General features: G+C 42.6%; 1 protein-coding gene across 7 annotated transcripts; it reads right to left on the reverse strand.

Moving 5' to 3' along the window:
• Positions 1-27,857: 27,857 nt before the first annotated feature.
• ythdc2 (YTH domain containing 2) lies at positions 27,858-119,192 on the reverse strand. Of its 7 annotated transcripts, none has more exons than XM_078214650.1 (31): positions 119,147-119,192; positions 112,063-112,226; positions 107,320-107,410; positions 105,059-105,255; positions 103,933-104,135; positions 100,462-100,628; positions 100,280-100,382; positions 95,089-95,245; positions 92,926-93,033; positions 92,576-92,730; positions 87,938-88,073; positions 84,125-84,251; positions 83,299-83,364; positions 81,247-81,425; positions 78,122-78,218; positions 70,641-70,728; positions 70,478-70,558; positions 70,308-70,390; positions 68,672-68,777; positions 68,233-68,352; positions 67,868-68,140; positions 65,002-65,128; positions 60,850-61,055; positions 60,428-60,623; positions 55,926-56,032; positions 51,638-51,936; positions 44,589-44,766; positions 38,714-38,917; positions 36,568-36,750; positions 33,566-33,670; positions 27,858-31,137 (listed from the first exon to the last, which is right to left on the reverse strand). In XM_078214650.1, exons 2-31 carry the CDS (start codon positions 112,217-112,219, stop codon positions 31,132-31,134), a joined length of 4,305 nt encoding a protein of 1,434 aa, XP_078070776.1. In that variant the 5' UTR covers positions 112,220-112,226; positions 119,147-119,192; the 3' UTR covers positions 27,858-31,131. The 7 variants fall into 7 exon arrangements, with proteins under 7 accessions (XP_078070776.1, XP_078070775.1, XP_078070774.1 ...); XM_078214649.1 differs by having other exon boundaries at positions 55,926-56,035; XM_078214648.1 differs by having other exon boundaries at positions 60,416-60,623.
• Positions 119,193-126,126: the final 6,934 nt, after the last annotated feature.

Raw genomic sequence — 126,126 nt, forward strand, 5'->3', positions numbered from 1 at the left:
AAACGATCAAGGCACTGAGAGATACTCCATAGAGAAACTGAGTTTAAGACAATCAAGATGGTAATCATCAGAGGGAGTAAAATTAAACTGAAAGTAAAATGAAGTTTGGATTGGGATAATTGAATGCTACAGAATTAAATGCAAGAGAATTGAATGCTAAGATTCCGGATAATGGCAGCGTTCCGGCAAAAGAATGAGGATATTTCCCTCTCAAAAGGTGGGATCTGTATGATCTACAGGTGGGGAGTGTCAAACCAAAAAGTCAGTTCATTCGAATAGTTTTAGTATCTCTTCTAAGATGCGTAATCAGGAAATTAGGGAAAGAGCTTATATTTGCAAAGAAATAGATGTGAGAAGCCAATAAGGAGATTATCTTCTCAAAGAGGGAGCTGTAAGAAATTAGGGTCTTTAATAAGCTGGTATTTTCTGCATAGTTTAGCACTTTCCTGTGATTGACGAAACAGCTTCGATCCTCTCTCTGGCAAGGCAATTTCTAAACACTTCAACATCAAAACACTCCATGGAAACATCAGGGTCACTTGGTTCAGGCTGCCATGTTGACATTCCCCTTATCAATGCAAGCGTTTAGAAAGGGCCAGGAAATTACCCTCAGTGTGATGTAAACTAAAAGGGTGACCTCGAACAGGCTGATTGGACAGGGGAAGAGGTGACCACCTGACACCTGTCCTCCTTTGTCCATTGATCAGAAGGGTGTGAATAGATAACTGAGGTTGGGTAAGTGACCAAACCCCAGGAAAAGGGTACATTAACATGTGCTCAGAGAGAGGTGCTGGTCAGGAACAGCCTTCTTCAGATGGAAGAGGAGGAAAAAGAGGAAGACAAAGGGAAGAGTTCCCTAACATTTCGACTGGAGAGCAGAATGCTGCTCTTGCAAGCTTTTGGGATTAACACTTCACATCAACTATCCTTCGTCCTCTGGGATCAGTAAAACACCCTCAACTGTCACGATCACACACCTTTTTCAGTCTAATTAGTCAATGCATTATATCTAAACTGTTTCTTCTTAATAAGCTATCTGAAAATTACTTGCAAATGGTCGACTGTCTATCTTAGGTATATGTGGCCCCAAGTCTAAAATCTTACACCACTGAGGTTTATCAGCCTCAGTGATATTCAACACTGCCAGGGTGTTCCATTACTGATGCCTGTTCTTCATAATTTGCCTGCTGGTCACTTGCTCTCTCTCCTCTTCAACTCTCTGTAGCTGCAGGTGATTTTCCCTTTAAAATGGAGTTGTTGCGCACAATCCCTATGAGTTTATTTGCATGGCCGCACAATGCATTCTGCATCACAGAATAAGGTCTGCATGGTAACTTCCAGGTTACTGTGTGCTGCCCACGCAGCTTAGCAGGAACATTGGCAGCAGGGTGACCACCTCCTGAAAGATGCCATCCACGATACTCCTGGATACACTATAAAGACACCAGCTGGCCCTGAGATTCTGAGACTCGGAGCTCAAGCTCAGGCATTTGGTGGCACGTCTTGTATATGTGGTGTTCCAGGACACACAGTGACATGAGGTTCCCACACAGCTCAGCATATTTGAGTGACAGGCCCCAGCTGTCCTGCCACTGAGCTAACAGATTTTCTTTTTTAGCTTTAATAGCTATTTAACTGTTTAGCTAACACTAATTAAGTGGGCACTTGAAGGAAACCAGCTTGCGGTGCTCTGGGGATCGGGCAGCGGCAGGTGTACGGAGGAGGAAGGATTGCTCCTTGGGAAGCCAGCAGGGCCTCAATGGGCCAAATGGCCTCGTTCCGTGGCATAAATGGCTTTATGACTAAAACTATATCCCTTAAAATGCATTAACTAATAAATTAAATACTTACACTGACTTAATATCAACGACCAATAATCTAAATAATTGTCTATAACTTCCCCCTGCTGTTTCTCCTAGTGTTGTGGCTTTACGTTTGATTTTCATGTTAAAGACAATCATGGATTTTTTGCTATATATATGAGAATACTTTATCACTAAACCAATTGCCCAACATGGTCAGTGTACTGGTAGAGAATCATAGAATGGGTAAAAAACAGAAGGAGGCCATTTGACCCATCATGTTCATACTATCTCTCTGCGGGAGCAGCTGAGTTTGTCCCACATTCCCACCCTTTCCCCAAAGTTCTGCAAATAGTTTCTCTTTAGGAAGTTATCCAACCGTATGAAAGTCAGGATGAAATCCACTACCCCACACTCTCAGACAGTGCATCCAGATCCTAACCACCCACTACATAAAAAAACCTTTTCTTCAGCCATGTTGGTTCTTTTGACCATGTGTCGGTGTCTCCCGTTCACATTTCTTCTGCCTATGGGAACAATTTCTCTTTATTTATTCTGTCAGACCCCTCATCGTTTTATACACTGCTCTGAAATCTCCTCTCAGCCTTCTGTTCTGTAAGGAGAACATCACAAGCTTCTCTGATCTATCCACATAATTGAAGTTCCTCATCCCTAGAACCATTCTTATAAATCCTTCCTACAGCCTCTCTAAAACCTTCTCCTTCCTCCTAAAGTGGGATATCCAGACTCGGAAATGATACACCAATTGAGACCAAATCAATGTTTTATAAAGCGTTATCATAATCCCCTTGCTTTTGTACTCTATTTCTGAAGCCCACATGCCTCTTTCTCTACATGCTCTGCCACCTTCAACAACGTGTGTGTGAAGGTGAAGAAAACCTTATGCATGGGAGGTTGATGCATTAATCATAGAACCATAGAAACCTTACAGTGCAGAAAGAGGCCATTCGGCCCATCAAGACTGCACTGACAACAATCCCACCCAGGCCCTAACCCCACGTATTTACCCTACTGGTCCCCCTGACACTAAGGGGCAATTTAGCATGGCCAATAAACCTAACCTGCACATCTTTGGACTGTGGGAGGAAACCGGAGCAGCCGGAGGAAACCCACGCAGACATGGAGAGATTGTGCAAACTCCACATAAGTCATCCAAGGCAGGAATTGAACCTGGGTCCCTGGCACGATGAGGCAGCAGTGCTAACTACTGTGCCACCGTGCTGCCCTTAATGGAGATGAGGTGTAGTGAATTGCTCAGTGGATGAGGCAAATGGTACAATTGATAGGAAATAACATCCTACCACGGCAGCTGGTCGAATTTCAATTCAATTAGGAATTAATTCATTTGGAATTAAAAGCTGGTCTCAGTAATAGTGAACATAAAACTATCATTGATTATCATAAAAACCCATCTGGTTCACTAACGCCCTTTAGGGAAGGAAATCTGCCATCCTTACCTGGTCTGGCCTACATGTGACTCCAGATCCATATCAATGTGGTTAACTGCCCTCTGAAATCATCCAACAAACCATTCAGTTCAAAGGCAATAAGGGATAGGTGACAAATGCTGGCCTTGTCAACTCATTAAAATTGTTCTTATATTATAGAAATTAGAAGCAGGAGTAGGCCCTTCGAGCGTGCTCCGCCATTCATTTTGATCATGGTTGATCATCAAATTCAATATCATGATCCCCCTTCCTCTCATATCCCTTGATCCCCTAGCCCCAAGAGCTATATCTAATTTCTTCTTGAAATCAGACAACGTTTTGGCCTCAACTATATTCTGTGATAATGAATTCCACACCACCCTCTGGATGAAGAAATTTCTCCTCACCTCAGTTCCAAAAGGTTTACCCCTTATCCTCAAACCATAACCCGTAGTTCCGGACTCCCCCACCATTGGGAACATTCTTTCTGAATCTACTCTCTCTAATACTGTTAGAATTTTATAAACTTCTATGAGATCCCCTCTCACTCTTCTAAACTCCAGTGAATATAATCCTAACTGACTTAATCTCTCCTCAGATGGCAGACCTGCCATCCCAGGAATCAGCCCTGGTAAATTTTTGCCGTACTCCCTCGAGAGCAAGGACATCCTTCTTCAGATAAGGACAACAAAACTGCGCACAATACTCCAGGTGTGGCCTCATCAACGTTCTATACAATTGCAGAAAAACATCCCTAATACTCAAATCCTTTTGCTATGAAGACCAACATACCATTTGCCTTCTTTAATGCCTGCTGTACCTGTGCGTTTACTTTCAGAGACTAATGCATGAGGACACCAAGGTCTTGCTGAGTATTCACCTCTCTCAATTTACACCTATTCAAGTAAGAATCTGTCTTCCTATTATTGCTACCAAAGTGGATAACCTCACATTTATCCACATTGTACTGCATCTGCCATGCAGATGCCCACACACTCAGCCTGTCCAAATCACGTTGAAGCACCTCTGCATCCTCCTCACAGCTCACTCTCCCACCATCTGCAAATTTGCAGATTATACATTCTCATACTCATCCTCTTAGGGCAATATGCCCAGCATTGGGCTTTACCTCGATTTCATCCCACTGAGACAGACTCAGGTCTCTGGAGTGGGGCTTAAACCCACAACCTTCGTACTCAGAAACAAGAGTCCTATCAATAAGCTAAGACCAACATCTATCACTTCAGTACAATAGTTAGTTCAGCTGAGATTATTTAGCAGTCAGCCAATGCGAAAAAGAACTATTGATCTCACAGTGACATCCTGTGAATAAAAACAGCAACAACAGGAATCACAAGATCACACCACACTGATTTTGTTACTGAGAAAAGTGATCCTGCCTTTTTTACGTTTTTACATGGGCTGATTTTCCAGCCTTGCTGCACCTGGCACAAGTCAATCCAATCCCAGAAAATAGCATGCGGGCCTAAAAACAGGTTTCGTGCCTGGCGCCAAACGGTTTGCATTCGTCCTGGCACCTTTTTACTGGCACAAACCAGATTGCACCCAGAAAGGGCATGAGGCTGATTAATATATTTAAAGTAGTATTTAAATATGCTTAGCCCATTCAACGCCGGATTCTCCGAGCTCCCAGGACCTTCCGACCCTCAGGTGCAGTGCAAGGCCGGCGATAATCACGACTTATCTCCACTAGAGGAGACCAAGTGAGATGGTCATGCTGGGGGCTCGGGGGCCACTGAATCTCCCAGATGGTCAGGGACATGGCTGGGCAGTGGCCACCTAGCACATTGGCAGTGCCATGTGGGCACTGCCATCTGGATACTGCCAGTGTGCCAGGGGCAGTGCTAAAGGGGTAGGCCCTGTGGAGGTGGGGCCTGAATGGGGGGATCAATGCAGGGGGGACAATGACAGGGAGGCTCTGAAGTGATGGGGCATGAAATGGGGCATGAATGGGTGGGCAAGAAGGGGGGGCATGTCAGGGGTAATGAAGGGGAGTCGTGTGGGGGTCCTAAAGTGGGGCATGTAGGGAGTCAAGAAGGCGTATCCATTGGGAGGGCCCTGATGCCAGTGATCCGTGTCGGGGAGGGGGTGGTAAAACATGTCGCAGATGAGGGGGAGGTCCCAATGTCCATGGGGGGAGGGTGGGGTTCTTCTAGTGCACTGTGAGGTCAGATCACCCTTTCAAAACAATGCCCGATCGCTCTGAAGCCGGGCTCACCGCCGTGTTTAGTCCCCCTGCCCGTCCCCCCCCGCCACCGGCGCTCAACTCACCACTCTCCCAAAAAAATGACTAAGTGTGGGACGATTGCGGCCTGCACCACTCCAGACAGAACATCGTGGATTGCCCTGGTTTTCTCATCATTATGTCACTAAGGGCAGAATTTTAAGAAAATAACCCTAAGGACCAAACGAGCAAGAAATTGGGAAAGTTTCAGACTTGTTTTTTAGGTGAGTTTGAAAATGCAATCTTACGGCGCTTAGTGCAAAAAAAGATGCAATTCTTGCCAGCGAGGTGGAGGCCTCAGCTCACTGGGAGATCTCCTGCACCACCGCCTCCACCCCGCCTCCCCCCTCACCCCCTCACCCCCCTCCCCCCCCGCTACCCCCCCGCTCCCCCCCGCTCCCCCTCCCCTCCCCCTCCCCTCCCCCCGCTCCCCCCCCGCTCCCCCTCCCCTCCCCCCGCTACCCCCCCGCTCCCCCCCGCTCCCCCTCCCCTCCCCCTCCCCCTCCTCTCCTCCCCCCCCCCCCCCCGCTCCCCCCCTCCCCACCCCCCCCCCCCCCCCCCCCCGACACCCACCCCACGGACATCAGGAACCCCCAAGGAATTCTGGGTTGTAGTTCTGGGAGAAAGGGTGGGGCAGAGCAGACATCTTGGAAATAGGTTGTACACCATTGGGGGACCCGTGGAGGGAATTATTGGTTGAGGAAAAAGAAACACATCAGAAGTGCTGGTGTGAAAGTTTGCTCCTTCAGAATGGATGTGACTGAGTCTGAGAAACTGGGAGAATGGAATGGAGTCTGTGGTGGACCTCAGTTGTGCCTTTGTCCTATATGGACCACCGTTGTGTGTGCTTGTCATACCTGGACACATCCCCTTCCAGTTTGGTTCCTCCCCTACGCACCTAGTATAAAGGTGGCTGTCTCCTCCCCCTTGTTCAGTCCAGGTCAGTTATTTATTGGGATCTGCTCCTGATTCTGTTGTGAATAAAAGCCTACACTTGTATTGGCACACCGGTAGTCTTTCGCCTTATTGATAGCGCATCAATTTTATTCACAACAGTTTACCAACATGGAGCAGTTTCTAAAACCCGACAAGTTAGCATTAGACCCTCAAGAGGTTGGAGCCTCTGATAAATTTGATCATTGGTTGGACTGTTTCGAAGCATTCATCGACACCGCTACGGCCATCGACACCGACGCCGCTAAACTCCACGTGCTCCGTGCCCGGGTAAGCGAAGCTGTCTATGGAATCTTCCAGGACGCTGCAACATACGCGGACGCTATCGAACTCCTAAAAGGGCAGTTCCGAAAGAGCCCTAACGTGGTTTACGCCAGACATCTCCTAACTACCCGCAAGCAGCAGCCAGGAGAATCGTGCGCCCAATTTCTGCGCGCCCTGCGGGTCCTAGCTCGAGCTTGTGACTGTAAGGCTGTTACAGCAGCTCAGAACACGGAGGACCTGATCCGCGACGCCTACGTTGTGGGCATTGAGTCTACATACATCCGGCAGCGCCTGCTGGAACAAGATGACCTAGATCTCCGAAGAACAGCCACGATGGCTGAAACATTAGAAACGGCCTCTCACAATCTCGGGTCTCACCTTGCATCCCGTTCTACCGATGGCTCCACCGCGACGGCTGTTCCGGCGGGGCCCAAATGTTACTTTTGCGGCCTACCCAAGCACCCTCGGCGTCGCTGCCCGGCGAAGGACGCGATTTGCTCCAGATGCGGTAAGCTAGGCCACTTCGCTAAAGTCTGCCGGACAAAGCCGCTTCCGAAGCCTCGTGGCGCCATGTGTGTTCCGCGGGCGCAGCCATCTTTAATGCAGGCGGCGGCTGCGCGCGAATCGCCATCTTTGATGCGGTCACCGGAAGCGTGGGAATCGCCATCTTTGATGCGGTCACCGGAAGCGCGGGAATCGCCATCTTTGAGACTGGCATCAAGACGCGCTGAGCAGGAAGCTTTATCCGTGACGTCATCAGACGGCGACGAAGACGGATTCTTCTTTGATTCGACGGTGGCATCGATTTGCCTGGACCAGTCGCAGCCTCATCAACTCTCCAAGTCAATAATGGAGATCAAGGTAAATGGTCATGCAGAAAACTGCCTGTTCGACTGTGGGAGCACAGAAAGTTTTATACACCCTCGCACAGTGCGTCAATATGCCCTTCCCATGCGACCCTGGAGCCAGACCATCTCCATGGCCTCGAATTCCCACTCAGTGGAGGTCCTCGGGTGCTGTTTGGTGACGCTGACGGTACAGGGCACAGTCTACAAGCATTTTCGGCTCCTCGTGCTGCCGCGACTCTGCGCAGCTGTACTGCTAGGGTTAGATTTCCTCAGCCATCATAGGAGCGTCACCCTGCAGTATGATGGCCCTTATCCCCCGCTCTCCGTCTGTCAGGCGCCGTCACGGCAGCGCCCCTCGCGCACCACCTGCAGTCTCTCGACCCTCAAGATCACCCCCACCCCTTATTTGATAACCTCACCCCGGATTGTAGGCCCATAGCCACCAAGAGTAGGCGCTATAATGCGGATGACCGGGCCTTAATTCGGTCCGAGGTACAACGGTTGCTCCAGGAAGGGATTATCCAGGCCAGCACCAGCCCCTGGAGGGCGCAAGTGGTCGTAGTTAAATCGGGGGAGAAACACCGCATGGTGATTGACTACAGCCAGACCATAAACAGGTATACCCAACTAGATGCGTATCCTCTTCCCCGTATCGCAGACATAGTCAACCGCATCGCGCACTATAGGGTTTTCTCGACGATCGATTTGAAATCGGCTTACCACCAGCTCCCTATCCGCTCGGAGGATCGCCCAAATACTGCCTTTGAGGCGGATGGCCGCCTCTACCAGTTCCTCCGAGTCCCCTTTGGTGTCACCAATGGGGTCTCAGTCTTCCAGCGGGCTATGGATCAAATGGTAGACCAGCACGGGCTACGGGCCACTTTCCCGTATCTGGATAACGTCACCATCTGCGGCCATGACCTTCAGGACCATGATGCCAACCTACAAAAATTCCTTCGTACGGCCACTCTCCTGAACCTCACATATAATGAGGCGAAGTGTGTTTTCCGGACACACCGCCTCGCCATCCTTGGGTATGTGATAGAAAATGGTGTCCTTGGCCCCGACCCAGCCCGTATACGTCCCCTTATGCAGCTTCCCCTTCCTACTACCCTCAAAGCACTGAGAAGCCTGGGCTTCTTCTCCTATTATGCCCAGTGGGTTCCCCGTTACGGGGATAAAGCCCGTCCGCTCCTAAAATCGACCTCTTTTCCCCTGGCGGAGGAGGCCCGTCTGGCCTTCGACGACATCAAAGTAGACATCGCGAAGGCCGCGATGCATGCTGTGGACAAATCCATCCCATTCCAAGTGGAAAGTGGTGCGTCTGACTTTGCCCTAGCCGCCACCCTTAACCAGAGGGGCCGTCCGGTGGCCTTCTTTTCCCGGACCTTACAAGGCCCTGAGATTCGACACTCCTCGGTCGAGAAGGAGGCCCAGGCCATCGTGGAAGCCGTCCGGCACTGGCGCCATTATCTTGTGGGCCAACGATTCACCTTAATTACGGACCAGCGGTCAGTTGCCTTCCTGTTTAACACCAGGCAAAAGGGCAAGATTAAGAATGACAAGATCTTGCGGTGGAGGATTGAGCTCTCCACCTACAGATATGACATCATGTACCGGCCCGGGAAGCTCAATGAGCCCCCAGATGCCCTGTCCCGTGGATCATGTGCCAGCGCCCAACTAGACCAGCTACAGTCCCTCCATAACGACCTCTGTCACCCGGGGGTCACCAGGTTTTTCCACTTTGTCAAGTCCCGTAACCTGCCCTACTCCCTTGAGGAAGTCCGGACGATTACCAGGCAATGCAGGGTCTGCGCTGAGTGCAAACCGCAGTTCTACCGGCCAGGTAGGGCGCACCTTGTAAAGGCCACTCGCGCGTTTGAGCGCCTTAGCATTGATTTTAAAGGCCCCCTCCCCTCCTCTAACCGCAATGTTTATTTCCTGAATATCATTGATGAATACTCACGTTTCCCTTTTGCCTTCCCCTGCTCAGACATGACCACGGCTACAGTGATTCGGACCCTGAACAAGCTCTTCACCCTGTTCGGCTTCCCAGCCTATGTTCATAGCGATCGTGGGTCCTCTTTCATGAGTGACGAACTGAGGCAGTACCTGCTCGCCAAAGACGTTGCCTCCAGCCGCACCACTAGCTATAACCCCAGGGGCAATGGTCAAGTAGAGCAGGAGAATGCAACCGTCTGGAAGGCTGTTCTATTAGCGTTACGGTCTAGGGGCCTTCCCGTCAGCCGTTGGCAAGACGTCCTTCCGGACGCATTACATTCCATTAGGTCACTCTTGTGCACAGCGACCAATACGACCCCTCACGAGCGGATGTTTTCGTTTCCCAGGAAGTCCTCCTCGGGTACTTCGCTCCCGGATTGGCTGATGTCCCCGGGGCCCGTCTTGCTTCGGAAGCATGTCCGGACCCATAAGGCAGATCCCTTGGTCGAGGAGGTCCAATTGCTCCACGCTAATCCTCAATATGCTTACGTAGCGTACCCTGATGGGCGGGAGGACACGGTTTCTGTCCGTGACTTGGCACCCGCGGGTGCCCCTGAGGTCACCACGTCCTTCCGCCCCACGGTCCCTGGTGTTGTCCACTCGGAGACTGCTACGCCTCTTCCTCCCTCAGTCCCTGTCCCCAATGTAGTGTGCCCAGAGCCTGTTACGGCCCCCCACCCCATAGCTCTGGTTCCCACTGTTCCCCATATGCCACCAGGGCCACTGCTCACTCCTCTCGCCCCTGTGTACAGCTCGCTTGAGTCGCCGGAGCTGTCGCCACGCAGTACCCGACGACTGGACGGGACGACGGATCGGTCCGCTTCACACCACCTAGCATCTTCTCTCGACGCTCACTGTACGGAGCCTGGGCCGACATCGCTCCCTGCTCGGACGACTCTGCGACCTGCACTACGACGATTGCGACGGCGGATCAAGCCACCGGTTCGTCTGGACTTGTAATATTGTTTCCACTTCACCCCTGTGTTGTTTTTTTAAAGGAAGGGGTGAATGTGGTGGACCTCAGTTGTGCCTTTGTCCTATATGGACCACCGTTGTGTGTGCTTGTCATACCTGGACACATCCCCTTCCAGTTTGGTTCCTCCCCTCGGCACCTAGTATAAAGGTGGCTGTCTCCTCCCCCTTGTTCAGTCCAGGTCGGTTACTTGTTGGGATCTGCTCCTGATTCTGTTGTGAGTAAAAGCCTACACTTGTATTGGCATATCGGTAGTCTTTCGCCTTATTGATAGCGCATCAGAGTCTTTACAGGAAACAGAGTGTGAGGAAGTGTTGTCAAGTTATCTGTGGAAACTAGCGGGTTTATAATGAATGTTAGTAGATAGCAGAATATCAGAAATGGAAACAGAGGAGTTGAGGAAGGGGAGAGTTGGAGATGGGCCATGTGAAACTGAGAGTATATTAGAAGAAAAGTTGAAGTCTTCCATTTCAGAGCAAAAGCAGGAAGCAGCCCCAATATAATCACCACTGACCTGGAATAAAGAGTTAAGGGATGGATTCTGAGTAAGATTGGGACAAGATTTGTTCCACATAGCTAACAACAACACAGGCCTAGCTCAGGTCCATGTGGGTGCCCATAGAACAGTTCTTATTTGGCACGGTAACGCTTTCAATGCAAAATGGCTGCTGACAGCACTTCTGCATATGCGCAGAATCTAATGACGTCATTTGCAGGAGACACAAATCCACCTTCATAGAAGGTGACAGCTACTTCTTGGCCGTTTTCAAACATTTCAGAGTGACTCTTATTTCATCGCCGATGTGTCCCTGAAATGATTCCTATCAACAGGTGGACAATCCCTCTGAACTAATGAAATGGCTGGTCTCAAATCACGTTTCCATGGCCCCACAGTGGTGGGCACTCAGGGTGTGGCCATTTCTCTGTCTTCTCTGCTTTCTTTCTCTCTCTCTCTTCACAACCATTTCTTTTGAAATTTAATCTTTTAATGAATTTCTAAAAAGGCACCCCCATGATGAGTCATTTTAATTGGGGGTTGGGGGTAAGGATGAGAGGGTGGGCCACTTGCTTTTTCGAGCCCTCACTGTGAGGATTGGAGTGAGCTGTGGATGGAGGGCATTGTTAAAAGCCCTGAACTTGATGCTGCCAGCACCGTAATATTTGTAGTTCCAGGGACAGTGAGGACCAGGCCTGCACCCTGATGCACACTGCCCCCTATAAAGATGGTGGCTGTGCATTGCACAGAGTTAGCAGAAAACAGTCTTTATTTGGAGGAAGTGAGATGGGTTAAAGGAGAAATTGTTAAGTTGAGAGAACATGCTCAGCCAGGCAGAGGAGGGTAGGAGTAGATGGGTCCTGGTTGGACCTCTGTACTAGGACACACCATCAAGCCCTCAGACAGCCCTGGTGGAGGATGGAGCTGTTGGGGATTGGACGTGAAGGGGAGGTGGTTAGGACCAGGAAACTGGAAATGATTGAAATTATGTAGCTCATTAGAAAAGTCACAGTTAAAGATGGGGACAGGCTGGACAAGAGGATAAAAATAGTCCAGATAGGAAGAAGTAAGTTCAGTGAGGCAGGAACAGGCTGAAGCAATGGGTAGGAGGTAGAAGCTAGAAACGGGGTTGGAGGACTCTAAAGTGGGAACATATCTGGAGGAGAAGAGGTCAGTGATAATCCTGGAAAAAGTGACTTGACGTTCGGTGGTGTGATCATGGTCCAGGGAGAAGTATTGGAGAATTAACACTCAGCCTCTACAAGGTGGATGTTGGCATGTCAGACAAGAACAGCACCACCCTAGTCAACAGGTTTGATAACAATGTCAGGGTTAGATCTGAGAGAAAAGAGTGAAGTAAGTTCAGAGAATGACGGGTCAGAGTGAGGGGAGCAGAGTAAATGAGGCAGCCTCTATCACTCCATGGTTCGCAAGGTCAAAACCAGCTCCTGATGTAATCTGAGTTCCCATTAAGTACATCTTATCAATCACACTTTGTAATTACTCTGTGTCTTCCTTCGATGTCACATCATCTTTCCCTGAGGACCTTGTATGACTAACCAGAATAGGATTAACACTCTCCAAATGGAGTTGTTGATTTAAAGTTATTTCAGACCTACTCTGTTTAATATCTAAATCAATATATTTAAAAGCCCCATAAACTGGACACCCAATTTTAAATTCTAATCTAATCTTATGACTAACACAGTTTTCAAATTCCACATTACCAGTCCACGTTCACAATGCATCATGAAAATGCTTGAAATGTTTCCTTTATGATCCCAATAAAACAGAAAAATGGGATTTCACTGAAGAATATCACATTCTGGAATCATTATGTGGGTTATAGACATGTTTGCTTTTTTAAATTCGTTCACAGGATGTGAACATCACTGGCTGCATCAGCAATTATTATCCATCTCTAATTGCCCTTAAAAAGTGATGGTGAGCTGCCTTATCAAACTGCTGCAGTCCATGTGCCGTAAGTACACCCATAGCGCTGTTTGGAAAGAAGTTCCAGGATTTTAACCCAGCGACAGTGAAGGAGCAGATATGCAAGTCAGGACGGTGAGTGGCTTGACAGGGGCTGGTGTGGGTGGAGGGTAGGGGGGGGGGCGGTTGGTAGGGGAGAGCGGTCTACTCCCATGTGTCTGCTCTCCATGTTTTTCTAAGTGAGAGAGATTGTGCATTTGGAAGATGCTGTCAAAGGAAGCTTAGTTAGTTGCCGCTATGCATCTTATAGATGGCACAAACTGCTACCAGTTCTTCTCCGGTTTGAGAAACATTTTTCTCTGAAAAGTGCCGACCCACAGGAAAGCGGCTGCTATATCAATTGACCTGCACTCCCATGGATGTGTGGCCAGAAGACGTGAACTCGCTTTTTGAGATTACTTGTCCAGCTGGAGTTCACACTAACATCTGTGTCGCTCAGTTGCTCTTCAAAACCCCAAATGATTAAGTTTACCCGATGAAACCCATTGGGTTATTGTCGCTGGACCAGTAATCCAGAGACTCAGGGTAAGATTTTGTGAACCCAGGTTCAAATCCCACCATGGCAGATGGTGAAATATGAATTCATTAAATATATATAATTATAGGGGAATTTCACAGTAACTTCATTGCAGTGTTAATGTAAGCCTTGTGACAAATAAATAAACTTTACTTTAACTTAAAAAGTCTAATGATGACCATGAAACGATTGTTGTAAAAACTCAGCTGGTTCACTAATGCCCTTTAGGGAAGGAAATCTGCCATTCTTTCCTTATCTGGTCTGGCCTACATGTGACTTCAGGTCCACAGTGAATTTCATCCAAGAGCTCTAATAGAAGGCAGAAAACTTAATTGCTATCCAGCTCCCCTTGGGGGGGGCGGCACGGTGGCACAGTGGTTAACACTGCTGCCTCACAGTGTCAGAGACCCAGGTTCGATTCCCAGCTTCGGTCACTGTCTGTGTGGAGTTTACATGTTCTCCCCATGCCTGTGTGGGTTTCCTCCGGGCGCTCCGGTTTCTTCCCACAGTCTGAAAGACGTGCTGGTTAGGTGCATTGACCCGAACAGGCACCGGACTGTGGCGACTAGGGGAATTTCACAGTAACTTCATTGCAGTGTTACTTGTGACTAATAAATAAACTTTATTTCTTATAAGGGACAGTTCACGGCCATGCAACAGAAAATGCTGCAAAATCTCAGCAGGTCTGACAGCACCGGTGGAGAGAGAATAGAGCCGACGTTTTGAGTCTGGATGACCCTTTGTCAGAGCTGAAGACAATAGAAAATAGGATGAGATTTATACTGTTAGGGTGGGGGACGCGGTGGGGGCTGGATAGAGAGCCAGCAGCTGGTGGAGGCAGGACAGAATGACAAAGATGTCATAGACAAAAAGACAAAGGGAATGTAAATGGTGGTGATCATGGCTAAGAAGGGTGCTGATAGCGGCCATAAAGAGATCAGAATGTGTAAGTGGCGGAACAAAGGGAAGCAGAGTGTCAAAGGAAAACCTGGAACATGTCACAGATGGCCCTAGTGGAGTGTGGGGAGGGGAGATAGTGGTGGGGAAAAAGATGGAAAGCAAGATTTCAAGAAAGTTGAAAAATGAAACAATGGAAGAAATGAAAATAAATATATATTATATATAAATCAAATGAAATAAAATAAATTGATGGAAATGGGGTGAAGGTGGAGGAGAGAGTTCATGCTCTGAAGTTGTTGCACTCAATGTTCAGCCTGGAAGGCTGTAAGGTGCTCAGTCGGAAGGTGAGATGCTGTTCCTCCAGTTTGCATTGGACTTCACTGGAACATTGTAGTAGACCAAAGGCAGGCATGTGGACAGGAGAGCTGGATGGTGTGTTGGAATGGCAACAGGAAGGTCTGGGTCCTGCTTGGAGACAGACCAAAGGTGTTCTGCAAAGTGGTCACCCAGTCTGCTTTTGGTCTCTCCAATGTAGAATAGACCACACTGGGAGCCACGAATGCAACAGGCCAGTTTGAAGGAGGTGCATGTGAAGCGCTGCTTCATCTTAAAAGAGTGTTTAGGCCTTAGGACGATGAACAAGGAGGAGGTAAAGGGGCAGGTGTTGCAACTTCTGCGATTGCATAGGAAGGTGCTGTAGGCAGGGGTGAGGTGTTGGTGTGACGGAGGAGTGGACCAGAGTATCTCGGAGGGAACGGTCCCTGCGGAATGCTGACAGGAGGATTGAGGGAATGATGTATTTGGTGGTGGCATCATGCTGCTTTTGATGTAAATGGCAGGGGATAATCCTTTGAATGCAGAGGCTGGTGGGGTGAAAAGTGAGGAAAAGCGGGATCCTATCCTGGTTCTGGGAGGAAGGGTGAGAGCAGTGGCGTGGGACACGTTTGAGAGCCCTGTCAACTAGTGTATTTTTAAAAATTTAACTTAAAACTTCTTTGTGCTTGTATTCCTCATTACTATGTAATGGACATAAATTTACCTCAATTGCCACATAAAGGAACCGTCCTGGGAGATAATATTTAGAGGAGAAGTAGTATTATCTAGCAGTGGGAGGACTGAAAGGTAAGTATGTATTCACCTGTTGTATCCAGACATGCCAACCAGGCAACATAAAAGTAACAAAACCAGAAAATGCTGGAGAAACTCAGCAGGTCTGACAGCATCTGTGGAGAGAGAATAGAGTCAACGTTTTGTATCTGAATGACTCTCATCATCCAGTGAAGGTCATCCAGACTCGAAACATTGGTTCTATTCTCTCTCCACAGATGCTGTCAGGCCTGCTGAGTTTCTCCAGCATTTTCTGGTTTTGTTTCAGATTCCAGCATCCTCAGTACTTTGCCTTAATATAAAAGTAATGTTATACAAACATCACAAGACATGAAGTAGAGTGAAATGGACAGAAGCATAAGCTATGTGTAAAACTTTTAATATTATTGCTAGGTCGGTAAAATTTGAAATTTGCTACCTTAGACCATTGTATACAGTCACTGTGGCTCCGATTTGTGTTTCTTCCTCCCCCACACATCCTTCTTTCCCAGATACTTTAAATACTATTTAAAGCAATCAATTTTTTATCTTAATTTCCTTTTTTCACTTACAATTTAGGAAACATTAACTGTAAGTACCAATAATTTTGTTGATTCTTTAACAAATGACTTTTTCTCAGTCGTATAAATTATGACCTAAATAACTTCAAACAAAATATCGAAGTTTATAAGGCTGCAGTTGTCTTATAAACTGCAGCTTTAGAAAGCTGCTACCAAGCTGTGCAATACATGCATAGTGGGTGTTTAATGCAATTATTGATTCACATTATTTTCTGGTACTTTATTTGTTAACTTGTTTTAAAGCATTATAAATCTCAGTTAATTACCTTATTAACATTTGACATTACTGAATCCTTCAGCAAAATTAGATAAATGTCACTATCCTTTCTCTCTAGAATAAAGGAATGTAATCAGACCAGAAATACTTCTGTAACTTTTACTTCCCTCCACCACCTGCTAAGTCACATCTTAGACCTAGTTTGATTTTAAATGGATTTATTTTCTTGCTGCCTCACAGGCTCCTCCTGTTCCCACCTTGTTGCTTTGGACATTACAGGGTTGCCGAACTCAGATTTCTAGATCCCTGTCACCAGAGTTGTCCTTCTGATGATATGTGCCTGCATGCATTATAATATAAAGGTGCTTGGCAAAGCAAGGGTTAACATGGAGCATGGAACCGCCCAATGTGTGTAATCCCATAGTCAGGGAGCAGTCTAGTAGAACACTCTGTAAGCAGCTAGCCCACATGGTGGGAGCAACACAACACACAAGCCTCAAGGTTCCATCAATGAGCCACCACCACCATAAAAAACCCAAATTATGACAGTCCCCTTGCCTCTCCCCAAGCTTCTCTACCCTTGCCATTGTTAGGCAGCCTCTCACAAATCAGACTTCTCCTAGGCCCTTGGTTCTCTCATGCTTCTCGTTGCCATTCACCCTTACTGGCAAAGGGTAAACAGTAGAACACAGGTAATGTTGCTGAACCAGTATTCTAGAGGTTAAGCTAGTGTAATTTAAATTCAATTTGAAAAGAAAAATCTGGAATATCTCAATAATGAGATCGTATCATTGATTGATTATTGTTAAAACAAATCTGGTTCACTCATGAAGCCTGCTGGTCTACGTGTGACTCCATCTCCACAGCAATGTGGTTGACTTTTACCTGCCCTCTAAAATGGCCCAGCAAGCCACACCCCAACCCAACCATGCATTGCACACATGAGGACGGCCTCAACCAGGATATTGGGTTCATGTCACACTATTTGTAATCCCCACAGTTTGCCTGGACCTGTAGAGTCTCACTGGCTGTCCTGTCTGGAGACAATACACATCTTTTTAGCCTGTCTTGATGATCTCTCCACTCACATTGTTTGTATCTTAAAGACTTGATTAGCTGTAAGTATTCGCATTCCAACCATTATTCATGTAAATTGTGTCTTTATATGCCCTGTTTGTGAATAGAATTCCCACTCACTTGAAGAAGGGGCTTGGAGCTCCGAAAGCCTGTGTGGCTTTTGCTACCAAATAAACCTGTTGGACTTTAGTCTGGTGTTGTTAAACTTCTTACTGTGGCATCTCCACATCTAAAAAAGCAACCCAAGCCTACTCAAACTTTGCTCATAGCTAAAATTCTCCATTTCTAGTCACACTCTTGTAAATCTCATTACCTCATTATTAGTGAACCACATTTTCCTGTAAGGCTGTATGCAGTACTGTAACTATAACCTAACTAGTGTTCTATATAATTCTAGCATAACCTCCCTGCTCTTATATTCTGTGCCACAGTCAATAAAGGAAAGCATTCCATTTGCTTTTTTTAACCACTTTATCTACCTGTCCTGCTACTTTCAGAGATCTGTGGACATACACTCCAAGGTCCCTCTATTCCTCTACAACTCTCAGTATCCTACAATTTATTGTGTATTCTCTTGCCTTCTTTTCTTTCTACAATTGCATTAGCTCACATTTCTCTGGATTGAATTCCACTCGCCATTTTTTTGCCCACCTTCGCAGTCCATTGATATCTTCCTGCACTCAACAACTTTCTAACTCACTATCAACTACAGAGTCATTTTTCTGTATCATTTGCAAACTTTTTAGTTATGCCCCTTACATTTAAGTCGAAATCATTGATATAGATGTTACACCCAATTTGTGAAACTGCCCATTTCATGAAATGGGCAAACCCATTGCATGGATCATGAAATAGTTAGTTTGACATTTCATTTTATGAAATAGCCAGTGCTATGTACGAGTTTTAAAATCTTATTTGTAGAATTGATGCTCAAGCCTGTTGCTTGGACAACCTCAACATCTTGCACTAAGTTGCTGAATAACAGCATGAACATTGTAAATTTGGGAAAGTGAGTGTGGCACAAAAGGCACAAATAGTGGTTGGTGGAAGATGTAACATTTAATATAAGTTTGAAAAGGACTAGTTCACATCTGCCTATTTGACTTCAAAGACTCACACAGCAGGTGATGGATGGTGTCAAATACCACGGAGGCATAGGAAGTCACTGTTTACACTTCCTATTTGATGTCAATGGGTCACACAGCAGGTGACGGAAGGTTTGGAATTCCTTGTTGGAAATGAAAATACATGGTGTTGACTTCAAAGGCTCATATGGCAAGTGACACTAAACAGTAATTGATGACATTTCATTGTTCCTTTGTTGCACAATTCAAATTTTCTTCCCACGCCTAGTGGTTCACTAAGGCAGACTTCTGCTTCCATAGCTTGTAATTCCTGAAATAGGTTGCTAGTCTGTCATGTGGGGCTTAAAGCTAAGGGGCAGCACTCCACATCAAGCATGTCTGACCAGGAATTTCGCCCTCTCGTACTGCCAGCCATTGGTGTGTTGGAAGGATTTGCAGGTTGACACTCAACCTGTTTGACCACGTTATCAAGTCCTGGGGTGGGACTCAAACCTAGATCTTCTGGCTTAGAGACAGTGACACTACCCACTGTGCCACTTTGCTGTACCCAGATAAAAATGTGATGGCAGTCACACTCTTGTAGACACAGTATTTCAGCGTAGAAATCTATATCAACTAGCATAACTCCTGCAAACACTGAAGATGAATGTTTTGGGGTCTGCTGAAATTGAGCTGAAGTTATTGCTGTCCTCAAGCATGGGACAACTGAACAGAAACTCCCAAGAGATGAATGTCACATCCCAAAAACTTTTGTGCTTACGTCTGTAGGCAGTGTGGACAAGGTTATTAAGAATAATGGTAAGTTCATGGCGACCAAGGTAGCAGTCCTAGCCTACATTGAAACTGGCTATGGTGGTGAAAAGACTTTCAAGAAACTTTCTGAAAAGTATGTAGACATCACACTGTAAAGAGAGTAAAGGCCGTACAACAGTCTCTGTGGAAGATGCATACAGAAGTGTGGCAGGCAAGGAGACGGCAACAGGTGTGAGACCTCGTGTGTCAATGACTTGAATGAAGGCGGGTAAGTAGACCTGATTGACATGCAGGCTATGAAGAACAGGAGGTTATGGTTTCATACTGCACTACATGGACTACCTGACCAAATTCCATGCAACTGAGATTACCCATGAGCGGATTGTAATATTTCTAGACATCGGAGCTTCACATATCCTTCACTCAGATAACGGAAGAGCATTCATAGCACAGGTCAGCCATGAGCTGGTAAGACTCTGGGAAGAACAAGTGTTGGTCAGTGGGTGTCCCAGACATCCCCAGAGTCAAGGCTCTGTGGAATGGAATTAAGATTATATGAAGCTGAGCTAATGGCCTGGATGCATGGTAACAACTGTGCTCAGTGAAGCAATGGTGTCCATTTTGTTCAATGGGCAATGAACAACAGTTACCATGAAGCTATAAAGATGTTTCCTTACCAAGCACTTACTGGAAACAAACCACAGTGTGGCCTCAGATCAAAGTTGCCAGATCAGGTCCTCAATAGAATCCCCATACTTCTTGAGGAGAGCATGGAAAACTATAATCCTGAACAGGCCCCCGGACAATTCTCCATGGACAATCCTGAGTTTGCCCCAGTACCATTCACCATAGAAGACTGAGTCAGCTCTTGAACCATTCAACATTGAAGATCCTGAGTGAGTTCTTGAACCTTCTGTTTTAGCTGACCCTGAGTTGGCCGCTGGACCACCAACATGGACTATCCTGAACCAGCCCTAGATTATTTAACATGGATGATCCAGAGACATCCCCTGGACCACCCTCCATGAATGACCTTGAACAGGCCTCTGAATCATTCACTACAAATAACCCTAAATATGATGAAGAACTTCATTTTGTCAGACGTGCAAGGAAAATGGCACACCAGGGCATTATACAGCAAGCCAAGCAGGTGATGGCACGCAGCACAAGGTCACTTTGGGGTGTTGGTGTTAGAGACAATGTTGCTGAGTCAGTGTCAGCATTTGATCGCAACAAAGGTGACTCACCAAATAGCTTAGGCGTGGTGCTGGTAACAGATGGGACTGGCTATTCCATTGGAACAGCTAAGGGAATTGTTAAAGACAAACTTGTTTGAATCAATTTGAATTTGTGCAGAACAGTAGACATTCCACCAGAAAACACTTAGCCTTTGTGAGATTGTACATGCTCAATGTTGTGGTGAGTTAGGCTTCCAGAGATGTCACTGCAGGGATAACTTATCAAAACAATGTTTCTGCTTGAAAGCAGAACTCCGCTACAATGCCTGTCACAGCCACAAGTTCTGGGACAACACTGACCAGTGTCTAGCATATTAGACATGTATAAATTGTATTTGTGCTGTTTTTGTAAACATTTATGTGGAAGCTATCTGAATCATAGAATCCCTACAGTGCCGAAAGAGGCCATTTGGCCCATCGAGTCCCCACCAACTCTCTGATAGAGCATCCCACCCAGGCCCTCCTCACCTCCCTATCCCCATAACCATGGTTAATCGATCCAACCTACACATCTTGGGACACTATGGGCCAGTTTAGCATGACCAATCCATCTAATCTGCTCCTCTTTGGACTGCGTGAGGAAACTGGAGCACCCAGAGGATGCCCACGCAGACACAGGGAGAATGTGCAAACTCTACACAGATAGTCACCCAAGGCCAGACTTGAACACAGGTCACCATCGCTGTGAGGCAGCAGTGCTGACCACTGTGTTACCGTGCCACCTGTGTACTTTTAGCATACTGGTTAATGCGTTCATGATAAGTTGTGACTACTGTCCAATTAGAATGGCTTAATCTTTATATTTATACAAATTGCCATAATGCAGTGCCACAGGTACTTCCATTCCCTCATTGGAGCATATTATTTCATAATTATACTGCCTATTTTCCCCCATACACTGAGCTATCCCAACCAGACCCAAAACTCAGAACACAGTGTTAATTATAAGCAGTCCAAAACACACACATAAAGTGAGCCTACAATAGGATTTTAAAAAATATTTTGAGCAACATTTAAATGACCACAATAATTAATGCTTTCCATTTATTTTTTTAAAAATATCTTACACATGGACTACATTTTTGTGTTTTTGTATGTATCTTGCAATTTTTTATCTCCATTTAATGAAAGTCGTATTTAAAATTGGGATCATAGAAACCCTACAGTGCAGGAGGCCAGTCGGCCCATTGAGTCTGCACCGACAACAGTCCCACCCCAGGCCCTATCCCCACAAACCCCATACATTTACCCTGCTAATCACTCTAACCTACATAGAGTCATAGAGGTTTACAGCATGGAAACAGGCCCTTTGGCCCAACTTGACCACGCCGCCCTTTTTTTAAAAAAACCCTAAGCTAATCCCAATTGCCCGCATTTGACCCATATCCCTTTATACCCATCGTACCCATGTAACTATCTAAATGCTTTTTAAAAGCTAAAATTGTACCCACCTCTACTACTACCTCTGGCACCTTGTTCCAGACACTCACCACCCTCTGTGTGAAAAAATTGCCCCTCTGGACACTTCTGTATCTCTCCCCTCTCACCTTAAACCTATGCCCTCTAGTTTTAGACTCCCCTACCTTTGGGAAAAGATATTGACTATCTAGCTTGTCTATGCCCCTCATTATTTTATAGACCTCTATAAGGTCACCCCTCAGCCTCCTACGCTCCAGAGAAAAAGTCCCAGTCTATTCAGCCTCTCCTTATAACTCAATCCATCAAGTCCCGGTAGCATTCTAGTAAATCTTTTCTGCACTCTTTCTAGTTTAGTAATATCCTTGTTATAATAGGGTGACCAGAATTGCACATAGTATTCCAAGTGTGGCCTTACCAATATCTTGTACAACTTCAACAAGATGTCCCAACTCCTGTATTCAATGTTCTGACCGATCAAACCAAGCATGCCAAATGCCTTCTTCACCACTCTGTCCACCTGTGACTCCACTTTCAAGAAGCTATGAACATGTACCCCTAGATCTCTTTGTTCTGTAACTCTCCCCAACACCCTACCATTAACTGAGTAAGTCCTGCCCTGGTTCAATCTACAAAAATGTATCACCTCGCATTTGTCTAAATTAAACTCCACCTGCCATTCGTCAGCCCATTGGCCCAATTGAACAAGATCCCGTTGCAATTGGAGATAACTTTCTTCACTGTCCACTACGCCACCAATCTTGGTGTCATCTGCAAACTTAATCTCCGACTATTACCACTCTATTTTTCTTGGAGCTATCTGTAATCTCCTTACATATTTGCTCCTCAATTTCCCGCTGACTATTTGGGGGCCTATAGTACAACCCTATCAAAGTGATTTCCCCCTTCTTATTTCTCAGTTCTACCAATATAGACTCAGTGGCCGAACCCTCGGATATATCCCCTCTCAGTACGGCCGTGATGCTTTCCCTAATCAAAAGTGCAACTCCCCCTCCTCTCTTACCTCTTGTTCTATCTTTCCTATGGCATCTGTACCCTGGAACATTAAGCTGCCAGTCCTGTCCCTCCCTTAGCCATGTTTCAGTAATTGCTATAATATCCCAGTCCCACATACCCATCCATGCCCTGAGTTCATCTGCCTTGCCCATCAGGCCTCTTGCATTGAAATAAATGCAGTTTAATCTGGACTTCCCTTGCTCTCTGTCTTGCTTTTGCCTGATCTGTCTGGTACTAGGATTACTGACACTGCCTTTACTAATTAACGTGCTCTTTTTAACTTCTGTGTTGTCCTCAAACTTCTCTTCTGTCGCCCTACTGCTTTGGATCCCACCCCCCTGCCAAACTAGTTTAAACCCTCCCGAGTGGCTCTAGCAAATCTCTCCGCCAGGATGTTAGTCTCCCTCCAGTTCAGGTGTAACCCATCCCTCTTGAACAGGTCAGCCCTTCCCCAGAAAAGATCCCAATGATCCAAAAATCTAAATCCCTGCCCCCTGCACCAGCTCTCAAGCCAGGCATTCATCTGCCTAATCCTCCTATTCATACTTTCACTAGCACGTGGCACCGGTAGTAGTCCTGAAATTACTATCTTCGAGTTCCTGCACTTTAGCCTTCTGCCTAACTCTATGTTCACATTTCAGGACCTCATCCCTTTTCCTACCTATGTCGTTGGTACCAATATGTACAACAACCTCTGGCTGCTCACCCTCCCCCTTAAGAATGTCCTGCAATCACTCAGAGACGTCCTTGACCCTGGCACCAGGGAGGCCTCGATTGTGGCCACAGAAATGCCTGTCTGTGCCTCTAACGAGTCCCCTATTACTACTGCTTGCTTGCTCTTTGCCCGACCCTGTCCCACAGCAGAACCAGCTGTGGTGTCACAGGTCTGGCTGCTGCTGGTATCTCCCTCTGACAGGCTATCCCCCTCAACAGTATCCAAAACGATATATCTGTTTGAAAGGAGAATAGACACAGGAGACTCCTGCACTACCTGCCTGCCTCTCCTAGCAGTCACCCATCTACCTGTCTGAACCTGTGGCGTGACAACCCCCCTGTAACTAGTGTCTATCACACTCTCTGCCTCATGTATGCTCCACAGTGCATCCACCTGCCGCTCCAACCGAACAATGCGGTTTGTGAGGAGTTGCAACTGGACACACTTCCTGCAGCCAAAGTTGTCAGGGAGACTAGATTGCTCTCTAATTGCCCACATCTGGCAGGAGGAGCATGCCACTGCCCTAGCTGCCATCTCTAAAGGTTGCCACTCAAGTGGATAGAGCGGTGAAGAAGGCCTATAGTGTGTTAGCTTTTATTAACAGGGGGTTGGAGTTTAAGAGCCGTGGGGTTATGCTGCAACTGTACAGGACCTTGGTGAGACCACATTTGGAATATTGTGTGCAGTTCTGGTCACCTCACTATAAGAAGGATGTGGAAGCGCTGGAAAGAGTGCAGAGATTTACCAGGATGCTGCCTGGTTTGGAGGGTAGGTCTTATGAGGAAAGGTTGAGGGAGCTAGGGCTGTTCTCTCTGGAGCGGAGGAGGCTGAGGGGAGACTTAATAGAGGTTTATAAAATGATGAAGGGGATAGATAAAGTGAACGTTCAAAGACTATTTCCTCGGGTGGATGGAGCTATTACAAGGGGGCATAACTATAGGGTTCATGGTGGGAGATATAGGAAGGATATCAGAGGTAGGTTCTTTACGCAGAGAGTGGTTGGGGTGTGGAATGGACTGCCTGCAGTGATAGTGGAGTCAGACACTTTAGGAACATTTAAGTGGTTATTGGGTAGGCACATGGAGCACACCAGGATGATAGGGAGTGGGATAGCTTGATCTTGGTTTCAGATAAAGCTCAGCACAACATCATGGGCCGAAGGGCCAGTTCTGTGCTGTACTGTTCTATGTTCTATATTGCCCTTATACAGGTAAAAGGACAAAAGAATTGCAACTCACCTCTCCCTTGCTTGTGGTCCTCCTGCCGACTTGTTTTTGGGTTTTTATACTTTTCCAATTCAATCAAATCAAGTCCAATTCAGAGTCTCAACAAGTTGAGACATTTCCGATCCAATCTGACAAGACAGGGCATGCAATCCTCTACCCTGTCTTGGGCCTGATCTACATGAGCCAAGCTAATTGGAGTAGGCAGAGAATTCCTCCTCCAAGGCCTAATCTCATTTGCATCTTAGCCAAAAGGCCAAGATACCGCTTTTAAAAATTGCTTCATATGAAACATATGAAGCTCAAATGCAACGCAATGACCTCAACCAAGTGCAGCATCTGCATAACTACACTTGATCTTAGCCAAAAGGCCGAGAAGCGACTTTTTTTTTGGTTAGAGGGAGGGAAACACTGAAATACTGCTTGGGGTTTAACTGTCCCTTCACAGCAGCTCCTCCACAAGCCACCTTCTGGTCACAGTGACTGCACTTATGCAAATGTGACCTGCAACCACCAATCACCTTCGCCGGTAAGTTAGTTTTATACTCACAGTGACGCTCTGCTCCCAGGACACTAAGGTGCAATTTAGCATGGCCAATCTAATCCACACATTGTCGGACTGTGGGAGGAAACCCATGCAGAAGAACGTGCAAACTCCACACAAACAGTAAATCAAGCCAGGAATTGAGCCGAGGTCCCTGGAGCTGTGAGGCAGCAGTGCTAATCACTGTGCCACCCAATTGTTTGTAAAAGTCTCACATAGCATTAATTTTTCATGTGCATTTTTCTCATTTTTGTTTAGTTTATTCTTTATGATATGGTTTATATTCTCCAATAATAAAATTTATGATTAGAATATTCAGTTATATTAAATTAAATCTTATGATAATTTGCATCCTTTAGAACTTTAATATAAAAACATGTCATGTTGAACTTGCTGATATTTTGTTTTTTATAAGTTTATTAGTGTCACAAGTAGGCTTACATTAACTCTGCAATGAAGTTACTGTGAAAATCCCTGAGTCGCCACATTCCGCCACCTATTTGGGTACACCGAGGAAAAATTTAACATGGCCAATGCATCTAACCAGCACGTCTTTCAGGCTATGTCACAATGAGAGAGGTGCTTTGAAAATGATGCATCATAAAAATAATCAAAACATATAAATGTGCCTGTGTTGTACTAATAAACTCCTTTGCAAATTAGCAGCCTTCATTCTTTCAAGTAATATCATTGTGAACACAATAACTTTGCTGCCAAAAGAGAAAATGCTGGAAAATCTCAGCAGGTCTGGCAGGATCTGCAAGGAGAAAAAAGAGCTGACGTGGAGTCCAGCTTTGACAAAGGGTCATCTGGACTCGAAATTTTAGCTCTTTTCTCTCCTCACAGATGCTGCCAGGCCTGCTGAGATTTTCCAGCATTTTCTCTTTTGGTTTCAGATTCCAGCATCCACGTAATTTGCGTTTATCCAAGAACTTTGTGGTGCTGGCTGTGATATTGGTACTTAATGTGAATTTCTGTAATTCTCTTATAACATTGAATATTTTATTCTTCCTTATTTATGTAGTATCTAAACAGTCCTTGGAATAGTAATATGGTTTGGAAAATAGATATCCCATTTGCATTTAAATAATAGAAGTTCAGTTCTTGTCATGAATGCGTGTAAAATGGACTATTTTTTCTTATTCAGTGCTGTTTGGAAATTCTAGATCTGTAATGCCACACACAACTTTGGTGCCTTCAGTGATATTGCCTTTTCTGAGTAAGTGCTTGATCAATACCTGGATTCTGATGGCCAGGTAATTTGCTTGTTTTTGCGATGGTGATGGGGGGGGGGGGGCTGAATATTGGCTGAGACCAGGAATAACACTTTCACTCTTCTTTAAAATAGTGTCAAGGGTTATTTTACATTTATTCAACAGGGCAGACAGCTTTGGTTTAACATCGCATTTGAAAGACAGCACCTCAGCCAGTGCAGCACTCCCTCAGTATAACACTGGAGTGTCAGCCTAGATTTTTATGCTCAGGGCCTGGATTACGACTTGAACTTGCAGCCTTTTAACTCTGTGGCAAGAATGCTACCAAACTGAACCGCAACAGGTACAATATTTTTCCATGCCTTCTTTACTTTCTAATTTCCTTATTTTCAACCTGATACTTTCTATCCTCCTGTCTCACAATCCATTGGCAAGAAACTTATGCACAGATTATTTCAACCCACCTTCCCACATCTGCCAGGCATGGAATTGTCTGGGAGAGTAGACGATGTAATGATAATGGGTGTGGTGCATTGAGCAGTGTGTGAGGCTCATAGTGCAGTTGGCAGGATGCAGCATTTGAAGATAAATTCACTGACTTTGGCCACTTATCATTAAACTTCATACTGCATTACACCCTTCAGGCTTGACTAACATTCACTGCCGTGGTTACTTGCTCTAGAGTTTTGCATGGTAGAGTGGCGGGCCACTTGGATCCGTGTTGTTTCAGGGATTAGCTGTGGACCTGGATAGCATCGCACAGTTGGCAACTCATCATGCCAATCATCTGTAAGCTCTGATAGTTCCCTGCTTTGTTCATCTATGCTGCACTGTGATATGTTCAAGCACTACATGTTTCCATTTATTACCTGCTGAAAGTTTGATCTGAGGTCTGGGAATGAGTTCAATAAGCAGTTATTTGGATGTGTGCAGGCTTCAGAGTCCCTCCAAGCCGTGCCTTCCCTTTGAAAATCACACAGTATTCAGGAAGCTTTGGGTGTCAGTGCCAATCTCTAGGAATGCAATTTTCAAACCACTCCCATCTCCACCAGCTACTGAAAGTCCAGTCCATCGTATTGCAGCTGGAGAGTAAGAGCAAAGGTTAAGCAGGGTGTAATGTAGGCAGAGGAGCTGTGAGCCAATACTGAGTCCCATTGTGGGTTGGGTGTAATTACAACTTGTCTGGATTATGTAGACCTATCCCATTATTAACCTAGATGATGAATAAATAATGATAACATTTACAGATGTAACAAATGAAGAAAGGTTTTATAGGAAGGGCTTACATACAGATGCATGAATATCAATATATCAAACAGATAACAGAAGCCAATATACATGTGAGAAATGCATAGATTTTTAGAAAAAATATGAAATTGCTTCTTAAGTATTTGAGGTTGGAGTTCATTGATTATAAATATAAATGGGAATGCAAATGATTCTGATTCAACCCATTTAAAAAGGAATCTAGTATTTTGGGAGAACTTATACAAAAAGTTCATTTCATTAGGTGGCGTAGTGGCAATGTCATTGCACTAGTAATTCTGAGCCCAGGCTAATATGCTGGGGCAGAGGTTTAAGTTTCACATGGCCACTAGTGAAATTCAAACTCACTGGCTGGAATCTTACCTCAAGATTGCGCTCAATGAATAAATCTGGAATTAAAAGTTAGCCGTCAGTAATGGTAACCATGAAATTATCGATTGTGGTAAAATCCCATCTGGGTTCAGTAATGTCCTTAAGGGAAGGAAATCTGCCATCCTTCCTTGGTCTGATCTTCATGTGGCTCCTGATACACAACGTGCTTGACTCTGAAATGGCCTCAAGTCACCCAATTCAAGAGCAATTGGGGATGGGCAACATATGATGGCCTTGACAGTAATACCCACATCTCGTGAAAAAACATTAAAACTTCAAGTGCTGTTTGCATTATGATGAAATTCTACCAATCAAAAATTTCAACAAAACAGACAACCACTGTACACTAATGTAGGAACAAATTAGTTTATTCTTTGAATTATATTCCTTCATTAAAAAAGTCACTGCCAAACTTCAAAAATAAAAACTTAACTGCACACTGCAAACGTACATTTTGAACTGAAAATAACATCCATTTATTTTTTACTATCCCCATTGTAAGTGTCAATTAGCTGAAGTTAAATGCATGCCATGCAGCTAAATCTTTGGGCATAAATCATTTATAATGTTTCGATCAGTAAGGTCAAATAGTAGTGGGAACTTTATCAGATTTTTTAAAAAAAAACTGTCATTTGATACAATGTGGTTTTTTGACCAACACTTCAAACAGATGGTTCAAGAATCACTGCATTTTTACAGAAATTACTTTGTAATTTTCACACACACACCAGGTGACAGACGACTATTAAAATGAAAGGATATTTTGAACAGAGTGGCAGCACCAGATTATCTGATTAAATGCAGTCCTAATATCAAGGTTGAAGCATGACTGAGCTTAAGTATGTTTTCCATTGCAGTCGAACTTTTATTTCCCCATTCCATCTATAACTGAACAGTGCTGGTGATGCATCAGTCTCCAGTTCATCAGATTAAGACTGTCTGATTTCATTTGGATTTATAAACCTTAATAACTATCACAAAGCGAGATGAGGGTGTTTTATTTGTATAAACCATATTGTTTACTCCTGCAATGATAAACTGGTAAGCTGCTTCTAAAGTTTCTGTTGACACCAAAACAAAATAATTAGCAGAACGTATGTGAACTAGGAGAGTAGATATTTGCTCCTTCCATGTGTGGATGCACATACCTCCATTCAGTAACTAATGAAATTGAGAAGTTGTTGTTGCATTTCTTGATGCAATGTTATATTCTACATGTCAATGGCGAGGCCACTGTTGCTGAATCCAACACAAGGATTAGTAAATCAAGCCATTGCATCACAGGCTGCCTTCGATGTTGCTTAGACTCAAGTTCTAGTATTAAGAGTCAAGTGTTTAATTTTTACATCCACAATTATGACTATACAAGTGAGGTACATCAAATAAAAACAGCACATTCTTTCTTGGAATGGTTGTTTACAATTAAACTCATGTAGACTTTGGTTCTTCATGAGAGCTTTGTTACGGCTTGAGCACTCTTACTGATTATAATGACATTTTAGATGGGATTGCAAAATTAATCCATTATAAGAAATGTTTTAATGAAAATGTTTGCGTTACAGAAATTTGTCACAAAGCAATTAAAGATTAATGTTGCTCTGTGAAAAACCATCTAATTCCTTTCCCACCAAAAATACATTGCATTGTGTGCAACATAATAAATAGATTACTGTAGTTTATATTTGAATTTTGAGTATATGCCTCAAAGTGCTGAGTAGTTCACAATCTACAACATGTAGATGCAAACTTAGAGGGTGAAAATGAGACTAATAACCATTAAACTAAATTGCATAATGACCAACAATAAACTTCAGACAACATAATGGATCAACACTACAGCCATTTTTACAGTTTCTTGTAAGTTTATCAAAGTTTTTGAGACTGAAGAGCAAGTTCCTTTCTGTGCAAAGCTTACATTTTCAAAGATTAAACTCAGTCTATTTAACAGCTATACAAGTTTCAATTTGGCCACCATTTTAACCAACAATGGTCTTATACTTTTGAACTAATAACTAAAAATTCTCACCCACTTATTACTGGCTCCTTGGGTCATAGTAAACCAGTGACACAAATGATGTACCATTTTGGCACAATTGTTTGAAAGTATTTTCTGTTTGTATATAACTTTAAATATTTTATTCACAGACAGAATCCTCCCCAGAGAGTTATGAACTGTGCATGCAATACAGTCAGATGAGACAATATTTATCTGATCAAACAATATTTTCCACCTGGTACAATTTTTACTGGAAAATCTAGTCACAATAAAGTGAATCCTCAACTGGGAAGGTGAAGATAAGTTGCAATATTGTAAAGGCAACATAACAGACAATTCAAACTTGTCAAAATATTCAATTAGATTTACGTAGTACAAACGTGTTTGTTTGTTTTTCTAAGTAGGTTGAGTAGCACTTCAAATAGATCAAAAGTAAAATTAAAATAAGCTTGATCTTCACATCATGGTTCTACTGGGTTTCTTTTTAAAGAATTTTAAGTATAATCGCAAGCTCTCTAAACACTTCTGGTAGAGGAAAGATTACTTACAAATGTAAGCTTAAGGCAGTCTAATGAAAAAGTACACCGTCTCTTTCACGTACTCACTTAAATCTAATGCTGTGGAAACTATTTGTTCACAATTCACAAACAGCAACATAACAGAGTTGAACAAGACAACTGCTTTTCTCATCAGTTCACAAACATTAAACGCATTCTCTTTCCATCACCCTCTCATATCAAGAATCAATCCGTTGTCAGTTTTTAAGTATAACTTGGTCCTAATGAAGATCATTACGTTTACAAAGTTGTTTAGGGAGTAAGCTGGTTCCGCACACCTGTGCATCTTTAACTTTTGCAAAACTTGTCAGAAAATAGTTTCCAGGGTTGAACTCTAGGACTGAAGGAAAAATACATTAGCAATCGCAGTTCACACTGACAAGGATAATCCAAATGCACTCTTAATCGTTATGAAACTGCAGGTCAGGGGCAAAAATTCAATCTCAAGAGAAATGCTATCTGGAGATGCTTCATTTTAAATTCAAGTTATAAAGTTCAATTATTTTTCAAATTTCATTAAAAAAAATTAAAATATGCAAACAGGATGTACAGGCATAGCATTACAAAATCTTGAACCGCTTCTAACATCCCGTTTCTTAAAATAAAAAGGGCAAACTACAGCGCTTCAAAAGGAAAGAACAATTATGACTAGGATTCAATTGTGAACCATGCAAGATTATATAATACACAGATTTTAATGAAATATAGTGAGGGCTTCAATTCACATGTCAGTTGAGGTTAATAGGTATTGGAAGTGGGTATAGGACTGGGTTGTAGGATGAGATCCACAAAAGAATTTACACAAACAATAGTAGCATGTTCAGATCAGTTAAGCACTCAAAGCCCAGACATACAATCCTGAGAGTTTATAGTTGATATTTGCTGTTGGAGATAATGATTGTTAGAAATCTTGCCTTATTAGATAAATGCTAAACCAGAAGAGCCATGGTATGTTAGTATTAGCAAAGTTGCAATAAAAGTAACGTAACAAAATCCTGAATTTAAACTTTACATATGTCCAATGAGATTATATGAAACAAACCTATGGGGCCCACAAGATAAACTGCTTGAAGAATTGTGGTAACAAAGCTGGGAAGAAATTTTTTTTTTTTTCAGTATTTCTAGCCCCCACTTTCACTCAGGTGCACATTCTTCACAAGACAATTAAGGATAAGGAAAGCATTTGCTCCATCTTAAAGCATTCTGAAAGACTCAAGTTATATCCACTGTTGCACTCAACTGCTTCAATTCCATTTTTCACTTTTACCACTCCATCAATGTGTCAACTATTCTTCTGCAAATACTAATTTCCTGATATCAGTCTCAAATTTACATTTTACTAATTAGAATCCATGTAACCTATATCCTACTCATTTTAAATAATATTTATCTTTTCCATTCCTTTGGCTATCATGTGTGCCTCTAAGGACTTTTCAAAAGTTGAAAGTTTCTGAAGTCTTTCCTAATAAATCAGAACTTTGACGCAAGACTTTTGGCTTTTCTCTGCACTGCCTGCAACGCTTAAATATTCCTTGCATCTTCTGAGCACAAAAATCAAGATGCATGTCGCCTTGAAAATTGGTGCTACCAGCGATTACAGCAAACCTAATGTTGATTTCATAAGGCATCCACAGAGTGGACTTACTCACCTAGGACATTGGATAATTTGGAGTGGGCGCATAATATCTTTCAACAAGGGATACCAAGGCCAACTCTACCATTGCCCTGGCTGAGATCAGCTAACCGCATACAGACCTTCTTTTTTGCCTGGTTTAATGCTGCAGCACAGTGCATTTTTTTTCAGTAATACGCTATGATGGTGAAGCCTTAAATAGGTTCTTCAGTTCATATATTTACAAATAAAACATGTGAATACTATCTAAATCCAGTCACTTTGACCCAGAACCTATTGTAATCGATAAAGCAGCTTGTCAAAAAATACAATAAATATCTGTAATTAACTTAACCCATACCCAAAAATTCTCAATGAAATAAGTGAGAAAATTGGTAAAACTAGGATTAATGTTTTATAAGCTCCATAAATACAGTATTTACACTTAAACAGAATACTGTATTAGTATCTGAAGACAGGAAAATAATGGCAAGATTTTGCACAGTAATGGCGGCAAAACTGTCAGTGCTCATCATCGGTACTGCTTTGAACCAGTCAGCATTCTAGAATCTGCATATATGCAAAAATTCAGAAGTTTCTGTCAGTAATTCTACACTTCTGCAGAGGGGGTGCTGTAGAGGATCACCCAGAATGCAATTAATTAGAAATCAGTGAACTGATAAGAACTTGTCTCATGCTTAGTCTCACTCTAAAATTATTTCAACTGTTGCTGATTTCGTATCAGCACGTAGAAATCGTGTTGTTACCTCAGATAAAATGTGAGCTGTATTAGAAAATGTCAGTACAATTTTGTTCTCTATGTTGTATTTCAAAAAGGAAATTTACAATTAGGAATGGAAAGAAAGTGTGCATTTCAAGGGAAATAACGGATATATCACCACTAACGGTGTTTCTATTCTTTCACAAATGAATTGTAGAGGTTTTTATATAAGAAATAGTTGAAGCAGATTGTGGATGCAATATACTATTTTTGACAAATTTTAATAGTTGTAGAACACATCGTATGTTTAAAAGATAGTTTAAATTGTGCAAAGTGCTTCGTCAGAATGAGAAATCCATGTCAGTTATTGATCAAAAATTATTTTCTTGTTCTACTGGAATCGATAATAAATCTTATGACAATCAACAACAATACCTCCCCAAATATGCCAAGTCTGCTATCAGTCTGCGGCAGCTTCCCTCCTACTGGAATTCGCTCCCAAAGTTGCAACAACTGTTCCCCAACCTGTGGTTCCAGTTCCTGTGCATATACACAAAGCAAAAGCATTTTTTTAAAAATATTTTCAATCTTATGCAGTTATCGTAAGCAACAAATAAACTATTTTTTAAAAAGTAGTATAGGAAAAATATAAAGAACAGCACCAACACCACCATCCTGAAACTTGTCAACAGTGACCTGAGTTAGACTGGACCTGATCGCAGTAAAGTTGGGCGTCGGGCCTTTAACACGATCTGCACCCGAATCCGAGCAGATCGCGCCTTTACTGACACCCGAATTGGGCGCGGGTCCGGCCCACGCCCGAATCGGGCGGCCCGACGATTTAAATGCATTTAAATCGACTTATTGAACCGCGCGCCCAACTCTACCGCCAAATCCCACTTTACCGTCTTCTGGCCCGATCCACGTCCGCGCTGTTACCGACCTGCAAAATAAAAGTCTGAAGTCGCTGCTGCAGCCTCCTAAGAGCGGGGTCAGAGACTGCAACGGCTCCCTGACCCAGGTCATCCTCTGGTTGGGGCTGGGAGGAGGAGAGGGGGGGGGGCCTTTTATCCTCTGGTCGGGGCGGGGGGGGGGGGGGGGGGGGTGACGTCTCATCCTCTGGTCGGGGGGGGGGAGGAGGGAGGGGGTGACACGTATCATCCCGGTGGGGGGGGGTCTGCTACCAGTCTGCGGCCGATGCCTCCTGCCAGAGTGGACGTGCGGCCATGCCATCCCACGAAACCTTCAGCGATTCCTCGCTAAGATGAAGAAGCAGAACCGGCCGATTCCACGGTGTAAAGGGATACACCATCACTGGTACACTACCAGCCACATTCTTCTAAGCTCTAGTGAATATAAAATCCTAACCGACTCAATCTCTCCTCATACGTCAGTCCCGCCATCCCAGGAATCAGTCTAGTAAACCTTCACTGTACTCCAAGGAGAGCAAAATCGCATACTATATTCCAGCTGTGGTTTGACCAAGGTCCTGTATAACTGCAGCAAGACATCCCTGCTCCTGTACTCTAATCCTCTCACTATGAAGGGCAACATACCATTTGTCTTCTTTGCCGCCTGCTGTACCTGCATGCTTACTTTCAGTTACTGATCTATAAGGATACCCAGGTTTCACTGAGCATTTCCCTCTCCCAATCTATAGTCATTCAGGTAATAAACTGCCTTTTTGTTTTTGCTACCAAAGCAGATAGCCTCACATTTATCCACATTATACTGCATCTGCCATGTGCACTCACTTAACTTGTCCAAATCACAGAGAAGCATCCCTGCATCCTCCTCACAGCTCACCCTCCTACCCCGCCTTTTGTCATCTACAAATTTGGAGATATTCTATTTAATTCCCTCATCTAAATCATTAATATATATTTTGAATAGCTGGGGTTCAGCACTGATCCTCACAATACTCCACTAGTCACCACTGCCTGCCACTTGGAAAAAGACCTGTTTATTCCTACTCCGTTTCTTGTCTGCCAACCAGTTTTCTATTCATCTCAAGATAATACCCCAATCCCATGCACTTTAATTTTATACAATAATGTGGGATTTTGTCTAAAACCTTCTGAAAGTCAAAATAAACCACATACACTGGTTTCCCCTCAACTCTACTAGTTGTATCCTCGAAGAATTGTAGGTTTGTCAAGCACGATTGCTCCTTCATAAGTCCATGCTGACTCTGTCTGATCCTGCCAATGTTTTACAGTGCTCTGCTATTAAATCCTTTATAATAAACTCTAGAATTTTCCCTACTACCAACCTCAGGCTAACTTGTCTATAATTCCCTTTTTTCTCTCTACCTCCCTTTTTAAATAATGGGGTTTCAATCCCATCTGTAGGAACTGTTCCAGAGTCTATAGTATCTTGGAAAATGGTCACCAATGCATCCACTATTTCTAGGACCACTTCCTGAAGCACTCTAGGAGAGTGAAGAGGCTTGTCTCTAGATGGTTTTGAACCACCAACTTTCCGGTTAACAGCCAAACACACTGACCAATTACTCCACAGGGACGGATGCAACATTCCGTACCAGTGTTTTGAATCTGTCAGATCTAACATCTAACAGACTACACGGGGCGAATTTCCTACCCAACAGGATGCTACCACGAGTCCAAAAAGACTTTGTGCCTACTACACAATTGAGTAACCTCAGTACGATGCCAGCTACGGAGATCGTATGTCCTAACGATTGGCCGATCAAATCAAACAGCATATTCCTTTGGCTGTTCATAATAGAGGCAGAGTACAAACCATATTCAACCAGCTCACGCTTGCAAAACATCTACTGTTTGATGTGATTCTGAAGTTGGGCAGCGCCTGAGTGCGTTAATAGCTACACTAACTGAATTAAGATGATCAGTTGAGCTCATAACGTGGTTCACTTAAACTCACGAGAAGCAACGTACATTCACACACGGGGATAAATTCGCCGCAAACAAAAGGATTATGTTTAATCCTGTCTCTTTCTTGAATTACCCAGGAGCTTGGGGAGCCTATATTTCCCTGTTGCTTTCTCCAATGGCAATGCCTCAGCCAGAGCCAATAATTAACATCTTCGCTTAGAATATTGAGATTATTTGGAAATTGGCATTTGTACATTTGTCCTGATGAGTACAAGATGAAAGGTTTTGGTAACATGTCTCCCTTTTCAGTAATATTCAAGTTCTGTACTACCAAGCACCTGCTTACAGGTGATCTAACTTGTTTGTTGGTTAATTTAAGTACGTAGCATCTAGATAGTCAGCTTCCACATGTGTAATTACATATTTAAAAAATATTTTTAATCCTTTAAATTAAGGTTAGTGACAAGATTAGTTAGCACGAAGTTTTGCCAATAGTATTCAAAAGAACTTGACTGTTTTGACCAAGTCACCTGCTGGTGAGAAAGCACATTATTGTGCAAATACTGAATGTTAAAATCATACCTGTCCATCTCTGCTTATCTGCACTTTTTTATTATCATTCCATGGGTTCAACAGATGATGGGCATATTGGAAAGGGAGGCTTTCCTTTCTAATCCATTCCACTCGGAAGACTCCTCCTAGCCCAGCAGAACCCCACTCCTGGCTTCTCTCCCGCCCTATCTCGGAGATCATTCTGGCAAAGCCCTAAAGAAAACAGTAATTTTTAAATACATACAAATCATTTTAAATTTACAAATGATTCCAGTTTAGTTGATCTGTTTCATTCATTAGTTAGCAATTGAGTGATGCTTAGGACGTTTCAGTTGCCTAACTTTTGCTCGCTCCTCACGGAGTAAGCACATGGGCTACATTCAGTGAATAACTAATGCCACTTCTTACCTTTGATGGCTTCAGTCTTAGTTATTCTCCATGATTTCACTATCTCCTATGATCTCAGAATGTACTCCCAGATCTTGGCCATTGCTAAAGCTATCTCCAAAGGACTTAATTCCCAGTCAAGTAACGTTCAGCCTCAAAAGTTCAATTTTCTATAATGCCCAAATGCAAGACTTGAATACTGCTTCCATATCTGGGCAACCTTTATTTAAACATCAGTAACATATTTCTGACAGGAAAATGGTTATTTGATAGACTATCTAGCCTGCAGCTACTTTCCACTCTGCAATGCATCTTTACTCATGCGAATATAATGGTTGTTTTGTAACCTTTCCTCTAATTTCTCCAAAATTTCAAATACTGTCCTGTATTAGGAAACCAAAGATAGTTTTAAGAGAGCTATATTTGTATGGATAAACATTAGAAATAAGTAATAGTTTTAGCTGGATTCAATGTACTGTTTCTGCACTAGAAGGACCTATTGTTAGGTTCATGCTGGATAAAAGATGTTTGTGTGTGTATTGAGGGGGGATGGGGGGAGGGTGTGGGTGTTAAGTTCCAATTGTGATAGAGTGTGATACAGCATAAAAAATACATATAGTTGCTTAGCAACTGAAGGCCCTGGTAAGACAAAAAGCATTCCTTTGTTCTTTAGTTTTAGCTGAAACAGTTGGTGGCAGACAGCTAGAGAGAGAACATCTCTCTATTTTACTTTTGTAAATCCATGCTGACTATCCAATTCTACCACTGTTTACCAAGTACTCTGCTATAAAACCTTTGATAATTTTCCCTACTACCAATGTTAGACGATTGTTCTATAATTCCCTGTTTACTCTCCAGCTCCCTTTTTAAATAGTGGGGTTACATTAGCTATCATCCAATCCAGAGGAACTGCTCCAATGTCTGAAGAATCTTGGAAGATGACCACCAATGCATCCACTATTTCTACGGCTACTCAAGTTCTCTACAATGGGGATTTATCGGCCTTCAATCTCATCAATTTCGTCAACATCATCTCTCTACTAATTCTGGTTTCTTTCAGTTCCTCCGTCTCCCTAAACCTTGTGTTCCCCAACATTTTTGTTATGTTATTCGTGTCCTCCTTTGTGAAGACAGAACCATAGTATGTGTTTAGTTGGTCAACCATTTCATTGTCCCCCATTATAAACTCCCTTTTCTGACTGTAAGGGATCTACATTCGTCTTCGCCGATCCTTTTCTCTTCACATACCTACAGAAACTTTTACAGTCAGTTTTTATGTTCACTGCAAGCTTACTCTCATACTCTATTTTCCTTTTCTTAATCAATCCCTTGGTCCCCCTTTGCGGAATTCTAAACTGCTCCAAATCCTCAGGTCTGTTGCTTTTACTGCAAATTTGTATTCCTCTTCCTTGGATCTAATACTCTCTCTAATTTCCTTTGTACGCCATAGTTTGGCCACGTTACTTATGTGTCACAATTATGACATGACAAATTATTGCACAAAATGGTATTTTTACAGATACTATGAAATGTTGTTTCTCAGAAGCTGAAGAAATAAATCACAATCTATTGAAAATTCAACCCACGAAACAATGAATGGGACACAGATAACGCAATTTGCTTATTTGTTAAATCAAACATCTAACGAGAAGCTACTTTAGAAATTAAGTTTTAAAAAATAATTTTTTAAAGATATTACAGATAATTCGTAACATACATTCACTAATAATCTAATTGAAGAGAATAAATACACAGCTGTTAATAACTTCTACACAATATATTTTTTCACCTGGAAGTGTCCTGATCCTTGCACAGAAAACACTAGATACACAATGCTGCTTTCCCAAAATGCACGGTTTAGTTTTCGTTCATTGCTAGGTGTAGTGGACCAGATTCCCTTTTGCTGAGAAATCTCAAGATTACGAAGGTTGCTGCTCTTCAAAATGAAAAAGCGAACTGGTACATTCGGCCTCGGTGATGGAGATTTAGAGCCCTAAAGACAAAGTATATGATTCTGTTATGTTTTAATCCTTTACCGGATTGTTCGAACGTGGCATAGGATATGACCTGGATCATATTTCAGAACTTTCCCTCAATATTGCCAATGTGCTACAACTAACAGCGTGGCGGACATGAGAAAAAATTCCTTCACCATAGGCAATTTTGATTCCAAGACTCAAAAGTTTTATTCTAGTTGCCAGTCAGTACTCAACTACTTTAACTGCAAAGCCCTCTGAAACCAAACTGCAACATTAGTAGTACATTGATATACCATTAAACTGAGAATCTTATTCTCAGAGTAGAATATGCTAGGAATAGCACTCCTAGAAAACACTTTAAAATCAAGTCTCATGGCATGCATTAATTTACTATCATGAAATCTTAAATTTAAAAAAAAGATGCATAACTTATATTTACATAGCATGTTTAATGTTATTAAATGTCCAAAGACACTTCACAGGAGCATTAGAAAATAAAATATGACACCAAGTCAAATGGGAGATTTAAGGCCAGATGACCAAAACCTTGATTATAGTGGTAGCTTTTAAGGAGTATCTTAAAAAGAGGAAAGCAAGGTGGAGAGATGCAGAGAGGATATTATAGAGGTTGGGGCCTAGGCAAACTGAAGGCATAGGCATCAATGGTAGAGCAATTAAAATTGGGAATATACAAGAGGCCAGAATTAGATGAACACATCTCAGAGGTTTGTTGGGCTGGAAGATTAAAGAGATAATAAGGGGCAAGTCAATGGAGGAATTTGAAAATACGAATGAGAACTTTAAAACAAAAACGTTGTTTGACTTGGAGCCAATGTAGGCGACAGAGGAACTGGATTTGTTGCGAGTTAAGACACAGACAGCAGAGCTTTGGATGACCGCAAGTTTACAGAGGGTAGCATGTAGGAGACCTGACAGGAGTGTGTTGGAATAGTTGAGGTGATGATGGGATTAATGAAGGTTTCATAAGCAGCTGAGCTTAGACAGTGCATCAAGCATATTACAGGGGTGTTAACAGGCACTCTTAGTGATGACACAAAAATAAGGTCAAAAGCTCAACTCTGGGTAAAATGTGACACCAAGGATGCAAACAGACTGGCTTAATTTCAGATTGTTGACAGGAGTCAGTACTTAAGGAATAGAGTATGAAGCAGGGACTAAAAACAATTTCAGTCTTTCCGATGTTTAATTGGAAAAAAATTCTGTTCATCCAGCACTGCATTTCAAATAAACAGTGAGATAATTTAGCAACAGCACAGGTGATGAGAGTGGGGTGAGTTAGAGCTGGGTGTCATTGGCATACATGTGAAATCTAATCTGTGCCTTCAGATGATGATGTTAAGAAGCAGCAAGTAGATGGGAAATAAGGGAGGGGGGGGGGGTGCAAAGGATAGATCTTTGGCAGACACCAGAGATAACAGTGAGAGAGCAGGTAGAGAAGCCATTGCACATTATTCTCTGGCTACAATTAGATAGCTAAGAATGGTAAGTAAGAGCAGCCCCACCCAGCTAATTGAAAGTGGAAAGGCGTTGGAGGAGGATGGTGTAGTCAACTGTGCCAAAGGCTGCAGACATTTTGAGAAGAATGAGGGGGGAAAGTTTACCTTTGACACACAGGATGCCATTTTTGACTTTCTTGAAAGCATTTTAGTACTGTGGTTGGGGCCTGATTAGCGGGATTCAAATATGGATATCTGGGAAAGATGGGAATGATTTAGGAGGTGACAAGTTCAAGGACTGAAGAGGAAAGAGAGGCTGGTGATGGGACAGTAGTTTGTAAGGACAGTGAAGCCAAGGGTTATTTTTGTGGACAGGGATAATAAGAGCAGATTAAAAGAGAGGAACAACACCTGAAGGGAGAATATCTCATATGCCTAAGTGGCAGGACTATATGATATAACCTCCATAATAAACACATCTATCCTGTTCCTTGGTGATTTGACAGCAGGTTCAAATTGAGATGGATCCTGATGGTTTTTCATCATTCCCCACATGGCTAGCTAAGATCGAAGACTCCATGGGTGTCACAAATGTTAAGGTTATTACTGGGAATCAAGTTCGAGCGTACTATTTAGGAATCAGACTCTTCAACAAAGTGAGAAACGTTTTTTGAGAAACTTGGATGGGTGGTCTTTAATTAATGAAATGATATATCAACATCAAGATGTTGTTCTGTTTGTGGAATCTATAAAACAAAAATTGATTGCTATTTTTTATACAATTCCTATAACAATTGAGGAGAGTTACTTATCTTATCCATAGGCAGCAGGTCAGTCAGAAACTCATGGGGAACCTGCAATTGAGGATTTTGCCACATGCTGTGGAGTTAAAACTCCGTACCATGTGCATGATGTCACTGATCGATTCTTTACCTTGAGTCAGCTTGACTGACAAGCCAGATTCCAAACAAGTGGGGGAGCCAGTCTGTGAAGGTGCAGGAGTCAGTAAGTCCAAGCTGAAGGGTGAGGAGAGAGGATGGAAAGGTTGATTGGAAAGGTGGCCTGGGGTGGGGGGGCTGCTGATCCTGGAGATTGGGGCAAGAGATCAGTTTCATTGTGGGTTGGTGTCATATTCCATAAGGGCAGTTGGTACAGGATGCAATTGGAGCCTATCCTTACACATTTTTATAAGCATTTATTAGCAGTTACAGATTACAATCAAGCACCACCTAACTCAAAGCTTAAATCAGTATTTATTTATAGGGGCACAAGTGAATCCTCAGTTAACGCTTACTGCTTGCCTACAGTTAAACACAATTAATATACAATTAACAGGGAAGGAGAACAAGACTTAGTGACGACGGAACTGGAAGCTGCTGGAAATGGGAGAGTACCCATTTCAGAAGCTACACAGGCAGGCATCTGGATAGAGGAGGCAGATGTAAAGGCACTCACCTCCTGAATTCACCATGTCAAGGGTGTGGAGAGAGTGCTGGAGTATGAGATTGAGATAGAGGGTCAGCCATGGTCATGTTGAATGGCAGAGCAGGCTCAACAGGCCGAAGGGTCTATTCCTGCTCCAATTCTATGTTTCCAAGTCCTGGCCTTGTTGAATCTGCCAGTCGATAGCAGTGAAATTTTAAAAGTAGAATTTACTGAGGCATGCATTCTTATAAAGCAGCAACCGGCCTTCTTTGAACAGCTTGGTCCAGGCTAAAGCCAGAACTAGGCAGGTTGGAGGGGGGTATGGGTCAGAAAGATTTTTCAGACTTTAACCTCCCCACCAATCCCTTGCATCTAACGAACTCAAATCTGCCCTTTAAGGTTTTAATTCCCCCAGTATTGCAAAAACACTTCAGTCACTGAGATCTGGTTTCAGATGTCCTAAGGGCATGAACCATATAAATCAACTCTGTTCTCATCTGAAAATGCCACTGGCCAAAAAAAGTTGTATTTTCTCATTTTTAATGTAAAATTCACTTGTTTTAGTGAAAGTCATAGCTCTGCATGTATGGCAACAAATGCAGATTAGGTACATACATTTCAGATTCATATCTGCAAAGAAAAGTGCTATAGTTACCCCTTCAAAACTTCAGAATAAATACAAATAATTTCTTATCAACTATCATGTGTTTCATACAACAAATTTAGGCATCTATTGTTCCTATTAAGAGTTAAAATGAAGTGATATCCTGACAAAAGTCAGGAAGATTTTCAAGGGTTATAAATTAAGTAATTGTTTTTTTAGGATGAATGTTGAGACAAAGCAAGGGCACAGATTTATGACATTCATAATAATAATTAAAGGGGAGGACTATAAAACAAATACATTTATTTAGGAGAAGGGAATCTTAAAAATAAATCATTTGAAAGAGATAAATGTCAAATAGAGTCATAGAGGTTTACAGCATGGAAACAGACCCTTTGGCCCAACTTGTCCATGCCGCCCTTTTGTTTTAAAAACCCCAAAGCTAATCCCAATTGCCCGCATTCGGCCCATATCCCTCTATACCCATCGTACCCATGTAACTATCTAAATGCTTTTTAAAAGATAAAATTGTACCCACCTCTACTACTACCTCTGGCAACTTGTTCCAGACACTCACCACCCTCTGTGTGAAAAAATTGCCCTTCTGGGCACTTTTGTATCTCTCCCCTCTCACCTTAAACCTATGCCCTCTAGTTTTAGACTCCCCTACCTTTGGGAAAAGATGTTGACTATCTACCTTGTCTATGGCCCTCATTATTTTATAGACCTCTATAAGATCACCCCTCAGTCTTCTACGCTCCAGAGAAAAAAGTCCCAGTCTATTTAGCCTCTCCTTATAACTCAATCCATCAAGTCCCGGTAGCATCCTAGTCAATCTTTTCTGCACTCTTTCTAGTTTAATAAGATGCTTTCTATAATAGGGTGACCAGAACTGCACTCAGTATTCCAAGTGTGGCCTTACCAATGTCTTGTACAACTTCAACAAGACGTCCCAACTCCTGTATTCAATGTTCTGACCGATGAAACCAAGTATGCCCAATGCCTTCTTCACCACTCTGTCCACCTGTGACTCCACTTTCAAGGAGCTATGAACATGTACCCCTCGATCTCTTTGTTCTGTACCTCTCCCCAGCGCCCTACCATTAACTGAGTAAGTCCTGCCCTGGTTCAATCTACCAAAATGCATCACCTCGCATTTGTCTAAATTAAACTCCATCTGCCATTCGTCAGCCCACTGGCCCAATTGATCAAGATCCCGTTGCAATTGGAGATAACTTTCTTCACTGTCCACTATGCCACCAATCTTGGTGTCATCTTCAAACTTACTAACCATGCCCCCTATATTTTCATCCAAATCATTAATATAAATGACAAATAACAGTGGGCCCAGCACTGATCCCTGAGGCACACCGCTGGTCACAAAATCTTAACAAAAGCAATGTTTGGAATAAAAGAAAGTACCGGCACTGACAAAATGAGCTAAATTTTCCCAACTTTGAAAATATTTGGGATATGGGACAATTTCTGGGTCCTATCTCTGATCATTGCCACAGTGCATCCGTCCATTTAACTTTACAGGAGACAACTAATTAACAGGCTTCCTTCACATTTGCCACCCAATTGGGGATGGTTGGGGGCCCAGGGACATGGGAGTGCCCCGAGTCCCCGAAGTGAAGGGCAAGTGGCAGGACTGTAGAGGGTGAGAGATGCTGAACTGCATACAGTAGAAGAGAGAAACACAAGATGAAATGGGACTAGCAACCAACCCCTCACGCTCAGAACTATCTGCTGGATCTGCCTGCAGATGAAACAAGTTTGCGAGCCTTCATAGGTGAATGGTCTGAGGTTTCCATTTTGGACCTTCAAAATGAACATTGCTTCTTCACCTTCTGACTCCAAACTCTCATTATGCTCTTCTCCGAGTAGGATCTGCGCACTACCGGGAAAATTCAAAACTCTTTTAAAGATTGTCACTGACTGGCTGATTAATACTTTCATTTGCTTCCTATTTTGTTTGCTGGACAGGTAGCAATGACTTTCTTGAAGCTGCCTCCAGAAAAATTGCAAGGTGGTGGTAACATATCAGGGAGCCGCCTCTTTTCCCCTAAATTTCCTGGTATCCCACTTCCAAAGCCACTTCCATACAACTGGGAACATTTTGGCTGATAAGTTGCATAGCTTATTTCTGTGACACCACATTCAATTATTGGAAGAGAGCATTTCAAAAGACATTCTTACTTTGCCTGAAGGTGGTGGAGATGGGCTGGCACAGGGGCTGGGATAGTTGCTGCTGTCTGTCGATTTTACAGATGACTGATCAGACCGGTCATCAGAACTCCTCTTAGGATGAAGGAAGCCCCTCTCCTTGTATCTTTGCTGCTGCTGTTGTTGCTGCTGCTGCGACTTTAACTGAACCCTATAAAAAGAAAATGCTGGTTTAACCATATGGAACAAAAGCAGGGTAAAGGAATACAAGTGGAAAGCTCTTTGAGAGACTCAATACAACAATGATGGGCCAATGATCAACCCTGTGCTGCAAAATTCCAATTCTCTCATCTTTCATGGCAACATTCATTTATTTTTAAAATATTTTATAGTTCAGTTACCACCACCTTACATTGACATCCTTGTCGTTAGCGCTTTTCATTCAGACCAGCACAGAGATAGTAATATAAAAACAAAATACTGTGGATGCTGAAAATCATAAATAAGAGCAGAAAAATTTTCTTTAAATTATTTATCGGACATGGGTGTCACTGGCATGGCCAGCATTTGCTGCCCATCTCTGGCCTTGAACTGTTTCAGAGGGCAGTTAGGAGTCAACCACATTGCTGTGGGTCTAACTCACATGTAGGCTAGGCAGATTTCCTTCCCAGATCAGTGAACCAGATGAGTCTTTATGACAATCGATGATAGTTTCACTTTCACTATTAAATTGCAGATTTATTCATTGAATTTAAATTCCACCAGATGCCATAGTGAGATTTGAACCAATGCCCCCAGAATTTTAGCCTTGTCCTCTGGGTTACTAGTCCAGTGATATCACCACTATGCCACTATCACCTCTTAATGCTAAAAATACTCAGCAGGTCAGGCAGCATCTGTGAAGAGAGAAACAAAATTAAGGTAGAAGGTTGATGACTTTTCACCAGATAGTAAGCTATCCATTTAACAAACACCAATTCCAACGTTTAATTTTGTTGGTTGCTAGTCCCCAAATTTTTCTGTTGCATCCTGAAGTTTTGAATAGTTGATTTTGATGATACTCAGATCCCATGAAATACCATTATAAAAATAAATATTCTTGTATTCAAGGTGCAAACCCTACAGATCAAAGTTTGCTACCAATCCAATATCTAGGTAAAAGGTACCATGATCTGGAGTTCAATAAAGAATCCTTACTACTGTACTCTGGGTTGCTAGAAAATAAGGTGACGCCTTATGGATTCAGTCAATAGGGAGACAAATATATACTATTATTGCCCAGGCAATAAATCAAATTTAGTTACCATCTTCTCAATTTTCCTTTGCTATTTCCCAACATAAATAAAATAACTTATACACATTTGCTCAGTTTTCCATGGTAAAGTGTTTCACAAAGCCATTGATTCAGCACAGATTCTGCTATCTGCAGATTAATCATTGATCTGAGTGTAAACAGTCACTTAAGCAAAAGAAATTGCATAACTGACCATCAAGTGAAATAAAATGTCACTGGCTCGGTCTTCTTGAGGCACTACTCACATCTTCACCACAGTGCAGAAGACCACAAGACCCCAGAACATAAATCACATTGGATATCTGAAAATGATTGGATGGCTTGATATAGTGATATGCCAAATACTTGGACTGACAGGTTAGATGGTGTGAAAATAATGAAGACTTTTAGTAAGCATTAAATTATTAGATTTTTTTCTTGCTGAATGTAATATGTGCAGGGTTAAGGCCACTGCTTCTGCAAATTTTACAGATAAAACATTACAGTCTAGTTAATTTCCATCCTTCAGATCAAAGTAGAGACCTCTATGACTTAATTGTCATTGTATGTGGATAGAATCACATTTTACTGGAGTTACTTAATTATGTTAATATGTTTAAATGATCAATCTTTCAACGTAAATAGAATTTTTTGAGGAGGTAACTAAGTGTGTAGATGAAGGTAGTGCAGTTGATGTCATATACATGGATTTTAGTAAGGCGTTTGATAAAGTCCCCCACGGTCGGCTTATGAAGAAAGTAAGGATGTGTGGGATAGAAGGAAGTTTGGCCGATTGGATAGGTAACTGGCTATCTCACAAAAGACAGAGGGTGGTGGTGGATGGAAAATTTTCGGACTGGAAACCGGTTACCAGCGGAGTGCCACAGGGATCAGTGCTTGGTCCTCTGCTATTTGTAATTTTTATAAATGACTTGGAGGAGGGGGCTGAAGGGTGGATCAGTAAATTTGCTGATGACACCAAGATTGGTGGAGTAATGGATGAGGTGGAGGGCTGTTGTAGGCTGCAAAGAGATATAGATAGGATGCGGAGCTGGGCTGAAAAATGGCAAATGGAGTTTAACCCTGACAAATGCGAGGTGATTCATTTTGGTAGGACAAATTTAAATGTGGATTACAGGGTCAAAGGTAGGGTTCTGAAGCATGTGGAGGAAGAGAGAGATCTCTAAAGGTTGCCACCCAAGTGGATAGAGCCGTGAAGGCGGCCTATAGTGTGTTGGCGTTCATTAACAGGGAGTTTGAGTTTAAGAGCCATGGGGTTATGCTGCAACTGTACAGGACCTTGGTGACCTCACTGCAAGAAGGATGTGGAAGCGCTGGAAAGAGTGCAAAGGAGATTTACCAGGATGCTGCCTGGTTTGGAGGGTAGGTCTTATGAGGAAAGGTTGAGGGAACTTGGGCTTTTCTCTTTGGAGCGGAGGAGGTTGAGAGGAGACTTGATACGAGGTTTATAAGATGATGAGGGGGATAGATAGAGTGAACGTTCAAAGACTATTTCCTCGGGTGAATGGAGTGGTAACTAGGGGGCATAACTATAGGGTTCATGGTGGGAGATATAGGAAGGATGTCCGAGGTAGGTTTTTTACTCAGAGTGGTTGGGGTGTGGAATGGACTGCCTGCAGGGATAGTGGAGTCAGAAACTTTAGGAACATTTAAGAAGCTATTGGATAGGCACATGGAGTACTTCGGGATGATAGGGAGGAAATAGCTTGATCTGGGTTTCAGACAAAGCTCGGCACAACATCATGGGCCGAAGGGCCTGTTCTGTGCTGTACTGTTCTATGTTCTATGTAAATCTACTGACCAAAGTTAGATTTTGAGCACAAACACTCAAAGGGTCTGCGCCAGAATAAGAAAGTCTGAGTGTTTGTGCTTCAAATCTAACTTCCTATGGTCAGTAGATCTGCTGACAGATTGATCATGGTAAAATGTGATTCTATCCGCGTACAATGACAATTAAGTCATAGAAGTCTCTACTTTGATCCGAGAGATGAAAATTAACTAGTCTGTAACGTTTATCTATAAAACTTGCAGAAGCAGTGACCTTAACCCTACATGTGCTACGTTGAGCAAGAAATAAAATCTGATAACTTAACATTTGAACTTACTGGTGATCTTAGAGGGTCTGCATCACAGTAAGAAACTCTAAGATCACCAGTTGGTTCAAACTCAGCAGTGAATTTTGGAGGCATACTCTCTGCTTCTAGAAAAAGTATCAACAGATACTACACTAGTAAATGAGCAGGAAAGCAAATATCAAAGCAGGGACACATGTAGAATAGGGAAATAGCTCTGTCAATTACTCCCTGATATAACTCTTTGCTTGATCATGTATTAGTCTTGTAGTTTTCCTCTCCCCTTGCTCTGCTGCAGCAAAGATTGCAAGTTCACCATTCAACTGCATTGATTGCTCTTGACTATTTGGATTTTTGAAGAGACATGTAGGAGAGTGTCTATGGATGTTGTCTGTATAGACTTCAAGAAGGCATTTGATAAGACACCATACAAGAGATTAACAAAGAGAATGCATGGTAGGTAACCTTGTTGTGGAGATGCCGGCGTTGGACTGGGGTGAACACAGTAAGAAGTCTCACAACACCAGATTAAAGTCCAACAGGTTTATTTGGTAGCAAATACCATAAGCTTTCGGAGCACTGCTCCTTCGTCAGATGGAGTGGAAATGTGCTCTCAAACAGTGCAAACAGATACAAAATCAAGTTGCAGAATACTGATTAGAATGCGAATCCTACAGCCAGCCAGGTCTTAAAGGTACAGACAATGTGGGTGGAGGGAACATTAAACACAGGTTAAAGAGATGTGTATTGTCTCCAGACAGAACAGCTAGTGAGATTCTGCAAGCCCAGGAGGCAAGCTGTGGGGGTTACTGATAATGTGACATAAATCCAACATCCCGGTTTAGGCCGTCCTCATGTGTGCGGAACTTGGCTATCAGTTTCTGCTCAGCGACTCTGCGCTGTCATGTGTCGTGAAGGCCGCCTTGGAGAATGCTTATGTGAAGGTTGTGTGGTTGTTTGAAGGCGCCTTCAACATATCATTGAAGAAGACGAACATCTCGCCAAGGCCATCCCCACACCCCCACTTCTTGCCTTCAAACAACCGCGCAACCTCAAACAGACCATTGTCCGCAGCAAACTACCCAGCCTTCAGGAGAACAGTGACCACGACACCACACAACCCTGCCACAGCAACCTCTGCAAGACGTGCCGGATCATCGACACAGATGCCATCATCTCACGTGAGAACACCATCTACCAGGTACACGGTACCTACTCTTGCAACTCGGCCAACATTGTCTACCTGATACGCTGCAGGAAAGGATGTCCCGAGGCATGGTACATTGGGGAAACCATGCAGACGCTACGACAACGGATGAATGAACACCGCTCGACAATCACCAGGCAAGACTGTTCTCTTCCTGTGGGGGAGCACTTCAGCAGTCAGAGGCATTCAGCCTTGGATCTTCAGGTAAGCGTTCTCCAAGGCGGCCTTCACGACACACGACAGCGCAGAGTCGCTGAGCAGAAACTGATAGCCAACTTCCGCACATATGAGGACGGCCTAAACCAGGATGTTGGATTTATGTCACATTATCAGTAACCCCCACAGCTTGCCTCCTGGACTTGCAGAATCTCACTAGCTGTTCTGTCTGGAGACAATACACATCTCTTTAACCTGTGTTTAATGTTCCCTCCACCCACATTGTCTGTACCTTTAAGACCTGGCTGGCTGTAGGATTCGCATTCTAATCAGTATTCTGCAACTTGATTTTGTGTCTGTTTGCACTGTTTGAGAGCACATTTCCACTCCATCTGACGAAGGAGCAGTGCTCCGAAAGCTTATGGTATTTGCTACCAAATAAACCTGTTGGACTTTAACCTGGTGTTGTGAGACTTCTTACTGAGGTAACCTTGTGACATGGGTTAGTAATTAGAAGCAGGGTTAAAGGGCTCACATTCTGTTTGGCAGGATATGGCAAGTGATATTTCGACATCTGTACTTGGATATCAACTTAATGACTTGGATGAAGAAAAAGGGAGAAAAAAAGCAGTCATGCTGGGAAGGCCATGCATAGAGCTCCTTTCATTATCTTGTAGTATGCTAAAGTACTTTACAACCAAAGTATTGTTTAAGGTATAGTCACTATTGTAACATCGGAAATGCTTTGCCAATTTGCACAATGCAAGATCCCACAAATAGCAATTAGGTAATGTCTAGATAATCAATTTTAGTGATGTTGGCTGAAAGATAGGTAAACCAGGAGCAGAATTTCCCTGCCCTTTGAGGAAATAGTCCAATGAGAAATTTTATACCTAGATTAAGGAAGATGAGGCCTCTTTTAATATCTTATCAGAAAGGATGGCACCACCATGAAAGATGATACTGGTGTTTGAAGAAGCTACATGGAACACTGATCAGTAGATGGCACTGAAGTACAGTTCAGTCATGATTCAATCAAATGGCAGAACAGGCTGGAGGGCCCAGAAGACCAGACGGGCTACTTTTGCTCCTACATTTTTATGAACAGCAAATGTATGCAGCGTATAGCATATGCAAATGATTTTGTCTACTTGATTATATCTATAGAGAATAACCTCATTTGATCTGTTAAAAAAAAAACTGACTGATGTTAATATCCATGACAGCAAGGGATCACCATAGGCACATAGTTAATTAGTGAGTAGCTATGTTTTAAGGTAATATACAACATAAAATCCAAAGTATGTGCAGTCTAAATCAACAACGTTTGTCGGCAGTGCATGCAAAACTACATTCAAGTTAAGTATGATTCTTCTAATGAATCCTTGCTAGGAATTAACATCACTGTCTCGCTCGTCACGTACATGAAGATCAATGTGGTCAATCAGCTTTCTTCCCTTGTGAAATCTCAGAATTTCCATATGTTTACAATAGTGGAAAAGATTAGATATGCCCATGCATGCTGCTGTAAGTTGGTGAATATTTGACATGATTAAGAATCTGCTCAACCAGATCACAGTCAACTAAAATAAGGGTAAAGAAAAATTGGGTTTCATTTCACGGATACATTTTACGGACGCTTCTACATTTTATTTGTTTTACAAAAACAGATAAACTTAAAATTTTAACAAAATATGCCAAGACAACTCCCATGTTATATCAAAGGAATCTGCAACAATCACAGCCAAGTTAAAATGCTGATTTTACTACAATGAGAAATAAATTGCACTATTAACAGCAGGGTAGATGTATTGGCCAGCGGTTGTGCCACAAATGATTCATTGTTCGAGTGTTTCAGCGAATTCTAATTAGAAATGCAGGAAAATAAGGAAGCTATCACTGGTGAGATCAGCGTACAAGATGTTGAAATTTACAATGTGTATTGCCAATCTTGCTGTTGCAGGTAAATCTGAGCCCTTAGCTTGAAAAGGAACAGTCTTTCAGAAAGACAATGCAATGAACTATTTAATTACTGTTATTAAGAACTGCAGTCATAAGAGTTCAAACTTTTACTGGTGAGTTATTTTCATTCATGTTACTATTCTTCCTTCATTTGTTTCATTAAACTTTCTAGATACACAAAGACCACTACATAATCTAGAGATCACCTAGTAATTTAATGGAGTGATTCAGAGGTCATCAGGCAATACATGACACAAGATGTGGAGCTATTCTATGTAAATTTTGTTTTAGGAACATCTAAGATTAGATGCTAAAAGTATAGCTTCTGCACATCTACAGATACTTTGCAAATCAATTATTGTTCAATTTTGTATTATTGCTGAAGCTCTACCTTTCCCTATATTCCACACTGGAAGAATCATCTGAAAACTCTGTTTCTGCCGAGCTCTTCCTACTGTTCGACCTCCAAGATGAGGAGACTGGAAGCTCTTCCGAAGACATAGGCCTTGGTCTTTGTCCAATTCCAGAAGGTTGTTGTAACCCTGCGGCTTGCTCCTCACTGCTAAGAACTCCAATGATTGCTCTGATGGTTGCTTCATCTACCTGAGTCCAAGGTTTTGATGGAGCACGCATACGTCTCAGGAACAGACTATGCCATTTCTGTCGCAACTGTAAGATAAGACTAGCTGCCTGTAACAAGACAGATTGTGAAAATCCATTAAAGGAGGAAACACACAGGCACAAATTAATGAACTTGCATTTTCATAGTTATTATATCCTCAGATCATCGGAAAACACTTCATAACCAACAGGTTACTTTCGAAGAGCAATTATTTAGATACGGCATATACAGCAGCTAACAGAAAATGAATGAAAGGTCAATTATTCTGTTCTAACGGTCTTGCCAAAGATGAAATCAGAGAAATTTGTTGAGGGCAACTCCAGTAAACCTACGACTGAGTCACAATTAATTAGAATCCTAATGATTAAAATTCTAGTTTATTCAAAAATTTATGACAATAATTTACTGCCAATTAACCAGAAGTGAAACCCCACAGGTTGTCAATCAGGATTAGACTCTGTCTATATTGCAGTCTGGATCAATGGGGTATTCGAGATGCAGTCAACCATGAAGGGAACTCAAAATAAACATAGAAGGCTGGATACTGGTAGAAAGCCTATGACCTGACAGCTCAATCTTTTACGAGGCACTGCAGCTGACCTTGTTGTTACAGAACAAAGGCTTCTAGCGCAATGGAAAGTTTCAACAATTCCTGCCCGTTAGGAAACCACAGCAACTTCAAATTAAAACTGTGTGCATACATTGGGCTGAGTGCACAGCTGGGCAGACTAGAACCCCACCCCAAGTGAAATTGACATCACCTCTGTCAGCAGACTTCAAAAGGATCTGCTCACACCTGCGGCTTTTAAACAAATTCATTCGTGGGACATGGGTGTCGCTGGCTGGCCAGCATTTATTGGCCATCCCTAGTTGCCCTTGAGGTGGTGGTGGTGAGCTGCCTTCTTGAATCCCTGCAGTCCACATGCTGTGGGTTGACCCACAATGCCGTTAGGGTGGGAATTCTAGGATTTTGACCCAGCAAATGTGAAGGAACGGTGATATATTTCCCAGTCAGGACAACGAGTGGTTTGGAGGGGAACTTGCAGGTGGTGGTGTTCCCATGTATCGGCTGCCCTTGTCCTTCTAGATGGAAGAGGTTGTGGGTTTGGAAGGTGCTCTCTAAGGATCTTTGACGAATTTCTGCAGTGCATCTTGTAGATAGTACATACTGCTACTACAGAGCGTCGGTGATGGAGGTGGTGGATATTTATAGATGTGGTGCCAATCAAACAGGCTGCTTTGTTCTGGATGGTGTCAAGCTTCTTGAGTGTTGTCGGAACTGTATCCATCCAGGCAAGTGGTAAGTTTTCCATCACACTCCTGACTTGTGCTTTGTAGATGGTGGACAGGCTTTGGGGAGTCAGGTGGTGAGTTACTTGCTGCAGTATTCCTAGCCTCTGACCTGCTCTTGGAGGCACTGTGTTTATGTGGTGAGTCCAGTTGCGTTTCTGGTCAATGGCAATCCCAAGGATGCTGACAGTGCGAGATTTAGTGATGGTGACACAATTGAATTATTGGTGATGGTCATTGCCTGGCATTTGTATAGCACGAAAGTTACTTGCCACTTGTCAGCCCAAGCTTGGATATTGTCTCGGGACAGGGAGAAAGGAAAATCTCTGCTACAGAATGGAGTGCTGCAATGATTTAAAATCCTGCCAGGTGACCAGGAGCATGGAGGTTAAAGTGACCTGGCCACTTCGGGATTTGCACAGGTAACAGGCAGAAATGTAAAAACCGATCACAGGGCTGCCTGAAATCATCATGTAGGGGTGATTGTCAGGTCTGCCAGGGCTAGAAGTGACAATCTAGCTATGGCACCCCATCCCAGCAGAGAGTGGAGAGGTCAACCCCTTGGGTCCCAGCCAGAGCCCACCCAATCCCCAGGACCCTTGAGGGACCCTTTCTCTGCAGCCTGGCAGCCACAGATAGGCAAATGGCCACTGGACCTAGCACTTCAAGTCCCCTCGAGGCCAAAGGCACTAAGCCACGGTGTCAGTGCCCAGGGGCAGTGCACTGTTGGCACTGCGAAGGTGCTTGGCCTGAAGGGAGGCTGAGTGGGTGGTCTGAGGGGGAATGGAGGCTGATGGGGGGCCTGAGAGGGAAAGGGGACTGAGTGGGGGTAAATGAAGGGGAAGTGGGCCTGAGTGGGAGGAACGGTTGGATCAGATAAACCCAATGCTTGCGACGTGTGGGGGGAGGATGCTTCTCCTTGCTGAAGGGTTGGGGTAGCGCTTCCTTGACCCTCAGCATTCAACATGCCAGGTCTTTGTTTGTGAGAGCCTGTACCAAAAGTCGTCCAGTGAACAGCGAAGGCCATCTGATTTGGGCTGCAAGCCCACTAATGACATTTAATTGGGTGTATTTAAGTAGTTATGGGCTTCCTGCCTGCTGCAGCTGGGAACCTAATCGGCACCGGTAGCACGGCCTGGGAGGGTTGCAGCATTTTTGACAATCAGCGCAAAACCCGCTTTCCCACCAACTCCCAAGTATCTGGGCCATTGCGAATCACGATTGGGGCTAGCAGACCTGGAGAATCTCCCCCTGGATCTTTGCAAGTGAAGTGCTGAAATTTCTGTTAAGCAAGGCAAGAGGTGTAATGAGATTTTATGACTCACTGGTGGTCACTAGTGTCTGGGTGGTTTCTGAAAAATTTGCATGATCTGTCTTAGTCACATTTGCCATTTAATATGCAGTGTGTACCTTGACTGAACCTGCCTCCATCACACTTCCAGGGAGTGTATTCCAGACACGAACCACTCAGTATGTGAAAAAAGTTTCTCTCAAATCACATTGGTTTCTTCTGCAAATGACTTTAAAATCTATGCCCTCTTGTTCTTGACCCTTATATGAGGAGGAACAGTTTCTCCCTATCTACTCTATCCAGCCCCCACATGATTTTGAACATCTCTATCAAATTTCCTCTCAGCCTTCTTCTGTCGAATGGGAAGAGTTCCAACCTCTCCAATTTATGCTTATATCTGAAGTTTCTCATCCCTGGAAGCATTCTTGTAAACCTCTTCTGCACTCTCTCCAATGCATACACATTCTTCCTATAGTGTGGTGCCCAGAACGGTACACAATATTTCAGTCAAGGTCTATGGTGTGTTTTGTATAGATCCTTGCTCTTGTACTCTATGCTCCTATTAATGAAATCCCGAATACTGTTACGCTTTATTAACTGCTGTCCTGCCACCAAACCTTTCTGTTACCTCCTCAAGGTTCACCAGCAAGTTAGTTAAACAGAATTACCCTCTAGAAATCCATGCTGGCTCTTCATAATCAACACACATTTTTCCATGTGAATATTAATTCTATCCCGAATAATTGTTTTGAGAAGCTTGCCCAGCACTGATGTTAAACTGACTGGCCTGTAATTGTGGGGTCGCACACATGCACCGTTACGCACGCCCATTGGCGCACCCACCCGCCCGGTCGCACATGCCCACATGTGCTGACAGACCCATCTGCCCTGACATGCCATCTGCGCTGATGCACCTGCCCACTGACACACATCCGCACGTGCTGGCACATGCTGCACACACATGTACACACACACTCTTAAGGAGTGTATGCAGCATCATATAATAAAATTAGTGAGAATGAAAAGAGTTTCTAAAACCAAAACATGGAACACAAAAATCAATAAGCAGCCAGAATGAAAACCCAAAAAAAAAAACTCTTGGAAAAAAAAATTCTAGACTCTGAGACTGGAGCTCTCATATTGAAGAAATAAATCTCAATAGAATGCAACTTTTCAAGTTTTTCAGAGTATTTCAATTTGAATAAAAATAATTTAAATGAAAGATATTTTACAAAGTTTATTAGTTTCATAATGAAATGCCAAATCTGTGAAATCTGAAGTTTTATTTTGAAAAATACCAGCAAACAGATTTGAGATGACACATTTTTTCAGTGAAATCAGCATAATATCGTGAAAGGTTAACCATTTTATAAGTAGTTATTGTTGTAGCCAGAGGGTTTCATTAAAGATTAATGTGTTTACATGCCAGCCTTTAATTCAAAATAGAATAAGGACATATATTCAAAAAATACTTACTTCAGGGTCTATTCTAAAATTCAGCCACTCTTCTAGCTTCAAAGTTGCCATCTTAGAAGTGGATTTGTCTTCCATTTCACTATCACTGCTGTCATTGGTGACACCATCTACTGCACAAAATTCAGAACAGATAAAGTAACAAGTATGCCTTTAATTAGATGGGGGGGTCATGTCTGACAAATCTGTTAGAGTTCTTTGAGGAGGTAACAAGGAGTTAGATAAAGGAGAACCAGTGAACGTGATTTATTTAGATTTCCAGAAGACCTTTGACAAGGAGACTGTTAAATAAATTAAGTGCCCATAGTGTTAAGGGCAAGATCCTGGCATGGATAGAGAATTGGCTGACTGGCAGAAGGCAGAGAGTGGGGATAAAAGGGTCCTTTTTCAGGATGGCAGCCGGTGACTAGTGGTGTGCCTCAGGGGTCAGTGCTGGGATCACAACTTTTCATGATATACATTAACGATTTGGAAGAAGGAACTGAAGGCACTGTTGCTAAGATTGCAGATGAGACAAAGATACATAGAGGGACAGGTAATATTGAGGAAGCGGGGGGGGGGGGGGGCAGAAGGACTTGGACAGGTTAGGAGTGGGAAAAGAAGTGGTAGATGGAATACAATGCGGAAAAGTGAGAGGTTATACACTTTGGAAGGAGGAATGGAGGCATAGACTATTTCCTAAATGGGAAAATGCTTAGGAAATCAGAAACACAAAGGGACTTGGGAGTCATTGTTCAAGATTCTCTTAAGGTTAACGTGCAGGTTCAGTCGGCAGTTAGGAAGGCAAATGCAATGTTAGCATTCATGTCGAGAGGGCTAGAATACAAGAGCAGGGATGTACTTCTGAGGCTGTATAAGGCTCAGGTCAGACCCCATTTCTAAGGAAGGATGTGCTGGCCTTGGAAAGGGTCCAGAGGAGGTTCACAAGAATGATCCCTGGAATGAAGAGCTTGTCGTTCGAGGAATGGTTGAGGACTCTGGGTCTGTAATCGTTGGAGTTTAGAAGGACGAGGGGGGATCTTATTGAAACTTACAGGATACTGCAAGACCTGGATAGAGTGGGTATGGAGAGGATGCTTCCACTGGTAGGAAAAACTAGAACCAGAGGGCACAACCTCAGGCTAAAGGGACGATCCTTTAAAAGAGAGATGAGGAGGAATTTTTTCAGCCAGAGAGTGGTGAATCTGTGGAACTCTTTGCTGCAGAAGGCTGTGGAAGCCAGGTCATTGAGTGTCTTTAAGACAGAGATAGATAGGTTCTTGATTAATAAGGGGATCGGGGTTATGGGGAAAAGGCAGGAGAATGGGGATGAGAAAAATATCAGCCATGATTGAATGGGGGAGCAGACTCGATGGGCCAAGTGGCCTAATGCTGCTCCTATGTCTTATGGGATCTGAGGGGGAAAGGGGACTGAGAAACAGCTTGTTGTTAATATGCAGTTCATAGTTCATGTATTTTAGTACATAGTTTAAGGAATTAAAGTTTAATGGTGGAAAATGGGATAGTGCAACCAAATCAGCTTGGCATCTATTGCATTTAAAAGGTTGGCCAGGTTGCTTTAAGAGGTTAACAGCTAGAAAGACAAGATCATAAAGCAGCAGATAAGCTTACTCGGCTGGAGAACTGGAGTTGTGATGTCTACAGTGCTAGCAAAGAAGTGCAATCCAGAGAGATGTTTTTGTTTTGGGAGTTTTAAAAGCATCCAGTTTGCAAAAAGGTTATAAAATCCATTTACTTCATCAGAACTAAAAGGAAATCGTAAATGAGGGTTAATTAACATTGATGGCAGCCCAGAGCAGGATATGTCATCACAGAAATGGAGGTTTGGAAGGTTCTCTGGTGTTTGCTGGGAGAGGGTGCTTGGCTGCAGTACCTTTTGTACCAAATTTAATAGTTTGTGTATTGTTTAAGAAAATGTGAAACCTGGTGCCAGAGTTCTATTGGTTAAAATGAGGTGTTTGGACTTCTATTTAAATGTTAACGGTCTCTAAATGGAACATAAACTGCATGACCTAAGGTCATCATATTTTAAGTTTCTATATTCAGAGATTTCACAAAAATGTCAGTTGTAAATCAGTGATAGCAGCACAGTTGATTCAACTCTCATTCCCTAGACTTCAGCACAAAATCTAAGTTAACATTTCAGTGTAAGGTACTGAGGGAGTGCTGCAGTGTTAGCAATGCCGTCTTTCAGATAAAGCACTAAATTGTTGCTCCATCTGTTTTCTCAGATAGATGGCACTATTCAAGGTAGAGCATGAGTTTCTCCCAGCATCCTGGCCAATATTTGGTCCTCAGTTGGCATTACCCAAATTGATTTTTTGGTTACAATTTCATTGATATTTGTTAAACTTGGCAGTACAACTTGGCTTTCACTTTTTCTTATCTCACAATCGTAACCTAATTCCAAGACAACTTCACTGCTGTCAAGTATTTTGGAACACCCTGTAGCTGTGAAAGGCGCAACAGAAATATAATCACAATTATTTTATTACTACTTCTTTAAATTCTGAAATGCAAAATTAGGAACAGAATATTCAGTGTCCCGCAGTAAAACAATATTTTATTCCCATGCTAGTTTGATGGGATTTCAGAAAGATGTACAACATAAAGTTAAAGTTTAAAGTTAATTTATTAGTCACAAGTAAGGCTTACATTAACACTACAATGAAGTTACTGCGAAATTCCCCTAGTTGCCACACTCCGGTGCCTGTTCGGATCAATGTACCTAACCAGCACGTCTTTCAGACTGTGGGAGGAAACCGGAGCACCCAGAGGAAACCCACGCAGACACGGGGAGAACGTGTAAACTCCACACAGACAGTGACCCAAGTCAAGAATCGAACCCGGGTCCCTGGCTTTGTGAGGCAGCAGTGCTAACCAATGTACCACCCGTAACATCTTCACATTAATGGATAAGCAAGAGCCAACTTGGCTAAAAATAGTTTTAAAACATCACATTTAGTTGTGGAATTAAGAGGGGGAAACATTTAGTGCTTAAAATTCATGAACAAAAACTATATTTCTGGCAATAACAACTTTCATTCTGTACATTTATTACTATAATTCAACCATACCAACTATGGCAAGCATGCAAAGATCCACAGCAAATACCTGACACTCTACAGAATATGAGCTGGATATGATTCGAGACGGTTACAATAGAATTATAGAATGGTTACAATACAGAAGGTCATTCAGCTTGTTGTTTCTCTATCAGTTATCTACAAGAACAACCCAGTATTTTTTTTATTCATCAGGGGATGTGGGTGTCATCAGCTGGGCCACTTCCCCTTAACTAAAGCGCATTTACTTCCATAGGCCAGATATTATGCAGTATTGTAGCAAACTGAAGTTCCACAAAGTGGGTTTGTGCTTTTGAATTCCTACATATTGCATTCCTGCTCTAAGCTGTGCCATTAAGCAAATCTCGGCCTTTCACTTTAAAACCAAATGTAGAAACAAAAGTGACAAGATAATTATGGACAAGGAAGAACATTCAACACATATTAGCTAATCCAACCAGAGGTTTGCCCCAACAACTAGGTGATACCAATGCCCATCCAGGACCTTCCATACCTCCCAGCCCCTCTGACCCCATCCCAGTCCCTGCCATGTAGTCACTATACTTGCTGACCTTTCCCTCTCTGATGCTGAACATTCTGTACTCAAGCAAAAGACTCAGTACAAGACAAGAATGGTGCTGTTGCAGAGGTGCTCTACCTTGCAAAGGTTGATCCCCAACTCTCAGACACTTCTTCCTACTTTCCTTGCGTCCTCAACTCAATGAGTTTCAGGCTTGGCACAATGCTGAAATCTTCTTCCATCACCTTTGTCCCCATGCTCATTTCTTTGGGCAGGAATCCTTACACCCATCAATCTGCCATCTTCTGTTATCATTTGTCCCAGATAGACAAAAAAATCATCTACTTGTTCCAGTGTGGCACCATCCACTTCAACCTTCACTCTAATGTCTTCCAATTCATTTCTTCTATCATGTTCTTTTGTGTTTTTGGTGTTCATATTCTAAATGTCTGGATTTTACATGATCCGTGATATTTTGCAGGTCATCTCCTGATTCTGTAAGTAACACTGTCGTCAGCATGCTGCAAGATTGTTATGTTCTTGCCACCAATTTTTACCCCTAGAAGTACATATAATTCTCTGAATATTTGTTCTAGGTACAGATTGAATTTGGTGACAATACACAGCCAAATATTCACTGAATATTTGTTCTGTGCACAAATTGAACATTTTTTACAACAGTACACAACCTTGTCGGGCTCCTCGCTTCTCCAAAAAACATATCTAGTTGTCCATCTTCTGGCCTGATGCTCACTATTTGGTCTCAAAATATTCCATTGTCTGGATAAATCTCTCAGTACTGTCAATGTCACATTTCAGTAATACGTCTATTAGTTTTTGGTGATGATACAATTGAATGCTTTTGACAAAATCATAATACAGTTTACGAAGAAATTATTTTGACTCACTGTATGTGTTACCTCGAGGAGAAGAGGGCTCTTGTAATGCACTGCTTGATAGTCTGGCTGGACCACCAAATAATGCCACGGAGATTGGTGTTACAGCAGAACAGCAGCGTATATTAGCAATTCGGTGCGCTCTTGTCATTTCATCATAAATAAGCCAGTCAGTGGGCAGTGCTTGAACAGCTACAGCTTGTCCATTTGCTGGGGGAATCTAATACAAAGTTAAAGATTGTATACTAAAGATTAATATATAGTTGCACAAAGAATAACAGCTATGAAATAAAAAGTGAAATACTACAGATATTTGAATGGAATGGCAAAACATCAATGTTACTTTTCACTTAAATTGTACATACAGTTTCATAAAGTTCCAAGTTTATCAGATGCTGAAAAAGATTCCAGACTAATCTTCCAATGGCAAGAAGTACAAGTCCTACCTTCTTATACTGTGGTTGGCTGAGAACTGAGGTAGGGTGAAATCTGACTTTTTTCTCTTTAGACCCAGTCAACATTAAATTCTCTCGGTCAACGTGGATAAGATTTGGGTACATGCCTGCAATTAAAGCAGCTTTTACCACAGCCCAATTCTCAGAGTTTGTGTTCACATCTCGAATGTCACCTCCCCCTCGTGCCCTCACAAAACCTGAGGGGCAATTTTAAACAAAAGAAAATATTAAGGATGTAAAACAATCAAGTCAAACTGGTCTTCAATATATTTACACAAATAGAAAATTACATATAAAATTAACTACAACTACAGTAGAGTTTTACAACACTAATTTAAAGCTAATCTGTTCTTATAGAATACACAAAGATCTTGCCACAAGAAAAAAAATCAGATGTAGTTTTTAATTATATGAAATCAAAGCATTTATAGCTCATTTCATGTTGATGACTACTGAATGAAACCACACATCGTTATCTGAAACTAGGCAGAGAGAGACGTGATAAATATAACCCAAGTCTGTCCCCAAGAACCCCACCCACCCACTTGTATAAGCAGCAGCAAGAAAGCGATGCCAGTAAATAGGATCCACACTCCAGCATGCTACATCTGATCCCCGGCCACAAACCTGAAAATAGCAGGTACATTTAAAATTCTTGTACCCCACCACTTACAGCAGGAATTCCACAGCATGCGAGAGACCTCAGTGGAAGGCTTCCCAGCCAGAAGCCAGCCTGATTGACAGACTTGGTTTCCAGTCAGTTGGTGAGCTGCTGATCTTTGGACTCCAAGGCTCAGTGCCCTCCTTGGTGAGGCTTCCAGGTCATTCATTGGGTTTAAGTATGGTGGAACCGGCCACCTGTAGTTAAACTTCACATGGGGAATAACAACGAGGCATGTACCCTCTTTAACCCACCTCCTTGAAGCAGGGTGGATGCTCACCCACTGTCAGGTTTTTTCGAACATTTTAACCTGCCACCCAACTCAAACTTGCTATTTTTTGAGGTTAAAGGTTCCCCCCATAACCTTTTTCCCCCATCACTTCTGAAATCTCATACCTTCTTATGCTCCTCTTTATGTTACTGTACTCATTTGTGAATTGTTCTGTTTACAGAATAGATAAAGGAGAACCAGTGGATATAGCGTTATTTGGATTTTCAGAAAGCTTTTGATAAAGTTGCACATAAGAGGTGGGTGTACAAAATTTGGGGTAATATATTGGCATGAATTGAGAATTGGTTAGAAGGCAGTAAACAGAGCAGGAATAAATTGATCTCTGAGTGGCAGATGGCACCAGTGGGGCCCTGCATGGATCAGTGCTTGGGCCCCAACTAGTCACAATATATATCAATGATTTGAATGACAGAACCAAATATAATATTCCCAAGTTTGCTGATGATACAAAATTTAGTGGGAATGTGACTGGTGAGAAAGATGTAAAGAAGCTTCAAGGCGATTTAGAAAAGTTAAATGAGTGGGAAAATACATGGCAGATGCAGTATAACATAGATAAGTGTGAAGTTGTCAACTTCTGTAGAAAAAACAGAATGGCACAGTATAACTTAAATGGTGATAGATTGGGAAATATCGATGTAGAAAGGGACCTGGGTGCCAGTGTACACAAATCACTGAATGCAAGCACGCAGGTGCAGCAAGCAGTTAAGGCGGCAAATAGTATGTTGGACTTCATTGCAAGAGGACTTGAATACATGAGCAAAGGTGTCTTGCTGCAGCTGCACAGGGCCTTGCAGTTTTGGTATCCATGCCTAAGAAATAGTTGTAGCAAAGGTTCACTGGACTGATTCTTGGCATGATTATTATACGAGGAAAAATTGGGTTGACTAGACCTGTATTCACTGGAGTTTAGAAGAATGAGGGGGAAGCTCATTGAAATGTATAAAATTCTGAAACGGCTTCTAGAACAAAGAGTCAAAATCTCAGGTAGACCATTTAGGACTGAGATGAGAAAAAACTTCACTCAGAGGAATTTTCTACCACAGAAGCTGTGGAGGCCAAGTCACTGAATATTTTTAGGAAAGAAAAAGATAGATTTCCAGACTCTAAAGACTTCAAGTGTTGTGTGGAGATTGCGGTAGTATGGTGTTGAGATAAAGGATCAGCGATGATCACACTGAATGCTGCAGCAGGCTTGAAGGGCCGAATTACCTACTCCTGCTCCTATTTTCTATGTTTCTCTATTTCTATGTTTTGTCCATCTCGTAAGCAGCAGCTCAGAATAAAGGCTCAGTCTAAGCGAATTTACATCATTTCTACTGGAACTTCTGGACTTTTACACCATCAATCTCTACATGCCTAGTCCATCGTGGAAGTCATCTATACTGGAAAAGTAATTCCCCAGCATCATTCTTCAGCTTGCGAAACTCTGAGGGCATTCATCATTGGACTCATGTCAAACAATATTTTTTTATTCTGTGGTTTTTGCCCTATAAACCTTTCTCTCTTTGCTCCCATCTTTTATTGGAATGAAAAAGAGGACGCTATATCACGCCTCTCCTCTCGCGTTTAAGTGTATTCTAATAAACCACCCCTTTGGAGCTTACTCTATCTCAGGTTTGCTGTGGGGTTATTTATAGAAATTGGAATGCACAAAAACTTGAAGGGTTGGGAAATACGCCACTGCTAGAAGGCGGGAAATAAAAGTTTGTTTATAGATGGGCGGTGAGAGGAGAAATCATGGCCATTTAAATTAAATCGCCTTACTGTAACATTTGAATCTCAGATTTTAAACAGCGCAACATGAAATACAGATTGGTGCAGAATGTAAACAAACTGTGATTTTCAATAAAACCGCGACCATTTTAAAACCAATTTCTTCCTGGTCAGTTAATTTTATTAGCAAATGGTTTCCTTGTGATCAACAGAGGGATATATCTTAGAAATGGAAGCAGAGTAAGTCAACACCAACAGTAAAAATTGAGACGTAGGTCATCTCCCTACAAGCTATGATGCCTCAACAGTGGTTCACTTTTGAGGCAGTACTGGGTGTCCTTTTTGTTTGGCTAGCTGCGAGATTCCCAGTGTTATGAAATCGATTACCTTCTTCTCAGGGTGGCAAGGTCACGGTGGTGTCCCTGGGTGGAGGCCAAGGACTACAAGCCCTGGCAGACCACAAGTTTCAGCACATGCACATTGAGTGGCAGAGTGTCTGGTTGTGCATGCTCTTTTCTAGCTTCTTTCTTCCTACAGTTAAAGGGCTCGGCCATCCTGACAGCAGTGTGCCTGCATGGAAAAATGACTCAAGAATTCGATGATGGGACCCAGTATGACAACATAAAAGGAGAGTGTCAAGAATCAATGCAGAGGAACCACTGGAGGTATCAGCAAGGGAAAGGGAACTGTCCTAAAATGAGTCCCAGGCAGAGGATAATGAGTAATTAAGAAGAGAGAGAGCACAGCAGAGACTGTGTCTCCAAGTGGCTTTGTGGTTGGCAGACTTTAAATAATGGGAGCTCGGGTGAAGCCCTAAAGATCAAAGAAGACAGCAGATGGTTGGTGACTCCGTGCTGTAGGCCACTGGGGTGAAGTTAACCTTGGAGCAGTAGTATTCTGCTCAGCATGGCCTAAGAGCTTAAATTGACCTTCTAAGTTAGTGCTGGTGTGCAGACTCAGAAATCCTGGGGAATGGAGTCTCAGGAGATGAGGTTGAAACCCTGCGAGGTGCACAGTCATTGAGGCAGTCTCAGTTGGAGCAACGTTTGGAGAGAATCCCAAAGCTAGGTCTGAGAGTCAGTGTTTCAACAACACTGGTTGATTTAGTGTTTACTGATATCTGTGCAATCAGTCTTTGTCGCATCTGCATTTTATTGTGCCCAGTGGTATGTTCAATCACAGTTTGCCTGTTAATTCACATGTTCCTCATATTAAGTCTGAATATTAAAGCACAAGATAGATGTTGTAAATTGTTTTATCTTTCTGACCTTGTAAAGTTTATTTTTGTTTGTTCAAAATCTGTGGAATCTTGTGGCTTTATTCTCTTAGCCAATGTCTCAAATCTTAAACTTCGTCCACTTTTTTAAAAAAACCTACTGGTCCCCAACCAGACTGTACCAAGGACTTGAGAGGTCTGACCCAGGATCCTATCAATTAATAAATTTCAGTTTGCATTATGTTCACTTCTATCTACCTGAAGCTCTGAGCTGTCCCAACAATTGGGTCCTCATGCCAATAATGATTTCCATTGTAGCTTGAGAAAGAAAGTTTTTTTCACAGAATGCTCTCTCCCACCCATCACTGCGGGCCTTTTGCCAAGCCTGAAAGAAAATAATTCAAAGCAAATCAAATATCTAAAATCACATATCAAATAGATCAAACTCTCATATTGTTTAATGCAAATTAACAAATATTGTTCCCCACTTCAACAGCACTTTTTGACAAACTTACTGGGTATTACCCAATATTTCTGTTGCATGCATGTCTTTGAGCACATGAAACACAAACACAATGCAGCCAAAAAAAAAGTCCATTCTCAATGGTATCATACTTGGCATGGCACTTAGTATAGAAATGCTCCTTATAGAAATGACACAATTCATGAGATAGTAATCCAGTTGTGGAGACTAATAATCCAGAGAATTTGAAATCAAATCCCATGGCAGTTTGAAAATTTGAATTCTTTTAAAAGAAAAATCTGGTAATGCAAAACAAGCATCAGTTTTTTAAAACATTAACAGCGAAATTGACACCGGTCCGACACACATCATTTATGGTAGAAAGAAAGCAGAGGGAAAATATAACAAAGGGGACAATTCTAAACAGGATGCAGGAGCAGAGGGACCCAGGTTTATTAGATGTGCATAAATCATTGAAGGTGATAGGGCAAGTTGAGAGAGCCATTACTAAAGTCCAAAGATGTGCGGGTTAGGTTGATTGGCCAGGTTAAAAATTGCCCCTTAGAGTTCTGAGATGCGTAGGTTTGCGGGATTAGTGGATAAATATGTGGGGGTAGGGCCTGGGTGGGATTGTGGTCGGTGCAGACTCGATGGGCCGAATGGCCTCCTTCTGCACTGTAGGGTTTCTATGATTTCTATGATTAAAGCACACAGTATCCTCAGGAGCATAGAGTACAAGAGCAAGGAAGCTAAATTAAATTTAGGTAAAACATTGGTTTGGCTTCAACTGGAGCACTGCGTCCAGTTCTGGGCAGCATACTTTAGGAAGGCTGTGAAGGAAGTGGAGAGGATCCAGAAAAGATTCACAAGTATAGTTCCAGGATGAGGAACCACAGTTACATAGACAGATTGGAGAAATGTGGACTGTTTTCCTTGAAGGGAAAGTTGAGAAGAGAATAATCTGAACAGAGCAAACAGGGAGAAACTGTCCCTGTTGACGGAACAATCAAGAAGTAAAGGCCACAGGTTTAGATAGATTGATAAAAGAAGCAATGGCAACATGTGGAAAAACCTTTTCACACTGTGAATGGTTAAGATCTGGAATGCACTTAGTTTGTGATGGAGGCAGGGTCAATCAAGGCATTCAAAAGAGAATTAGTTTATTATCTGAAAAGGAAGAATGTTCAGGACTATGGGGAGAAGGTGGGGGAGGAGCACTAGGGGAAGAGTTCCCTAAGAGAGCCAGCACCGACACGACAGGTCAAATCACCTCCTTCTGTGCTGTAACCATTCATGGTTCTATGAACAGATTTGTCCAACTCTCTTTCCCTTTCACAAAACCACGTGACACTGCTTGATCATATTATGATTTTCTAAATGTCCTGCTATTACGTAAGGCACATATCAATGACAGAATTTCACTCTCATCCTCCAAACCCCCTCTCAGAAGTACCCAAGCCATAGTCTACGGCCAGAATTCTCTGATGTAATTTGCCCCATCACCGCCAGTGAGAATGGAAAATTTGGCACTCAGCCAAATCTCCATTTACAGCAGCAGGACCAGAGAATCCCAGCCGCAGAAAATGTCAGAAAATCCCAGGCCAATATCCTCTAGTATCTCCAAATGTTAGTTGTATATTAATTGTACGCAGTTGGTGGGCATTAATTAGGGATTCAATTGTGTTCCTATAAATAGGAACAGACGGCAACTGTGGCTGTTGGATTAACCAACGCATATTTGTGATGCATATCTTTGTAAATAGACGCTTATAAAAGTGTGTAAGGATTAGCTTCAGTGATTTCCTTCATTTATTGGCTTTCTGGCACATAACATCTTGGTTTCTTTCTTATTTCTCAACCAACTGTTAATCTTCTCAGTGACATCATCCAAAAGTACATCAGTTCTACATTTATGCTGACAACACCCAGCTCCACCTCACCTCCACTATCTCTGATTTTTTAAATTGCTTGTCCAATATCCAGTGTTGGACAAACAGAAATTTCCTCCAACTAAATATCAGGAAAGCCAAAGCCATTGTCTTCAGTCTCCATTGCAAACTTTATTCCCTAGTCACTGACTCCATTCCCCTTCTGGGTACTGCCAGAGGCTAAATCAGATCATTCACAATCTTATTGTCCTACTTGACCCCAAGATAAACTTCTGACCACACATCTGAATCACCATCAAGATTGCCTAGTTCCATTTCCATAACATCACCCGTCACTAACCCTTCCTCACCCCATTTGCTGCTAAATACTCTCATCCATGTCTTTACCACCATAGACGTAACTATATCAGTGCTCTCCTAGTTTGCCTCCCACCTCCATAAATTTGAGCTAATCTTAAACTCTGCTGCTTGTCTCCTAAACTGTGCCAGGTCCTGTTCAATCACCAGCCTGCTCGCTGACCTATAATGGCCATCAATCTGACTTGGTTTTAAAATTCTCATTCTTGTTTTCAAAATGCCATATCCACGTTCCTACCTATTTCTGTAATTTCCTTGAGCCCTAGAAGCCTCTGAGATCTCTGCATTTCTCCAATTCTGGCCTCGACCATCCTTGATTTTAATCACTCCACCACCAATGCATCACAATGATGTCTGAATTCCTGATTGCGAATGCAACATATTCTGGACCATAATAAAGATTTCAGAAGCTCACCTGGAAAGCTCTTAAAAGGGCCATGTGATCACTGAATGTTCCTGCAGCAAAGCGCTTTCTACACAACATGGAAGCACGCTTTTGTGAAGGTTGCACGGGTAGAACAAATGGATCTCGATAGGCCAGAGTGCAGGCAATAGTGAGAATAGGATCAAGGCATTTCAAAACTACAGCACAAAGAACCATCTTGCCCAAATGAGGTTCCACAGGAAGATCTGCTAAGTGGTAACCAAGTTCTGTTAGATCTTCCCAGCTGTCCATGGCATCTATGGTCTGGAAAAAAAATTAATACAATAAATTTGTTCCTGATATTCCTGTATTTTAAAATGTATTCCTCATTCATAAGAGGATAAATGTCTTCATACCTTAAGCATCTGAACTGCATTTCTAACAATAAGTGAAGGTGGGGGCTCTGGTGCCTTTGCAAGGAAATCTGCAATTGGGCAATTGATTGGAGCAAGCAGTTTGGTATGCAGGCAAAGTTCCTAAGGATATACAAATATGCAAATGAATCCATTAACCAAAGTTTAGAATAGTCAGATTTATAATGTCTTTTTACAGATAGTTAATTCAGAGTGAGAATGATCTTTAATACTTTCACAGACTCATCCAATATACTATGCATTTGTTGCTTGAGAAAACTCAATTTTCAGTGCCTTTTGGCAAAAAAAATTTCTAAGTAACAGTGGTGACTTAATTCAAAATTCACTCCATTTAACTCTGGGTAAAACAAGAAAATTACAAAACATTTATAATCACTCATTAGAAAAAAAGTATTACATTTACAACAAAGCAAACACACACCTGCAGTGGCATCCGTAGCAATTCTGGAGTTTGGAATTCTAACAGGTTTTGGAATCGCAATCTACTAAATAGGTGAAAACAAATTCCTGGTCGGCAGCGACCTGCCCTGTTAAAAATGCACAGGAATACAGTATAGTTAAACAGTAAGAAAAGACAAGTTATCCTTCTCTTTGTATGAACAATTTAATATTCCACAAAATCTCATGTTACAAAACGCAACATTCAGCAAAATATTTGGAAATCATTCAAATCAGTCAATGTCAGCTTGATCAAAGAAAAAGCAATGTTTAACTGATATTCTACGGAGCAGAGCTTTAAGTTTAAGTCTTGCTTTTATATTAACCACCGAACCCCAACAGTGCAAAAGGAGGCTATTCGGCCCATTGTGTCTGCACCGACTCTCTGAAGGATCATCTTTTCCAAGACCAGCCTCTCACCACCACCCTATCCCTGTAAGTCCACAAATGTTACCATGGCTAATCCACCTAACCCACACATCTTGGGACACTAAGGGGCAATTAAGCATGACCACTTCACCTAACCTACACATAATTGGATGCTATTCACTTCCTTAAGCAATATGGGCATACTGCATCTAGGGGGATGACATTGCTGCCCAATATTTGACTATACCAACAATGCAATCTTGAGTGCAACAGTAGCCTCTTTGTGATCAGAACCTGATGTTTATCTTTTCCATACATCTCACTGTCAGTGGAAAACAAAAAAATACTGCGGATATTGAAAATTTGAAATAAAAGAGAAATCACTGGAAATACTCAGCATTTGTGAAGAGAAATACAGAGTGAGTGTTTCAGGCTAATTACTTTTTAAATCAGAACACATCTACAGCAACATATCTGACTCTCCTCCTCTCTGGCCTGACCTGCTAAGCGTTTCCAGCATTTTCTGTTTTGATTTCCTTATTGGGGGACTTGTGAATAGACCTCAACACTGAAATTACCAGTAAACACCCCCAATGCTAATCTATTGATGAAGGAACTAAAGACTGCTGTGCTGCGGACAGTTCTCCAAAGAATAACTGTATTAATGATAACCACAACAAATGTCCTTTGTGTCAGCAATAAATTGAAAGCAAAATACTGCAAATGCTGGAGATCAGAAATAAAGACAAATGCTGGAAAAATTCAGCAAGTCTGTCTGCAATTGTGGAGAGAAAACACAAACTGATGATCTTTGGGTTTCGAAGAAGAGTTGTATTGGACTCAAAACATTAACTTTGTTTCTCTCTCCACAGACGCTGCCAAACCTGCTGAGGTTTTTCAGCATTGTTTTCACTCTCGAGTCTTTCTCTGATATGCAGCACTTTGTCTACATCTGGATCAAGGCTGCGATGACATCTAGAGGTGAGCGTTAAATGTAGAATCCAAACTAACCTTTAATAGATTATGGGTGAATAAAATTTGCTTGATGTTACTCATTCCATAACTTTTCTGATGATTGAGGAGACATATAGGGCAGTAATTCATTTTAATGCATCTTAATTTTGAGAATAAGACGTACCTGATTGTCAGGTAAATGCCAGTGTTACAGATGAATAGCTTGGCTAAGATAACTTAACTCCTTATATTCTTACAAATATGTTTAAATGGCAAAAGTAGAGTAATCATAATACCTTCCCTTCCTCTGGATGGCACTTGCTTTAGAAATCCATACCATTTTCAACATTGTGACAGAGCTGAGTGCATCAAATGATTTCTGGAACAAAAACGTAATTGAAACAATTAAATGTTCCTATGTTCATAGTATTGTAGATATATTTGGACATGCATTGATTAAAATTACCTCTTTCACTTTCCCAGAATCAATGACAAATACTACATCATTGACAGTAATACTCGTCTCTGCAATATTTGTGGAAAGAATCTGAAATAAGACAGAAGAATCAATTGTGCTTTAAGTGAATGCAATAATGAAGCTCAATTCTGGGGTTTTATTTTAAACTCACAATTTTACGAATTCCACCAGGTAGGCTTTTTAACACTTTCTTTTGGTCAGATGTCTGCATGTTAGAATGAAGCATAAAAACCTGTAACCTAAGACAGAACAAAGTATTGTACTGTTTAGATATTTGCTTGCATGAAATAAATGTAAACATTTTTTACAATACCCCAAGAGAGTCCACTAATTCCATAAGACAACTATGCATCTGCAAAAATAATTAATATCAGCTTTACTTGTATTTAAGGGATTATTTATATACACACCACAAATGCTGTATGTGACTAGTTCTATGTTCTACACTGTTATCCTTCTGAACATCTTCAATCTTGTAAAAGCAGCTGCATGTGTCTGATTATTTTCTTTCTATTCAAAAACACCATTATAAGAACATAAGAACTAGGAGCAGGGGCAGGCTATTTGGCCCCTCGAGCCTGCTCCGCCGTTTAATAAGATCATGGCTGATCATTTCATGGAGTCAGCTCCACTTATCCACTCGCTCACCATAACCTTTAATTCCTTTACTGTTCAAAAATGTATCTATCCTTGCCTTATAAACATTCAGTGAGGTAGCCTCAACTGCTGCAAGTGCTTATAAACAGAGATACTGGTGTTATATATGCAATACCTTTTGCAAATTTAAGTGTAAATAATTCCAAAAAATAAGCATATCATTAGTTTTACGATGATTCCCAATTTAGTTGTTCAGTTTATAAATTTATATTTAGGAGCTCAAATAGGTCCTATGCATTGTATACTTATTACATTGTTGGTAATATTTTGAACATAGCAACCAAACATTCAATACCAATAAGCGTACTATAAAGTTAAACCACAAAGCTAGAGAGTACTCCCAGGTGGTGTTTTATTCTGAGCCCAGTGAAGGGTCAAAGAATGAAGTATACTTCGAAACAATTTTGATGCCACCTCCTATGGTAGTTCAGTAGGTAAAATGTATCACCTATTGCAGTGTTTAGCCATTCTAACAAAAGATCTACACTGAGTCAGTTGATCTCACTGAGGGTAGCTTAGAAGCAACACAACTAGATTTAGTTATTTTCCCTAACCCAGGAGGAGAATCAGCCAGGGTTCCTGCAAGGAGCAAAAAAATTATCTTGTTTGGTAAAAGGTCATCCAACCAGGATAATCTGTAGAATCCCTACAGTTTCGAAGTAGGCCTTCCAGTCCATCGAGTCTGCAGCAACTCCCTGAAATAGCACCTACCCAGGCCCACCCCCGTGCCCTCTGCCCATAACCCTGCGCATTTACCATGTCTAATCCACCTAATCTACACATCTCTGGACACTAAGCGGCAATTTAGCCACTCTACCTAACCTGCACAAATTTGGACTGTGGGAGGAAACCAGAGTACCTGGAGGCAACCCACACAGATCCATGGAGAATGTGCAAACTCCACAAAGACAGTCACCCAAAGCTGGAATCAAATCCAGGTCCCTGGTGCTGTGAGGAAGCAGTGCTAATCACTGTGCTACTCTAATAAGGCTCAGAGTAACTCTGTGTTACCATGTCCGTAGGGCTGGAAACAAGACTTTAACTTACAAGAGGAAGCAACAAGGTGACAATTAAAAAGTGCCCAGCAGTTAAATGAATTCATTAATCCAGGATCAAATGTGAGGGCCATTCAAATCCAACGCATCCAAGACAGCAAAAGAGGTTTTCTAGTTGGTACAGTTAAAATGGAGATTGAGGAGGAGCATCTCTGGGATCAGACAGACAATGCAATCTATTAATTGTCCACCTAGGTAACATCAGAGCCCTATTTACCAAGAACAGAAATTATGACTGAAACAACAGAGCCCTAATTGCTGGGTATCGTAACTTTTTCTGAGGAGGTTTGATGAGTGCAGCATGCTTGATGCAGTCTATGTGGTTTTAGCAATGTTTTTAGATCGCATATAGCAAACTGGTTAGAAAAGTAGATGTCCATGGCATCCAAGAGAACGTGACCAGTTAGATTTGAAATTTGCTCGGCTGCAATTTTGTGATAGGAAGACTGTTTCCAATGGGGTTATGCAGGGCTCATTACTAGGTTACTGCTTTTTGTGGTACCTATCAATGATTTCAAAGTAAATATAAGGAACATGGTTAGAAGTTTGTCGATATTATCAAAATTGGCTGCGGGGTTGATAATAAGAAAGCTGGAGAATTGGAAGATATCACTGGTCTGATCAGGTGGGCAGAAAATTAGTAAATGGAATTCAATGCAGAGAAGTGTGAGGTACAGTAATGCATTTAGGGAGAGGATACATCATAAATGGTCAGATGCTCAGAAGTGTAGAGAGGTAGGAGGACCTTGGAGTGCATGTTTATGGATCACTGAAGGCAGCAAGAGAGGTAGCCAAGATGGTTAAGAAAGCAAATTCCCTTATTAGCCAATACACCAAAAATAGGATCAGGGAGAACTATGTAAAACACAGCTTCAAAACAAAGCCACAGATAGCATAATGCACACAGTTCTAGGTCAGCTCATAATGAAAGGATGTAATTGCTTTAGAAGGGTACAGAGGAGATTTACAAGGATGTTGCCTGTCTGGAAAACTTTAGCGTGGAGGAAAAATTGGAAAGACTGAGGCAGTTTCCTTTGAATGAAGGAGGCGGAGAGACTTCATTGGTGTGCATAAAATTATCAAAACAGGGTGGATGGGAAGGACCTATTTCCATTGGAACAAAAGTCATAGGAACATAGATTTAAAGCAATTGGTAGAAGGATTAGAGGAGTTAAGGAGAATATTTTTCATCCCGAGTCTGATAGGGTCTGGGACTCACTGGCTAAAAAGGTTGCAGAGGCAGAAACTCTCAGAGCTCAAATAGTATTTGGATATGCACCTGAAGTGCCATAACATAGAAGGCGATGGGCCAAGAAACAAAAGTAGGATTAGTCTGGCTTGATCATTTTTGGCCAAAACAGACACAAAAGGGGTGAACTCTCCCAGCCCTTGGAGACGGGCAAAATTAGGTAATCTCACATTGGAACTGATCCCCAATTCTCTGAGTGGCCTTGCTGGAAGCAAGATTTGACCAGCACCAGCTATCCTCCTGAAAGCTTCAGGTAGCTCATTTACTTTAACGGAGTGCATACTTGAAGTTTGGTGACTAGGGAAGTTTAAAGTGTTAATTTTGTTCCTAAAACAGAATCTAGTCTGAAATTAGCAGTAACTGGAAAATACTGTGAAAGAAGAAGGGTGTGATTCTCCCAAAAACATTCTAAGTGCCAAATTTGCATGAAAACTGGAGTAACTCCTGCTGGTTTTTTTTACGTGTGATTTTCAGAATGCATCTCTCTCACTCTCAGCACTGCAGAGTGCCCTAGCGGGATTCACTCTAAAAATCTGTGGGCAGGGCCTGTACCGGCCCGAGAGGCCAGCAGCATAGCTGCACATTTGGCAATCTGTCAGCGTGGTGATCAGTGCATGCGCCTTGGCCCTGCACTGCCAGCCTCCCGATCGCTAGCCAGACCCGCAATCCTCCATAGGTGCCCCTCCAACTGGCTCACCCCGATTGCTGGCCTCCCGGACCTTTCCCCGGACAACCCTTATGGTCCCCCCGCCCTCCAGATGGCCAGCTCCGATCGCCGTCCTCCCTCCCTCTGTGACCGATCCCAAGTGCAGACTGGCAGCAGGACCCCCCACCTCCACTGATTGCCCCCAATAGGCCCCATCCCCCAATATGCCCTGCCCCCTCAGGGCCCAACCCCTTGGGCATTGCCAGTTTGCCGCTTGGGCAGTGCCGGGCACCCTATCCCCTTAATCCCGACCTCCTTGTGGGGCCTCTATGGCCTCTGTTCCCCCCAGCTGGGTTGGCCACCTGTTCCCCATTAGTGGGTAGTAGTAGTAAACCCTGCTGGAGTGAACCACTCCTGGCGCGAGGGAGGGGGTGGCAGAGAGATATTAGTGGGCCGGGAGACTTCAGTCCCGGGCCCGCTAATGAAATGTAAATATTGCTCCAAATATTGAAATCAGCTCCGCATTGATATCCCACACGGAACTGATGACTCCAAAAATCTTGGAGCCGGAGACCCGTGGCACCTCGTGAGAAGCCCGCTAAATGGCTTCTGTTGATGTCTCCTGGTCCGTTGCGCTGCTAGCAGGCTAGAAGAATCGCCCCTGAAATGTTTTTCTTTCTTGCAGTTTAGAAAGGGTAGACACACATTGTTGTGAGAGCAGAGTGGTTAGTTAGCTAACTGGCCGAATCTGGTTTCTCTAACCCCAGTTCAGCTGCTATAAAAACAGGCTTCTTTAGTACAGCGTTGACAAATGAGTGCAGCTGAGGAAACAGAGTACAAACTTTGACTTTGGTGAATGGACTGTTCATTTCCTTTTCCTACCTTTCTCACCCTTTAATAATTCTTACTCAACTATAGGGCAAGGAGCTAGCTGTTTAGTGAGTATCTAGTAAGTGGTTAAGGTCTATTCTATTCCTAAGATTTAAAATAATATATAAATTTGTGGTCAAATTAAGAAGATAAAAATGCAACATAATTTAATTAAACACATTAAGGATGGCAGGACAGCTGATGTGTCAAGGCTGCAGCATGCAAGAGTTCCTGGATATGCCAGTGTGATCCAGGACAAACATGTCTGCAAGAAGAAGTGTTTACAGCTGGAGGAACTTCAGCTCAGTCACTGAGCTGGAGGCTGAGCTGCAGATTCTGCAATACATCAGGGAGGGGGAAACGTTTGTTACCTGTGTGCTATGTACCAGGAGGATACTACTTAGGATAGGGTCTTTGGATTTGGTCAGGGCCAGAAGGATGTGACTGCAGGTGAGGGAGTTAAGGAGACCCAGCGGACAGGAATGTCAGCCTCTGCAAGTTTTAAGGTTCTCTCAGCTTGTCTGAGTGAGAGCCGGGGCTGCAGGGTGGATGAGCAAACCAACCACAACATAGTGATACAGGAAGCAGGTGGGGAAGCAAAAAGGAATGTAGTAGTAGGAGTATAGTTTCCTAGAGCAGCATGTTCTGGCACTAACCAGCGAACAGGTCATATCAGACGTGATAGTGTGTAATGTGACAGGATTAATTAATGACCTCAGAGTAAAGGCACCCCTTTCAACCACAATATGGTTGAATTTTTCATCTAGAATGAAAGGGAGAAGGGTGGATCGAAGACTAGTACTTCCAACTTAAATAAGGGTAACTGTGGGCACGAAAGCCGAGTTAGCTGAAGTGAACTGGGATACTAGGCAAGGGGATAGATCAATAGAGAAAAAGTGGCAGACATTTAAGGGGATATTTCAGAATACTCAGAATAAGTATATTCCTACTGTAAAGAAAAATTCTAAAGAGAGGAACCAAAAGAGAAAATGCTGGAAAATCTCAGCAGCATCTGTAAGGAAAGAAAAGAGCTGACGTTTCAAGTCCAGATGACCCTTTGTCAAAGCTAAAAGGCAGAGAAAGTGGGAGATATTTATACTGCAGGGTGAGAGAATGAAAGGTGAGTCATAGCCACAGAAACCAGGGGAAAAGACTGCTAATGACAGTCCACAGAGAGAATAAAAGGTGTGAATCGCCAAACGGCAAAGAAGCTAAAATGAGAGGGTAAACTGTGACAGATGAAGGTGTTGGGGGAGGGAGGGGGGAATGGATGGGACAGAGATAAAATTTAGAAAAGGGGAAGCAAAGGGGGAGAAAAGGGGGATAAAGTGGGGGAAAAGACTGGGGGGGTGGGGGAAGCAGAAAGACAATAAAGAAATAAAAGATAGAGAACAGTAAAATAAATAAAATAAAATAGAATGAAAGCAAAGGGGTCGAGATGGGGTAGAGCTAATCATCTGAAGTTGTTGAATTCGATGTTAAGACCGGAACGCTGCAAAGTGCCTAGCCGGAAGATGAGATGCTGTTCCTCCAGGTTGCGTTGAGCTTCACTGGAACATTGCAGCAAGCCAAGGACAACCATGTGGGCATGGGAGCAGGATCGTGTGTTAAAATGGCAAGCAACCGGAAGGTCAGGGTCCTGATTGCACACAGACCGAAGGTGCTCAGCAAAGCGATCACCCAGTTTACACTTGGTCTCTCCGATATAGAGGAGACCACATTGGGAGCAGCGAATGCAATAGACCAAATTGAAAGAGGTGCAAGTGAAACGCTGCTTAACCTGAAATGAATGTTTTGGACCTTGGATGGTGAGCATGGAAGAGGTAAAGGGGCAAGTGTTACACCTTCTGTGATTGCATGGGAAGGTGCCGTGAGTGACGGGAGAGATGTCACTCCTCCACTATACCCAACACCTCTCCCGTCACTCACCTTGTGGGTTAGTCCAGAATTAGGGGGCACTGTTTTACAATTAAGGGTTGCCCTTATAGGACAGTTTAATTCAGACAAATGCAAGGTGATGCATTTTGGTAGATCGAACCAGGGCAGGACTTACTCAGTTAATGGTAGAGCGTTAGGGAGAGTTACAGAACAAAGAGATCTAGGGGTACATGTTCATAGCTCCTTGAAAGTGGAGTCACAGGTGGACAGAGTGGTGAAGAAGGCATTCAGCATGCTTGGTTTCATCGGTCAGAACATTGAATACAGGAGTTAGGATGTCTTGTTGAAATTATACAAGACATTGGTAAGGCCACACTTGGAATACTGTGTGCAATTCTGGTCACCCTATTATAGAAAGGATATTATTAAACTAGAAAGAGTGCAGAAAAGATTTACTAGGATGCTACCGGGACTTGATGGATTGAGTTATAAGGAGCGGCTGAATAGACTGGGACTTTTTTCTCTGGAGCGTAGGAGGCTGAGGGGTGATCTTATGGAGGTCTATAAAATAATGAGGGGCACAGATCAACTAGATAGTCAATATCTTTTCCCAAAGGCAGGGGAGTCTAAAACTAAAGGGCATAGATTTAAGGTGAGAGGGGCGAGATACAAAAGTGTCCAGAGGGCAATTTTTTCAGAGGGTAGTGAGTGTCTGGAACAAGCTGCCAGAGGTAGTAGCAGAGGCGGGTACAATTTTGTCTTTTAAAAAGCATTTAGATAGTTACATGGGTACGATGGGTATAGAGGGATATGGGCCAAATGCGGGCAATTGGGATTAGTTTAGGGGTTTAAAAAAAAAGGGTGGCATGGACAAGTTGGGCCGAAGGGCCTGTTTCCGTGCTGTAAACCTCTATGACAGATGAGGAGAATTTATTTCTGAGAGTTGTGCGACTTTGGAACTCTGCCTCAGAAGGTGGTGGAAGCGAGATCATTAAATATTTTTAAGGCAGTGTTAGATTGATTCCCTTGCCTAACATGAATCTAAGATTATTGAGGCTAGGTCGGAATGTAGAACTCAAAACACAAACAGATCAGCCACGATCTTATCAAATGGCAGAGTAGGCTCAAGAGGCTGAATGGCCTACTTCTGCTCCTATTTCAGACAACACATTTCTACCTATACTCCGTGTAAACTATTTTGGAATACCCGGAAAAATGATTTTTATAATTTAATTTCACATTTTAAAAATTGGACGTTATCTGCTTTGAAAACTTACTTGTGCGAATTATCTGCAAATCTTTTGTCATCATAGAGTATGCGATCTCTGAGTCCTACAATTTCATCATATCCTGGTAAAAAAATTAAAACAGCACCTGGAAATATAACCACAAAGACATTAAAAGTATATTTTTAAGCAATGGATATTTCATAAGACACAGTGATGTACTATTGTACGACTAAATCTATGAAATAATACATGGAAGTTATGTTCCTGAAATTTTTTCCTGACATATTGATCGCCATCATTGAGTGGGGGCCTGGAATGCACTACCAAGCAAGGTGGTTGAGGCAGACACGCTAGAATCATTTAAGACTTATCTAGATAGTCACATGAACAGACTGGGAATAGAGGGATACAAACGGATGGTCTAGTTAGGAACACATGATCGGTGCAGGCTTGGAGGGCCGAAGGGCCTGTTCCTGTGCTGTATTGTTCTTTGATGTAAAGTACACTGGGAATACCCAGGCTTGGCCAAATTGTTGATGTAAGTTTTTTTTTAAAGTGTACACAGTGAAAAACAAACTGGAGTGGATATGGTAAGGAGTGTAACCTTCTGGTCAAACTAGGAAGTGGAGGACTGATCAGGGTCAGGCCAAGATAAGCAAATGGCTTGAAGTTGTAAAGCATCAGGATATGCAAGACAAAATCCAAACTCCATGGCCTGGGCCTCAGCACTTCCCTCTGCGATTGGATCCTGAACTTCCCAATTCACAGACCACAATCAGTAAGGATAGGCAACAACACCTCCTCCATGATCATCCTCAACACCGGTGCCCCACGAGGCTGTGTTCTCAGCCCCCTACTATACTCATTATACACCTATGACTATGTGGCCAAATTCCCCTCCAATTCAATTTTCAAGTTTGCTGACGACACCACCATAGTGGGTCGGATCTCAAACAGTGACGAGACAGAGTACAGGAGTGAGGGAGAGAATCTGGTGAACTGGTGTGGCAACAATAATCTCTCCCTCAATGTCAACAAAACAAAGGGGATTGTCATCGACTTCAGGAAGCGTAAAGAAGAACATTCCCCTGTCAACGGGGACAAAGTAGAAAGGGTCGAGAGCTTCAAGTTTTTAGATGTCCAGATCACCAACAACCTATCCTGGTCCCCCATGCCGACACTATAGTTAAGAAAGCCCACCAATGCCTCTACTTTCTCAGAAGACTAAGGAAATTTGGTATGTCAGCTATGACTCTCACCAACCTTTACAGATGCACCATAGAAAGCATTCTGTCTGGTTGTATCACAGCCCAAGACCGCAAGGAACTACACAAAAGGTCGTGAATGCAGCCCAACCCATCACGCAAACGAGTCTCCCATCCATTACTCTGTCTATACTTCCCGTTGCCTCGGCAAAGCAGCCAGCATACTTAAGGACCCCACACACCCCGGACATTCTCTCTTCTACCATCTTCCGTTGGGAAAAAAGATACAAAAGTCTGAGGGCATGTACCAACCGACTCAAGAACAGCTTCTTCCCTACTGCTATGAGACTTTTGAATGGACTTACCTTGCATTAAGTTGACCTTTCTCTACACTCTAGCTATGACTGTAACACTACATTCTGCACTTTCTCGTTTCCTTCTCTGTGAAGGGTATGTTTTGTCTGTATAGCGCACAAGAGACAATACTTTTCACTGTATGTTAATACATGTGACAATAATAAATCAAATCAAAAATCAAAGATCAAAGATCGTATAAATAACTGACAAAGTGTGAATCTTTGATTTGCTTCTTAGAACATCCCGAGAGGACAATCCCATGTGCATATTTGCATTGAATAAACTGTTGCTTGATTTGCTCACAACGGACTCGGTGTTAAGTATCTTTAGATACTCCGCAACATTGAGTACATTGAGATAGGCTTTTGGTCTCAGGAAATCAAGGGATACGGGGAGCATGCAGCAGACTTCAAGTAAAAGCTAAGTTATGATCCTGATTAATGGCAGAGCAGGCACAAGAGATTTTTGATTGATTCCTGCTCCTGTTTCTTGTTCTTGTGGCACCTGTTCATCCAGCTACATCTGAAAGCCACTCAACTACAGTGTGCAAATTTTTGAGCGTAAGGACTTACTGGCAAAATTTTCCCAGTGCTGTTATGTATTTGCTACAGTTTAATGCACTTCCAAGCTTCACAACCATGATTTTTATTCAAAATAAGTCAATAATTTCTTCATTGTACACGAACAATCTAGGGAAGCCTTTTTATGGAATGAGGGAGAAAGATTAAACAGGTTGTAAGTGTGTACCCTATGTTTTTTTTTAAAAATGCGGCCACCACTTTGTCGCCCAGATTACCAAAAGCCTAGGAATGGTTCACCTTACTACCCTCTAGTCGTAAATGCTTGAAATGGGTGAGGAATGCGGAAAATTTTAAATGCTGACTCAAAACTTTGTACATCTCTTAAAAGACAACCGATGATTCTGAGCAAATTTTATACGTCAATGTGAACAGAACAAGCAAATAGTAATCAGATATATCCCAAAACAAGGGACTAGAAATAAAATAGTCACTAATACAACATAAAATTCAAGAGGAATTTCTTAACACAAAGTGGTTAGAATGTAGAAATTGCTTCCACAATGTGGTAGAGGTTGTTGTTATTAGCATATCTTCACACCCATACTATTTTTTACCCTTCGGGGAATAGTGGGGAAAGTGATAGAAGGATTTCAGAGCCAATTATCAGCCCGTTGAATGCTCCTTCCATGGCCAACCAGTCCTGGTATTGGACTTCAAACCCAGAGCTTCTGGTCCAGCGGTACGGGCGCTACCACTGCGCAACAAGGAGACCTCCTGTGGTAGAGGTAAATAGTATAGATTTAAGGAAAATTGCGATAAACACATGACAGTGAGATTAATATAAGGCTATTCTAATTAGGTTAGAGGTGGAAAAAGTTTGCCTGGAGCATAAATCCCAGAATGAGACAAATGGCCTGACTGAGCCATAAATATTCATGTGTTATTTAGATATTTCTCTCCATCCCAATCGAACATTGAAAAGCATTAGTAATGCAGGCAGTAGCTGAAATTAAAGTATGCTACAAAACTTCTGCATGATGAACAGTCATTTTGAAAAGAAATCTAAGCAATGCTCAAACCAATGTCTTACCATCATCAGAACTCTGAAAGATGTTATAAAGAAGGTGCATAATTAGATCCAGGTCAACTTTTTCATCGTCAAAGCTGTGGTGGTAGATGCTTAAAATTTCTTTATCTTCTTGACTGAGCTCTCCACCATTTGATTGCACCAGGACACATTCATCCAAACTTCCTAATTCCGCTGAAGAACTTGACACAAAAATAAAAATATTGGTACTATTCAATAATAGCAACTTAAGAACAGCTTCACCATCTCTAGTTTGAACTTCCATACAAATATGGTTTCAGTGTCAGAATTACATAAAACATACATTAGTTTTATGAATAAAAGACAATGGACAAACACAGAACTGATTGAATTTGATAGGTAATCTCACAACGGCAACAAAAATACTTGGTACAGAAATATCATGCTGGAGCAATCATCATCTGCTATCTCAGTTTGAGGATGACATCCATTCAGGGTTGAGTTTCTACCATGGGTCTATCCTTACGTGACTGAGCAGGTCAATTCTTCACCTACAGATCTTTGAGCACATGAGATAGGATGCTCCTGAAGGTAGTGGGATCCAGAGTGCAGGATTCACTTCCATTTTGTTCCTCTATTGCTACTCTGCCTGATCATTAAGATGTTGTGACTCAACGCATGATGCAGCTTGATGGACAAGCTGTCACCATTTTGACCGATTGGAGCAAGATCCTCCTAGTCATTAATGTCAATGCTGCCACACTTTGAAGCATTTTCTTTGTCCTTTCCTCTAATGCTGACCATTTTGAGAGTTGGAAAAATAGAATCCGGTGGGGTACATGCTTTTTGGCCATCCAGACACAGCATGCAGTCCATCAAAGTTCATTTTTCATGAATTTTCACTGAATGCTTATGGAGTTGGCTTCAAGGGCACTAGTGTTTGTTCCGTGCTCCTCCCACAGAATCAGTGGCAGAGCCATTCCTGATTAAGTTTCTCTAGTGGTGTATCTGCATATTAGCTCTCAGTTTAGGGACTCCTGATGCGTGAGGAACGATCCTTTAAAACAGAGATGAGGAGGAATTTCTTCAGCCAGAAAGTGGTGAATCTGTGGAACTCTTTGCCACAGAAGGCTGTGGAGGCCAGATCATTGAGTGTCTTTAAGACAGAGATAGATAGGTTCTTGATTGATAAGGGGATCAGGGGTTATGGGGAAAAGGCAGGAGAATGGGGATGAGAAAAAAAATCAGCCATGATTGAATGGCAGAGCGGGCTCGATGCGCCGAGTGGCCTAATTCTGTTCCTATGTCTTATGGACTTATAGTCAGCAATGAGGGCCCAGTGCATCGTGCAGCATGAGGGGTTGATATTGTGGTGGGTAGGAGATATCATGTAAAGATGCATTCCACTGGCATGAGGTCATTAGACCTCTTATGGCTCGGCTGCTGGATCCTTCTGGCCATACTCTAGGAGTTGGTCTTCCTGGCCACGTGCTCCAAGAGTAGTTCTTGAGGGTTTCCTAGGTCCCTGCAAAATCAGTGTCTCTCTCCTCAAACCCCCCTGCATCTCAGGCCTCCAACATCACATCAGTCACTGTGGATCCCTTTGCCCGCCCTGCTAGAATTTCCACTGCAGCAATCCAGCTTTCCTCTAAGAGGCTACCTAACTCTAAGAAAATCAGGGCAGTGCTACATCATCAGCAAGTAACACTGCCAGGGCCTCCTGCTGCACGCATAGCTTATGGGCAGCATCAACATGTAAACATTGTTACAGGCACACAAACACGCACCACAATCATCTAGACGAGGGTGCCTGAACTTTGCATCTTGCCCATCTCTATCTGATTGGGCATTTGTACGGTGGGAATCACAACCCCAAGAATCAGAGAAGATGCATTTTATTAGCCTTCAGTGCACAATGGGACTATTTCATTCACAGCACTATCATTTATTACCTTTTTGCATTCACAGATCCTACAAGACTGAAAAAGGATTTCTTCAATGCAACTCATGAATGTGTTTTCTTCTACTTTTAACATGTGATTAATAGATTCCAAATTTGGGGTAAATAAAGCCAAATATCATTTATGTACCTACTTGAAAGATTCTAGAAGATCTACAATGTCAGCTTGACCAAATCGTTTAGCCCAGTCCAAAGCTATCCTGGAAATATTGAAAAAACGCAATTTAATTCTGAAGTACGGGTAGCACATCATAGACACAGCTTCAAAGTCCACCCTCACCTCCCGCCCAAGATGAGTAAAAGATTTAAAAGGAAAGTTTCTGTATTTTTATCAAAAGTAAAATACTATAGATGCTGGAAACTAAATTAAGAACAAAAAAATCTGGAAAAACTCAGCAGGTCAGGCAGTATCTATGGAGAGAAACAGAGTTAGCATTTCAGGTTCAGACCTTTCATCAGAACTGAAGAAAGATAGAAATGTTAGCACTTTTAAGTCAGTGGAAAGGGGGGGGGGGTAGGAAAAATAAAGAAAGTGGTGTGTAATAGGGTAAAATTTCATGATTCCTGGCCAAGCGTGATTATGGACATTGGGATTGATCTTGTAGATTGAAAGGTGTTATGTTTAGCAGTCGCACAGTCACCGTTTGTTCTCCCCAAATTATCTTTCAACCAAACCTGCCACATGAGGCGAGTACTCTTTGAGGTGCCCCAAGACCTTACTGTACAATCTCCTGATTATAACGAGAAGCATTTATTTTCTGCTAAGCTGCCAGCTTCCTGTTTATTAAAATGCTAACTGCAGTTTAATTATCGACACCATTCTGGAAAAATAGTCTGCATACAGAATCCATATTCAGATCATCTCCAGTTCAGGAACAATGAAATTAATCCATTAACAAAAACAATGTTGCTTAATATAATCAAACATATGAATGTAAAGAAAGAAATCAATTTGCTTACCACCCATTTGAAGCCTTAACGCTGATATTTGCTCCCATGCTGAGTAGCTGCTCCACTTGACTGAGGAAGCCCCGGCCAGCAGCTATCATTAATGGAGTAGCACTGGTTTCGCTATGCCTGTAGTCGACTAAAAATAGTAACTTATTTAAAGGGAGATTGATATATAATAGAGCTATATAATAAACCATCCAAATGCCAGCTATGAAATACATTTTGTGCTCTAATAAGATGTATTAAGCACAGGGCCACTCAGCTCCTGATCTCATTACAGCCTTGGACCAGACATTGACAAGGAGCTAAACTCCAGAGGTGATGTGAAAGTGACTGTAATTGACATCAAGGCAGCATTTGACTAAGTGAGGCATCAAGGAGCCCTGACAAAACAGAAGTCAATGAGAATCGGGGAAACTCTTTACAGGTTCCAGGACATCGCTGAAAGAATTCCTCAGTGTAGTGTCTCAAGTCCAACCACCTTCAGCTGCTTCATCAGTGACCTTCCCTCCATCATAAGGTCAGAAACGGCAATGTTCACTAATGACTGCACAATGTTCAGCAACATTTGTGACTCCTCAGATACTGAAGCAGTCCATGTCCATATGCAGCAAAACCTAGACAACATTCATGCTTGGACTGAGAAGTGACAAGTAACATTTGTGCCACACAAGTGCCAGGCATTGTCCGTCTCCAGCAAGAGAAAATCCAACATCTCCCCGTGGCATTCAATCATTCAATGATATTACCATTACCGAATCTTCCACTTTCAACAACCTCGGGGTTACCATTGACTAGAAACTGAACTGGGCTTGCCATATAAATACTGTGCCTACAAGAGCAGGTCAGAGACTGGGAATTCTACAGTGAGTAATTCACCTCTTGACTCCTCAGAGCATGTCCACCATCTACAAGGCACTAGTCAGGAATGTGATGGAATGTTCTTCACTTGCCTGGATGAATGCAGCTCCAAAACACAAGAAGCTTGACACAATCCACAACAAAGCAAATGCTTGATTGGCACTCCATCCACCACCTTAAACATTCACTCGCTCCATTACTGACACACAGTATTAGCAGCGTTTACCAAGTCTTGCTGCAAGCAGGCATGGACTGCTTCAATATTTATATGGGGGGGGGCATGGTTAGCACTGCTGCCTCACAGCGCCAGGGATCTGGGTTCAATTCCGGCTTTGGGTGACTGCCTGTGTGGAGTTTGCACGTTCTCCCTGTGCCTGCGTGGGTTTCCTCCCACAATACAAAGACATGCAGGTTAGGTTGATTGGCCATGCTCAATTACCCTAGTGTCACAGCTACTAACAGGGTAAATACATGGGGTATGGGGATCAGACCTGGGTGGGATTGTTGTCAGTGCAGTCTTGATAGGCTAAGTGGTCTTCTTCTGCATTGTAGGGATTCTATGATTATATCGGTGTTCTTCTGAGTTGCGAATAGTACTGAACACTCTGCAATAACATAAGAAATAGGAGCAGCAAAAGGTATTGTGGCCCTTCGGCTCTGGTCCATCATTCATTAAGATCATGGTTGATTCAATCTGGATCTCAACCCCACTTTCCAGCCTGTGCCCAATAAACCTCAATTCCCCCATTGTGCAAGAATCTGCCTATCCCATCCTTGAATATATTCAATGGTTCAGGTTCCACAGCTTCCTTGGGTAAAAAGCTGCAAAGATTCACGACCCACAAAGAATAAATTCTTTCTCTCCTCAGTCTTAAGACAAAATATTAACTTTGCTCTCTCATCACAGATGCTGTCAGACTTGATGAGATTTTCCAGCATTTTCTGTCTTTGTTTCAGGAGCAGAGTTTCCCTGGCAGAACCCAAAATGAGCATCAGTAAACAGGTGGATTGCCAAGCAAGTGATGATTGATTGCACTGTTGACATCACTTTGCTGATAATTAAGATTAGACTGTTGGGGTAATAACTGGCTAATCTGGTATTCTCCTGCTTCTTGTGGACAGAACAAGGGCTTGATGATTTTCCACATCATCAGGAATTCTAGCTGAACTGTTGTATTCTGTGTTGTAACTGAACTGGAACTGCTTGGATAGGAGTGTAGCTAGTTCTGGAGGACAACTTTTCAGTTCTACAACCAGTTGTTCTTCGAGCCCATAGCCTTTGCAGTACCCAGAGCCTTCTGCTGTTTCTTGATATCACGTGGAGTGAATCAAATTGGCTGAGGAGTGGCATCTGTGAAGCTGGGGACTTCAGGATAAGGCCATGATGAATCAAACATTCAACATGTTTGGATGAAAATGGTTGCAAATGCTTCAGCCTTGTCTTTCACACTGATGCACTGGGCTTCGCCATCATCGAGTATGGGGATATTTGTGAAATGTTCTTTTCTGGTTAGTTATTCAATTATCTATCAATGTGAACCACTGGATATGGTAGGATTGCAGAATTTTGATCTAATCCATTGGTTGTGGAATCACTTGGCTCTGTCTACAACATACTGAATCCACTGTTTAGCATGTATTTAGCCCTGAGATGTACCACGATGAAGGTGGCACCTCATTTTAGGTATGCTTGTTGTTGTTCCTGCTATGCTTTCCTGCACTGCTCATTGAAACAGAATTGATTCCCTGCCTTGACAGTAATGCTACAGTAAGGGATATACCAGCCCATGAGCTTACAGGTTGTGGTGGAATACAGTTCTGCTCCTGCAGATGGTCCTCAGCACCTCATAGATGCCTAGTTGAGCTCTTAGATCTGTCCCAAATGTATCCCATTTACTACAGTGGTAGCTCCCCAGAAGATAATGGAGGATTTTGTCAGTGTAAAGTTAGGATTGTGTACCTACTCATACGATTGATATTCTTGACTCTTAAATTCACCTTTGCCCCATCATATATCTCTGTCAGACTAAATCTATTCGATCAAAATTAAACATCAGCAAATGAAAACTTAAGATGTGGACCATGTGTAAATAAAAGCAAAGTGGCTAAAAGGCTATCAGTGACAAACTAAGATAATATATCAATCCTGAAAGAGCAGTCACAAAAGTCTATCAATTAAAGAAAGCTCCTCTATCTTGAATCAAATCAGTCAAAACCTTTGGAAAAAGTGTTTTGCCAGCTATATTTTCCTCAGTAACTGAAATCTATGATGGACAAAATTAACCTTGGAAACATTCACAACATTATGGTGTTCTCAGTTTTGGACACTGAACCTCAGGAAAGGTGTGTTGGCCGTCGAGGTATAGCACAGATTCATCAGAATCTGTTTAATTATGAGAACAGGATGCATAAAATTAGTTTTACTCCGTCGAGTTTATAAGAAGTGATTGTCATGTAGAAAATGATAAAAGGTATTTGACAGGGTGGAAAAAACTCAGATCGAGATTACTCATCAAATTATAACTTTACAGCCGATTAAAAAAAATCAATTAAAATTTTAACTGAACATCTATTTTACTTTATTTTTTATGCATTGGAATGTGTATCTAAATATTCTATACACTAACTTGATGTGTAATTACATCATTTTTTGCATCCATTGGGCATTACAGTAATTCCTCAGCTAAGTTTGTTCTTTTAGAAAAATAGTACGGGACAAAATACCTTACAAATAAATCCAATGTAAAATCATAGTAATAAAAAAATCAATGAACTGCAAGAAAAACAGTAAGTTAAGACACAAGTCTAAGTTTTAGTAAATGGCTATGGTTTGGTACTACACCACCACCTGTGTGGATTAGAAGCTCAGAGACGCACTACCCACAAATTTGTATTGGAGACTGGCAAGCTAACTTGTAACTGGCATATAGCCAAAACAGTAGTTCTAAACAGGAAACTCACCACTGACATTTTCACTTAAAATAAGATGAAAGAGTTGGGCAAAAGCATCAACATCTTTGTGCAGCCAAATATCTGAGAGGCAGGCATCCATTTCCTTTATAAGCCAAGGCTCAAGAGAATTAAAATCTTTTTCATTCTGTGAAGTATAGAAACAGATGAAATTGAGACTATAGCACAACTGAGGGAACAAAATGTACATCTCAAAGTTTGCAGATGATACCAAGTTGGGTGGGAGGGTGAACCGTGACGAGGATGCAGAAATCCTTCAGAATGATCTGGACAGGTTGGGTGAGTGGGCTAATCAATGGCAGATGCAGTATAATTTGGATAAGTGTGAGGTTATTCATTTTGGAAGCAAAAACAAGGAGGCAGATTACTACCTGAATGGCTGTAAATTGGGAGAGGGGAGTGTGCAGTGGGACCTGGGTGTCCTTGTGCACCAGTCACTGAAAGTAAGCATGCAGGTGCAGCAGGCGGTAAAGAAGGCAAATGGCATATTGGCCTCCATTGCGAGAGGTTGCGAGTACAGGAGCAGGGATGCTTGTTGCAACTATACAGGGCCTTGGTGAGGCCACGCCTAGAGTATTGTGTGCAGTTTTGGTCTCCTTTTCTGAAGAAGGATGTTCTTGCTTTCGAGGGAGTGCAATGAAGGTTTACCAGACTGATTCCGGGGATGGCGGGACTGATGTATGAGGACAGATTGACTGGGTTAGGATTGTTTTCGCTGGGTTCAGACGAAAGTGGGGGGATTTCATAGAGACTTACAAAATTCTAACAGGTCTAGTCAGGATAGATGCAGGGAGGATGTTCCCAATGATGGGGGAATCCAGAACCAGAGGTCACACTCTGAGGATTCAGGGTAGACCATTTAGGATGGAGGTGAGGAGACATTTCTTCACCCAAAGAGTGGTGAGCCTGTGGAATTCATTACCACAGGAAGTAGTTGATGCCAAAACATTTGAATGCATTCAAGAGGCGGCTGGATATAGCACTTGGGGCAAATGGGATCAAAGGTTATGGGGAAAAAGCAGGATTAGGCTATTGAGTTGGATGATCAGCCATGATTTTAATGAATAGTGGTGCAGGCTCGAAGGGCCAAATGGCCTCCTCCTATCTTCTATGTTTCTATGTACATCACAGGCAATAATTCCAGCAGGCAACCTTCATCTGTCAGAAGTCACTTTGTTAGCAAATATGAACAGTATCATCTGTGTCATAGGTGCACACTATAACTCATTACAAGTATGAATTAAATGAAGACAATTTATGAAGTTTTCAAGAATCTGAAAAGGTTATTGATCGAAACAGTTTGTGTTCCAAATTTATCGGTTTAGGGTAATAAGGAGAGAAGTAGGCCATTTAATCCCTTGAACTTTTACCGCCATTCATTGAGCTTATGGTTCATCTGCACCAAAACTCCATTTAGCCACCGTTGCCTCATATTCCTTAATACTCTTGGTTAACCAATATCTATTCTCAGTTCAGTAATTGATCAATTGCCATTTGTACAAGAGCATTTCAAACTTCTACCATACTGTGTGCGCAGAAGAGTATCCCAATTTCACTTCAGAAAGGTCTGGCTTTAATTTTTAGACAATGCTGCCTAGTCCTATTTTCCCCAATGAACGGAGATAGCTTCATCTTCCCTTCCTATTTCCATTAATATCTTGTAAACTTCAATCAAGTAACTCCATAATCTTCTAAATTCCAGGGAATACAATCCCATTTTGCATAATCACTCCTTGTAATTCAGGTATCATTCTGGTAAATCTATCGCGCACTCTCTCCCATATAACCTTCCTTTGGTCTGGTGTCCAGGTTGAATGCAGTATTCTAGGTGTCGTCTAACCAGGGCTAACCAGCACAGCTTCTACACCTCCTTGTATCAGAGTCCTTTAAAGGCCAGCATTCCAGTAGCCTTTCTGGTTATTTTCTGTACCTGTTCATGACATTTTAATGTTGTAACTGGACCCTCTCAAGTCTCTGACTGCCACTGTTTCTAGCTTTTTACTCTTTGGAAAATACCATTTTATTCTTCTTAGGTCCAAAATGGATGACCTCACATTTGTCGAGAATAAAATCCATTTGTCACTGTTTCTCCCCTTCAATCAATTCATCAATATCACTTTGTAACTTTATTCTTCCATTTATGCTGCTTACAATGCCACCTATCTTTTTGGATGTGTGTAATTTTTAAATCTAAAGGAACAAGTCCCAAATCAAGATAAATTTGTAAGGTTATAGTTCAGGCATCTGCAATTTTCTTACTCACTTTACTTAAAATTCTGGGAGGGAAACCCTCTGGCCCTGAGGATTTGTTACTTTTTATGTGCCATTATTTTCTTCCTTAGTGTTTTCTTGTTGGTAATAATTTTGGCACGTCACTATCCCTGATTCAATATTAGTTTTCTTGCAATTTCCCGCATGATGACCACTTCCTCTACTGAAGGCAATTTCATTATCAGCTTTCAGAAGTCCTGCATTGCCTGTTTCCTACAGGTAATTTTTTTGTATTGCTTCTGATAGTCTTTAAAATTTCCCAATCCCTTTTAGTAGCTCTTACTGTTTCCTACTTGTAGCCCTTTTAGCAGCTCTATCTATTCTATAATTGTTGCATGTTTTCCCTTGGCCATATTTCCGAAGTTCTGCATTTTTCAATGTTTTTTCTCTTAGTTCTGTGTTGTCTCTTACCAATTGTCCATGGCGTGTTTTATTGGCAAGGAGAGTCCTTGTCCTTTAGGGGTATAAACTGCTTTATATCAGATTTAGTTCTTTTTTGATAACATCCCACTGATATTAGATAGAACAATACAGCACAGAACAGGCCCTTCGGCCCACGATGTTGTGCCGAGCTTTATCTGAAACCAAGATCAAGCTATCCCACTCCCTATCATCCTGGTGTGCTCCATGTGCCTATCCAATAACCGCTTAAATGTTCCTAAAGTGTCTGACTCCACTATCACTGCAGGCAGTCCATTCCACACCCCAACCACTCTCTGCGTAAAGAACCTACCTCTGATATCCTTCCTATATCTCCCACCATGAACCCTATAGTTATGCCCCCTTGTAATAGCTCCATCCACCCGAGGAAATAGTCTTTGAACGTTCACTTTATCTATCCCCTTCATCATTTTATAAACCTCTATTGAGTCTCCCCTCAGCCTCCAGAGAGAACAGCCCTAGCTCCCTCAACCTTTCCTCATAAGACCTACCCTCCAAACCAGGCAGCATCCTGGTAAATCTCCTCTGCACTCTTTCCAGCGCTTCCACATCCTTCTTATAGTGAGGTGACCAGAACTGCACACAATATTCCAAATGTGGTCTCACCAAGGTCCTGTACAGTTGCAGCATAACCCCACGGCTCTTAAACTCCAACCCCCTGTTAATAAAAGCTAACACACTATAGGCCTTCTTCACAGCTCTAACCACTTGAGTGGCAACCTTTAGAGATCTGTGGATATGGACCCCAAGATCTCTCTGTTCCTCCACAGTCTTCAGAACCCTACCTTTGACCCTGTAATCCACATTTAAATTAGTCCTACCAAAATGAATCACCTCACATTTATCAGGGTTAAACTCCATTTGCCATTTTTCAGCCCAGCTTTGCATCCTATCTATGTCTCTTTGCAGCCTACAACAGCCCTCCACCTCATCCACTACTCCACCAATCTTGGTGTCATCAGCAAATTTACTGATCCACCCTTCAGCCCCCTCCTCTAAGTCATTAATAAAAATCACAGAGCAGAGGACCAAGCACTGATCCCTGTGGCACTCCGCTAGCAACCTGCCTCCAATCCGAAAATTTTCCATCCACCACCACCCTCTGTCTTCGATCAGACAGCCAGTTACCTAGCCAATCGGCCAACTTTCCCTCTATCCCACACCTCCTTACTTTCATCATAAGCCGACCATGGGGGACCTTATCAAACGCCTTACTAAAATCCATGTATATGACATCAATTGCCCTACCTTCATCAACACACTTAGTTACCTCCTCAAAATATTCTAACACTTATCCATTAATCAATTTATCTAAGTCTTGGTCTCATCTTGTTGAGATCAACCTTACCATAATTGCAATGGAGTCAGCCTTGCATAAATCTAGCCCCTGAACATCTTGCCCATGGGCCCTGTTTGGTGATTTAGGGAGTTAACAAGGAATTTCAGAGTATTTCTTGAATTGGCAACAGAGTTTTCTATTGCTTCACCCAGGCAATTCATGGTGGGTCAATGGTGTACTTGGTTGCACTGGTAGGATGGGTTTGATAGCCATTTCCATCCTTCCTTTAATGCATATTTTACTTATCCTTTCCATTTTGATTACAATGGTCAAACAGGACTAACCAAACTGCATACCAACTGTTATGATGCAACAGCAATGGACACAAAACTAAAACAAATTACAATCCTTATTCATGGCGCAGGATGTTTGGTTTCAACCATGGCTTCTTAGGAAGAAAATAAATTTGAAGGTTGACCTCTCCTACGCTGTTCGATGACTCTGAACTTCTAGAAATTGGAAATGTCGATTAAACTGTATGCCCTTGGAATCAATTATGTAAAATCGTCAACTTGGGCAGAACAGCAGAAAAATAGGAAGAAAAATTATAAAACTCATTTAAGAATTTGTTAAATTACCAATTGACTGAATACACTGTCTCCACCATCATCGAGCAAATCGTTTTCTGCTGCCATGCTCGGGATAAATCTTTGTCTTTGATACTCTGATCTGCTGACATTACTTGTCTCCTTTGCTTTATACCATTCACTTAAGTTTGTTTGTTGCTTTTCCTCTGAGAAGATAAAATATAATTAATTACTCTAAGTGTGTTTAATGTTAACACAAGATTTTAATGGAACACATTACATTATACTACTAGGTTAAAATCTGGACTGTTGCTCAAACCTGCTAGCTCAATGTCATCAGTTCTTTTTATTTGAATCAAACAGTCAGGTAGCAATTGTGATATACATGCATTTGAACTTACCTCGCTGTTTCTCTTTTTTATATTTCAACATTTCTTTATTCGTATACCCAGTCGTACGCAAGATGTCCTCTAAAAAAAGTTCTTTTACTTCAAATGGTCTCCCTTGAACTTGAAAGAAAGGCACCAATGTTTAAAATCTATACTTAAACCTGCTTGGTTGTACTCCTAATCTAACATATAAGCCAGTATTTTACGACCTTGCTCTGGCGAGGCTTGTAAAATCCCGCCTGAGGCTAACGGAGAATTCTGTACTACAAGCCTCGCCCGCCCCGGAATCAGGGCGACCAGCCGGTAAAATTCCGGCCATAATTGTAAATTGTACATCACGACCACAAGTTTACCAAAATTATATTACACATTTTCAAAATTGCCACTTCCAAATCCCTGTTCTCCCATCCACTATCCTTCCAATGGCTTACTCCAAAGATGCAAGAAACGTCAAGTCGACTCAACAACTAGAATTTTACTGGCATGACATGGATCCTGCCACTGGGACCAAATGCAGGTACTGAGGCCAAGCAGACGAATGGAGTAACAGTGGAAGGGATTTTACCAGTGACAGCCAAATAAGAGATCACTACTGTCCAATTAAGGTTAGGGGCCTACCTCTTCCAGACAGAGAACTGGCAGCTCTGCAGTGCCGCCGACAGAGGTTGTTACTGCTGAGACTGCAAGCAGAATAAGAGGCTCTGTCCTTGTTGAAGCACCCTCAAAGAGAAGGTAAGAATTTTTTTTTAAATGTACCAGGGCCAAGCAGGTAGGCACTGGCAATTGAAGTGGTGAACTTTCCATCAGCAGCAAAGGACACATGGAGTAGTCATTGCCACCAATGGGCCCCTCCATGGGACATGAAGTCATGAGGAAGAAAGCCACCACCCTAACACTTGCCAGGAAGCCACCTCAGTGTTGCTGGTAATCCCCACAGAGGGGGAGACCATTCTGACACAGGTTAAAGACCTGGAGGAACCTAAAATAAGCATTAATTAGATTAGTTGGTCAACTGACTCCAGTTGGTAGGCTGCCAAGCTACTGTCATTTCAGCCTTGTGCCAACATTTTACCAACCCTCCCCCGCCCCCCCACCAGCCCACCTCATCTCCAGAGAGCTGGCAAAATCTAGCCCTCATCTTTATTTTCTGATCCAGCCTTCTATATTCATCATTGAACCAGGATTGGTCATCTAGCTTGATGTAATGAGAGTACTAGATATACAGGCCATACAACTTTGTTGCTGTTAGATCTGAATCATTTAACAATCATAGTACCACACAATACAATGAATGGTATCTTCTGTGTGAAGACAGATAGACTGGTAAGGATGAGGTCAAGTAGTTTCTTCCCTTGTGTTGGTTTTCGCCACCACCTCCCAAGCCCAGTAACTTATGTTCCTTAGTACAAGGCATGCTGTTAGCAGTAGTGCAAGCCACTCTCAGTGATGGATATTGAGGTTGCCCCCAGCCCGAGTACATTGTGTTGTTTTTCAAGTGTAACAACTAGATATGGTGAAACTGAGGAGTTTTGAGCTGATCCACTAGTTGTGGAATTGCTTACCTCTGTCTATAGCATGCTGTTTCCATTATTTAACATGCAAACATGGTGTAGCTTCACCAGGTTGGCATCTCAATTTTAGCTACGCCTGGTGCTGTTCCTGATCCCAGGTGGGTCCCCAGATTTGATGGTAATGGTGGAGCGAGGGATATGCTAGGCCACAAGGCTTAGATTGTGGTAGAATGCTGATAGTCTACACCATCTTGTAATTGCTCAGTTTTGAGCTGCTAGTTGTGTTTTGAATCTCCCCCATGGAGTGTTCCCACTGAACTTTATTCCACAAATGAGTGCCCACTGAATATTCCATACCAATATTGTTCTGGGCTGATGCATCTATAACTGGTAGCTTGGTGAGAACAAGGGCAAGTAGGTTTTTCCTTCCTGTTGATTCTCTCACCATCTACCTGAAGTAGCAAATGTTAATATTTTGACAAACCATCTTTACTTTAAACAATCTTGTGGTAAAACCAAATATTATTTTACTGAACTGTTTGAGACTTAAAAAAATAAAAGCTAATAGCCATCCAAAGCATTTTGAGGCCTTAGCCAAACAAATAGCACAAATGTATTGCAAGATTCCAGTCATACAAGATGTTATGCACTAGCTTTTACTTACTGTAAATTACAGGACAGCCAGTGAAGTATCTGATGAAGAGATTAACATCCAGAGCTGCACTAGAAAGTATAAGTCTTAGAGATGGATGTTTTTGCATCAGATCCCTCAGTTTAGTTAGTAAGAAATCACTAAAGCGATCTCGCTCATGTACTTCATCCTGTCGCACAAAAAAGGGGAAAAAAAGTGTATTTATTTTTAACCATTAATCATGCACTTAGTGAAACAAGGATAAGGTAATATCCATTTTTATCTGCGTAACTTCTACTCTTTTTAGTTACCTGGTTAGTAGTTGCATAGCATATATTCTAACCGCCTTCTCCACCCACATGTTGCTAACCAAGTAATTAATTCACCTATTGTGGTAAATTGCCTATGCATTTATAGGATGAATTCAATCAGGTTCAGCACATTAGTGCTCTAATGTTCAGTGGCACTTATTCCGAATGTTCAAATCTTGTTCCAAAGTCCTGGCCTGAGCTTCAAGGCAGCAGAAGCATTTTGCCAAGTTAACAAAATTACTGAATGACTAAACCATAGCTTTCATTTATTATCTGATCCTGCTGCCATCAGCTTTTCAACCCATTGTGCCAAGACTTAACAAGAAAAAGTTTTTTTTCCTCATTGCAACTGGAGCATGTGAACCAATTGGAAGGCTCTCGGGACTTGAGATCAGCTAGACAGAAAACTGATAGAAACATTTTTCACCTCATTATTGATATTGCATAAACACAAGTAGGAAAATTTCAAGGTGAGGTATTGGCGTCTGAGAATAGTTTATGTCTTTAATTCAGCTGCTAGAAATACGGCTTCTAAGTTATTTTAATTTTCCTCATATAAAAACTTTCTAGGGCATGCCCAGCTTTTATCCTGAATTAATGTTCATTTTCACAGGATGTTTAACAGCACCATGCAGTTACTTCCAGTTCTGGGCCTTTGACAAGGTTACTTTCTAGTTGCTTTAAGCCTCTGATAGCATCCCCTTTCTCATCCTTGTTTAAGATTATCACAGCTATTCTTTTGAGATAAGGAGAATGTTTTCTAGATTAACTGACTTTTTTGAGCATATCCGGCATTGCACTAGGTTAACATAAAAACGCAAGACATAACAGGAGTAGGCCTTTTGGTCCTTTGGACCAGCCATGATATTTAACAAATTCATGGCTGATTTTTAAACACCAGTACCACCTTCCCACAATATCCATTTATCCTTGAATTTCCCTAGTACCCCAAAAGTCGAGCAACCAGTCTTGGTTTGCAAATAGAATATCAAAAAGAACAGTGAAGATCTTTAAAGAAATTACACTGAAAATTTCATATTTAGGAATTAATGTGATGTGCAGTGGAAGCCACTGACCTGTTTGTATGTCAATGTCAATTTAGTTATTGTAGATTTATAAACAAATGGTTGAGATCCTTTAGTTGCCATGAACTAAGTAGAGAAAATAGTCCTATTTCTATTGATATAGCTAATATGCATGGGAAGTATCAAGAATGAATAATTAGACTCTAATAGCTTCCGCTGGATTGGAGATGTTCAGACCATACAATTCAGTTCCTCATGTTTGTTCCTGAAAAGCACATTTCTAGGCATTTTACTTTATTAATCACAATATATGATAATTTTTACTTTTGGAAAAAAATTAATCTTATTGACAGGATCAAAAGAGCATAAGAGACCAAAAATTACTGTTGTTGATAGTAGTGGATAAATGTTTACATGGCTATTGTTTTAATGTAAATATTAATTTATTTTGATTTCAACTTAAAAATTTACATTGAAGTCCATTTAACAAGGTTTACTTCCTCCGGGAGTTACTTTTGACTTTAAAGACAACATTTTTTTGGCATTTTGAAGGTCCATATGAAGTGTCAAAATTTGTGCCTTTCTGGAACTTGTCCCAGAACCCCATTAAAAAATAAACTCACCCTCAGTAAATACAAGATTCACCACGGTCCTGAATTACACGTGTGTGTGTATAGAGTATTTCCTCACTCCAGGTCATAAAATGTTGCGTAAACCTGAAGCTCAAGTTATCAACTAAAATTTCCCTGCATTTACACATCTCATCTTTACAAGGAGAAACTTCAGGGATATTTATAATTGCCATCTTTTCTGCACTGCCAGTTTATGTGAAGTCGTCAGGCAGTATTTTCAGTTGACATGTTTGCTTATCCTTTTTTCCCCACTGTTCCTTCTCCCACCAACTTCTTGTGCAGTAAGCATTTCTTTTCCGAAGTCATCACAAAAGACCAGAATAAATCAAAACACTGCAGTACACAGCCTACCAAAAAATACTGATTATGGCCAATTCCCATTCTGCTTTTCAGCGTAACTTAAGACGCACAAAGAAAATCTGGCACATTAGTAATTTTGATGATTAAATGGTGGATCACCACTCAAAGGATCACAAACAAACTCTGGTTTTGAAATGCTTTACTCAAAAAAATTTCACTGCTGCCAAAGACACAGGATGGTAGAAAACAGGTATGCCCTGGAGGTTTCAAAGTAGAAACATTGGACTGTAGGAGAAAGGTGCAGTAAATTAACTGAAAATAAGTATTAAAAAAACAAAATTCGTGAATTGTTGCAACTTGATTAGCACAAATCTAAATCCAAACCTGCTGAGGTAGCTAAGGTTAACTTACGATGATCAAATTTATTATTTAGTCAACTGCAACTGCTGTACTCTAACAACAGAGAGAGCTAATGTACTTTACAAATATACGAGCCTATCATGCCATCCACTGGCAATTATACTGTAGCCGTTATCTGAAGTAGGGACTTCCACAGCAAACATAATGGTACTGTCAAAATTAACTAATCCTTCAAACCATCATCAAAAATTCATTGCTAATTTTCATTAAAATTGCTATATAAAATTAAGTATACTCAACCTCACTATTCAAAACTAAAATCTCTTTTGGTTCCTTTGCATTTCTTCGCCTTTGCAAAATTGCTTCTCTCCTCCATTTTCCACCCCTGAACAAAGAAGCATAATTTCTCATCCAAATAGGTGATCCAGTTCCAGGACTTAAAATGTACCCTGCCCATTCAAAAGGGATCGAAGAGCAGCTCTTGTAACCTTTCCTCCATGAATATGCACATGGCACCTCATAGCCAGTATAAATTAATTAGTTTGGCTGGAAGCTTGTGTAAGCTTAAACCACAACAACACACCACTAAATTCTCTTATAAGCAATAAGAATTGCTTATTGAAGCAAATTAACTATTGCTAAATGTTTAGACTGCTAATTATATGGAATTGTTTCAGCATTTTGTATTATGGCTGCTTATTTCATAACAGGAATTTAATACTTTAGTTGTAGACCCTTTGTCATAAGTGGTAAGTAAGTGAGAGATAATTCAATCTCTTTACAGAACAAAACAAAATGAAGGAAATGAGGTAATGGGTATGGTGTGCTTTGGTAGTGGGATCATGCTGTAACAAAGCTCCCATCCCAATTTGCAAAAAATCCATTTTTTCCTTGTTTATTCATTGCCATAGTGCAAACTCTGATAGTTCTTTGAGGAATTAAGTAAGGTAAATGTAGAGGAACCTGTAGATGAGGCGTACTCGGATTTCCAAAAGGCATTAAATGAGGTGCCAAGTCAAAGGTTTTTAAACAAGATAAAAGCACATGGTATAGAGGATAACGTATTAGAATGAATAAAGGATTGGTTAGCCAACAAGAGACAGAGACTAAGTTAAATAGGTCTTTTTCAGGTTGGCAAGAGGTAACTAGGAGTGCCACAGGGATTGGTGCTTAGGCCTCAACTATTTATCATCTAGAATAATGACTTGGATGAAGGGGCCAAATGCATCATAGCTAAATTTGCCAATGGCTCCATGATAGGTAAGAAAGTGAGTTGTCAAAAAAAGGTGGAGTGTGCAAAGGGGTATGGATAGGTTAAGTAGGTGAGCAAAATTCAGCACATGAAGCATAACGTGGGGAAGTGTGAAATTGTCCACTTTGGCAGTAAGAATAGAAAAGCAGTATACCATTTAAATGGAAAGAGGTTGCTAAACTTGGTGATAAAGGTCTGGGTGCCTGTTACATGAATCACAAAATGTTAGTAACAGGTACAGCAGTTAGGAAGGTAAATGGTGGTTATTGCAACCGAAATGGAACCTAAAAGTAGGGGAGTTTACTGCAGCTGGAGAGGGCAATGATTAGACCACATCTGAAGTACTGTGTAAAGCTTTGGTCTTCTTTTTTGAAGGATATATTTGCATTAGCAGTTCATAGATGATTCACTTGACTCATTCCAGAGATAAAGAGCTTATTAAGGTTGAACAGGTTGGGTCTATATCCATTTGAGTTTGGAAGAATGAGTGTGACCTTATTGAAACACACAATATCCTGAGAAAACTTTTTAGGGTGGATACCAGGAAGGATGTTTCATCTTGTGTGGGAGAGTAGAACTAGGGGACACAGTTTAAGATGGAGATGAGGAGAATTCTTTTCTCTCGGGGGTCATTAGTATGTGGGGTCTTCTTCGCCAGAATGCAATGGAGGCTAGGCGTTGAATTTATTCAAGGCTGGGTGAGATAGATTTTTGAGAAACATGACAGTCAATGGTTGCAGAGGGCAGACAGGGAAGTGGGATTGAGGCCACTACCAGATCAGCCATGATCTTATCGAATGGTGGAGCAGGCTGCAAGGGTCACAAGGTCTACTCAGGCTCCAAAGTTATGTCCCAGTCAGTCCATTCTTCTTCTAAGACTTTATAGTTGACAAAGCTGTTGGCAGGATCTGTCCTTATTTCCATGTCTCCACTCCCACCTTCATCTTAATGTTTTTCACAGCCTCATCAAAATAATCGGTTTGTTCCTCCACTTCTGAAGAAAGGTCCACAACCAAAATATTATTAGCTCTTTTGAGATGCTGAAGAACCTTTACTTCTAGTATTTTCTACATTAATTTAGAGATGATGGGAATGCAAACTCAGAACTTTGATGAGATCAGATGAGATCATTGCTGCACTTTTATTGACTGAACATGTTGATTCGGGAAGGCAAATCTGACACAAGTGCCACATATGTTGTCCCTTGCCAGTGGCACGGGATGATCTCTGCTGAAGCCTTGCTTAGCCCTGGTGTCTGCTTTTTGTGCTTCTGAAACCGCATGTTGTTGTGATGGCAAGTTCCTGCCCAAAAAAGGAATACATGAATCATTCTGAAAAACTTACTACTATCACATGTGTGACAGCTGCTAAGGTGCCATCTCCTGCCATTAGTGTTCGAAGAAGTACTCCATTTGTACAAAATGTCAGCAGTGTCTTTGGGGAAACCCTGAAACAAAAATAATTTTGTATTAGAAAACTTAAAACGTCAAGAGAACTTTAGTGTTTAGCAGCCTCGTCAATTATACCTGCTCTCCAGTCGAATCTGATAACCGATAGTTTGCCCAATCTTTTCACCCCTCTCTGCAGCAACCCTTTCTGCCACAGCAATAGCCGCAAGTCGTCTGGGCTGAGTACAGAATATACGGCAGGGAATCCCATTCTTGTAACAGTCATCCAGAAGGAACTGGGGGATCTGAAAAATAATGCAATGAAGAGTGAACATATCCACTCTCAAAACTAACAGACAAACTCAATAAATTAACAGCACTGTGGCAAAAGTATTTGGAAATTTCAAGAATATTGCTTTGTGAACACATGCTCATAAAAAGATTCAGTACCATGTTTTCCAAAAAGGTTAAGATCAAACCAACGTTAAACAGATTATCAAACAGCAATTGTATAAACTTTTGTCTTAGTCATGAGAACAAGTGCAACAGAAGTGACTAAAAGTAGTAAAATACCAAAGGAATAGTGGTTTACAACAGTAAATGAATTATTGGCAGAATAGGTACATGAAATGTCCTAATTATGTTAGGGATTGTGGGTTTTACACAAAAAGAAAAGGATGTGGCTTGCACACATAGATTCGAAAGAACAACAACAGATTTATTCCAGGAGCTATTGGCTGCACAGAGTAGAAACTGAAACTAAATCTTCTAAAATTCTTCCGATTCTGGAACGGTCCTGCAGATCGGAAGGTAACAAATGTCACACCACTATTTAAGGGAGGGTGGGAGAGAGAAAACAGGGAGCTACAGATCTACTAGCCTTATGTCTGTAGTAAGGAAAATGCTGGGATAATCAGGGGGCTGGTTAGCAAAATTAAAGCACATGGGTTAGGAAGTAATATACTGGCATGGCCTAAGGATTGGTTAACAGGCAGAAAACAGAGAGTAGGAATAAACAGGTCATTCTTGAGCTGGCAGGTGATGACTAGTGGGGTACCACAAGGATCAGTATTTGAGGCCCCATTGGTTCACAATTTATATCAATTATGTGGGGACCAAATGTCATATTTCCAAGTTTGTGGGTGAAACAAAGCTGAATGGGAGTGGGCGTTGTGAAGATGCAAAGCGGCTTCAAGGGGATTTGGACAGTGTTAAGTGAGCGATCAAGACTATGGTAGATGGAATATTATGTGGTTATCCACTTGGGTAGAATGTGCAAAGTATTTCTTAAATGCTGAGAGATTAGAAAGTATAGACGTACAAAGGGACCCGTGTCCCCTTATCAATAAGCCATGGAAAGCTAACATGCAGGTACAGGTGGAAAGGGTCTGAAGCTTCAAATTCCTGGGCGTCCATATAACAGAGGACCTCTCATAGTCCTTCAACAACAACTCCTCCCCAAGTGAAGAAGGCTCAGCAGCGCCTATACTTCCTGAGGAGGCTAAAGAAAGCCAACCTGTCCCCCCAGCTTCTCTCAAACTTCTACCAATGCATAAGAGAGAACATCTTGTCGAAGTGCATTACGATGTGGTACGGCAGTTGCTCCATTTCTGACTGGAAAGCTTTGCAGCAGGTAGTCAAAACTGCCCAATACATTATCGGCACCCAGCTACCAGCCATCCAGGACATTTATCACAAATGTTATCTGCGGAGATCTCTCAGCATCACCAGAGATCCCACCCATCCCAGCCACAGAATGTTTGCCCCCCCCCTGCCATCTGGGAGGCGGTACAGATGCATTCGAGCCCGTACGACCAGGCTCAGGAACAGCTTCTTCTTCAGAGCTGTTATCCACCTGAACTCCATCCTTTAACATATTCACAGGCAATGGGCATTGTGCAATATGCATATATACACAATGACTATTAACACTATTTTATAATGACTACTGCTCTTTGTATCTTGGGAGCCTACAAGCTCACTTTTCGTTGTATTTGTACATTATAGAATGACAATAAAGTTGAATTGAATTGAGCAAGCAATTAGGAAGGCTAATGGTATGTTAGCCTTTATCACAAGAGGATTTGAGTACAGCGGTGGCAAAGTCTTGCTTCAATTGTATCGAACCTTGGTTAGACCACACGTGGGGTACTATTATTGCTTTAGAGGGAGTGCAGGTGTTTCACCAGACTTGTTCAAGGCGGCAGGACTGGCTCATGAAGAGAGATTGGGGAAATTGAGCCTGTATTCTCTAGAATTTTGAAGAGTGGGAGGTGATCTCATTGGAACCTACAAAATGCTTAAAGGGAAGGACAGGGTAAATGCAAGAAAGATGCTTCCCCGGTTGGGAAGTCGAGAATCAGGGGACACAATTTCAAATTTAGGGGGAAACCACTTAGGACAAGAAATTATTTGTTCAAGAATCTTTGGAATTCCCTATCCCAAAGGGCTGTAGAAGCTCAGTCATTGAGTATGTTTAAAGTAGGCATTTACAGATTTGTATGACATTGACAGATTTCTGCCAATGACATCAAAGGGATATGGGGATAATGTGGAAAAAAGGCATTGAACTAGGTGATCAGCCATGATCATATTGAATGTTGGAGTAGGCTCAATGGTTTGCTCCTTCTATGATCCTATACTTCTGTTGAAATACAAAGATGATACATTTATGCATAAAAAGAATTTTGAAGTCAATTTCTTTCAAAATAACCACTAGCCGAATGCAGTGATCTGTTCTGATTCTGTTACAGATTTAGCCCAGGGCTGCAGTCCATCAATCCATGACTGGAGTGCTGGGTATTTTCACACACTAGTCACAGAACCCAGTTCCAGCTGCCCCCAGTGTGACAGTTCATCAAAACCCCAACGCCCTCAGACCTGCCATCATGCTCAGTATGGTCCATAGTGGTTGTAGGCAAACGACTAACATCACTACCAATAGGCAGCATTCACTGCCAATAAGGGACCTACTTCATATCAACACTAAGGATCCTCCTCCAAAGCCCGAGAGAGCAGGGCTTGCCCCCACCTTGATTCAGAGTCCATCATCCCTGGGAAGGGCCTACTTCTGTGCCATGGTGGAGTCGAAGATCTTGGCAAGAAGCATGAAGTTGGGCTAGGATTTCCTTTGGAGTTCTGCTACCCTCCCGAGCTCCCAGGCCTTGCTGGCCTGGATCTCCGCCTTTGTTGCCCACTGCCGGAAGTGCCAGCTCTTCTCTTGCCACTCTTGCCCCTTCTTCCCCTTCTGCAGCTTCTCTAGGCCTTCACTCTTCTGCACATTCTGAAGGTAGAAGTTGGTCTTGTGCTTGGCCTGGGGGACTTCCACCCGCATCCTTGGTCAAAAACCAGCTTCTCGTAACCAAAACATTCACTCAGGTGAGTCCACTTGAAGTGGTGCAGGTACTTATTGTTCCACAAGTCATCGTGGAAGTGGCTATGCTTGCGGGTTCCAATCGGGTCCCAGCACTGACCCCTGTGGAACACCATTGATCACGGATCTCTGATCAGAAAAACATCCTTCCACCACTACTCTGTGAATTGCTTTGATTCACTTCAATAATAACAAGGCAACATTAAAAAATGTATTGACAAATGAGAGGGACACACCTGCGTAGTTTTTCCAGATCCTGTTTCTCCAACTATTAAAATCACTCTATTCTCTTTAATGATTTTCACTATTTCATCTCGCTTTTCAAAAACAGGTAGAGACTGTCGAAAGGCATCTAACTCAGAATCGCCACGTTTTGGTGGAACTTGAGGAATTCCATTGTTGAGTCTACCACTGGTCTTATTCATCTCTCGGTTGTTTTCTAGGAGGGCACAAATATGGAACCAACTAAAACAGCTTGAAAATCAACATGAGAAACTAAAAGCAACATCTCAAAATATTACAGTGTATCTCACAAAATGATGGACTTGTGCAAAATGAACCTAAAAATATATAATTTTTTTAATAAACAGAAAATGCTGGAAATATTGTGAAGAAAGGAACAGACTTAAGGTATCAATCTAATAACTCCAGATGTTGCCAGACTTACTGAGTATTTCCAGATTTTCTTTAGGTGCTGTAAATCTGAAATAATTATGCTTTTTTATTCATTTTTAATTCCTGGACCAATAAAGTAGAGATCACTAACTATTGGAGCCTTACATGCAAACTTCTCTTCAGGCATTGGTGAACTAGACTTCTAATGATTAGCATTAATTGCCAGGAGATTTCAATAATATTAGAACTGCTACCATTATGAAGATGTCATTAACTGTTCTAAATTTTTGACCTACAAATTGAAATACTAATTGGCAAAACACATTTTCACAACCTTCCAAAGTCCATTCCAATTTTGAAAAGGAAAGCAACTGAATACAGTGTGCATCACTTAATGTGTTGAAAGCTAAAAGCAGCATAGAATAGATAAGTAAATTTCTAAAATATAAACAAAACGCCAAAATCTTGAAATAGGTTTTAAGCTACAGCTGTGTACAATGATCTTCCAATCAGGAATATTTATAACAACAGTAACCCATTTATTTTAAATAATGGCAATGAGAAAATCTAAGTAATTAAATATTATAGCCATTGATGAGTTTTTAACACAACATAAACATCAGAAGGTTAGTCCTGTGAGTAACCCCAGGGTGACCAATCGAATGTTAGATTTTTAAAGTTGTAAAACTGAGATAAATCAGCCAAATAAGTTTATTTCTTTCCTCCAAAATAAACAGCAACACATACCTGCTTCAACAGTTAATGCATTCCCACGTTCAGTTTTAGGTAAAAGGTCTGTGCGCTCTTTATTAGTCACAGGAAACCGCTGAATTAGATTGCGAATGGCATGTTTCATGCTATGGGTTAGTGTGCAGGTCATGACAGCCTGAGCTATCTCGGAGCCATCTTTCTTCTTTATTGTAAGAAATCGGTGAGCCCCCTTTCTGAAAAGAAAGGATCAATTACTGTTTCTCAAGCAACTTTAAAAGACAAAGCATGGAAACATAAAACTAAACGGAACTTTGATGTATGAAAAGCATTTTCTCACTGCAGCATGGCTCTCATGAAATATGGGCGAAAATAGTCATTAATGTAAGTTTAAAAAATCATAAGATACAAATATTAGTGCTGTAATACTTGCAGAAATAGCCTGCACTGCAACTTATTAAACATTTCTTTGCATTTCCTCCATTTCAGACAGCGTTTCATAGATTCACTTGAATAGCCAATTTAATAATATCAATTGAAAATGCACAATATGCAGCATGCTCCAGAAGTGGACACATCAGACTCAGCTGGGGGTGGGAACAAAGGAATACCAAACAAACTTAACTTGAAAGAAGAATTAGCAAATGTAACTAAGTACTTTAAGGTTGAGGGTTTATGGAAGCACAGTGTTGTTAAAAAAAAATTCCAAATCACCCTTAAAGCCTCAGATGTTTGGATGAAGGAAACAGAATAGCAGAGCAGGTCAGCACTGGAAGAGTGAATGAAGGTCATGGAAAGATTTGTAAAGAAAGCTTTTGATGAGTGCAGAACCAGAAGTAGGTGGCAAGAAGAGGCAATAGATGATTAGGACTTAATACTGGATATGAGCAATGGAATTTGTGGGAGATCATGGTAAAGAGATCACTGTAGAAGTAGAGTTTAGATGAAAGCTTCAGTAGTGATAGGAGGTAGAGATCGGCAGGTAATATTACAGGAACTTGAAATAGGTCATCCTAGTGATGGGTAGAATGTGAGGTGTGATGATGGATGCTATTTATTTTAAATATTTTTGGGAACATGGTAATATTTTGTAAAGAAGATTGTGAGTCTGTGTGTCCATGATAATCAAACTGGGAAAAAGTTAATAGAGACAGCTTGTCTGTGAGAGCTGAGAGATAAAAGGGTAAGGTGCTGGGTGCATGCATTTGTAATGAGGCGCTGAAATGAGGTTGGATTGGCAAATAAATAGGTTGAGTTTAAAATTTGCATTAGGAAAGAGGTAGGAATTTGGCTTTTCAGCTGTTAAATTTCAAAAGGAAGTTAGAAGTAACAAGGAACTTTTCCAACATACAAAGGCTTCATCAGTAAACAAAAAGGTTGTAAAGTTTTATTGGCCTGAAAGTGGAGGCAACAGGAAAACGTTAAAGATTTTTATACTTTGGAATTCGAAGTTGGAGTTGAGTTCAAACAGGTGCTTGAAGACAAACAGAATCCGAGTTGAAAGAATATTTGAGGAAAGATGTTGAGCTAAGTTGAGATGGCTGTGTAGGGGAGATGTCCTGACACCAGCTCTGTGCTAGGAGAAGGTGTGATAGTTATATCATCCAATCAAGTCATAAACGTTTTTGTTTTCGGAAAACAGCTTATTTTATTTTAAACTTTATTGATTTCCCCAGCAGAATGGAAGGATTGGAGAAGTCATGTGGCATACCTTTATTAAAGTGACAACAGGTTTTGCTGGGGCCGGGGGGGGGGGGGGGGGGGGGGTGTACATTAACATGCCATCTTCAAGGATATAATCGGTGGCTTTAACCAAAAAGTTATTTTCTATGGACAGAGATAAAGGTAATTGACATCTGAAAAAATAGCAGTTTTATTGTAGGATGTTGGGGTATGGTAACAAGTTCTTTTAGAATGAGTAACTATTCAGTTTGTATTTTGCTGACGAAGTGTTTGATTTTCAAGTAGCAAATAGGTTATTTTGCTTGAATGGATTTACTCAACCTTTTGGAGCTATAAAGTTGCAACCATCTTTCCATTTATGTTGTACATCAAACACAGCATCTTTTAACAGTAATTGATCTATTCTTATGTATTTTTCACCTGTGGTATAAAATAGTGAAAAAGATTGCAAATGATTAATTTGTAACTTTGAATGTAATTAAATTTAAATATAAAAGCATCTCAATTGTGCTCTGCTCAGGTTTCAAGACTTGCCCTGTACAATACATTCTGTAAAACTACTAAAGATATACCATAGCATGCAAGTATCAGACATGCACCAACTCTTTGCAACTCACCCTTTGCTTTTAGAGATCAGGCCAAGGGACTGGGCAAGGCGATGGATAAATGCCCTTTCTGTACTAGTCAGCGAAGATGGAAATTCCATTTCTAGAAAAAAAACTGATTAGTTGCAGCTGCTGAAATTGTCAGTTATGTAATATTTAATCTAGTTTTCACAATTTGAAATTCTTTTAGTACATTGAAGCACAGCAAGAGACATTACTGCATACTGTTAAAACTCCAAACTTGCAATTAATGAAGAAACATTCCTTCCTCAGTCATTTTCATTAATTCATCCTAGATTTAAAAACATACTATTTTTAAATTAAATAGAAAATGCTGGAAACACTCAAGTCTGGCAGTATCTGTGAAGAGAGAAACAATTAATGTTCCAGGTCATGACCTTGCATCAGAAACTCCGTTTTTGTTTTGTCCACTTGTCTCACACACCTTACCTTTTAAAAATCTGAACTGGCTGCTCTTGATTAAAAGACTACAAAATAAGATAAGAGTCCATGGAGTTGGGGGTGGTATATTAGCATGGATAGAGGACTGGCTAACTGGTAGATGACAGCAAGTTGGGATAAGAGAAACATTTTTGGATGGCAAACTAAGTAGTGGAATGAGGATCTGTGCCATGGCCACAATTATTTATAATGCGTATTAATGACTTGGATAAGGGAAATGAATGTAATATTGCCAAGCTGCTAATGATACAAAACTAGGGGGAAGGCAAGTGGTGAGGATGACAAGGGACAGGTGTTAGAGGCCATATTAGCTACATGTGCAAATCCTGTCATGGCTGCTAAATCTCCTGTCATGGCTGCTAAATCTCAAAAACAGGACTTGTGCAGGCAAGTTTTCTGATTGCGATCTTCTTGGGCCCTCCCAATGACACGATCAGGTTCAAGCCCAGGAAGGACGCAAACTGGATTTGCATGAATTTAAAAGCATTTTCCTATACTTAGTGTGGTTAACATCTCATCTTTAGCCCTCACTGAATCTTCCCACTGACCAGGCATGACGTCACGCCAGCGTGAATTACTATCGCTTTATAAAGACAGGAACTAGGCGCCATGACTTCTGAGAGGGAGGAAGGGGGTAGGTAGGTACCACTGTCTCCATTGAGCACTAGGGAGTCCAAAGAGACAGAACATGTGCATTCTGAGAGTCTAGCCATCTGGCGGACATTCAGGGCCAGTGAGAACAACTGTGTCCGGATAGGGAGATGCACTGTACCACTGGGAGAAGGGTTAAAGAATGCAAGGTGCTACAGTGGTGAAGAACAAAAATATTTAATTCAGTGACATGTCCAAATGTAACAAGTGAGAATGCTCCCCAACTACCTGTGCCTAACGTCACCCATGCCCCTACAAATCCATACACTTGCTTACCCTCCCACTACATCCAGGTGTATTCCAAGGATACACGTCAGAGGTGGAGGTGTCCTGCTACCTTCCATGCCCTGTTACCCAAGATGCCTTCGGCAGGTGTACTCTGAAGGGCTGGGACCTGACTGACCCCAGCCTACTTTCAGGTGGCACTAGTGTTGTCGCATCACCCTGTTCTGCCACTGTGCCCGAATTGCATCGGTCTCAGGAAGAGGGGATTCAGGTTGGCTGGGAACTCCCAAAGTCTCCTGGGTGGAAGGCCGTGATGTGCTCCAGCGGATGTTCCTCCCTTCAGGTGCTCATGGGCCCCTGGGTTATTCCATGGAATCGAGGAGCAGCTGGAGTGAGCTCCAGAAGCCTCAAAGGCCTGCCACTGTCTGAACCATTCAATTGAAGTATTTCTCACACAGTTCACAACAACAGGTTTTGTATCATCTGCAAACTTTGAACACCCAAGTCTAGCTCGTTAATATAGACCAAGAAAAGTAGTGGTCCCAGTACCGACATCTAGGAAACTATTCTACATATTTCTTTCCAGTCTGAAAAACAATGGTGCACTGCTTTTCAGTTTCTTATCGCACAGCCATCTTTGTATCCACACTGCAACGGCCCTTTTTACTCCATGGTCTTCCACTTTATTGGCAAATTACATGCCCTTATCAAATAATTAACCTGATCATACATAGAAAACACAAGCAAGGATAGGCTATTCGGCCCTTCTGGCCTGCTCCTCCATTCTTATCATGGCTAACCATCAAATTCAATACCCCAATCTTGCCTTTCCTCCCCTCCCCCAATATCCTTTGATCCCTTTAACCCCAAGAGCTACATCTAATACCTTCTTGAAATCACACGTTTTAGCCTCAACTACTTTCTGTAGTTGTGATATTATATAGATTCACCACTCTCTGGGTGAAGAAATTTCTCTTCAGCTATCTCCTAAAACATTTACCCTCAAACTATGGCCCCTAGTTCCAGACTTCCCACCATTGGGAACATTTTTTCTAAGTCTACCCTATCTAGTCGTGTTAGAATTTTATAAGTTTCTATAAGATCCCCTCTCACTCTTCTAAACTCCAATGAATAAAGTCCTAACTAACTCAATCTCTCCTTACATGACAGTCTTGCCATTCCAGGAATCAGTCTGGTAAATCTTCGCTGCACTGCCTCTACAGCAAGAATATCCTTCCTCAGATAAAAACACCAAAACAGCACACAATATTCCAGGTGTGGCCCCACCAATGCCCTATATAATTGCAGCAAAATATCCCTATCCCTATACTCAAACTTCTTTCACTATGAAGGCCAACATACCATTTGCCTTCTTTACTGCCTGCTGTACCTGCATGTTTACTCCTCGCAACTGATGCACAAGGACACCAAGGTCTCACTGAATATCCATTTCTCTCAATTTACACCCATTCAAATAATAATCTGCCTTCTTATTTTTGCTACTGAAGTGGATAACTTCACATTTATCTACATTATACTGCATCTGGCATGCATATGTCCACACACTCAGCCTGTCCAAGCATCTCTGCATCCTTCCCACAGCTCACCCTCCCACCCAACTTAGTATCATCTGCAAATTTGGAGATGATACATGGAGTTCCCTTGTCGAAATGATTAATATATAATGTGAATAGTTGGGGATTCTAGCACAGATCCCTGTAGAACCCTACTAGTCACTGCCTGCCAATTGGAAAAAGGCCCATTTATTCAAACTCTTTGCTTCCTGTCTGTTAACCAGCTTTCTATCCATCTCAAATGTACTACACGCAATCCCATGTACTTAAACTTTACATAGTAATCTGCTATGTGAGACCTTGTCGAAAGCCTTCTAAAAGTCTAAATAAACAACACCCACCAGTTCTCCCTGGTCAACTCTATTAGTTACATCTTCAAAGAATTCCAGTACATTTGTCAAGCATGATTCCCTCTTGTAAATTAATGTTAACTTTCTCTGATTATACAACCGCTTTCCAAATGTTGTGCTATGAAATCCTGATAATGGACTCCAGCAACTTCCCCAGTACCGGCGTTAGGCTCACTGGTCTATAGTTTCCTCTTTTCTCTCTACCTCCGATTTGGAAAAGCAGGCTTACATTCGCTACACTCCAATCTGTAGAAACGATTCCAGAGCCCAAAGAATTTTGGAAATGGCCACCATTAGATCTATTATTTCTAGGGACACTTCTTTAGGTACTCTGGGATGAGGAGCATCAAACCCTGGAGATCCAATCGCTTCAATCCCATTAATTTTCCCAAAAGCATTTTTCTACTTATACTGATTTCCTTCAGTTCCTCACTAAAACTTGTGTTTCTCAGAACTTCCAGTACATTATTCATGTCTTCCCTGTGAAGACAGAAGCAAAGTATGAATTTAGTTCTTCAGCCATTTCTTTGTTCCCCGTTATGAATTTCCCCGTTTCTTGACTGTCAGGGGCCTATATTAATTTTTATGAATCTTTTTTCCCTTTACATACCAACAGAAACTTTTAGGGTCAGTTTTTATGTTCCCTACTAGCTTACTTTTATACTCTATTTTCCCCTTCTTAAATCAATCCCTTGGTCCACCTTTGCTGAGCTTTAAGCTGCTCCCAACCCTCAGGTCTATTGCTTTTTCTTGCTAATTTGTATGCTTCTTCCTTGAATCGAATACTATCTCTAATTTCCCTTGTAAGCCATGGTTTGGCCACAGTTTCCTTTCCACTTTTGCGCCAAATAGGATTAAACAACATTTGGGGTTCATCAATTCATTCCTTGAATGCCTGTCCACTGTCCTTCCTTTCAATAATGTTTCCCACTCCATCATTGCCAATCCATGCCTCATGCCATCATAGTTATCTTTATTGAGATTCAGGGCCTGGTCTTAGAATCAACTACCTCACTATCCACCTGGGCGGCATGGTAGCACAGTGGTTAGCACTGCTGCCTGACAGGGCCAGAGACCCGGGTTCAATTCCCGGCTTGGGTCACTGTCTGTGTGGAGTCTGCATGTTCTCCCTACGTCTGCTTGTTTTTCCTCCGGGTATGCCGGTTTCTTTCCACAGTCTGAAAAATGTGCATTAGCCATGCTAAATTCTCCCTCGGTGTACCCAAACAGGCGCCGGTGTGTGGTGACTAAGGGATTTTCACAGTAACTTCATTGCAGTGTTAATGTAAGCCTACTTGGGACACTAATAAATAAACTTTAAACTTGATAAGGAATTCTATTATTAACCTTTTCTGTTATCCATCAAAAACACAATCACGACAAGCACAATTTGAACTTAACAAGTCCATGCTGGCTTTCCTTCATTAAACTATACTTGCCCAAATGAAATTAAAAAGAGATTTTCAGCAACAATGCACTGTTACTGTATGCACCTTTTTGATCACCATAACGGAACCTCTCTAAGGCTATGTTCACGGCAATTTTAACTTCTTCATCAATCCGAATATCCTTAAATCCTTTGGCTTTAGAGGCAGCTTGGCTTGACTGGGCACTCCCAGGTCGTGGGGACACACTCGTAGGCCTCGACATACTGGATCTAAGGAAACAAGAATGATGTTGAAATTTTCTCAAGAAAAAATATCTCTAATTAATTCTACACAATATCGAAGAAGATAACTAAGTATTTAAAAATTACAAATCCTACCTGAATAATTGGATTGAATTTTTAATCAAATTCAATTGATATTTCACAAGTTTGAACCAACATGTTTCATTACCTTGAACATATACAATGTCTCCTAATTCTACATTCCTTACAAAGGATCACCAGTTGCACAAATAAGTTCAGTAGTACACAAAGCAAAAATTATCTTTAATGCTCAGAGGTCATTTTCCCTGGCTGGAGAATCTAAAACTACAGGGCATTTTTGTTTTATTTTTTCATGGGACATTGGTGTTGCTGGCAATGCCAATATTTGCTCCCTATTTCCAATTGCCCTCAAGCTGGTAGTCAGCAGCTTTCCTGAACCACAGCAATCCATTTGATGCAGGTACACCCACAGTGCTAACAGGAAGGGGATTCCATGTCAAGTAGGCCTTTTTGTTCCCTCATCACCTACCGCAGGCTCAGTCAAGCAGGAATGTCTTTCAGAACTCAGCCAGCTTAATCAGTAATGATAGTACTGAGTCACTCTTCATAATGGACTTTGTAATCCCTCAAACAAATTACCCTCAGTGCTTCTTCCAAGTGGGTTCAATATAGTGGAATACTGATTCGTCAGCTGGGGGGGAAAGTGGGAGGTGGGAATAAACAGGTTTCCTTGGCCATGTTTGACCTGATGCCATAAGATTTCATGTTGTACAGAGTCAAATGTTGAGCACTCTTGGGACAACTCCCACCCTACCGTATACCACTGGACTGCCATCTCAGGTGGGTCTGTCCGACCATTGAACTGGGCACACCCAGGCATAGTGAAGGTGGTGCTGAAGACACTGATTGTAAGGTAAGACTATGATAAGCTATTCCTTGACTATTCAGTGGGACAGTTCTCCCAATTTTGGCACAAGCACCCCCCCCCAACCCGCACCCCCAGATGTTATTAAGGAAGAACTTAGCATTCATAGAATCCCTACAGTGCAGAAAGTAGCTACTTGGCTCATCAAGTCTGCATTGACTCACCAACAGAGCATCTTTCCCAAGTCTAACCCCCCGCCCTATCCCCGTAACCCCTCACATTTACCTCACTGATCCCCCCTCACCTCCACATCTTGCGACACTAAGGAGCAATTTAGCATGGCCAATAAACCTAATCTGAACATCTTTGGCCTGTGGGAGGAAACCAGAGCATCCGTGCTAACCTCTGTGACACCATGTGGCCTATAAGTCACTTGTTAGTACAGAACTTGATTATTCCTGAAAAGCGACACATGCCGTTGAAGCTTTTCATACTACATTCATCAGGACAGACCCAAGAATGCCAAATTTCGAAGAGAGCGGCAATCATACTACATTAGGAAAGGGTGCTGATTGGTTGACAAGTCAACTCTGATTGTTTGAGGGATTGCCATGGTGCATTTTCCATAGCGGATTGGTGTGTGTGACACAAGTGCAGCTCTGATGGTGGTGATCGTAGGGTTGAGGGTTGATGGAGAACATAAACAGCAGAAGGAAAGGTGACCCCCAAAGGAAATGTTATCCCGGCTGGATAGATTGTTTCCATGAGGGATGGAACAGGATCAACGGAAAGGACGGGAAAAGTATGGAAGCTTGGAAGGAATGCATGGAAAGGCGATGGTATGAGAGAAGTAAATGAGACGATGTTTAGTGTGGCAAAATGACAGGGACAACTATATGAAAAATTATTCATTTGAAAATATTTTGGTACTAAACATGAAGCTTCGCTTGATTTCAATTTTAAAAAATGGAAAAGCTGTCAGGTGATTCAAAAGAATACATCAGTGTTAATTCTATAGAAGAACATAACAGTCTATACCCTCTAGTTGCTACATAGTCTAACTCCAATGGGCATGCCACTACAAACTTAGACTGAAGGAAAGAGCAATTATAATGTTGCTACAAAACCTGAATCCTAAACAAGGTCTTTGGCAAGGCACAAGTCCGCCAGTAAGGAAGCGGATGACACTGCTGATATTATAACAGGCAGATTTCAAGGAAATAGAATGTTTATTCTTCAAATAATATTGAGCTTATGAAATGTAAACCTCCCTTTTTAACTCCAGAATAAACAGTTCCCAATTAGACTTTCAAATTTTATGACTATGAACAAGTCAAGGCCAGATGCGTGACAATTCCTGGATCTCTTTTTACACATAGACAGCTTTATGTAGCTTTTTCCAGTGAATCATAGAACCTACAGTGCAGAAAGAGGCCATTCGGCCCATCGAGTCTGCACCGACCACAATCCCCCCAGGCCCTACCCCCATATCCCCACACATTTTACCCACTAATCCCTCTAACCTACGCATCTCAGTGAAGGGTTTTGATTTTATTTAAGTCTTTGGTGAAATAACTAGAAATCCTATATTTAAAGAAGCACTATTGCGATAGAGGCACTAACTTCACTGCAAATATGGTAGTTTATATTTGTCTCTCCACATAGTGAGATGAACCTCTTTAAAACATACCTTTAAAAACATAGCCACATCCACGAGCTCATTTTGTTGCTTAGAAATGATGTATAAACGTGAAGCACCTTGTCCTTTGGTTTCAAAGAGCACCCAATAAATATACTTAGCAAAGTCCAGGGCCTAGTCTTTGCATTGTAACTGAAAGGGCTTTCAAAAGTCTAACTGACTGCTTGGCACACTGATGAATTCATAGAACAGTTACAGCACAGAAGGAGGCCATTTAACTCATCACGTCCATGCTGGTTCTTTGCAAATGCAACTAACCAGTCTCACTCTACTCATCCCACTTTTTTGCCTCTTGCCTGTAGCCCTTCAATTTTTTTTTCAGATAATTATCCATTCTCTTTTGAAGCCACGATTTTTTCTGTCACCACATGCTCAAACAATGCATTCCAGACCCTATGAAAAATATTTTTCCTCATGTCACCATTGCTTCTTGTGCCAATCATCTTAAAATTGGTTTACCCTGGTTCTCAATCATCTGCCAACAGGAACAGTTTCTCCCCCACCTACTCCATCCAGACTCATCATTTTGAACACCTTTGTTAAATCTCCTTTTAATCTTCTCTTCCTCCAAAAATGAAATACTACACATTTCTCTGCATTAAATTTCATCTGCCATTTGCCCACCATTCCATCTGCCAGTCTATATCCTTTTGAAGTACATCACTACCTCCTCACAGTTCACAATAATTACAAGCTTTTGTGTCAGCCACAAATTTTGAAGTTGTGCACTGTACATGCAAGTCTTAGGTGATGAATATGTTATCAGATGTCCTAACACCAAGCATTGCCCCAGTCCAAACAGAATAGAATGGTATTCACAAAGATGTCACAATGTGCTTCTGGGAACCAAATGGATACTCTGTGATCACAAATTACCTCCTTTAAAATGATTATGCAATTAACACTTCAGGCCACTATTGAGTGGATCAAAAGTTTACCCTTTTCCCAAACAGTTCTATGGGAGTTGCAAAGATCTGCTGCAATTAGGATAGGTTACAAAATGCTTATTCCGGGGTAGATTTTAAGGAACGTATTACAGGGAGGGAAGAGACAGGGCGAGTTGGAGGGTGAATGCCAAAGCACAGGGCCTGGATGGCTGAAGGCATAGCTGCCAATGGCGGGCTGAAGGCATAGCTGCCAATGGCGGGGTGAAGGAGCGAGTGATGCATTGTAATGTGGAGTTCTTGAAGAGTTGTAGGGCTGGAGGAAGTTATAGAGGTTGTAAAGGATGATGCTATATAAGGATTGAGGATTTGAATCTTAAAAGAGACATTGATAAAGTAACTGGAACTGTTTGCAAATTTAAAACAAAACAAAAAAAAAAAAAATCGCTATTATAATTTTCAAGTAGACAGGAATTAAGTTGCACACAGCTACAGATGGTAACACAATTTCAGGTGGCATTAATAAACCATAACAAGACATGCATACTGAGCCAAGTGATCACATGCAAGGAAGCACCACTAAGTTATTCAACAAAACATGAAAGAGAAAAAGAACGTGATACCCGAGGCTGACGTCAAATCTTTCATTTCAAATGATTCAGATATCATAAACTCACAAGAATAAAACCTTAGTAATTGACTGCTGACAAATTTTAGATAACTATTAAATTTTAGATAACTCTATTTTAATAAATATCTTTGGGTACAGAAGGAACAAAGAGCAATACACTCAATTAGAAAAGGGAGGTGGCGGCGTGGTGGTATTGTCATTGGACAAGTAATCCAGAGTCTGGGACCCAGGTTCAAATTCCACCATGCCAGATGTTGGAATTTGACCAGGCTTCTCTGTTGGTGGTTCACTAACGGAAGGGTGTCCTTACCGGGCCTGGCCTACATGGGAGGCCGTCTAAAAAGGCCCAGCAAGTAATTCGGCATTGACCAGAATTGATAAAGGCAAAGTCCTCCTCCTCTGGGTGCTTGTGCCAAAATTGGGAGAGCTGTCTCACGGACTTGGACCTTAATGTCCCAGACATCACCATCCCTGTGCCACCAACTGGACAGATCCAGCAGAGGTTGCAGCATAGTGGCATACAGTTGAAATCTGAATAACAGTGGTTTACAGCTCAGAGTTCATAACATTGTGATGAAGTCTCTTCATGGTCAAATGTAGTCAAGGAAACCTCTTGCTGATTACCATCCCCTCTCAGCTGACGAATCAATACATTTTCATACTGAACACTAGAGGAATCACTGAAGATGTCCTAAAAAGATGTGCTGGTCAGGGTGCATTGGCCATGCTAAATTCTCCCTCAGTGTACCCGAACAAGCGCCAGACTGTGGAAACTAGGGGATTTTCACAGTATCATTGCACTGTTAATGTAAGCCTACTTGTGACACTAATAAATAAACTTTAAAAACAAGTCCTTCAATGTCCTAAAGCTGCTAGACTGGGTTTGCGGCAGATGGTGAGGGAACCAACAAAATAACCAGCCGGCGAAGGTGTATATGTCCATGACAGTGTTGACAGGAATGGCCATCGCACTTGTGGAGACTAAGTCCTGCCTTCAAGTTGAGGACAGACTCAACGTGAAGACAGGACTTAGTCTCCACAACTAAGGGGAGTCTCTCCAATTGAGTCATATTCAGGACATAGGAAAATGGTTGTTGGAGGTCAACCACCTCAGTTCCAGGACATCACCACAGGAGTTCCTCAGGATAGAGCTAGGCCCAACCATCTTTAGCTGCTTCATCAATGACCTTCCTTCTATCATAGGTCAGAAGTGGGAATGTTCACTGATGATTGTGAAATGTTCAGCACCACTCGCAACTCCTCAGATACTGAAGCAGTCCATGTCCAAATGCAGGAAGACTTGGACAATATCCAGGCTTGGGCTGACAAGTACCATCTCCAACACAGAAAATCTAACCATCGGCCCTGGACATTCTATAGGATTACCATTGTTGAATCCCCCACTATCAACATCCAGGGGATTACCATTGAACAAAATCTGAACTGGACCAGCTATATAAATACTGTGGGCACCATAGCAAGTTAGAGGCTAGAAATCCTGCAGCAAGTAATTCACTTCCTGGCTCTCCAAAGCCTGTCCACCATCTGCAAGGCACTAGTCAGAAGTAGTCAGAAGTGTGATGGAATACTTTCCATTTGCCTGGATAAGTGCAGCTCCAACAATACTCAAGAAGCTTGACACTATACAGGGAAACAGCCCAATTGATTGACACCCCATCCACAAACATTCACACTCTCCACCACTGACATACAGTTCCAACAGTGTAGACCATCCACAAGATGCACTGCAGGAACTCACCAGCATTCCTTAGACAGCACCTCCAAACCCACACCCACTACTATCTAGAAGGACAAGGGCAACAGACACCTGGGAACACTGCCACCCAGAAGTTCCCCTCCAAGCCACTCACCATCCAGACTTGGAAAGATATCAACATTCCATCACCATCGCTGGGTCAAAATCCTGGAACCACAGAATACCTATACCACATGGACTGCAGTGGTTCTAGAAGGCAGCTCAGCACCACCTTCTCAAAGGCAATTAAGAATGGGCAATAAATGCTGGCCTCACCAGCAATGCCCACATTCCATGAATTAATAAGTGAGGACAAGAAGCCAATTTGTATTGGCATTCCAAAAACACTTTCTGTCTGGAAGTTCTAATTTGGTATCTTGGTATATTCACATTGGTCAATACGAAGTCACGATGCTGCATACCTCAGAGGAGCTAGAGACTTAAAACTTCAAAATAAGAAATTTACACGTCTGCTGGAGAACCTACGCACCACTGTTGAGATATTTCACTTTCAGAACCTTGACCTTAGTTATGTTGTTATATCCCAACTCTGGCGTCACAACAGAAACTGCTTTGTAAATACTCAACATAAATAAATGTATTCTCAATTACTGATCCCGAAACTGGATCACTTCAAACCCAAACGGAACAGGACAAACCTCGTTTTAAGTCAGTGGATGTGTCACTGCTGGTTTAAGGACAATATACAAATGCAACCTTTCGAGACTTTGGGTCTTGTCAGTAACGTTAAAAGGTGCCACACTTTATGGCGTCCCATGTACAAAGTGTACAAAATCTAAAGGTGAAAGAGAACAAAAACTGTGCCCCTGCCCCAAAGTTTAACCCTGAAGAGAAGGTCAGGAGTTAGGGGCAGGTGAGAACTGGATAAGTAAACCAGGGGCGGCTGGAGAAGACTGGCTACCAACGGAGGCCGCGCCGCTCGCCCGTCCTTCCTGGCAGCCCCGAGACAGATACTCGGCATCATGGGCTAAACACCGAGGAGCCGCCGAGGCCTCGGTCGCGAATCCATCAACCCATGCCGTCTGGCTGAGAGAGAGAAAAGAGAGCAGCTTAGACCCGGCCCCGCTCACCTGTCGCACTCACCCGGCCCCGGCTGGCCTGGCCGCGCATGCTCACTCCCTGCGCCAGAGCGCGCCGCCCACTCACGTGATGGGAGGAAGTTTACTGGCTGCCGGCTCGAGCTCCTGTTTGAACTCCTCACTGCTGCTGCTGGTAAAACCGAGGAAAAGGATGGCAATGCTATAGAAACAACTGGGAACAAAAAAATACTGCAGCTATTAGAAATAAAAATAGAAAATGCTGGAAATACTCGCCAGCATCTGTGGAGAGAGAGTTAAAGATTCAGGTCGAAGCCTTTCACTGAGAGAAGATAGAAATGTTTTAGGTTTTGAACAAGTGGGGTGATGAGGAAAAGCAAAAGGAAATGTAGGGTTACCAAACCTGGCTGGCTAGATTCTGGGAGGTGTTACACACCATCATCTGCTCCTGCCAGTTTGAGGGCTTCAGACCCAAGGGCTGCCCTAGGCACTCAATCACTATATCTCAGGCTGAGCCTCTCTTCTGCCTTACAACCGCACCGGGAACGAGTGCCCTTTTGGCAAGAACTAACCCTAGAGTGCTCCTCACCTGCATTCCTTTTGTCTCGAGAGAATTCTTAAATGCTCCCAATCCTCAGGTTTACTACTTTTTTTGGCAACTTTATAAGTCTCTTCCTTTTATGTAATATGTTAGACACTGTTGACTCACTTTTCCTGTTAGATTTTTGTGCTTCAGAAGCGAATGCATATTTGTTGAAAGCCACATATTAGCTCTTTAAATACAAGCCATTGCCTGTCTATTATCTTTTTACATAGCCAGTCAAGACCACACTTGGAATACTGTGTATAGTTCTGGTCACCCTATTATAAAAAGGGTATTATTCATCTAGAAATAGTGCAGAAAAAATTTACTAGGATGCTACCAGGACTTGAGTTATAAGGAGGTTGGATAGACTGGGACTTCTTTCTCTGGCGCATAGGTTTGGGGATGATCTTATAGAGGTCTATAAAATAATGAGGGGCAGAGATCAGCTAGATAGTCAATATCTTTTCCCAAAGGTAGGGGAGTCTAAAACTAGAGGGCATAGGTTTAAGCTGAGAGGGGAGAGATACAAAAGTGTCCAGAGGGGCAATTTTTTCCACATAGGGTGGAGAGTGTCTGGAACAAGCTGCCAGAGGTCGTAGTAGAGGTGGGTACAATTTTAAAAAGCGTTTAGACAGTTACATGGGTAAGATGGGTATAGAATGATATGGGACAAACATGGGCAATTGGGATTAGTTTAGGGGTTAAAAAAGCGGCAGCATGGACAAGTTGGGCTGAAGGGCCTGTTTCCATGCTGTAAACCTCTATGACTCTACATATTTCCCAATCCACTATAGCCAACTTGCCCTTGTACCTTTGCAGTTCCTTTGTTTAGATTTAAGACACTAGTTTTCGACTCAACTGCATTGAATTTTCCATTAAGTTTGAAAGCTAACAAAATATGGTCACGCTTCCCTAAAGGTTCTTTTACAACAAGATTGTTCAGTAATCCTTTCTCATTGCATAATGCTAGATCTAAAATAGTCTTCCCTTGTTTGTTCCTCAACATACTTGATGCGCGACAATCAAGCACGAGGTACAAGGCTTCAGCGATTGAAGGCTTTTATTGACAAACAATGGAACTATCTAAACACGAGTACACCATTCCAGACTGGAGGGGTCCCGCCTGAGCAGAGGGTCTTATACCTCTCCCCAGGAGGCGGGGCCCGACCGGGATGTGCCATAACAGCATCCACCACAGGTATATTAATCCCACAGTGTAAACACCCTAACCCAACAACAACATTATAACAACCCCACAGTGTCAACACCCTAACCCAACAGTCACATTGGAATAACCCCACAGTGGTAACCAACGATGGTTCACCACATTCACCCCTCCTTTGAAAACAAAGGCCGGCGGGGTGCGAAAACAGTTTACATATATACAAAAAAATCTACAAGTCCAGACGGTCTGGAGGACCGCACCGTCGCTGTGATCTCCTCAACACCGGTTGTGACACCGGAGCAGGTGCTTGCGGTGGCGTTCTCTCCAAAACAGCGTCCGGCTGTCCCCTCGAGGACTCCCGGGCCGGTTGACCCTGGTGAAGCGGTGGTGCAGGGGATCCCGGTACCTTCTGTGGTGGCGCCGATCTCCGAGTCTCAGGCAAGCTGTACATGGGAGTATAACTGTTATGCACTGGTCCCGGTGCTGACCGCGCCACGTCCGGGGAAGAAAGAAGTGATAGGGGATTCGTGACAGGGGGTATAGGAGCGACAGGAGTTGCTACGTCCCCTGCGGGCGCCAGGTCTCGAATCGAGACCGTGTCCTCTCGCCCGTCAGGATATGCCACATAGGCATACTGAGGGTTGGCGTGGAGGAGTTGGACCGGTTCGACCAAGGGGTCGGACTTGCGGGCCCTCACATGTCGCCGCAGAAGGACGGGTCCTGGGTACGTCAACCAGGCTGGTAAAGAGATCCCCGAGGACGACTTCCGAGGGAATGAGAACATCCTCTCGTGGGGAGTAGCATTGGTTGCCGTACACAGGAGGGAGCGAATGGAATGAAGCGCATTTGGAAGGACCTCCTGCCAACAGGAGACTGGAAGGCCCCTGGACTTCAGCGCCAATAGGACAGCCTTCCAGACTGTAGCGTTCTCTCTCTCCACCTGTCCGTTACCCCTAGGGTTGTAGCTCGTGGTTCTACTAGAGGCAATCTCGTATGAGAGCAGGAATTGCCTCAAGTCGTTACTCATGAACGACGAGCCCCTGTCGCTATGTATGTAGCAGGGGTACCCGAACAGGGTAAAAAGATCACTGAATGCCTTAATCACTGTGGCAGTCGACGTGTCCGCACAGGGAACAACAAACGGGAACCGGGAGTATTCATCTATGATATTGAGAAAATACACATTCCGGTCCGTTGAGGGAAGGGGGCCCTTAAAATCCACACTCAGCCTCTCGAAGGGGCGAGTGGCCTTGACCAATTGTGCCCGGTCAGGTCGATAAAAGTGCGGTTTGCATTCCGCGCAAATCCGACAGCTTCTCGTTACAGACCTGACATCCTCCACCGAGTAGGGCAGGTTACGGGCTTTTATGAAGTGGTAGAGCCGAGTGACCCCAGGATGGCACAGGTCATTATGGAGGGCGTTCAAGCGGTCCTCCTGCATGATAGCGCATGTTCCGCGCGAGAGGGCATCCGAGGGCTCATTGAGTTTCCCCGGACGATACATAATATCGTAATTATAGGTGGAGAGCTCAATTCTCCACCGCTAGATCTTATCATTCTTGATCTTGCCCCTCTGCGTATTACTGAACATAAACGCCACGGATCGTTGATCCGTGATCAGGGTGAACCGCTTCCCCGCCAGGTAATGGCGCCAGTGTCTGATGGCCTCCACGATAGCCTGAGCCTCCTTCTCCACCGCTGAATGCCGAATTTCGGGACCTTGAAGGGTGCGGGAAAAAAACGCGACGGGCCTGCCTGCCTGGTTCAGTGTGGCGGCCAGGGCGAAATCCGATGCATCACTTTCCACCTGAAAAGGGATGGATTCATCCACCGCGTGCATCGTGGCTTTCGCAATGTCGCTTTTCAAAGCCTTGAAGGCCAATTGGGCCTCCGGCGTGAGTGGGAAAGTCGTGGACTTGATGAGCGGACGGGCTTTGTCCGCGTAGTTGGGAACCCACTGCGCATAATAAGAAAAAAAGCCGAGGCATCTCCTCAGTGCTTTTGCGCTAGCGGGCAAGGGAAGTTCGGTAAGGGGGCGCATACGGTCTGGATCAGGGCCGATGACCCCGTTTTCCACCACGTGTCCCAGGATAGCTAACCTGCGCGTACGGAATACACACTTCTCCCTGTTATAGGTCAGATTCAGGCGAGACGCAGTGCGCAGAAAGTTCTGGAGGTTTGTGTCATGGTCCTGCTGGTCATGGCCGCAGATGGTGACGTTATCCAGGTACGGGAAGGTAGCCCGCAACCCGTTCTGGTCCACCATTCGGTCCATAGCACGCTGGAAGACCGAGACCCCATTGGTGACACCAAATGGAACCCTAAGAAACTGATACAGATGACCATCCGCCTCAAAAGCCGTATATTGTCGGTCCTCTGGGCGGATGGGGAGTTGGTGGTAGGCGGACTTAAGGTCTATGATGGAGAACACCCGGTACTGCGCAATCTGATTGACCATATCAGATATGCGCGGGAGAGGATACGCATCCAGCTGCGTATAATGGTTAATGGTCTGACTGTAGTCGATGACCATCCGGGGTTTGTTCCCGCTTTTAACCACCACGACCTGCGCTCTCCACGGACTAGCACTGGGCTGTATGATCCCTTCTCTGAGGAGCCGCTGAACCTCAGATCTAATGAAGATCCGGTCTTCAGCGCTGTAACGCCTACTTTTAGTAGCGATGGGCTTGCAGCCTGGTACCAGATTCTTAAATAAAGAGGGTGTGGTGATCTTTAGTGTGGAAAGATTGCATGCGGGGGGCGCTTTGGACAATTTGGAGGCTGCGGCTGATTCCCTACTGCCAGCGAAGGGAGTGGCCCACCGTACTGTAGGATCACACTCTTCATGTGGACCACAAAGTTTAGTCCGAGGAGAATTGGCGCGCAAAGGTGCGGCAACACAAGGAGCCTGTATCGCTCGTAAATTGTGCCCTGCACCTCCAGGGTTACCACACAACGTCCTTGGATCGGTACAGACCGGGACCGTGATGCCATAGAAATTGTCTGTTTGGCAGGTAGAACCCGGAGTCCACACCTCTTTGCAGTGTCAGGGTGAATAAAACTCTCGGTGCTCCCACTGTCAAACAGACAATACACAGTACGACCATTTACCTTGATGTTCATCATCGAACAGTCAAGCCTGTGATGCTTTGTCTGGTCCAGAGAGATCGACGCCACCGTTGGCCCTTGGACGTCACTGCAGGCAGCCGAGGTTGATACTGAGGACCCCTGCTGGTCGCTCCTGGTCGTCGTCGACCACGATGGCCGCCCCCATGAATCGCACGTGGGTGAGGGCGCCAAGCGTAGCGACTCCTGGTGGTCATCCTCCTCCTCCGCCAGCCACGATGGCGTCGTCCTGGATTCGCACGTGGTCGGACCTCGTGGATACTGCGACGCCGAAGGAGATTGTCTCCGCTCTGGAGGGTCACAGGCTGCACTGCCGTTCTTGGGCTTCGATCTGCAGACTTTCGCGTAGTGCCCCTTTTTACCGCACTGACTGCAGATCACCGTTTTAGCTGGACACTGTTGCTGTGGATGCTTGGCTCCTCCGCAAAAATAGCACCGCTGGCCGCCTGGAGCTGCCGCCGTCGTCGGGTCGATATGGGAGCGCGAGCCCGTGGGGCGAGGAGGGATTTGTGCTTGCTCCTGCCACGTTGTCTCCACATGGTCTTCGGGGTACAGAGCCAAGCTTTTCGACGCTGCCTCCAGCATCTCAACCATCTCCATCGCTTGGGTCAGGTTGAGGTTCCCTTTCTCCAATAGCTTAAGCCGGATGTACGAGGACCCTACCCCTGCTACAAACGCATCTCGGGCGAGGTCGTACATGTACTGCTCAGCCGACACAGCTTTGCAGTCGCAGCCCCTGGCAAGCTGCAAGAGCTCATTGGCGTAGTCCTCCATGGTTTCGCCCGACTGCCGACGTCGTGTAGCGAGGAGGTAACGAGCGTGAATCTCGTTGGGTGGCCTCGTGTATCGTTTTTTCAAGAGCTCGATGGCCCTCGGGTAAGTGGTGGCCGCACGAATCGCGAGATAGACTGTGTCGCTTACCCTCGCGTGGAGGACCTGGAGTCTGTCGTCGTCCGTAGTAACTGCTGCAGAGGCCGCCAGGTAGTCCTCGAAACACTTCAGCCAATGGTCGAAGGTGTTAGAGGCACCGACCGCACGTGGGTCCAGCGTCAGACGCTCTGGTTTCAGCATTTGCTCCATACTCTCTTTACTGTCGAGAGTTTTGTGTTTGTCAATAAAATTGATGCGCGACAATCAAGCACGAGGTACAAGGCTTCAGCGATTGAAGGCTTTTATTGACAAACAATGGAACTATCTAAACACGAGTACACCATTCCAGACTGGAGGGGTCCCGCCTGAGCAGAGGGTCTTATACCTCTCCCCAGGAGGCGGGGCCCGACCGGGATGTGCCATAACAGCATCCACCACAGGTATATTAATCCCACAGTGTAAACACCCTAACCCAACAACAACATTATAACAACCCCACAGTGTCAACACCCTAACCCAACAGTCACATTGGAATAACCCCACAGTGGTAACCAACGATGGTTCACCACAATACTGCTCTAGAAAACGATCTTGTACACATTTCAGGAATTCATCCTCCACTGTGTTAATGCTCATTGGATGTACCCAGTCTTTAAGTAGATTGAAGTCACCAATGATTAATTACCCTTGTTATACTCAGCTCTGATTTCATGATTTATACCATGCATACTGTTGTACCTGTTACTTCTCATACTTTCGACCAGTTTGCTTACTCCAAGGTTTTACCCTGGTGCCCTTATTTGCAAGATGGACAAAGGACAAACAAGTAAAGGTTCAACAAGTTTATTAATAATACTATTAACCCTTAAATTACCCACATAAAACAAGAGGATACCCCAGATTCAAGTATACTACCCGCAAAGATGGCTTGGTTAAACTGCAGGCTCGATTCTCTGAGTCCCTCTGGTCCGTCGTCACGAAGGTGAGTCTCAATGGCAGCTTCTTCCTTCCTTCTCTGGTCAGTCTTCCAAATGGTCAAGGCCGTCTCCCTCATCGAGTTTTCGCTGCTGGTCTGTCTGAAAATGTGTTCCTTTATCCCCCTGCCGGCTTGCCTTTCCAGAAACTTCTCTGGCTTCCGGCCAATGAGGTCCCAGGAGGGGGTTCCAATACCCAGTGGGTTTCTTGATGTCTGCCTGACAGGACACCAGAGCCCGCCCCCAGGTGTCCCATCTCCATGCTGTTGCTTACATGTAACTGCAGGAACTT

Source organism: Mustelus asterias, chromosome 6 (assembly GCF_964213995.1).
Source record: "Mustelus asterias chromosome 6, sMusAst1.hap1.1, whole genome shotgun sequence".
NCBI classification, from domain to species: Eukaryota; Metazoa; Chordata; class Chondrichthyes; order Carcharhiniformes; family Triakidae; genus Mustelus; species Mustelus asterias.

Bases quoted from the DNA above. Each gene is read 5' to 3' on its own strand.
- ythdc2 (XM_078214645.1), bottom strand. From the start codon at position 112,219: ATGTCGAGGCCTACGAGTGTGTCCCCACGACCTGGGAGTGCCCAGTCA. The intron at 38,918-44,588 runs GTAAGAATGTCT...CTTTGTCTTTAG, and splicing joins CTCCACCACCTTCAGGCAAA to GGCTCTAAATCTCCATCACC. The intron at 33,671-36,567 runs GTATGATTTTAA...GTATATGCACAG, and splicing joins AGATAAGCAGAGATGGACAG to GAACTGGAACCACAGGTTGG.